The 144,179-nt window shown below is 46.4% G+C and overlaps 1 protein-coding gene and 2 long non-coding RNA genes across 3 annotated transcripts; all 3 read right to left on the bottom strand.

The window, feature by feature from the left end:
* Positions 1–41,401: 41,401 nt before the first annotated feature.
* LOC310666714 (vacuolar protein sorting-associated protein 29-like) lies at positions 41,402–51,334 on the bottom strand. The gene is made up of 4 exons (XM_083417996.1): positions 51,258–51,334; positions 47,523–47,714; positions 43,937–44,172; positions 41,402–41,690 (listed from the first exon to the last, which is right to left on the bottom strand). Exons 1-4 carry the CDS (start codon positions 51,258–51,260, stop codon positions 41,573–41,575), a joined length of 549 nt encoding a protein of 182 aa, XP_083274122.1. The 5' UTR covers positions 51,261–51,334; the 3' UTR covers positions 41,402–41,572.
* A 21,645-nt stretch (positions 51,335–72,979) lies between these two features.
* LOC310666740 lies at positions 72,980–76,659 on the bottom strand. The gene is made up of 3 exons (XR_014505992.1): positions 76,564–76,659; positions 76,150–76,409; positions 72,980–73,018 (listed from the first exon to the last, which is right to left on the bottom strand). It is a non-coding gene; the product is annotated as an uncharacterized lncRNA (long non-coding RNA).
* A 36,291-nt stretch (positions 76,660–112,950) lies between these two features.
* Positions 112,951–140,120, bottom strand: LOC310666744. The gene is made up of 3 exons (XR_014505998.1): positions 140,054–140,120; positions 127,236–127,474; positions 112,951–113,013 (listed from the first exon to the last, which is right to left on the bottom strand). It is a non-coding gene; the product is annotated as an uncharacterized lncRNA (long non-coding RNA).
* Between the last annotated feature and the right edge of the window lie 4,059 nt (positions 140,121–144,179).

Genomic DNA, 144,179 nt, shown 5'->3' with positions numbered 1-144,179 from the left:
TGGGAAGCACCCCCTGGCCAGCCCCAGAGGCACCATTTGCCTGGGGACCTTGTAGCCAGGGCAGCTGCAAGAAACAGCTGTGGAAGCGTCTGGGAGGGAGAGACGTGAGAGGGCATCAGATGAGGGAGGGAAGGAAAGAGGGATGGAGCCAGAGTTGCCCGCGGCATCCCTGACCATCGTTCAAGGCACCCCAGGGTACCACGGCACTGTGGTTAAAAACCACTGGTGTTGGGGAATCGTGCTTCCAGTAAGGGGGAGACAGCCAGAACTACCACTGACATCTGTCTGTATACAGTGGTACCTCGGGTTAAGAACTTAATTCATTCTGGAGGTCTGTTCTTAATCTGAAGCTGTTCTTAACCTGAGGTACCCCTGAGGTATCATGGGGCCTCCTGCTGCTGCCACGGGATTTCTGTTCTCATCCTGAAGCAAAGTTCTTAACCCGAGGTACTATTTCTGGGTTAGTGGAGTCTGTAACCTGAAACATCTGTAATGCGAGGTACCACTGTATATGTAAAGTGGGTGGAACTCTGGTCTAAACCACTGAGCCCAGTGGCGGAGGAAGTGGGGTGTGGGATGTGCAACTTGTCCCAGGTGTAATCACTAAGGTGGGGGTGACAAAAAGAGTTGTTGTTTTTTTAAAAGGCTCACAAAACTGTTTAGGAGTGAAGTGGTGGCTTAGGCGCCTTCAGGTTCCGCGCTACCTGAAACGGCAGCGTGGGACGTCCCTCTGCCTACTGCCTCCCCTCAGCCCTCCTACACCTATGGGGGAGGAGGCAGAGAGGCTGCAAGCATCAGAGAGGCTCACCCCGCCTCCATGGGTGGATCGCCCCGCCCCTGGCTGCAGGACACGCCCCCATACCAAGCACCTGAGTGTCGAACTACGCTGCTGACTCTTGGGCTTGTGGATCACAAGGTCGGTGGTTCGAATCCATGTGATGGGGGGAGCTCCTGCTGTTCTGTCCCAGCTCCTGCCAACCTACTGCCAGATGGGGGACTGAGACAAAAACCTTTGCTCTTCCTGCCTAGAGTGAGAAACCAGAAGCACCCAAAAACATCACTCGTCATAGTTGAGCATTCTTTGTTTCTGAAAGAAATGTGTGATGATATCAGGTTATTTAGTCACACTGATGCTATTAAGGAAATGATCTTCACCATGAATGGTCTCCACAATTAGGCGCCTTCAGGTTCCGCGCTACCTGAGAGGAGCCTCTCCAGGTCTCTGCTGAAACCAGTGAAATCCATTCCACTTACTGCCACCTTTTCTTGAGCAGGAGAGTTTAGCTGTTTGGCCCAAGGAGGCAGACTCAGAGGCAGGTTGAGTCAAGGTTGGCTATGAACTGACACCTTGTCATCAAGAAAAACGGGGGAAAGCATGAATTGGGTACATTTTACATCTTCTCAGGTATCAAAGAGACACTCAGTCTTCATGACAAGCAAAGAGCATGACTGGGACAACCCAACCAGATGGGCAAAGTATAAATAATAAAATTACTAAATTATTGTAGTTGGATTTTGGAATAAAACTGCAGAGTGGAAGGAAAGGAGGACCTTTTCCTGCCTCCTCACTTCCAGCCACTCTCTGAAGACTGGTCCAACTTCTCCCCCTACAGACAGAGGCAGAAAATGTCAGGTTCTAAAGCATCTCTAGGAAACCAGTTAAATGCAATTGTAGTGGGACAGTGTTTGAGAAGATGAGTCCAAGATGAAAAAAGTATATAAAAAGGCGGGGAAGGAATCCTGGAGACAGATAGCTCAGTTGGTAGAGCAGGAGACTCCGAATCTCAGAGTTGACACTTCAAGCCCCATATTGGGCAAAAGATTCCTGCATAGCAGGGGGTTGGACTAGATGACCCTCAGGGTCCCTTCCAACTCTTCCATGAAATCTCTGAACCTGTTCCAACTGGACTTCATCACCAACTGCCCTAGGGGAAGGATCCTGATGACTTTGTAATATGCATCCCACCTCAGGAATTTTGCCAAAACATTTGCTGCCCTTCAATGTACTTTGAATGCAGTTTCTGTTCTCATTCGCTAATGGAGAATGGCTCAAAAAATAAGACAACAGCTACACTCAAGGCCAGATGAAGCCCTATAAAGACCAAACATTCCTATGTGGTTGTGTCACTTTGTGCTGCTCACTGCTGTCATCAGACAGACAGGAATAGACAGCTTTCTCTTCTGCTTCAAAATAGGAAATGGTTCAGGTGGCAGAGTTAACAGGGTGTCACTTTCATGCTCAAAAAAGCTCTTGAATCATTCAAGTTACCTACTATAAGAAGGAAGAGTGAAGGTTTTTGTCTCAGTTCCCCATCAGATTGTATCACTGTGGAACTTAGCACCACCCGTGTACTCCCAGGCACCACAGTGATAAACTGCCTCATCTTCAGCCTGGATGTTAGAGATGGTTAAATAGCCATTGTTCCCAGAGGCTGAACCTGTGAACCGATCTGGGATCCCTTCTCCCCTGTCACTGGAGCCATACCACACAAAGCGAGGAGCCTGTCCAGGTTTCTGTTGATACCAGCCAAAGCTGCTCCAGGTACCACCACTACTTCTGGAGCAGGTGAGCTTCATAGTTTGGCCCAGGGATACAGACTCCGAGGCTGGCTGAGTTACAGTCTGTGAAATGACACCTTTGCAAAAAGAAAAAGAAAAAAGGCTATGCATCATTTTCTGTGTTTATAATGATCAGAAAAGCATTGTGTTTCTTCGGTAAATTACATGAGTTTGTTGCTTGACCCATTATCTCAGCACAAGCCGACCTGATCCCATTAACCACCCAGAACCAGACCTGAGCAGTAGCTGAGAAGGGCGAAGAGAAGAAGGAGCCAAGCCATGGTGAAGTCAAAGGAAGGGAGAGTCCCAGAAACAAACAGCTCTTCAATCTAGATGCACCTTCCTCCTCCTCCTCCTCTCTTAAATCCCCAGAAATGAGAAATGATCCCTCATGCAAATAGGTCTGCATCCATTGGCTTTGTTAGAGGCATCATGAGGAAATGTGATGAATGCCTTACAAAGGACCACAGAGATTTTATTTGCCTGAAGGGGGTAATGTAAAACAAGGACATAATTTATTTGCCTTGTGACCAACAGGGGTGAGGAACCTCAGGACTCAGGGCCAAACATTTGGCAGTCCCTCTGGTCCTTGGGCTTTTCCCAGGACATGCCACTTTTCCCAAGGACCCGCCTCTCACTGACATGGCTTTGTGGCCTCCTCCATTGCTTTGGTCTGCCTAGACTGCATCCATGAATGGGGATTGTGTCTCTGGCCTGCCTGGGCAGAGGATGGAGAGACATGTGCATCTGACTTTGGCATGGATGGAAAGTGGTCTAGTGGGCAATGATAAGAGTCTCACATCGATTGCTCTGTCCGCCCCCTTTGTGACTCCTGTATGCTTACCATTTGTAGGTGGCCCCTAAAGGGGGGAATGTCGCCCTTGTGCTGAATACCTTTTCCCCCAGCCCTGGTCTGGAGGAAGGATGTGTGTGTTTCATTTATGTTCTGAAGTTGCAGAGGAAAACATGAAAGCAAATATATCTTCATTCTCCACGCTCTCCTTGCGCTGCAGCAAAAGTGGGGATCCAGAATTGCAAAAGCAGCCAGAGGGATGGGCCAGTACAGCATCCCTTGTTCACCCCCCTGACTCACAAGGGAGAGGTGGATTAACACCAGTTTCATGTGCTCTCAAAACCATCTCCATCTGTGGGTAGATTTTGAGAGACAAGTACATAAAATCAACCCAGTTCAGCAAAATGAAGACAGCAACACCACCTTCCAGACCTATCCAAACCTCTCTCTGTTCTCCATCAAAGGAAGCAAAGGGCACCATAAAATTCGAAGGAGATATTCCTGGCAGGAAAGGCACTTTGGGAGGGCTCAGAGCAGGGCTTATTTGAGGTGTAGAAGCCTGATAATGGGGCTTCATTTGAGGAGAGTCCTGAGGGCCAGAGAGACAGGCCTGGAGGGCCACATCTTGCCCATGAGCCTGAGATTCGTCACCCGTCCTACAGATAGAGAAAGAAGGGCTGAAGCCATTAAACACCAATGATCAGATCTGAGAGAGGAATACAAAGTCAGAACCAGACCCCCTTCAAGATGACTGCTTAGCTCATTCGTCATCTGACTGTATTCTGAGGTAGATCAAGTTGTGTGCAGACACTTGAGTTTCATGCATGAGGAACACCCAGATAACATGCTCATCTGTGTAACTTTTTACTGCAGGTGCAAATCTGTCAAATGTAGAGAAACAGAACTAACATCTCCCCCTTGTGTCTAAAGCTCTGATATGTACAAAGGAGGTTGGGAGGAGGCCATGGTGATGGTTCCCCACCTGTATGCTGCTTTGCCAGGGGCCTGACTAGATGATAACCCAGCTGGGCCATAGGGGTGGATGGAAAGGTGAGGACAGATCTTCCCTACTCCTGGCAAAACCCAAAGATAAAGTAGAGAATCCTGGAGGGAATCTTGTTTCCATCCATATGTGGTTAGACTGCAACAGCCTCCACCTCTGAGCTTTCAGACGGTTGTTTATTGAATCTAGGGTTTTCATCAAACCTATAATTTCAGCAGAACTCATCTAAAGTACACATTTGAATTCATGTCATTCCAAATGAAATTTAGATAAATGATTTCCGGTTTTCAAGGAACCACATCCTGCCCTCATTGGGTCAATCTGCATTTTGCTGATATCTGTTGGCACAACCTTATTCACAACACAGTCCACACCCACCGCCTTTTCCGTAGGGAATGCCAGCAAGGCTGCACATGACAGGTGAGGGGCTTGCCGGTACAATTTTGCTTTGCCCAAGACTGCCAGTCAAAAAATGTGGAGTCCATTCATGGGTGAAGATCATTTCCTTAATAGCATCAATGTGACTAAATAACTTGATATCATCACACGTTCCTGTCAAAAACAAAGACCGCTCAACTATGACTAGTCATATTTTTGGGTTCTTCTTGTTTTCTCACTCTAGGGAGGTCGAGCAAAGGTTTTTGTCTCAGTACCCAAACTAGTTGTACCACGGTGAAACGTTTTACTGTTGTTTTCCCAAGCAAGACAGTAATAAACTGCCTCATCTTCAGCCTGGGTGTTGGAGATGGTTAAAGAGCCAGTGTTCCCAGATTCAGAGCCAGTGAACCGATCTGGGATCCCTTCTCCCCGGGTGCTGGTACTATAGATCACAAAGCGAGGAGCCTGGCCAGGTTTCTGTTGATGCCACTGATAGTTGTACCAGCTCCCACCATGACTGGCGGTGCAGGAGAGTTTAGCTGTTTGGCCGGGGGCCACAGAAGAAGAAGCAGGCTGGGTGACTGTTGGTTGTGAAGTGACACCTGTACAAAGAAATAGGAAATAAATCATGACTTTCACAAAAAGCATAATGTCCCCATGATGAGTACATCATGAAAAGAGATTTGATCTTGGCCTGTGTATACTGAATCCTCCATACTTTTATTTATAAAAATATTTATATTCCTCTGTCTCATAAAATAGAAGATCACCATGGTTTCCAACAATATAAAAACAATAAAATCATAGAAAGTTAAAGACAAGTTAAAAACAAAAAGAAATTACAAACAAGCATCCATAGACAGCTGTGGGGGATTTACTTGAGCAGAAGCTGAGAAGTGCCAGGAAAAACAGAGGCCAGGCCATGGTGAGCTCTCTAAAGGAATCTAAAAGAGATCTAGATGGGATCCTCTTCACCCTCTTTGAAGTCCCACAGAAATACCAAATGACTCCATCATGCAAATTGGCTCTGTGCTCATTGGTTCGGCAAGAACTTCTTTATCTCCTTGCATTTGCATAGAGGTGCAGACAGACAGATATACAGAGCTTTTCCCTTTCAAAATTCCAGAAAAGTTTGACCGGTGTGGGCTAAAAAGCATTGGTTTTTTGGGGGGGTGACCAGGTGGTATTTAACGTGATATCACTTCACTGTCTGCATCCCCGTCTCCAAATAAGTTGATGTCATCACAGATTCTTGTCCAAAACAGACAATACACATAAAGGCTCCAAGAGACTGTAGAATGATTCTGCCTGCTTCACCCAAGAGAGGAAAGCAGAAGGTTTTTGTCTCCCTTCTCCCTCAGATTGTACCACTGTGGAACCCTTGAATGATGCTGTGCTCCCAGTCACAACAGTAATAAACTGCCTCATCTTCAGCCTGGATGTTGGAGATCGTCAAATAGCCCATGTTGCCAGAGATGGAGCAAGTAAAGCGATCAGAGATCCCTGTTCTCCAGCTAGATCCATAGCACAGAAAAAGAGGAGCCTTTCTGGGTCTCTGCTGAAACCAGTGAAATCCATCCCACTTACTACCACCATTTCTAGAGCTGTCTCCTTGGGCCAAATTTAGCTGTTTGGCCCAAGGAGACAGACTCAGAGGCAGGTTGAGTCAAGGTTGGCTGTGAACTGACACCTTGTCATCAAGAAAAGAGGGGAAAGCATGAGTTGGAGACATTTTGCATGGTCTCAGATATCACAGAGGCACTCAGTCTCCATGGCAAGCACAGTGTGCGACTGGGGCAACCCTGCCAGATGGGCAGGGTATAAATAATAAAAATATTAAATCATTATAGTGGAAATAGTTTTGTTGAGTGAGTCCTCCATACTTTACCTGAGCAGTAGTAGCTGAGAAGTGCCAGGAAAAACAGAGGCCGTGCCATGGTGACCTCTCCAAAAGGGTGTGGCTTCCTTTGGGAAAGCGATCAAGTTGGGATATTTTTCCTCCTATCTAAATCCCCCTATAAATACCAAATGGGTCCTCCATGCAAATAGGCTCTGCAGTAATTGGTTCTGCAAGAACTTGTTTAACTCCTTGTTTGTGTCTGTCCAAAGCCCATGTTCAAAGGAGACATTTGCCCAAGAATGATGGGGTTTGGTTCTCACTCTGGCCAGAAGAAACAGTAGCCAGCAAAGGAGCTCTCTGGACAGGACTTGAGGGCGGACGACCAAGGTTCCTATATCAGAGTGAGCAGGAGGGTCCCTAAAGACATCAGGTCTACTGGCTTCACACATTTGGAAGGGAAGTTAATGCACATTCCCATCTAAAGAGCCTATCGCCCCTATTAATCCACTAATTCCACAACATAGAATTACCTCAGTTCAGGGGTGGGGAACCTTTTTTCGACAGAGGGGTTCATCCCCACCCGGGCAATTTTCCAGTTTTGGTGGGGCCTGCAGCAAAACTGTTCAGAGCAACACCTATAGATTTTCATCCTTGCACCATAGGATAGTTTCTTCACTCTCAGCCCACGATCGAGTCCTCATTTTCAGGCAATCCAGAGGCATTATCAGAGTACAAAAACAGAATCTGGATGGCCAAAAACACGGAAGGAGACTGCTAAGTGGGGAGAGGGGGTGTCCTGGGGAGAGAGGGGTCAGCTTAAGAGGGGAATGACTTGGGGAAATGGGGAGGCCTGGGAGATTTTATTTGGGGCCCAGCCGGGAGGATTCTCAGCTCCACACTAACAGCAGCACTGGAAAGAGTGGCAGCCAAACCCAGAGAACGAACATCATAGCTGTCAACAGTCCTGTTTTAAGTGGGACATTCTGGGATCACTACTCCTTGCATCCAAGAATGCCTGTCTTTTGGTCCAGCGCTCTGACATGAGTCCTCACACCAGAGCTCTGAACCAAAAAATGCTCTCTCTGGTGTGAGTCAGCAGGGTGATTGCCAGACACCTTCCTAACTCTTCTGACTCGCGCTAGAGCTCCTGACTAAGACAAGGCTGATTTCCAAATACTACAAACAAGAAACACACAGAGAGAGATGCATATAAGCTTCTCATGGAAAGAATCATAAACTCCAAGGCTTTGCAGATTTACGGAACTTTCCAAAGCATGAGACAAAGGTGAATGGCTTGGGAGTGAGGTTGCCTCGGCCTCTGTTGTGTGAACGCTGAGAGTTATGGTTGGATTTCTGCCCACAAATGAGTAGGAAGGGCAGCTGGGGGTGGAAAGCTGAACAGGTGTGTCCTTCTGAGCTGCCTCCTGCTTCATTGGCTCTGCAGGTGCTGGCGATGCTCACGCTCTCCGTGGCAGTTAAATTCTATGAAAGGTGGGGAAGGTGGTCCAACTTCTCTCCCTACAGACAGAGGCAGGAAATGTCAGGTTCGAAAGCATTTCTAAGAAACCAATTACATGCAATTGAAGTGGGACAGTGTTTGAGAACATGAGTCCAAGATGAAGAAAGTATATAAACAGGTTAAGAAGAATTCCTGGGGAGAGATAGCTCAGTTGGTAGAGCAGGAGACTCTGAATCTCAGAATTGACGCTTCAAGCCCCATATTGGGCAAAAGATTCCTGCATAGCAGGGGGTTGGACTAGATGACCCTCATGGTCCCTTCCAACACTTCTAGGAAAGCTCTGGACCTGTTCCAACTGGACTTCATCACCAACTGCCCTAGGGGAAGGATCCTGATGACTTTTTCATATGCATCCCACCTCAGGAATTTTGCCAAAACATTTGCTGCCCTTCAATGTATTTTGAATGCAGTTTCTGTTCTCATTTGCTAATGGAGAATGGCACAAAAAATAAGACAACAGCTACACTCAAGGCCAACTGAAGCCCTATAAAGACCTAACATTCCTAAGAGGTTGTGTCACTGTCTGCTGCTCACTGCTGTCATCAGACAGACAGTAATAAACAGCTTTCTCTTCTGCTTCAAGATAGGCAATGGTTCAGCTGGCAGAGTTAGCAGGGTGCTTTTGGTTTCTCACTCTAGGCAGGAAGAGCAAAGGTTTTTGTCTCAGTTCCCCATCAGATTGTATCACTGTGGAACTTGTTATTACCAGTGACCTCCCAGGCACCACAGTGATAACCTGCCTCATCTTCAGTCTGGATGTTGGAGATGGTTAAATAGCCAGTGTTCCCGGAGGCTGAACCTGTGAACCGATCTGGGATCCCTTCTCCCCTTGTGCTGGAGCCATACCACACAAAGCGAGGAGCCTGTCCAGGTTTCTGTTGATACCAGCCAAAGCTGCCCCAGTTTCCACCACTACTTCTAGAGCAGGTGAGCTTCATAGTTTGGCCCAGGGACACAGACTCCAAGGCTGGCTGAGTTACAGTCTGTGAAATGACACCTTTGCAAAAAGAAAAAGAAAAAGAAAAAAGGCTATGCATCATTTTCTGTGTTTATAATGATCAGAAAAGCATTGTGTTTCTACGGCAAATTACATGAGTTTGTTGCTTGACCCATTATCTCAGCACAAGCCGACCTGATCCCATTAACCACCCAGAACCAGACCTGAGCAGTAGCTGAGAAGAGCGAAGAGAAGAAGAAGCCAAGCCATGGTGAAGTCAAAGGAAGGGAGAGTCCCAGAGACAAACAGCTCCTCAATCTAGCTGCACCTTCCTCCTCCTCCTCTCTTAAATCCCCAGAAATGAGAAATAATCTCTCATGCAAATAGGTCTGCATCCATTGGCTTTGTTAGAGGCATCATGCGGAAATTTGATGAATGTCTGACAAATGACCACAGAGATTTTTTTGCCTGAAGGGGGTGATGTAAAACAAGGGCATAATTGATTTCCCTTGTGAACGACAGGGGCGAGGAACTTCAGGATTGGGGGCCAAACATCTGGCAGTCCCTCTGGTCCTTGGGCTTTTCCCAAGACATGCTCCTCTCACTGACATGGCTCTGTCCCCTCCTCCATTGCTTTCCTGGCAGGAAAAAGCACTTTGGGAGGACTCAGAGCAGGGCTTCTTAGCGGTGCAGTAGCCTGGGAAGGGGGCTTGATTTAAAGTGAGTCCTGAGGGCCAGAGACAGGCCTGGAGGGCCACATCTTGCCCATGAGCTTGAGGTTCGTCATGCGTCCTACAGATAGAGAAAGAAGGGCTGAAGCCATTAACCACTAATGATCAGGTCCTAAATCTGGCAGAGGAATACAAAGCCAGATCCAGACCCCATTCAAGACGAATGCTTAGCTCAATTGTCACCTGAGTGTATTCTAAGGCAGATCAAGTGATGTGCAGGCACTGGAGTTCCATGCATGAGGAACACCCAAATCAAATGCTTATCTGTGTAACTTTTTACTGCAGGTGCAAATCTGTCAAATGTAGAGAAACTGATCCAACATCTCCCCCTGGTGTCTCAAGCTCTGATCACCCCAAAGGATGCATATAATATTGTGAAGTAGAATATTCTCTTTTTAAAAAGAACATATTTATCAGAGCAGAACTGACTATTTCCCTTTAAGCAATCTTCTTGCAAAGGAAGCAGTCTTCAGACCAACATAGGGCGACTCCTTGCTCACTGCAGGCCTGAGTTGCCTCCCCTTTCGCTCTACAATGTGCATCAACAAATACCCTGCCTCACATCTTTCACACGGCATTGCAAAGTGCGCCTCGGGATTTGGAGAGGATTACTGAAATATACTCGGAGTCGAGAGTGGATTCAGCTCATAGTAGTGAGGAGTGCAAGTTCCCCCACAATATCTGCTTTATATACATTATTTACACAATGGGCTGCACGTGATTGGCAAATTCTGGGATTCTCCTGTAGGCCAATCAGGTTGTGGATTCACTTCCACCTGGAGCTGGATTGGGTGGCTCCTGCAGACCAATCATACTGCTGCATTGTTCTAGGACCAATCAGACTGCTGCATTTTGGATCCTATTCAACACAGTACATAACAATTATGAATGGATATCTTCTGAATATCTGGGACCTTGTCAACAGTTGTATTTTGGGATCAGGGTGTGTGTAGGGCAGAGGTTTTCAACCTTTTTCAGTCTACGGCTCCCTTGAACAACTACATTCTTTCTGTGGCACACCTGTGGGGCTCAGGAGCCCAGTTAGGTGACCCCTTGCCAGCAGAGCCGGCAGCCCCTCACCCCTTTTCAAGTCCCCTCCCTTGTGGAGTTTTCCCTCAGCCTCCTCTCCTCTCTCCTCTTCTTGGGAGTCATCTGGGCAGCCACTGGTCTCTGAGCTGCCTCCACCTCACCCCCAAAAGAGTTGTCTTCTCACACTGCCCCACAGGGTCCTGGGAAGCACCCCCTGGCCAGCCCCAGAGGCATCATTTGCCGGGGGACCTTGTAGCGAGGGCAGCTGCAACAAACAGCTGTGCAAGCCTCTGGGAGGAAGAGACATGAGAGGGCATCAGAGGAGGGAGGGAAGGAAAGAGGGATGGAGCCAGAGTTGCCTGCGGCATCCCTGACCATCGTTCAAGGCACCCCAGGGTACCACGGCACTGTGGTTAAAAACCACTGGTGTTGGGGAATCGTGCTTCCAGAAAGGGGGAGACAGCCAGAACCACCACTGGCATCTGTCTGTATACAGTGGTACCTCAAGTTAAGAACTTAATTCGTTCTGGGGGTCTGTTCTTAATCTGAAGCTGTTCTTAACCTGAGGTACCACTTTAGCTCATGGGGCCTCCTGCTGCCGCCACGTGATTTCTGTTCTCATCCTGAAGCAAAGTTCTTAACCCGAGGTACTATTTCTGGGTTAGCGGAGTCTGTAACCTGAAGCATCTGTAACCTGAAGCGTCTATAACCCGAGGTACCACTGTATATGTAAATCGGGGATGTAGGAGGCACTGTGGTCTACTGAGCCCAGTGGCAGAGGAAGCGGGGTGTGGGGTGTGCTTCTCGGCCTTTTGGCTAAGATCGTGTGTAGCAACTTGTCCCGGGTGTCATCACTAAGGTGGGGGTGACAAAAGGAGGTTTTTCTAAAAAAATTAAAAATAGGGTCATGAAACTTTTTAGGAGTGAGATGGTAGCTTAGGTGCCTGCAGGTTCCACACTGCCTGAAACAGCAGCGTGGGACTTGGCTCTACCTATTGCCTCTCCCTCAGCCCCCCTACAGCTGAGGGGGAGGTGGCAGGGAGGCTGCAAGCATCGGGGAGGCTTGCCACACCCCCATGGGTTGATCGCCCCACCCCTGGCTGCAGGACACGCGCCCATACCAGGCACCTCAGTGGTGAACTATGCTGCTGACTGAGCCTCTGGGGCTTGTGGATCACAAGGTCAGTGGTTCGAATCCATGTGATGGGGTGAGCTCCTGCTGTTCTGTCACAGCTCCTGCCAACCTAAAAGGGTGTGCCTGATATGGGATATAACATTCCTATGTGGTTGTGTCAGACAGGCAGTAATAAACAGCTTTCTCTTCTGCTTCAAAATAGGAAATGGTTCAGGTGGCAGAGTTAACAGGTTGGCACGTTCATACTAAAAAAAGCTCTTGAATCATTCAGGTTACCTGCTCTAGGGAGGAAGAGTGAAGGTTTTTGTCTCAGTTCCCCATTAGATTGTACCACTGTGGAACATGCGATTGCTGCTCTCCCAAGCAAGGCAGTAATAAACTGCCTCATCTTCAGCCTGAGTGTTGGAGATGGTTAAATAGCCATTGTTCCCAGAGGCTGAACCTGTGAACCGATCTGGGATCCCTTCTCCCCTGGTGCCGGAGCCAAACCACACAAAGCGAGGAGCCTGTCCAGGTTTCTGCTGATACCAGTGAAAGCTGCCCCAGTAACCACCACTACTGCTGGAGCAGGTGAGCTTCATAGTTTGGCCCAGGGACACAGACTCTGAGGCTGGCTGAGTTAAAGTCTGTGAAATGACACCTTTGCAAAAAGAAAAAGAAAAAGCATCATTTTCTGTTTTTATAAGGATCAGAAAAACATTGTGTTTCTATGGTAAATTACACAAGATAAATGGGTTTGTTGCTTAACCCATTATCTCAGCACAAGGCATTAACCAACCAGAACCAGACCTGAGCAGTAGGTGAGAACAGCAAAGAGAAGAAGGAGCCAAGCCATGGTGAAGTCAAGTGAAGGGAGAGTCCCAGGGACAAACAGTTCTTAAATCTAGCTGCACCTTCCTCCTCCTCCTTCTCTCTTAAATCCCTTGGAAATGAGAAATGATCTCTCATGCAAATAGGTCCACATCCTTTGGCTTGGGCAGAGGCATCATGCTTAGTGGCAAAGGGGGTGATTTGCATAAGGAAGGTCCTGTCCTTGGTATGCCAGTTAAAAAGGAAATGATCAAGTAGCAGATTATAGGAAAGTCCAAGAGACGCTGTCCTGAGCATCAGAATACTGGACTAGGATTGCTGCTTATTGCACATTCATCCAGATTTGTCTGCAAGAAAATTGAACCAAGTCAACTGTTTATTCGGCCTCCATTCACACCTGTTTGCAGGGAGGGAAAATGACGTTGCACCTGGGAAATGTCACTCTACACTTTCCATTTCCCTCTCACTTTCCTTGACACAAAAGTCTTCATCTTTGAATGGTGATCATGTTTCTGGCCTGTTTCGTTAAGGATCAAGAGATACGTGAGCATGCGAGGCAGAATTCTCTGACTTTGGCATGGATAGAAAGTGGCCTAGTGTACAATGATCAGAGTCTCACATCTGTTGGTCTGTAGGACTCTCTCCTAGCTATGGATGATAGAAGTCTGGCATTGAATGTGGGGCTTTCAGAAAACAAGGCACAAAGCACACATTTCCTCCAACATTCCTCAGAGGAATATAGTAACATTTCTCATTCCCCCCCCCCTCGGGACCCTTCTCAACACCCCATTTTTTGTTGTCCCCCCTCATAGAATCTTCTGTCAGAAGAAGTGCAAGTGGCACCATCACTGCACCGATAGGACACAACGCACACACTCTGCACAGTCCTGAAAAAAAACATGTAATATTGATTTTATTACATTTTATGATTTGGTAGATTTGCAAAAATAAAAACACACATCAATAAATGAATTTTAGAAAGGGGCAAGATTAGATGCAGATTCAAAAGCGCACGCGCGCACACACACACACACACACACACACACACACATATATATATATATAAAGACTCCTTGCGCTCAGCTCCTCCTTTCTTCCTGCCCAGGGTGCCCCTGCTTCTGCATGCACCTCAGAGGTGGCACATCACGCAGAGCGGAGCCTCGGCAGCGGCAGCCATACCAGACACACAGAAAAGGAAACATCCAGCTGTTTGGGGACCTCAGCTCCCATGGCAGAAGATGCAGCCCCATAGCATCCACAGGGAAATATGTGGGTTATCCCTGCCCTAGACAAACTTTATTGGCCAAAGGCAGTGCATCCAGGCATCAGCTTGACAGCAAACATAGTCTTGGGCTGTATTCAGCTTCAGCATTTTCATTTCAAGGGGTCTTCTCTGAGTAGAACCTATTATACACAACTTACCTGAGCATGCTCACAGTGTCAGCTAATATTCTTGGGTAGGCATAGTTATTTTCGGGCCATCGAGCTCTAGACATGAGTGAGTTGCAGTGAAAAAGCACCTATGCATAGCCAACATTTTCCTGCCATGCCCCAGGTGCAGCGGTCTGTGGTCTCTGTTGTCATCCTATGCTGCTAAATGTGGAGAAGATGCATCAACATCTCCCCTTAAAGGTGAGAGCTGGGACAGCTGGCATCACACACAGGCAAGAAGATTTGACCCACAACTGTGATTGAACACTCAGAAATGGAAACAATTAGCAAGACAAATATTCAGATTCATAACATTGTGAAGTATCCATTGCTAAACCCACTGCAAAAAACAGAGAAACCTGTGGGAATCATAGAATTGTAGAGTTGGAATAATGCCAAAGGTCATCTAGTCGAACCCCCTGCAATGCAGGAATCTCAGCTAAAGCTTCCAGGACAGATGACCATCCAACCTCTGCTTAAAACCCTCCAAGGAATCACAGTCCACAACCTCTAGAGTCCTACCCTCCAGACCAGGAGAAAACAAGCTTGTTCCCTCTTCCATGTGAAAAAATCCTTTGAGATATTTGAAGATGGCTATCGTACCTCCCCTCAGACGCGTCTTTTCCAGGCTAAACATACCCAGCTCCTTCAACTGTTCTTCATAAGGCTTGGTTTCCAGGCCCTTGATCATCTTGGATGAGAAGTGACTGAGACCAATTGGCCTTACCAAACTTTTCAGCTCTTTAGTTTGGAAGATCCTCTGGAATCAAGGATATTGAGCCCGAGAGTGTTAGTTCATTTTTAGCTCTGGGAAGGAAGAGTGAAGGTTTTTGTCTCTGTTCCCCATCAGATTGTATCACTGAGGAACTTGGTACTACCAGTGTACTCCCGAGCCCCACAGTAATAAAAGGCCTCATCTTCAGTCTGGATTCTGGAGATAGTTAAAGAGCCAGTGTTCCCAGAGATAGAGGCAGTGAACCGATCTGGGATCCCTTCTCCCCGGGTGCTGGTACTATAGAACACAAAGCGAGGAGCCTGGCCAGGTTTCTGTTGATACCAACAAGTTTGCAAATGGAGAACCTTTTCTGCCTCCCCACTTCCAGCCACTCTTTGAAGAGACCCTCTTAAGTATATTAGTGGGGCAAGCAGGGCATGCGTGGCTTTGTTTTTTGCAGGGTGAGGACAAGACCATGCGAAAAATGAATATGAGATTCTAGCAGCAGTTCATTCATTTTCAGCTTTGTATTTTTGTTAAAAAAAAGTGTGCTTACACATTCCGTTGGTGCTTAGACATAACCTAGGTTTAAGGCGATTTAGCTCCTAGCTTTCATATCTCGGTTTCTAACACTGCTGTTGATACCCCTTGAAACTATGGTCCCCTACTAACATCAGTGGAGCTGCACAAAAACTATTTCTTGCCCTGCCACCTTCTCCCGATACATTTACCAGATCAACTTTCTTCCATGACTATTTCAAGTGTGCACCTGACCAGCAGATGGGCTGCCACTTTCAGGCTGAATGAAACACTTAAGTGGTTCATGTTACTTTCTCTTTGCATAAAGAGTGAATGCTTTTTTGTCTCAGTTCCCCATCAGATTGTATCACTGTGGAACTTAGCACCACCCGTGTGCTCCCAGACAGCACAGTAATAAACGGCCTCATCTTCATACTGGATGTTGGAGATGGTTAAATAGCCAGTGTCCCCAGAGACAGAAGCTGTGAACCGATCTGGGATCCCTTCTCCCCTGTCACTGGAGCCATACCACACAAAGCGAGGAGCCTGGCCAGGTTTCTGTTGATACCAGCCAAAGCTGCTCCAGTCACTACCACGATTTCTAGAGCAGGAGATCTTCACAGTGTGGCCCAGGGACACAGACTCCGAGGTTGGCTGAGTTACAGTCTGTGAAATGACACCTTTGCAAAAAGAAAGAGAAAAAGAAATGCATCATATTCTGCGTTTATAAAGATCAGACAAACATTGTGTTTGTAGGGTAAATGACACGATAAATGGGTTTGTTGCTCGACCCATTATTACTGCACAGGACAAACTGATCCCATTAACCACCCAGAACCAGACCTGAGCAGTAGCTGAGAAGGGCGAAGAGAAGAAGGAGCCCGGCCATGGTGAAGTCAAAGGAAGGGAGAGTCCCAGAGACAAACAGCTCCTCAATCTAGCTGCACCTTCCTCCTCCTCCTCTCTTAAATCCCCAGAAATGAGAAATAATCTCTCATGCAAATAGGTCTGCATCCAATTGGCTTTGTTAGAGGCATCATGCGGAAATTTGATGAATGTCTGAGAAATGACCACAGAGATTTTTTTGCCTGAAGGGGGTGATGTAAAACAAGGACATAATTTATTTCCCTTGTGAACGACAGGGGCGAGGAACTTCAGGACTGGGGACCAAACAACTGGCAGTCCCTCTGGTCCTTGGGCTTTTCCCCAGACATGCTCCCTTTCCCAAAGACACTCCTCTCACTGACATGGCTCTGTCCCCTCCTCCATTGCTTTCCTGGCAGGAAAAAGCACTTTGGGAGGACTCAGAGCAGGGCTTCTTAGGGGTGCAGTAGCCTGGGAAGGGGGCTTGATTTAAAGTGAGTCCTGAGGGCCAGAGACAGGCCTGGAGGGCCACATCTTGCCCATGAGCTTGAGGTTCATCACGCGTCCTACAGATAGAGAAAGAAGGGCTGAAGCCATTAACTACTAATGATCCGGTCCTAAATCTGGCAGAGGAATACAAAGCCAGAACCAGACCCCATTCAAGACAAATGCTTAGCTCAATCATCACCTGAGTGTATTCTAAGGCAGATCAAGTTGGGTGCAAGCACTGGAGTTCCATGCATGAGGAACACCCAAATCAAATGCTCATCTGTGTAACCTTTTACTGCAGGTGCAAATTTGTCAAATGTAGAGAAACTGATCCAACATCTCCCCCTGGTGTCTCAAGCTCTGATCACCCCAAAGGATGCAAATAATATTGCACAGTAGAATATTCACTTTTTAAAAAGAACATATTTACCAGAGCAGAACTGACTATTTCCCTTTAAGCAACCTTCTTGCAAAGGAAGCAGTCTTCAGTCCAATATAGGGCGACTCCTTGCTCACTGCAGGCTTGAGTTGCCTCCCCTTTCGCTCTACAATGTGCATCAACAAATACCCTGCCTCACATCTTTCAAACGGCATTGCAAAGTGCTCCTCGGGATTTGGAGAGGATTACGAATGGATATCTTCTGAATATCTGGGACCTTGTCAACAGTTATATTTTGGGATCAGGGTGTGTGTAGGGCAGAGGTTTCCAACCTTTTTCAGTCCACGGCGCCCTTGACCAACTACATTCTTTCTGTGGCACACCTGTGGGGCTCAGGAGCCCAGTTAGGTCACCCCTTGCCTGCAGAGCTGGCAGCCCCTCACCCCTTTTCAAGTCCCCTCCCTTGTGGAGTTTTCCCTCAGCCTCCTCACCCCACCCCACGCCAAAAAGAGTTGCCTCTTCACACTGCCCCACAGGGTCGTGGGAAGCACCCCCTGGCCAGCCCCAGAGGCACCATTTGCCTGAGGAGCTTGTAGCCAGGGCAGCTGCCACAAACAGCTGTGCAAGCCTCTGGGAGGGAGATACGTGAGAGGGCCGCAGAGGAGGGAGGGAAGGAAAGAGGGATGGAGCCAGAGTTGCCTGCGGCATCCCTAAGACATCGTTCAAGGCACCCCAGGGTACCACGGCACTGTGGTTAAAAACCACTGGTGTTGTGGAATCGTGCTTCCAGAAAGGGGGAGACAGCCAGAACCACCACTGACATCTGTCTGTATACAGTGGTACCTCATGTTAAGAACTTAATTCGATCTGGAGGTCTGTTATTAATCTGAAGCTGTTCTTAACCTGAGGTACCACTTTAGCTCATGGGGCCTCCTGCTGCCAAGCATGTGATTTCTGTTCTCATCCTGAAGCAAAGTTCTTAACCTGAGGTACTATTTCTGTGTTAGTGGAGCCTGGATGTTGGAGATCGTCAAATAGCCCATGTTGCCAGAGACGGAGCCAGTGAACCAATCAGAGATGCCTGTTCTCCGACTAGATCCATAGCACAGAAAAAGAGGAGCCTCTCCGGGTCTCTGCTGAAGCCAGTGAAATTCATCCCACTTACTGCCACCATTTCTAGAGCAGGAGAGTTTAGCTGTTTGGCCCAAGGAGACAGACTCAGAGGCAGGTTGAGTCAAGGTGGGCTGTGAACTGACACCTTGTCATCAAGAAAAACTGGGGAAAGCATGAATTGGGTACATTTTACATGTTCTCAGGTATCAAAGAGGCACTCAGTCTCCATGACAAGCAGAGAGCATGACTGGGACAACCCAACCAGATGGGCAGAGTATAAATAATAAAATTACTAAATTATTACAGTTGGAATAGGCTTCTGGAGTGAGTCCTCCGTACCCTTAACTAAGCAGAAGCTGAGAAGTGCCAGGAAAAACAGAGGCCGTGCCATGGTGGACTCTCCAAAAGGGTGTGGCTTCCTTTGGGAAAGAGATCAAGATGGGATCTTATTCCTCCTATAAATACCAAAGGGTTTCTTCATGCAAATTGGTTCTACATGCAAATTGGTTCATGCAAGAAAGTATTTAACTCCTTGTCCAAAGCCAATGTTCAAGGGAGACATTTGCACAAGAGTGATGGGGGCAGCATTCGAAACTTGTTCTGCAAGTTCATTCAAGGCTTGTTCTGCAACAAGAAATTTCATTAGCAGTTCTAACCTCTGGGCGCAGTGCAGCGCCTAAGATTTTGGAATAAAACTGCAGAGTGGAAGGAAAGGAGGACTTTTTCCTGCCTCCTCACTTCTAGCCACTCTCTGAAGACTGGAGAAGAGACCCTCTTAAGAATATTTGTGGGGTGTGCAGGGGAAGCATGGCTTTGGTTTTTGCAATCTTTAGATGAGGACTAGACCATGTGAAAAACGGATATAAGATTTTAGCTGCAGTTCATTCATTTTCAGCTTTGTATTCTTGTTATTAAAAAGTGTGCCTAGACATTCCGTTGTTGCGCCCTTAACTAAAGTTTAAAATGCCCTTTAGCTCCTAGTTTTCATATCTCAGAGCTCTGGACCAGAAGGTGCTCTGGCAGGACCCTGCTAATGTCTCAGTTTCAGTGAGAAAAATTCTTGGAGGGTATGCAACATTTGTTGAGGAATATGTGTAAGGCTATTCTTTCTCACCATAAACACCAAACACTTTTTAAAAAGGAGAGGCTTGGCAGGTGTAGTAAATTTTCTGAAGATGTGATTAGTTCCATTGTTCCAATTAATGGCCAAGACAGGGCTGACTTCCATATACTACACAGACACACACACAGAGAGACACACACACACAAACGTGCATCTAAGCTTCTCGTGGAAACCATCATAGACTGCCCTCTTCCTTCCAAGGCTTTGCAAATTCACAAAACTTTCCAAAGCCCAATGCAAAGGTGAAGCGGTTGGGAGTGAGGTTGCCTCGGCCTCTGTTGTGTGCACACTGAGAGTTATGGTTGGATTTCTGCGCACAAATGAGTAGGAAGGGCAGCTGGGGGTGGAAAGCTGAGCAGGTGTGTCCTTCTGAGCTGCCTCCTGCTTCATTGGCTCTGCAGGTGCTGGCGATGCTCACACTCTCCGTGGCAGTTAAATTCTATGAAAGGTGGGGAAGGTGGTCCAACTTCTCCCCCTACAGACAGCGGCAGGAAATGCAAGGGTCTAAAGCATCTCTAGGAAACCAGTTAAATGCAATTGTAGTGGGACAGTGTTTGAGAAGATGAGTCCAAGATGAAAAAAGTATATAAAAAGGAGGGGAAGGATTCCTGGAGACAGATAGCTCAGTTGGTAGAGCATGAGACTCTGAATCTCAGAGTTGACGCTTAGAGCCCCATATGGGGCAAAAGATTCCTGCGTAGCAGGGGATTGGACTAGATGACCCTCATGGTTCCTTCCAACACTTCTAGGAAATCTCTGGACCTGTTCCAACTGGACTTCATCACCAGCTGCCCTAAGGGAAGGATCCTGATGACTTTTTAATATGCATCCCACCTCAGGAATTTTGCCAAAACATTTGCTGCCCTTCAATGTATTTTGAATGCAGTTTCTGTTCTCATTCGCTAATGGAGAATGGCTCAAAAAATAAGACAACAGCTACACTCAAACCACAGAGCCTAGGACTTGCCAATCAGAAGGTCAGCGATTTGAATCCCCGCTACGGGGTGAGCTCCAGTTGCTCAGTCCCTGCTCCTGCCAACCCAGCAGTTCGAAAGCACGTCAAAGTGCAAGTAGATAAATAGGTACCACTCCGGCAGGAAGGTAAACGGCGTTTCCGTGCACTGCTCTGGTTCGCCAGAAGCGGCTTGGTCATGCTGGCCACATGACCCGGAAGCTGTACGCCGGCTCCCTCGGCCAATAAAGTGAGATGAGCGCCGCAACCCCAGAGTCAGCCACGGCTGGACCTAATGGTCAGAGGTCCCTTTACCTTTGGAACTGAAACCATACACTTTCTCAATGGCAAGGCTGTGTGGATTGTCAAAACCTTTCAAATTCTGACCAATTTCAGTGCAATACTGAAAGAAACAATGTAACATTAATATACATTTGAATATCTTGCAATCAAATTTATCATGTATTAATTGTTGGGGGAAAACAATATCTGCATCAGTTCTATTGCCATGTCTGCACCTTCATGACATCCGGACTTCAGAAGTTTCCCATCTCCTGCCCTGTATACTTTGGAGGACTCATAATAGCTCAGTGGTACGAAACACATACGTGTTTCTAGACACTCATTTTTATTATTGCATGAATCTGTGTGTGCACTGGTTACTTTTGGAAACCTGGCAATTTCCAAAATAAAATAAAGCGAAGCGATGCAATATAATAGTATTATATTTTGCATATGGTAGTTTATATAATACACTAAATTGTTTGTGGATACTTGCTTTGTTTTAAGTTCAAGGAGAGAAATTACACGCAGAAAGGCTCATCACTGAGAGTTCATTCTTCACTTCATTGGGCACCCATAACCTGGGGCATAAGTCAGCGCCCCTGTTATCTTGTGAACCACCATAGGATCCTTGGATGAAAGCTGCTATACACATACATACATACATACATACATACATACAGGATTTTTTTCTATTTTGGAAAAAAAAAATTATTTTTCACAATTCAATAAAAAACCCCACAAGAAATAAATAAAAGCGGGGGGGCTAAAGAAAGAAGGAACAGAAAAAAGAGCTACAAGATACTCCCTCAGTATTATATCTTAACTTTCACTCCCTAAAAAGGAAGGTTTAGGGCTGGATATATTTTTTAATTGCCATCAAAAGCAGCCATAGAGAAGTGACTAGGAGCAGAGGGCCAGGGAGAGCCTCTTGCTCTGCATCTCAGCAGATCTCAGGGCACAGAGCTCTTTGTCAGTTGCTGCTTCATTCTTCACTCTGGGGAGAAAGGGTGAAGGTTTTTGTCTCAGTTCCCCATCAGATTGTATCACTGTGGAACTTGCTACTACCAGTGAACTCCCAGGCACCACAGGAATAAACGGCCTCATCTTCAGCCTGCGTGTTGGAGATGGTTAAATAGCCATTGTTCCCAGAGGCTGAAGTTGTGAACCGATCTGGGATCCCTTCTCCCCTGGTGCTGGTACCATAGAACACAAAGCGAGGAGCCTGTCCAGGTTTCTGTTGATACCAGCCAATGTAGCCCCAGCTACCACCACTACTTCTAGAGCAGGAGAGCTTCACAGTTTGGCCCAGGGACACAGACTCCGAGGCTGGCTGAGTTACAGTCTGTGAAATGACACCTTTGCAAAAAGAAAGAGAAAAAGAAATGCATCATTTTCTGTGTTTATAAAGATCAGAAAAAACATTGTGTTTGTAGGGTAAATTACACAAGATAAATGGGTTTGTGGCTCTCCCTGTTATCTCAGCACAAGCCTTTAAACACCCAGAACCAGACCTGAGCAGTAACTGAGAAGGGCGAAGAGAAGAAGGAGCCAAGCCATGGTGAAGTCAAAGGAAGGGAGAGTCCCAGAGACAAACAGCTCCTCAATCTAGCTGCACCTTCAACCTCCTCCTCCTCTCTTAAATCCCCAGAAATGAGAAATGATCTCTTATGCAAATAGGTCCACATCCATTGGCTTGGGCAGAGCCATCCTGCTTAGCATAAGGAAGGTACCAGGATTGCTGTTTACTGCACATTCATCCTACTTAGTCTGCAAGAATATTGAACCAAGTCAACTGTTTATTCAGTCTCCATTCACACCTTTTTGTAGAGAGAGCCAATGAAACATTTGAAATGTCATTCTACACTTTCCAATTCTTTCTCTTTTACACAAAAGTCTCAATCCTTGAATCCTTGAATCATGTTTCTGGCCTGCCTTCATGAAGGATCAAGAGATACGTGTGCGAGGCAGAATTCTCTGACTTTTGCATGGATAGAAAGTGGCCTAGAGTGCAATGGTAAGAGTCTCATATCTGTTGCTCTGCAGGACTTTCTCCAAGCTAGCGACTGAGAAACTGCAATTAATCCAGAATGCGGCAGCTAGACTGGGGTCTGGGAGCGGCTGCCGAGACCATGTAACACCGGTCCTGAGATATCTGCATTGGGCTCCCAGTACGTTTCCAAGCACAATTCAAAGTGTTGGTGCTGACCTTTCAAGCCCTAAGTGGCCTCGGTCCTGTATACCTGAAGGAGCGTCTCCACCCCCATCGTTCAGCCTGGACACTGAGGTCCAGCGCCAAGGGCCTTCTGGTGCTTCTATCACTGTGAGAAGTGAAGTTACAGGGTACCAGGCAGAGGTCCTTCTCAGTAGTGGTGCCCAACCTGTGGAACATCCACCCATCAGATGTCAAGGCAATAAGCAATTATCTTACCTTTAAAAAACAAAGCACGCATACACTCCAATATTCCTCAGATGAAATTAGGGATATAGCTCACCCCCCCCCCCCGGACCCTCCTTGACACCCCATTTTTTGTGTGTGTCCCTGCAGAGAATTTCCTAACAGAAGAAGGGGGGGTGAGGAACTGGGCAGAGGAGGAATGGTGGAGACCACCTCCCCATCCTGACCCTTCCAGGGAGGAGGAAGAGGAAGACAGTAGAGATTGGCAACACAGGGAGGTAGCAACACAGAGGCAGATGAGGGGGAAAGCTGGGAAATCAAGCGAGAGCCAGAACAACACGCGGCTGACACCTTGTCATTAGAAAGCAACCCAGACCCACCATCTCCCAGAACCCGGCGAGCCTTAAAAGTAGGAGAGCAAAGAGCTCAAAGACAGAGGGCACGTAGCAGCCCCCATAGAGGAGATGAATGAGGAAGTGGGAGAGACGGGGTGGAGATTCACTCGGGACAGTGCCATTATCCAAGAGGCTGGGTTCTATAGACTCTCTCTGTAGAGACTGAACTAAAAAAGGACAATAAGATTGATGCATAGCAGGGGGTGGGACTAGATGACCCTCATGGTCCCTTCCAACTCTTCCATGAAAGCTCTGGAGCTGTTCCAACTGGACTTCATCACCAACTGCCCTAGGGGAAGGATCCTGATGACTTTGTAATATGCATCCCACCTCAGGAATTTTGCCAAAACATTTGCTGCCCTTCAATGTACTTTGAATGCAGTTTCTGTTCTCATTCGCTAATGGAGAATGGCTCAAAAAATAAGACAACAGCTACACTCAAGGCCAGATGAAGCCCTATAAAGACCAAACATTCCTATGTGGTTGTGTCACTTTGTGCTGCTCACTGCTGTCATCAGACAGACAGGAATAGACAGCTTTCTCTTCTGCTTCAAAATAGGAAATGGTTCAGGTGGCAGAGTTAACAGGTTGGCACTTTCATGCTCAAAAAAGCTCTTGAATCATTCAGGTTACCTACAATAGGGAGGAAATGAGAAGGTTTTTGTCTCAGTTCCCCATCAGATTGTATCACTGTGGAACTTGCTACTACCAGTGTACTCCCAGGCACCACAGTGATAAACGGCCTCATCTTCAGCCTGAGTGTTGGAGATGGTTAAATAGCCATTGTTCCCAGAGGCTGAACCTGTGAACCGATCTGGGATCCCTTCTCCCCGGGTGCTGGAGCCATACCACACAAAGCGAGGAGCCTGTCCAGGTTTCTGTTGATACCAGCCAAAGCTGCCCCAGCTACCACTACTTCTGGAGCAGGTGAGCTTCATAGTTTGGCCCAGGGACACAGACTCCGAGGCTGGCTGAGTTAAAGTCTGTGAAATGACACCTTTGCAAAAAGAAAAAGAAAAAAGGCTATGCATCATTTTCTGTGTTTATAATGATCAGAAAAGCATTGTGTTTCTACGGTAAATTACATGAGTTTGTTGCTTGACCCATTATCTCAGCACAAGCCGACCTGATCCCATTAACCACCCAGAACCAGACCTGAGCAGTAGCTGAGAAGGGCGAAGAGAAGAAGGAGCCAAGCCATGGTGAAGTCAAAGGAAGGGAGAGTCCCAGAGACAAACAGCTCCTCAATCTAGATGCACCTTCCTCCTCCTCCTCTCTTAAATCCCCAGAAATGAGAAATAATCTCTCATGCAAATAGGTCTGCACCCATTGGCTTTGTTAGAGGCATCATGCGGAAATTTGATGAATGCCTAACAAATGACCACAGAATTTTTTTTGCCTGAAGGGGGTGATGTAAAACAAGGACATAATTTATTTGCCTTGGGACCGACAGGGGAGAGGAACCTCAGGACTGGGGGCCAAACATCTGGCAGTCCCTCTGGTCTTGGCCTTTTCCCAGAACATGCCACCTTTCCCAAGGACACGCCTCTCACTGACATGGCTCTGTGCACTCCTCCATTGCTTTGGTCCGCCTAGACTGCATCCATGAATGGTGATTGTGTCTCTGGCCTGCCTGGGCAGAGGATGGAGAGACATGTGCATCTGACTTTGGCATGGATGGAAAGTGGTCTAGTGGGCAATGATAAGAGTCATATCGATGGCTATGCCCGCCCCCTTTGTGACTCCTGTATGCTTACCATTTGTAGGTGGCCCCTAAAAGGAGGAATGTGGCCCTTGTGCTGAATACCTTTCCCCCCAGCCCTGGTCTGGAGGGACGATGTCTGTGTTCCAGTTATGTTCTGAAGTTGCACAGGAACCTGAAGGCAAATATATCTTCATTCTCCACGCTCTCCTTGCGCTGCAGCAAAAGTGCTCCCCAGAATTGCAAAAGCAGCCAGAGGGGTGGACCAGTACAGCATCCCTTGTTCACCCCCTGACTCACAAGGGAGAGGCGGATTAACACCAGTTTCATGTGCTCTCAAAACCATCTCCATCTGTGGGTAGATTTTGAGAGACCATTTCATAAAATCAACTCAGTTTAGCAAAATGAAGACAGTAACACCACCTTCCAGACCTATCCAAACCTCTCTCTGTTCTCCATCAAGGGAAGCAAAGGGCACCATAAAATTCGAAGGAGATATTCCTGGCAGGAAAGGCACTTTGGGAGGACTCAAGCAGGGCTTATTTGAGGTGTAGTAGCCTGCGAAGGGGGCTTAATTTGAGGAGAGTCCTGAGGGCCAGAGAGACAGGCCTGGAGGGCCACATCTTGCCCATGAGCCTGAGATTCGTCACCCGTCCTACAGATAGAGAAAGAAGGGCTGAAGCCATTAAACACCAATGATCAGATCTGAGAGAGGAATACAAAGTCAGAACCAGGCCCCCTTCAAGATGACTGCTTAGCTCATTCGTCACCTGAGTGCATTATAAGGCAGATCAATTTGTGTGCAGACATTTGAATTTCATGCATGAGGAACACCCAGATAACATGCTCATCCGTGTAACTTTTTACTGCAGGTGCAAATCTGTCAAATGTAGAGAAACAGAACTAACATCTCCCCCTGGTGTCTAAAGCTCTGATACGTACAAAGGAGGTTGGGAGGAGGCCATGGTGATGGTTCCCCACCTGCATGCTGCTTTGTCAGGGGCCTGACTAGATGATAACCCATGGGTGGGTTGATGGGGTGGGTGGAAAGGTGAGGACAGATCTTCCCTACTCCTGGCAAAACACAAAGATAAAGTAGAGAATCCTGGAGGGAATCTTCTTTCCCTCCAGATGTTGTTAGAATGCAACACCCTCCACCTCTGAGCTTTCAGATGGTTGTTTATTGAATCTAGGATTTTCATCAAACCTATAATTTCAGCAGAACTCATCTAAAGTACACATTTGAATTCATGTTATTCCAAATGAAATTTAGATGATTTCCGGTTTTCAAGGAACCACATCCTGCCCTCTTTGAGTTTTGCATTTTGCTGATATCTGTTGGCACAACCTTATTCACAACACACTCCATGCCCACAGCCTTTTCCGTAGGGAATGCCAGCAAGGCTGCACATGACAGGTGAGGGGCTTGCCAGTACAATTTTGCTTTGCCCAAGACTGCCAGTCAAAAAATGTGGAGGCCATTCATGGGTGAAGATCATTTCCTTAATAGCATCAATGTGACTAAATAACTTGATATCATCACACGTTCCTGTCAAAAACAAAGACCGCTCAACTATGACTAGTCATAGTTTTTGGTTCTTCTTGTTTTCTCACTCTAGGGAGGTAGAGCAAAGGTTTTTGTCTCAGTACCCAAAGAGGTTGTACCACGGTGAAACGTTTTACTGTTATGTTCCCAAACAAGACAGTAATAAACTGCCTCATCTTCAGCCTGGGTGTTGGAGATAGCTAAATAGTAAGTGTTCCCAGAGGAAGACGCAGTGAACCGATCTGGGATCCCTTCTCCCCGGGTGCTGGTACTATAGATCACAAAGCGAGGAGCCTGGCCAGGTTTCTGTTGATGCTACTGATAGTCGTACCAGCTCCCACCATGACTGGCAGTGCAGGAGAGTTTAGTTGTTTGGCCAAGGGCAATGGATGAAGAAGCAGGCTGGGTGACTGTTGGTTGCGAAGTGACACCTTTGCAAAAGAAATAGGAAATAAATCATGACTTTCTTAAGTTACACAAATATCACAAAAGCATTGTGTTCCTATGATGAGTACATTGTGAAAAGAGATTTGATCTTGTCCTGTGTTCACTGAGTCCTCCATACACTAATTTATAAAAATATTTATATTCCTCTGTCTCACAAAAAAATATCTCACAGTGGTTTACAACCATCTAAAAACAATAAAACCATAAAAAGTTAAAGACTTGTTAAAAACAAAAAGAAATTAAAAACAAGCATCCATAGACAATTGTGGGGGATTTACTTGAGCAGAAGCTGAGAAGTGCCAAGGAAAACAGAGGCCAGGCCATGGTGAGCTCTCTAAAGGAGTCTGGCTTCCCTTCCGAAAGAGATCTAGATGGGTTCCCCTTCATCCTCTCTGAAGTCCCCCAGAAATACCAAATGACTCCGTCATGCAAATTGGCTCTGTGCTCATTGGTTCTGCAACAACTTCTTTATCTCCTTGTATTTGCATAGAGGTTCAGAAAGACAGATATACAGAGCTTTTCCCCATCAAAATTTCCAAAAACGTTTGACTGGAGCTAGAAAGTATGGGTTTGGGGGATGATCAGGTGGTATTTAACGTGGTATCACTTCACTGTCTGCATCCCCGTCTCCAAATAAGTTGATGTCATCACAGAATCTTCTCCAAAACAGACAATACACGTAATGGCTCCAGGAAACTCTTGAATGATTCTGCCTGCCTCACCCTAGAGAGGAAAGCAGAAGGTTTTTGTCTCACTTCTCCCTCAGATTGTACCACTGTGGAACCCTTGAATGATGCTGTGCTCCCAGTCACAACAGTAATAAACTGCCTCATCTTCAGCCTGGATGTTGGAGATCATCAAATAGCCCATGTTGCCAGAGGCAGAGCAAGTGAAGCGATCAGAGATCCCTGTTCTCCGGCTAGATCCATAGCACAGAAAAAGAGGAGCCTCTCCAGGTCTCTGCTGAAACCAGTGAAATCCATCCCACTTACTACCACCATTTCTTGAGCAGGAGAGTTTAGCTGTTTGACCCAAGGAAACCGACTCAGAGGCAGGTTGAGTCAAGGTTGGCTGTGAACTGACACCTTGAAAAACACACACAAAGAAAGATGCCCCTTGAGAATCATAGAATCGCAAAATTGTAGAGGTGGCACATCCCAAAGGGCCATCTAGTCCAACCCCCTTCAATGCAGGAATCTCAGCTAAAGCTTCCATGACAGATGACCATCCAACCTCTGCTTAAAACCCTCCAAGGAAGGAGAGTCCACAACCTCTAGAGTCCTACCCTCCAGAGCAGGAGAAAACAAGCTTGTTCCCTCTTCCATGTGAAAAAATCCTTTGAGATATTTGAAGATGGCTATCATATCTCCCCCACCCCACCCCAGTCTCCTCTTTTCCAGGCTAAACATAACAACTCCTTCAACTGTTCTTCATAAGGCTTGGTTTCCAGGCCCTTGGTCATGTTGATTGAGAAGTGACTGAGGACAAATAGGCTTTCCAGGCTTTTTAGCTCTTTATTTCAAAAGCTCCTCTGACATCAACAAAATTAGGCCCCAGAGTGCTAGATCATTCTCAGCTCTGGAGAGTAAAAGTGAAGGTTTTTGTCTCAGTTCCCCATCAGATTGTATCACAGTGGAGCTTGTTACTCCCAGCGTACTCCCAATCAGCACAGTGATAAACTGCCTCATCTTCAGCCTGGATGTTGGAGATCGTCAAATAGCCCATGTTGCCAGAGACAGAGCCAGTGAAGCGATCAGAGATCCCTGTTCTCTGACTAGATCCATAGCACAGAAAAAGAGGAGCCTCTCCAGGTCTCTGCTGAAGCCAGTGAAATTCATCCCACTTACTGCCACCATTTCTAGAGCAGGAGAGTTTAGCTGTTTGGCCCAAGGAGACAGACTCAGAGGCAGGTTGAGTCAAGGTGGGCTGTGAACTGACACCTTGTCATCGAGAAAAATGGGGGAAAGCATGAATTGGGTACATTTTACATGTTCTCAGGTATCAAAGAGGCACTCAGTCTGCATGGCAAGCAAAGAGCATGACTGGGACAACCCAACCGGATGGGCAGAGTATAAATAATAAAATTACTAAATTATTATAGTTGGAACAGGCTTCTGGAGTGAGTCCTCCCTACCCTTACCTGAGCAGAAGCTGAGAAGTGCCAGGAAAAACAGAGGCCGTGCCATGGTGGACTCTCCAAAAGGGTGTGGCTTCCTTTGGGAAAGAGATCAAGATGGGATCTTCTTCCTCCTTTCTAAACCTCCCTATAAATAGCAGAGGGCTTCTTCATGCAAATTGGTTCTACAGTGATTGGTTCTGCAAGACCGTATTTAACTCCTTTTTCAAAGCCAATGTTCAAGGGAGACATTTGCACAAGAGTGATGGGGGCAGCATTCGAAACTCCCATTATTCAAGGCTGGTTCTGCAACAAGAAATTTCATTAGCGTGAACAGTTTCTGATATCTGGGCGCAGTACGGCGCCTCAGATTTCAGAATAAAACTGCAGAGTGGAAGGAAAGGAGGACTTTTTCCTGCCTCCTCACTTCTAGCCACTCTCTGAAGACTGGAGAAGAGACCCTCTTAAGAATATTTGTGGGGTGTGCAGGGGAAGAGACCCTTTAGTGGGGAAGCATGGCTTTGTTTTTTGCAATCTTCAAATGAGTTCTAGACCATGTGAAAAACGGATATAAGATTTTAGCTGCCGTTCATTCATTTTCAGCTTTGTATTGTTATAAAAAAGTGTGCCTAGACATTCCGTTGTTGCGCCCTTAACCAAAGGTAAAAGTGCCATTTAGCTCCTAGTTTTCATATTTCAGAGCTCTGGACCAGAAGGTGCTCTGGCAGGACCCTGCTAATGTCTCAGTTTCAGTGAGAAAAATTCTTGGAGGGTATGCAACATTTGTTGAGGAATATGTGTAAGGTTATTCTTTCTCACCATTAACGCCAAACACTTTTTAAAAAGGAGAGGCTTGGCAGGTGTAGTAAATTTTCTGAAGATGTGAATCGTTCCATTTTTCCACTTTCTGGCCAAGAAAAGGCTGATTTCAAAATACTACACACACACACACACGTGCATCTAAGCTTCTCGTGGAAACCATCATAGACTGCCCTCTTCCTTCCAAGGCTTTGCAAATTCACAAAACTTTCCAAAGCACAAGGCAAAGGGGAAGCGGTTGGGAGTGAGGTTGCCTCGGCCTCTGTTGTGTGAACGCTGAGAGTTACGGTTGGATTTCTGCGCACAAATGAGTAGGAAGGGCAGCTGGGGGTGGAAAGCTGAGCAGGTGTGTCCTTCTGAGCTGCCTCCTGCTTCATTGGCTCTGCAGGTGCTGGCGATGCTCACACTCTCCGTGGCAGTTAAATGCTATGAAATGTGAGGAAGGTGGTCCAACTTCTCCCCCTACAGACAGAGGCAGAAAATGTCGGGTTCTAAAGCATTTCTCAGAAACCAATTAAATGCAATTGTAGTGGGACAGTGTTTGAGAAGATGAGTCCAAGATGGAAAAAAGTATATAAAAAGGGGTGGAAGGATTCCTGGAGAAAGATAGCTAAGATGGCAGAGCATGAGACACTGAATCTCAGAGTTGACGCTTCAAGCCCCATATGGGGCAAAAGATTCCTGCATAGCAGGGGGTTGGACTAGATGACCCTCATGGTCCCTTCCAACTCTTCCATGAAAGCTCTGGACCTGTTCCAACTGGACTTCATCACCAACTGCCCTAGGGGAAGGATCCTGATGCCTTTTTCATATGCATCCCACATCAGGAATTTTGCCAAAACATTTGCTGCCCTTCAATGTATTTTGAATGCAGTTTCTGTTCTCATTTGCTAATGGAGAATGGCTCAAAAAATAAGACTTCTTGGAACAGCATCAGCTACACTCAAGGCCAGATGAAGCCCTTTAGAGCCCTAACATTCCTATGTGGTTGTGTCACTGTGTGCTGCTCACTGCTGTCATCAGACAGACAGTAATAAACAGCTTTCTCTTCTGCTTCAAGATAGGAAATGGTTCAGCTGGCAGAGTTGGCACTTTCATGCTCAAAAAAGCTCTTGAATCATTCATGTTACCTACTATAAGGAGGAAGAGTGAAGGTTTTTGTCTCAGTTCCCCATCAGATTGTATCACTGTGATACTTCCAGCTACTAGTGTACTCTCTGGCACCGCAGTAATAAACTGCCTCATCTTCAGCCTGGATGTTGGAGATGGTTAAAGAGCCAGTGTTCCCAGAGGCTGAACCTGTGAACCGATCTGGGATCCCTTCTCCCCTGCTGGAGCCATACCACACAAACTGAGGAGCCTGTCCAGGTTTCTGTTGATACCAACTAAAGGGGCTCCAGATAGTTCCACCATTTCTAGAGCAGGAGATTTTCACAGTTTGGCCCAGGGACACAGACTCTGAGGCTGGCTGAGTTACAGTCTGTGAAATGACACCTTTGCAAAAAGAAAAAGAAAAAAGGCTATGCATCATTTTCTGTGTTTATAACGATCAGAAAAGCCTTGTGTTCCTACGATAAATTAAACGAGGTAAATGGGTTTGTTGCTTGACCCATTATCTCAGCACAAGCCAACCTGATCCCATTAACCACCCAGAACCAGACCTGAGCAGGAGCTGAGAAGAGCGAAGAGAAGAAGGAGCCAAGCCATGGTGAAGTCAAAGGAAGGGGGAGTCCCAGAGACAAACAGCTCTTCAATCTAGATGCACCTTCCTCCTCCTCCTCTCTTAAATCCCCAGAAATGAGAAATGATCTCTCATGCAAATAGGTCTGCATCCATTGGCTTTTTAGAGGAGGGAGGGATGTGGGAGGATGGGAGGATGTGTGTGTTTCACTTATGTCCTGAAGCTGCACAGGAACCTGAAGGCAAATATATCTTCATTCTGCAGGCTGCTCCTTGCACTGCAGCAAAAATGCTCCCCAGAATTGCAAAAGCAGCCAGAGGGATGGGCCAGTACAGCATCCCTTGTTCACCCCCTGACTCAGAAGGGAGAGGTGGATTAACACCAGTTTCATGTGCTCTCAAAACCATCTCCATCCGGGGATAGATTTTGAGAGACCATTTCATAAAATCAACCCAGTGTAGCAAAATGAAGCCAGGAACACCACCTTCCAGACCTATCCAAACCTTTCTCTGTTCTCCATCAAGGGAAGCAAAGGGCACCATAAAATTTGAAGGAGATATTCCTGGCAGGAAAGGCACTTTGGGAGGACTCAAGCAGGGTTTCTTAGGGATGTAGTAGCCTTGGAAGGGGGCTTGATTGGAGGAGAGTCCTGAGGGCCAGAAACAGGCCTGGAGGGCCACACCTTGCCCATGAGCCTGAGGTTCATCAACCGTCCTACAGATAGAGAAAGAAGGGCTGAAGCCATTAAACACCAATGATCAGATCTGAGAGAGGAATACAAAGCCAGAACCAGACCCCCTTCAAGATGACTGCTTAGCTCATTTGTCACCTGAGTGTATTATAAGGTAGATCAAGTTGTGTGCAGGCACTTGAGTTTCATGCACGAGGAACACCCAGATAACATGCTCATCTGTGTAACTTTTTACTGCAGGTGCAAATCTGTCAAATGTAGAGAAATGGAACTAACATCTCCCCCTTGTGTCTAAAGCTCTGATATGTACAAAGGAGTTGGGAGGAGGCCGTGGTCATGGTTCCCCACCTGTATGCTGCTTTGTCAGGGGCCTGACTGGAAGTAAACCCAGCTGGGCCGCAGGGGTGGATGGAAAGGTGAGGACAGATCTTCCCTACTCCTGGCAAAACACAAAGATAAAGTAGAGAATCCTGGAGGGAATCTTGTTTCCATCCAGATGTTGTTAGACTGTAACACCCTCCACCCCTGAGCTTTCAGATGGTTGTTTATTGAATCTAGGATTTTCATCAGACCTATGATTTCAGCAGAACTCATCTAAACACATTTGAATTCATTTCATTCCTAATGAAAATTAGATAAATGATTTCCGGTTTTCAAGGAACCACATCCTGCCCTCTTTGGGTCATTTTGCATTTTGCTGATATCTGTTGGCACAACTTTATTCACAACACAGTCCACACCCACCGCCTTTTCCTTAGGGAATGCCAGCAAGGTTGCACATGACAGGTGAGGGGCTTGCCAGTACAATTTTGCTTTGCCCAAGACTGCCAGTCAAAAAATGTGGAGTCCATTCATGGGTGAAGATCATTTCCTTAATAGCATCAATGTGACTAAATAACTTGATATCATCACACGTTCCTGTCTAAAACAAAGACCGCTCAACTATGACTAGTCATAGTTTTTGGTTCTTCTTGTTTTCTCACTCTAGGGAGGTAGAGCAAAGGTTTTTGTCTCAGTACCCAAAGAGGTTGTACCACGGTGAAACGTTTTACTGTTGTCTTCCCAAACAAGACAGTAATAAACTGCCTCATCTTCAGCCTGGGTGTTGGAGATAGCTAAATAGTAAGTGTTCCCAGAGGAAGACGCAGTGAACCGATCTGGGATCCCTTCTCCCCGGGTGCTGGTACTATAGATCACAAAGCGAGGAGCCTGGCCAGGTTTCTGTTGATGCCACTGAAAGTAGTACCAGCTCCCACCATTACTGGTGGTGCAGGAGAGTTTAGTTGTTTGGCCAGGGGCCACAGAAGACGAAGCAGGCTGGGTGACTGTTGGTTGCGAAGTGACACCTTTGCAAAAGAAATAGGAAATAAATCATGACTTTGTTAAGTTACACAAATATCACCAAAGCATTATGTTCCTATGATGAGTACATTGTGAAAAGAGATTTGATCTTGTCCTGTGTTCACTGAGTCCTCCATACTTTTATTTATAAAAATATTTATATTCCTCTGTCTCACAAAAAATATGTCACAGTGGTTTACAACCATCTAAAAACAATAAAACCATAAAAAGTTAAAGACTTGTTAAAAACAAAAAGAAATTAAAAACAAGCGTCCATAAACAATTGTGGGGGATTTACTTGAGCAGAAGATGAGAAGTGCCAAGAAAAACAGAGGCCCGGCCATGGTGAGCTCTCTAAAGGAGTCTGGCTTCTCTTCCGAAAGAGATCTAGATCGGTTCCCCTTCATCCTCTCTGAAGTCCCCCAGAAATACCAAATGACTCCTTCATGCAAATTGGCTCTGTTCTCATTGGTTCTGCAAAAACTTCTTTATTTCCTTGCATTTGCATAGAGGTGCAGACAGACAGATATATAGACATATTCTCTTCATTCTCCAGGCTGCTCCTTGCGCTGCAGCAAAAGTGCTCCCCAGAATTGCAAAAGCAGCAAGAGGGATGGGCCAGTACAGCACCCCTTGTTCACCCCCTGACTCACAAGGGAGACGTGGATTAACACCAGTTTCATGAGTAATTTAATTTACTCATGTTTTATTATTTTTACAATAATCCTGCCAATGTTTTTATCTGTTTATTATTTATCCTTAAATATTCTATACACCATTTTACTCATTTGCAAAAGATTTGTGATTCTTCCGGTAAGTTTTGCCATTTCTGCATATTCCATAAGTTTTTGTATCCATTCTTCCTTTGCCCGGACTTCTGATTCTTTCCATTTGGGGGCAAGTAACATTCTTGCCGCTGTAGTAGCATACGTGAATACGTTTCTATACATTTTGGGTAGTTCTGTCCCTAAAAATTCCCAAAAGAATATACATAGCCTACACAATACAACACAAAACACTGTTGCTGTATGGAGGTTTTATTTTATATTTTGGAAATGTACACCCAGGGTTTTTTTCTTTAAATTTTTTGGGGGGGGCCCAGAAGAGTGGGGCCCTAAGCTATAGCTTGTTTAGCTTTTACGTATATCCAGAACTGCACAGATTGTACTGTACACTTCTTAAACGTAAGGTAAAGATAAAGGACCCCTGGATGGTTAAGTCCAATCAAAGGCGACTATGGGGTTGCGGCGCTCATCTTGCTTTCAGGCAAAGGGAGCCGGCGTTTGTCCACAGACAGCTGTCATGTGGCCAGCAGGACTAAACCGCTTCTGGTGCAATGGAACACTAAGACGAAAGCCAGAATGCACGGAAATGCTTTTTACCTTCCTGCCACAGCGGTACCTATTTATCTACTTGCACTGGTGTGCTTTCAAACGGCTAGATTGGCAGGAGCTGGGACACAGAAAGAAGAGCTCAGTCCGTCATGGGGATTTGAACCGTTGACCTTCCCATCAGCAAGCCCAAGAGGCTCTGGGGTTTAGACCACAGTGCCACCCGCATCTTAAATGTACAGTGGTACCTCGGGTTAAGAACTTAATTCATTCTGGAGGTCTGTTCTTAACCTGAAGCACCACTTTAGCTAATGGGGCCTCCCGCTGCCGCTGCACCACCAGAGCACGATTTCTGTTCTCATCCTGAAGCAAAGTTCTTAACCCGAAATACTATTTCTGGGTTAGCTGAGTCTATAACCTGAAGTGTCTGTAACCTGAAGCGTCTGTAACCCGAGGTACCACTGTAATGTAATGTAATTCTTAAATGTAATGTGTGAACACCCCTTAGGGTCAACCCAGTGTAACAAATTCGAGATTAGAACGAGATGCAGATTATCAGCACCTGATCTCTGTGCAGGAAGGAGCTGGAAGACCCAAGAGATTTATTCACGAATACTGTGCAGTCTTCTGCTTCACTTGGCACAGCAGGTGCAGGGAATTTAGAAGAACATACACTGGTGCTAAATCTGGTGAAAGTGGTCTAACAGCAACCCCTAAAGATGCAAGCCAGAACGGCAGGTGTCACAGTTCTAAAAGCAGCCTGGCACACTGACATTTCCATGGCGAAACGTCTCTCAAAATGGGGGGAAGTGATAGGATAAAGTTCACCAGCTTAAGTGCTGTTATTGAAGGCACAAGCACATGACCAGTTAGAAAGATGGCAAGACTCCAACAAGGGCATCAGAATCCAGAAGCACTGGCACTGGGGAGCCTTGAAATAAAGACGATCAGCTGGATGAGAAAATTCAAATTCCAACTAACAATGTTTAAAATAACTTTTTCTTTAAAAAAACACAGAACAACCCAAAGCCTTTCTTTTTGGAATTCAAGGTGCCGAAATCTCAAGGGAACAGAAAAGACTATTTATGTATATGACCATGGTTGTGCAGATGTTAATGGCCCAGAGATGGAAAGAAGATAAAGTCCCTGCCAGAGAAGAATGGCAGATTAAGTTGGTGGATTCTGCCAAAATGACTGCAAGAATCAGAAATCAGGAAGACCAAACTTTTAATAAGGAATGGGGGAAAATTATAACTTATCTTAAAAACCAATGTAAACAGCAAAAAGCATTAGTAGGATTGGAATATCACTTGTAGTTTAATGGTGGATGTTGGGACATAATGGAGATGTGAAAGATTTGGATTATTATAAAAGATTCAGGAGGAAATGATTAACAATAGGACCCACAAATGGGAGGAGGGGGAAGTCCAGGAGATTCTTTGGAATCTTGTTTTTATGTTGTATGTAGGATATGTGATTGTAAAACTTTAACCTGAAAAACCAAATAAATAAATTCAAAAACAAATCCCAGCTAACAAAGGATCCATTTGATAAATGAAATGGGTTCTCAGATAGGGCTAGATAAATGTGAGGTTCCACAGGATTTCTAAGAGGCTGATAAGATGTGATCATACCGGAACAGTGTTTGGGAACATGAGTTCCTGCCAAACAGGTATATAAACAGGTGGGAAAGGATTCCTGGAGAGAGGTAGACAGGCCTCCTCCAGATGGACTTTGGAGAAAAAGAGAGGGGGAGAGAGAGAGAGAGAGATTTTCTGTCGGCTTCCTTATGTGAAGGATCCTGATTATATTGTACTGTGTTAAAACAGTACAGTGGTACCTCAGGTTAAGTACTTAATTCGTTCCAGAGGTCCGTTCTTAACCTGAAACTGTTCTTAACCTGAAGCACCACTTTAGCTAATGGGGCCTCCTGCTGCTGCTGCGCCGCCAGAGCCCGATTTCTGTTCTTATCCAGAAGCAAAGTTCTTAACCTGAAGCACTATTTCTGGGTTAGCGGAGTGTGTAACCTGAAGCGTATGTAAGCTGAAGCGTATGTAACCCGAGGTACCACTGTATTTTGCTTCATTTTTTACCATGCACCCCACTGTGATAATTTCACCAAATCTCTTCTCATGAACTGATGGAGAACAGTCCCCCAAAGGAGTGGTTTTTGACAAAGTTCAGTATCAGCTGCAGGCAGTGCCAAAAGAAGCCCATCGTCTGCAAGGAGGTTTTTGTCACACTTCCCTATGTGGTTGTATCACTGTGAACTTGCTGCTGCTGTCATATGATAAACAGTAATAAACAGCCTCATCTTCTGCTTGAAGGTTGGAGACAGTTAAGGTGGCAGAGTTGGACGAGGTGTCATAAGAACCAGAGAACCTCTCTGGAATTCCAGAGGGTCTGGCGCTATAATAATACATAATTGGTTTGGGGGCACTGCCCGGCTTCTGCTGGTACCAGGATACATAGTAGTCTCCAATTTTCCCAGTGCTCCTGGTACAGGGGATTGTGGCTGTTTCTCCAGGGGGTACTGACAGCGAAGGTGTCTGAGTCAACACAAACTGGCTAAAGACCCCTGAAAGAAAGCAGAGAAAATAAAGAGAAACATTTGTTCCATCCAAGCCACGAGAAAAGGGAAGAAAACCCAACAGGGAGCAAGGTAACAGAGGAAGTCCTCTTCGAAAAATATATTCCTAAGAGGAGGAAAAAGAGCTGGAACACCGCATTTCAAAACAGAAACAACAAATTCACTACATTACCACTGCAAAAAGCGAAAAGGAGGACGAGGAGGAGAGGAAGGTTAGCCATGTTGGAGGAGTGCAAGGAAGCTGGGCTTCCTCTGAAGCAAAAGGTTTCTCTGAAAAGAGCCTTTCTGATTTGTCTTAAACCCTGTGAGGTGGTGAATGCAAAGATATGCAAATACATCTCTCCTGTCCGCCCTCAATGCCTTAACCATCCTGGTTCACAAATGCTATAAAGGCAACAGATAGTTCCTCTAAATCAGGCATGTCCAAAGTCCCGCAGTTTGGTCAAACTCATGCTGGTAGCTTCGAGAACACTGTCCAGCCATCTCGTCCTCTGTCATCCCCTTCTCCTTGTGCCCTCACTCTTTCCCAACATCAGGGTCTTTTCCAGGGAGTCTTCTCTTCTCATGAGGTGGCCAAAGTATTGGAGCCTCAGCTTCATGATCTGTCCTTCCAGTGAGCACTCAAGGCTGATTTTCTTAAGAATGGATAGGTTTGATCTTCTTGCAGTCCGTGGGACTCTCAAGAGTCTCCTCCAGCACCATAATTCAAAAGCATCAATTCTTCGGCAATCCACCCTCTTTATGGTCCTGCTCTCACTTCCATACATCACTACTGGGAAAACTAGTCTACTACAAAAAGGTAGAAGATGATGATAATAAATAACATCATCATCATCATCATCATTAATACCCCGCCCATCTGGCTGGGTTTCCCCAGCCACTCTGAGCGGCTTACAGCACATATAAAATTGAAAATTCACTCCTGAGAAGGCCCTCTGCCTTGTTCCTGCAACCTCACTTCTCGCCACACTCAGCCCACTTTCCCTTTTGGCCCCACCCACTCATGACATTTGAACTCCAGAATTCTGGTCAGATGCAAACGTGACCAGACGCAGCCTTCTGAGCACCTGAGCATTCATTTCCTTTGCAGGTGCAAGTGATGGGCAGAGTCTCTATGACTGTTAAAGTCTATGAAGTGTAGGAAAATTTGTCCAACTTTCCTCCCTACAAGCAAAAGTGAGAAGAATCTGCATCCTTGGGAAACGTTTATTGAATATTGAGGGGGGGGGCTGAATTGTGTAAATCTGAAAACGTTGGCAGCATTTAGATAAATCCAACAGTGTAATTAAGTTTGGATGGATGTAGTAATGGAATACTGAATGGTTTAGTTTATGTAAAATATGCAGGGATTTATGTTGTGCAAAATGAACCATTGAAAGAAAAGAAGGGAAGTCATTGATATTTTGAGGTTGTTTAAATGAATATAAAGGTAAAGGTAAAGGGACTCCTGACCATTAGGTCCCGTCGTGACCGACTCTGGGGTTGCGGTACTCATCTTGCTTTATTGGCCGATGGAGCCGGAGTACAGCTTCATGTGGCCAGCATGACTGAGCCGCTTCTGGTGAACCAGAGCAGTGCACAGAAACGCCGTTTACCTTCCCGCTGGAGCGGTACCTATTTATCTACTTGCACTTTGATGTGCTTTCAAACTGCTAGGTTGGCAGGAGCAAGGATTAAGCAACGGGAGCTCACCCCGTCGTGGGGATTCGAACCGCCAACCTTCTGATCGTCAAGTCCTAGGCTCTGTGGTAAAGCAGAAAATTTGAGAGAATACAGAATTCATCCAAAACTAGTGGATGTACCCCAGCATGCTCTGCTCGCTAGCTCCTTGCTGTTCCCCCATTAACCCTCAACACTTCCCCTTCCCATCCCATGCAGCTACTGCCATGCAGTTCCTGAAGTCCAGGAAAAGGGCACCAAACAATTACACCAAACAATTCCCTGCTTTGCTTCTTCCTGTAGATACCAGTCTTTCATGATACTGGCAGACGGTGGGCTTTCAAATGTCAGCAGCACACTGTGTAATGCTAAAATTTGGCAAAAAACACCCCCTGCCTCTCGTGCTCTGTTCAACACCTTTGTTGCGGCGCCCCTTTGGCAATGATGCCCAGTGCGGCTGAAGTGGCTGTACTACCCTAAAACGCTCTTTGTTCAAGGGATCTCGTGGATGACACAATTCTATTGAATGTGGGGAAAGACCTACACCCCCCCCCCTTGCAGGCCAAAAGGAGCAAGAGACGACATATGCGACCCCCGACCCCAGGAGATAAGTACCTATACAATCCTTAGAAGACATCAGAAGGCAGCTCTGTATAGGGAAGATTTTACTGTTTTATTGTTTTTATATATGTTGGAAGCCACCCAGTGTGGCTGGACAACCTGGTCAGATGGGTGGGATATTTCGGGGGGGGGGGCAGAGCATGCCCAGTTAAATTTAAATAACTCAAACTCACCTGAGCAGTAAGTGAGAAGGGGAAGGAGAAGACTGGCTCACGGCATGATGGGAGATTGCAAATGGTCAGTTTGCTCTGGTCTGGCACCCTCTCCTTCAGTCTTTAAAGTGTTCCAGGGCTTCTGATGCATCACGATATGCAAATACATGCACTGTTTGCTCATTGGCTGCAGGAACATCGGTAGACCTCCCCATTTTTTGCCCCGGAGAATTGTGCTATTAGACGTGGGAGGGCAAACCTGATTCTATTCATAGTGTTGTCTCCAACACTAGTCCGACCTAGAGCAGACCCACTGAAATTAATGGACACGACTAACTTAGGTCCTATGAAGGCCTTCTCGGTAGTGGCGCCCACCCTGTGGAACTCTCTCCCATCAGATGTCAAGGAAATAAACAACTATCTGACTTTTAGAAGACATCTGAAGGCAACACTATATCGAGAATTTTTTAATGTCTAATGTTTTACAATATTTTCTGTGCTGTAAGCCACCCAGAGTGGCTGGGGGGACCCAGCCAGATGGGTGGGGTACAAACAGTGTTTTTTTCTGGTGGGGGCGCAGGGGCATGCATACCCCTAAACATTTTGTGAATCTTCGTACTTTTGTCCATTTACTGTATTTATTTTTCCAGATTTGAACTATAAAATGGTGGTTTTCTTGAGTCAAAATGAGAGTACCCCTAAACATTTTTTTAAGAAAAAAAGCACTGGGTATAATTTATTATTATTATTATTATTATTATTATTACTGTACGTAGGACTAGCATTAGCTGCAACCCAATGACCTTGATCAATACGTATGCACTTCACATGGTCTTTTTATATATGCGTGTGCATGCATATGAAACAAAATCAGATACACATGAGTATTTCTCCTGCCTATATTACGTTTCTGTGTTCCTCTCACCCTTCAGACCTTCCTACTTCCTAATCCTAAGCAAATATTCATGGAATGCTATGCAGTGGCTGGTTCTCAGAGACTGGTAGGGTAGAAGGCAAGGAGTCCAACAGTAGAGGGAGCCAGAGCTAGTGGCAGGCAGAGCCAACCGATTCTAGTTTTGTCCTCCTGTTCCTCCCCCTTGTTGAGTTGTACAAGCTTAACACAGAGGGGGGGAAGGAGGGTGATAGCCAGGAACACACACACACACCGGACTGGTTATTGTAAGAAGGCAAGAGAGTAGAGGCTGGCAGAGAACAGATTGAGGTTGGTGGGACAGGGGATCATTTGCTCAAAACTGTATAACATTTCCAAACCTATCCTCCTCTTTTTTCTTTTTTAAAAAAGGAATATAGTTCATTTTGCAACAGGTTTATTGATCCTACGTGTTTCAGTTGAAAGAGATCGCAAGCAGTTACAAGCACAAAATTCCCACTGAAATGCTCCAGTAATGTGCAGCCGCTTGGCATTTATGAATGGTCAAAACTGTCAGTGGCAAGAAGCATCTGAAAGGAAGGCAGCTTGATTTAAGGCTTCTTGTATTCAATCCTTTCCACTCTCACATCGTCTCCAATGAGCTGGTACACATAAGTCACAACTACGGTGGACTGGATATCCATCAGTACAAAGGAAGGAGTGATGTTTCTGGAAGTCACAAAATAATTTATGTTAGAAATGATGCAGCAGTTCTCAAAAAAAAATTACCAGCACCAGCTAATGGATAATTACCACGGGAACTCCCGCCGGGCTCTGCAGGCTTGCGGATAGCTTCCTGAAGCCAGGAGAGCGAGAGGGGTCGGTGCACACCGTCCCCTCTCGCTCTCCAGGCTTCAGCAAAAGCCTGAATTCGCTCCATAGGATGCACACACTTTTCCCCTTCATTTTTGGAGGGGGAAAAGTACGTCCTATAGAGTGAAAAATACGGTAATAGAGGACATTGCAGATTTTCTTCAAAGTACACGGTCAGTCTGAGCCTCGCAGGGAGGGAATAATGCCCTAAAATTCTGCGTTCAGATATTCAGTTGCAGAATTCTAGGGTTGCAGAATTTTCTGTTTGCAGAATTTTCTGTTTGCAGAATATTTGTTTTCTTTTATTTCATAAAAAAATATACAATGCTTGATTGTAAAAAAACAAAACAAAACCCTCAAAGCAGTATACAAAAAGATAAAACAATAAATCAATAAAAATTCACAACCATCCTTTGAAACATACAGAAGTTAAAATACTAAAACAGATTAAAATCACCTCAGCTTCCTAAACATCTCGGAAGGAATGTCTAAACAAGAAGGTTATAGGCAGGTTATAGAATAGTGTCATACCTTGGAAGTCAAGCGGAATCCGTTCTGGAAGTCCATTTGACTTCCAAAACGTTCAGAAACCAAAGCACAGCTTCTGGTTGGCTGCAGGAAGCTCTTGCAGCCTATCAGAAGTCACAGATGCTTCCAAAAACCAGAACACTCATGTTATGTATTGAAGTTCTCGCCCTGGCCACCAGGAGTATTGTGTATGTAGTTTTCACTCAGGTCCACCCCTGGGTTGTTGTTGCTACATTGTTGACAGCTGGCTGCCTATAAAAGCAGGCCGGCTGAGCTGTTTGCTGTTCAGTTCTGTCCCGCTTACAAATAAAGAGCTGCTTTGGAAGAATCACTGTGTCGTCTGCTATGTCTACCCACTATTCAACAACTCACTTCCGGGTTTTGATCGTTGGGGAGTTAATTCGTTCGGGAGCCAAGGCGTTCAAGACCCAAGGTACGACTGTACAGGGGTAGCTTGGTTAATGAACTCAATCCATTCTGGAAGTCCAGTCGACTTCCAAACCATTCGCAAAGCAAGGCGCGGTTTCGGATTGGCCCTGGAAACAATGCCAACAACCAAAACGGACATTCTGCTTCCAAAAAAACGTTCGCAAACTGGAACACTTACTTCCAGGTTTGCGGCATTCAGGAGCCAATTTGTTCGGGAACCAGGATACACTGTACATTTCACAAATGCACATATTATGTATTCCCTCATGGATTCCTGTGACCTGAGCCATAGTTCAAGGATAGAGCATCTGCTTTGCATGCTGTTACGGAAATTACCGGGGGCGGGGGCACATCTTTAAAGTTAAATATTACAAATATTATGCCTGAATGTATCCTTTCAACTTGACAGCTCAGGGAAGTTACCTAGCTTTAAAAATAATATAAAATCATCTCCTTTCCCAGTTTCCTCCATTCCAAAGCTATTTTCCCCTTGAAAAAGGACTCCAGGAAGTTCTCAGGGGTGACAATTGCTGGGCTCATTGTTAGCCAAAGGAAGCCAAATCTCATCACCTGACTCGCCTCAGGCTCCAGACATGCAAAGCAACCTCTATTGTACTTTTGGGTGGTGGGTACTTAAGACATATTTGTCTATGCTAATCTTATACCTGAGTCTTGCCCTGCCATGTCTGCTTATGCTAATCTTGTACCAAGGACTTTTCTGGACATGTTTGCCAAGGTTAACCCCTCTCCTTTTGTGACATGTCAGTGATGTAGCAATGATGCTGTACGAACTGTATTCTGGGATATGGTGGGAAAGTTTTAAAAGTCTTTGTCGCCCCATCCTCGGGGTTAAAATTTGCTCTTTGAACCTATTGCGCAATAAACTTTGGTCTACAGCTATTTGCTCCGGTTGGCTGGGCTCCTTTCTTTATTCCGCAGGGACCCGCGGGCTCTGCCCGACGAGCTGGGTGACTGAGCAGCCTCACACCTAGATTTTTCTGTGACAATGCAGGTCTTGTGTTCAATTCCTGGCATCTCCAGGTAAGACTGAGAGAGACACCTTGCCTGAAACCCTGGAAAGTTGCTGTCAGTCAGAATAGGCAATACTGTGCTAGATGAATCAGCTGAAAGATCTACCGTCTCACCTGTCCAAGGCATTGTAAGCGCCTGTGGCTGATCCCGGGTTGATGTATAACTTGTTTTCGTGCTCCAAAGCCTCAAATTTGTGTGTATGTCCTGAAATTAAGATGTCCACATCAAGCTGCCTGCGTAAAATGGCCAAGCTGTCCAGATCGCCCCAGGGAATAACTTGATGGCCGTGGATCAAGCCGATTCTGAATGGCCCAACCAGGATTATTTTCTGCAGCGGGTAACTTGTTCCCTGAAGAAAGAAAAAGAAAAGGAGGAGGTGGTTAATTGTTAACCGATGCACAAGTCAGAATCAACAATACAAGGTCAGACCCCTTCGTTTTTAAAAAAATACACACAGGTTCCTTCTAGTGTACCGTATTTTTTGCACTATAAGACTCACTTTTTCCCTCCTAAAAAGTAAGGGGAAATGTGTGTGCGTCTTATGGAGTGAATGCAGGCTGCACAGCTATCCCAGAAGCCAGAACAGCAAGAGGGGTCATTGCTTTCGCTGCGCAGCGATCCCTCTTGTTGTTCTGGCTTCTCAGATTCAGAATTTTTTTTTCTTGTTTTCCTCCTCCAAAAACTAGGTGCGTCTTATGGTCTGGTGCGTTTTATAGAGCGAAAAATATGGCATTTATTTCTGGGCTAAATCTTGAGAAAAAGCATATTGGGAAATAATGAATTGGGGAAAAAATGTTTAAAAGTACTTTAAAAAAACAACCCAGAGTCCTTTCTGTTGGGGATAATTCAGACGTAAATTCCCAGGTGTCAGGAAAGGTTATTTATGTATGCCAGTACTGCAGCCCATGTTTTGTTAGCCCCAAAATGGAAAACAAGCGAAGTACCAACTAAAGAAGAACGGCAACTTAAACTGATGCAATATGCACAGCTTGAGGACTTAACATATAGAATAAGAGAAGAAGAAGAACATACATTTAAAGAAGATTGGAAAATGTTTATTGAATATATGGGGGGAAATTGTGTATATTTTGAAAACGTGGGCAGCATTAAGATAAATTCAGGAGCACAAATAAGTTTTGATGGATGTAATAATGGAATACGGAATGGTTTGTTTTTTGTAAAACATGCGGGGATTTGTGATTTGCAAAATGTACCATGGAAAGAGAAGGGAAGTCATTGATATTAAGGTTGCTTAAATGAATATTCTAAAATGTAAAACAGAAATTTAATAAAAAATTTAGGAAAAAAGAAAAGGAAAAGGCATCATCTTGCATCTCCAACCAGAGAAACTGTTGTCTCATCACCATTGAACACTACACTAACTTACTAGGATTGGGAAAGATTCTGTACATTGTACCAAGGGTGGGGGGTGGCTGCCTGGACAGGTACATGGAGGAAGCAGTCTCTCCTCCCACCCCCAGGTATAATTCTCCAGGAGGGGGCTGTACATTATTATATAGGCCACACTGTACATTTAAACAGTCATGGCTTTCCCCAAAGAATTCTGGGAGCTTTAGTTTGTTCAGGGTGAGTTTTAGGAGACTCCCCTATTCCCCTTGCAATTCCCAAAGTGGTTTTTCCCAGGCAACTCTGAAAATTGTAGTTCGGGCGAAGGGGGCCTCCTTACAACTCTCGACACCCTTAAACTACAGCTCCCAGGATTCTTTGGGAGAAACCATAACTGTTTAAAGGGGTATCACAGTGCTTTAAACATATGGTGGAAATGTGACTTTGTGCTGGTCCCGAGGGTTAACTGTGCGGCGAGGTCTGAGTCCAGTCAAGGTCGAGGGTGCAGTATGGAGGCTGTCCGTCAAAGCTGAAGCTGGGTCCAAGGCAGGGAGTCGGGGCAGATGAAACTGATGGACTAATGGAAATGGCGGAAATGACTGGCAGAATCCGAGACCAGGGAGAAGAGTCGATGGAAGAAGATTGGAAAAAAATTAAAGTATATTTACAGAAATATTGTAAAATTAATGAATGTTAGAAGTATATTGGAATGAAGTTATATGGTTTTAGCAGAAGGGTTATTTAAGAATTTGAATATTAAGTGCTAATGTGTTAAATTGGAAAATTGAAAGTTAAATTGTGTTAAGATAAATTATAGAACAAAAATTGAAGAGGGAAAGGATTTGTCGAATTAGATAATTAGAACTAGAATACAAAAAAGGGAGGTGCGAGGAAGTCGAGGAAATAAGCTAATGAAAGATGTCAATATAAAAATTTGGATGTGTGTTTTTGTTTTGTTTTTTCTTATGTTGTATTGTTGTATTGTTTTCTTTTTTCTTTTTGTTGTCAATGTACTGTTTGTTGAATTTATGTACTGTTTTTCTTCTCATTGTTTTTTTCTTTATAATTATAAAATACCTAATAAAAATTTTATTTAAAAAAACAACAACAAGGCAGGGAGTCGGGTGGGGTCAGGAACTCTGGCAGAAGAGCAGGACAGGGTGCAGGCAGGAATAGGCCACCAACAATGTTGCTCCCGCAACCTGGGACTGGGGCTGGCTGGCTTTTATCTGCCCCGAGGCATAGGGTGGCCTCGGTCCACAAGTGACTCGCCTCTCCTGGCCTGGAGGCGAGCACTCCTCCTGCAGGAACTTAGTTCCTTCTGCCTCTCTGCCCTGAGCCTCTGCAGCTCAGGAGAGGCTGGGGGGTTACCGGACCCAGAAGCAACCTCAGCTTCCCCTGACGGGGCTGAGAGTGGAGCACCTGCAGGCAATGGGTCCTCCATCACCTCAGGAGCCAGAGCAGACTCAGCTGGTGCCTGCACCTGAGGATCCAGCACAGGTGAGGACCCTTCAGGCTCAAGCCCCAGCCCCGGCTCAGCTGGTTCTGGAGGCGGGGACTCCTGGGCAGGCTGGGATTCTTCAGGTTCAGCCTCCGAGTCCGAATCCCAGGCCATCACAGACTTAGGAGTAGCTCCCCATTGAGAAAAGAATAATTTGGGACGCAAGTAAAGCTGTTATGAGAGGGTTCTTGATACAACAAAATACATTAAAGAAGAGAGCACAACAGGAAAAGAGAGACAAAATTTTGGAGAAAATAAAAGAGAGTGAGAAGAGATTGAGAGCAAAACCAAAGTCACAGGAAATTTTGAGAGAAATAAAGTTATATCAAGTACAATCTATGCAAATGATAAATCAAGAGATAGAATGGAAAACTAGACAAATGAGACAAAAGACTTTTGAATCGGCAAACAAGTGTGGAAACTACTAGCCTAGCAAATGAGGAAAAGACAAAAATTAAATACAATTACCAATTTGGAGGTTGAAGGGAGGATTATACAGAACCCAGTCGAAATCAGAAACTGTTTTCAGAGGTATTTTATACAGCTATATTCACAACGGCCACAGAAAGAGGCGGACATAGATGAATTTTTGAAATCAAATGGACTACAAAAAATCTCTCAAGAGAATAAACTAAGGTTGAACTATAAAATAACAGAACAAGAGGTAGAAAGTGCCATTCAGAATATGCAACTGGGTAGATCTCCAGGGCCGGATGGACTGACTTCTAGATATTATAAGATGTTGAAAGAATGGTTGATACAACCCTTGAAAGAAGTTTGTAACGAAATATTGGAGGGGAGAAAGGCCCAGACTGGCAGCCAGTAACAAAGTTTTAAAGCTGTGCCCCTACCTCATCAAAGTCCCCTCTGACCACATGGACGTCCCCGGCCAACGTCCGCAGATAATCGTAGGTCTCCTTGGTACAGAGATTCCCCGTGCAGAGGATATGCTGGATCTTTCCAGGAACCAGGAGTTTCCGGAACTTGGCGGGGAGAGCGTTGCATCGGTGTGGAATGTGAAGGTCTCCAATCACCAGCACCAACTGTTTTGTTTTTTTCAAGCCCGGTGAAGGAAGAGTAGAAGCGAAAACGCCAGCAAAAAATGTTAGACTTTAGGCTTGTTCACACGTGAACCCAGGTACAAGTAGTCTCCACAGTGCTGGGGACAGTCATTGTAAGAATCTGATAACCTCAAGAGTTTGCTTGCTTTCCTCTTCCCTCCTCATTCTCACTTCCTCGTGTATCTATCTCACCTGATAGGGATCTTACGAAAGTGGCTCTGGGAGCCTTTTTCGGATGAAGAGCAGGTAGAAAGGCTTTAGTAAATAAGCGGAAAAGGAAATTTATCATAAACTTCAAGATGGGCAAAAGTCTAGGTTCTCCCCCAACCTTTTAATGAAGGGACTATGTAACATTTCACAACATCACCCTCCACCCTAACCTTTCACAGAGATAGTGATCTGGTCCTAGTACAAACTATTTCTTGGAACAAAAACCAAAGAAATGGCAAAATCTGGGGCATTGTTCCACCAACACTTTATCTTTCTAATCGCCCCAGTTCTGCAAACACATATGCACTTACCAGGAAAGACTTGCCAAAATCTTGTGAGTTTATCACATGACAATGAAAGGAATGTGTCCAATCTTAACTGAGTCTAAGTCAACTATGTACTCAAGAAAGACTCTCTTAATTGGGTTCCTATGAGTGTTCATGGCACAGAGGGACGTCTCAATCAGCGCCATGAGAGTTGTCTCTCCAACGAGTGAGTTTAGGATTGCAGACTAACGCTATGAATTTCAGAGGCCTGTGGTTTATTAGTTGTGGATATTAGCAGCACCCCTCGAGGGACGGCCTAAGAATTCTAAGGTCTCAAATATAGAATAAATGTTCATAAATGTACAAGGCAAAATCATACATAAGTATATAAACCACGCAGGGTGGTTAAAAATCAATGATTTTTTTTATTAAAAAAAAACACGGGGTTTTAAAAAATTTAAATTGGATTTTTTAAATATAAATTGGACTTTTAAAATAAAATGCTTTTGGAGGAAAAATCTTTCTAAAGATAGTTTTTGATTTAAGTTACATTATGGTCCAAAGGTTATTCACCAGGAAATAAGGATTTTAAAAAAGCTTTTCATGTGTGCTAAAACTCAGAGTCTAAGTTAAAAAAAAATAATGTTTAACCACATCAGTTAACAAACATATGCTATAATGTTACTGTTTTAGTTAAATAAATAGTTTAAATTGTTACTAAGAAAATGATTATTTTTCTCCTTCCAATAAAGTACAGCAGAAAAGTTGTCCAAATATAAACAATTGACTTATTAAACCTCACAATAATTTCATAATGATCTGTCTATGTATTTCTCATAGTATAGCCAAATAAGTAATTTTTGATATAACTGTAAAGACTACTCTGAAAATTTATTATTCCAAAAATGAAACCTTCATCTGGTTGTAAATATTAAGATTATACTGGCTTGCGATCTGAAGAAAAACCAGAGTATAGATTATACTGGCAAGAATGAGTCTTTCTGTGGAATGTCTTCCCATCAGATGGCAAGGAGATAAAGAACTATCTGACTTTTAGAAGACATCTGAAGGCAGCCATGTTTAGGGAAGCAAGAATAAGTCCTTCTGTAAAAAAATGATTTAAATCAAATCCACCCTGAAACCACGTGTCTTGTACAGGAGAACAATTTGACTCTTCCAAATTGACCTCAACTATTTCTCTGCAGGGAGGAAGGCACTGGGAAAAGCTTTCCAATTGTCTTTGGAATGTAGGGGCTTACACCTCCCTGCAAATAGTCTGTCAAGTATCTGTTAAACTATCAATATGTGTAAGAGATTCAGGAACTAAAGTGCTTATCATCTCAAAGGAATGGCAGTGCTACATGGAAAATGCAATCAAGTAGTTCGAAAGCACCCCAAAAAGTACAAGTAGATAAATAGGTACCACTCCAGCAGGAATGTAAACAGCAATTTTCATGCACTGCTCTGGTTTCACCAGAAGTGGCTTAGTCATGCTAGCCATATGACCCGGAAGCTGTCTGCGGACAAACGCCGGCTCCCTCGGCCAGTAAAGCGAGATGAGCACCGTCGTCCGTGACTGGACTTAACTGTCAGGGGTCCTTTAGTTTGGTTTTTTTAAAGGCATTATCAGGTATCCTGGCAGACAGGAGAGAAGCAACACTCTCAAATTTCTGCTAGAGAAATGTCTCCTTCTGTGATGTATGTATGGTGTTTTGGGGCATGGTCTTGGGCAACAGGGTGGGCAATTTCAAAAGTCTTTATAGGGGCTTGCGCACCATTGTTTGGGGGTTCTCCTCCCTCCTGCGTGTGGTGAGTGGGGACCCTGTTGCAACAGTTTATTTTCCTTAATCAGGCCTAGTGGCCGCTTTGCTTTCAATGTACTCCAGTTGGCCTCTGCTTTCTCTCCCACCAATAGAGATCTCCTGAGGGACTCTATACGGGCTCTATATACTCCATAAGGGAATTAGAGGTATTTTTCTAATAACTTTTTACTTTCAACCAGTCCAAGGGGTTGTTCTCGCTGCCACTTTCCCCTCAGTCTCAGTATTGCCATTGTACAACTCCACAGGGAGGAAGATGGGGACTAAACAAGAATTAGCTGGCTCCGTCTGCCATTGACTCTGGCACCCCCTACTGTTGGCCTCCAATGGTTGAGTGTGGCAGAAGTGGGTGTGGCCAAACACACCCCACTCTCTATACAGGCAAACCAAAGGCATGGTTGCCGTTCAAGGACACACCCCAAACAGATAGGTAATCACTAGAGGAGGATGCAGGGCAGGGCAGGACCAGTGAGGGGTGTGGCCCAAGGGCCACCTAAAGATGTCTAGAGGGCCACATCTGGCTCTCAGGCTGAAGGGCGAGGTCTACATGTTATGGGACTCCAGCACCCATCAGTCCCAGCTTGCATGCCCAGTGGTCTGGTGGGATTTGGAAGAACACATCCCTGATCTAAGGTATCGACCCAGAAACTGTGCATAATTTTCTCATTGCCTCTTTGCAAGTAGTAGAGCAGCTAGCTGAGACTCTGGTATTATAACACATGTTACAACCTGGAATTCCTTCTCCATAATCTAAGCCTTCTCTTGCTTGACTTTAGAGCCTGTTTTGAATGCGACACAGGAGGAAGAGGAAACAAGCCTCTGGGCATGTGCAGAGTATACATGCACACACCCCTATAGCTACAGCCTGCTCGCAACCGCAGCCCATCAATGCATTTGGAAGTGAGGCTTCCAGATCAAGAAGTCCATGTTACATAGACCCTTAAGCATCACTTTGAATGCTCTGTGTTAAGGTAAGTATGCAGATGATTTCTTCTGTAGGAGAGAGATTCTCTCTGCACTCAAAGGTATTATTTAGGAAGAGCTAAACTTTGGCACTGGAAAAGGCTTTCCCAGCCAGAGCCTTGGAACCTCCTCTGGCCTCAGAATAAGAGCTCTCCCTAGAATTCTGGCACAGCTGTGAATACTAAAACCACCCTTCCCTCCTTAAGGGAAGCAGCATTCCTCCAACCCTATGCAAAAGTCCCCCTTAGCCCCTGCCCCTTGCTCACCATCTTGTAAGACTTCCACCTTCTTCCTGGTATCCCAGCAGACAGCAAAGCAAACACACTGAATCACAAATGAAAGCTGTCCACAGCAGCTGCCAAATTAGTAGGTTTGTGGAGCTCCTGACACATGTGCAGTGCAAGCCCTGAAGCAACTGCCCTCGCCCTCACTGCCCTTTTGCATTCATCTCCCTTTTTAAAAACACTTCCGAGCTGGGGGTCCCGGTCCTGAAGGTTATTTGATACAGGGCTTCATTTAAAGGAGCAGCCAGGTTTTGCTGGGGCTGAGATCCAGGACCTGCTTTAAATATTAAGGTGGGTGTGGGGAATATTTGGCCCTTGGGATGTTGCCGAACTACAATTCCCATCAGCCCCAGCAAGCATAGGCAATGGCCAGGGACAGTGGCGTAGCGTGGGTTGTCAGCACCCGGGGCAAGGCAAGTAATTTGCGCCCCCTAACCCGTGGATTTGCGCCCCCTAACCCTAACCCCCAGATGTTGCGCCCGGTGCGGCTGGCCCCCCCTGCACCCCCCATGCTACGCCACTGGCCAGGGATGATGGGAGTTGTAGTTCAGCAAATGTCCAGAGGCACACAGATTCCACACACCCACTTTAATATTTAAAGGAGGTTCTGCATCCCAACCATTTCTGGGTATTCCTAAAAAAAAAAGCTCAACAACGTTTCCTTTTTGAAATATGGCAACCCTAGGTAGATATTACTCCCACTTTGTAGTGGGAACAGACAAATCTGTCAGTCTCACTTTCTCATTTTTCCATTCAATTCTCTACATTTCCACATCATTCTGAATTTTTTTAAGGCATTATGAAAATTCATCTGTGAATTTCTCTTTGCACTTTCCCCAAATACAGTTTTTGTTTTGCAAAGCCATTTCCCCCAACATAATGCAATTTTAATTTGTGGACATATATCCTTTTTAAAAGGCACACTTTGCCCTAGCAAACGCATTTTCCTGCAGTTATACTCGGCTGGATAACTGCATTGTGAAATTCAGAGAGCAGCAAATTTCAAAGGAAGGCCCTGTCGCGGTTCATGTGTTGTTTTCGGGAAGACCAAATTGGGTAGGTCTGCCCTTAAGTGTGAGCTGAATTCAATTGCTCTCCCCTTCCTGCTTGGAACATGGGTGACAGAAGATGAGAATGAACCTACAGCCAGATGACCTGTAATCTCAGTTCATGGATCAAACCTAGTGGAAGCTGCTCCATGGGGCCAACTGGGGCACCAGCCTCAGTCTCCATTCCTACTTCCACCCAGTCCAGAGGGTGACAGTGGCACTGACTGTTAGCTTTGCTATATATATGTAAACCATATGTTCATTAATGTACAGTGGTGCCTCGCAAGACGAAAAGAATCCGTTCCACGAGTCTCTTCGTCTAGCGGTTTTTTCGTCTTGCGAAGCAACCCTATTAGCGGATTAGCGGATTAGCGCTATTAGCGGTTTAGCAGCTATTAGCGGCTATTAAAGGCTTAAGGGATTAGCGGATTAGCTGCTAAAAGGCTATTAGCAGTTTAGTGGCTTAGAAAAAGGGGGTGGGGAGCGGAAAAAAATCGCAAGAATCGCAAGACATTTTCGTCTTGCGAAGCAAGCCCATAGAGAAATTCGTCCTGCGAAGCGCATTGAAAAACGGAAAACCCTTTCGTCTAGCGGGTTTTCCGTCTTGCGAGGCATTCATCTTGCGGGGCACCACTGTACTAGGCAAACACATACATAAGTATATAAACCATGTGTCTGAAATAGTACAGGAGAGCAATCCTGAAGCCATTTTGACTCTCCCAATGACCTCAAAATTTCCTCTGCAGTAAGGGAGGCAAATTGTGAAAGCCTTCCCATTGTCTTTTTGCTTCCAAAACCTGCCTTAAGAGCATATTTGTGTATGAATCGGGTGAGCCTTTGACCTGTATTCAAGAACTAAAGTATTAACCATCTCAAAAGAATGGCCAGGCTGCTCAAGTAATGCAATCAGTGACCATTCTCAGGTAGCCTGGCAGACAGGATTTCTGCCTTAGACCGCCTCCTTCTGTGATGTATGTATGATGTTTCGGGGGTGGTTTTGGGCTCCAGGGTGGTCAATTTCAAAAGTCTTTATAGGGGCTTTTGCACCATTGTTCAGGGTTCTCCTCCTGAGGCATCTGATCAAGATCTGTATTTTAAATTGAGCTTAAAAAATATATATATTTGCAAATGCTTGTTTCATGCCAGGCAGAAACCAGCTGGCTGAGTACTTTTGCAGTTGTTTATCCTCTTGAACAGGGCCCCTCGGTGATTTATAGCAGCACCTCAAAGTTGTAAAAGGAGCAAAAGCTGGGAGCAGAGGTCATACAATCAAGAATACAATCAAGCTGCAAAAACACTAATTAAGAGTTGGTAAATAGTTTACCGTGTGCCTCCCATCAGCCACATTTTCCTAAGGTTAAAGGGCAAGAGCTAATAGGAACAGCAGCTGGCTGGGAAAGGGGGGTGTAAAATGAAGAGGTTTTTCTCTTTCTGAGTTTCTTTTACTCTGCAAAGGCCTTTTCTGCTAAAAATCTATCTATGTTATGTATGAAATATATTGGCTTTAATGTAATTATGCAAAGGATTTAGAAAGTAAGAAATGTTAGATTCTTATGTTAGATTCTTATTTCATTGATGGTGTGTGAGAAGGTGAACCCAAAATCTCTGTTACCATGAGCCATCTGTTTTAGCCATCTGTTTTGGAGTGAAGGGGCAATAGAGCAATAGGGCAAAAAGGGCAAAAGGTGATCTGGTAATTAAGGTGCCTTGTCGAGGCAAATGTAAGATATATGACTACTTGTCTGCCATTTATGGATAGAAGGAAATATAGCTCTTTGTCTCCCATAAAAGGTAATAGGAAATGGATGTATCTTTTATGATTGGTTCTAGCAGACAGCCAATAGGAATTTCAACCAGGCTGATTGGACAGAGGCAGCCAAAGGAGGAGTAAGGGGGCTGGGCTGAGGAAATATAAGTGCTGGCCACCAGGGCTGGAGTGTGCAGAGCTTTGGTAACCATATACCACTGTGCCTATCATTTATTTGTCTGACAAATAAATTATTATTTTAATTTCTCTATTGCTGCGTTGAATATTTCATTCCAGCTAAGCATTAACCACAAGCAGGGTGCTACATTCCCTCCTGTGTGTGGTGAGTGGGGACCCTGTTGCAACAGTTTAACTGGGCTAATAGCATCCAAGGGGCTGTTGTTCCATACATAAAGAGTCTTTTCTACTCCTTCGGTATGTCGTTACCTATAATTCCTAATAAAAATGCTTCTGGTTTCTTAACAAAAGTTATTAAAAGCATTTTCTTCATTTCATTATATATCATCTCCCAGAAAGCTTCTATTGCCTTACAGGCCCACCACATATTATAAAAGGTACCTTCTTTTTATTTACATTCCCAGCAAATATTAGTACTTGTCCTATACATTTTTGCTAACTTAGTAGGAGTCAAACACCGCCCGTACATCATTTTCATATAATTTTCTTTCAGTGTACAACATTGCCTGACTTGATCTACAATGTCATGTCCCTCACCTATAGACTCCAGGATGAAAAGGAGAATTGCTGGAAGCATCTTGGGGGGGGGGGGAGCAGAGATTCTTTCTGAAGCAAAACAGATTCTGATCAGTGGCGTAGCGTGGGTTGTCAGCACCCAGGGCAAGGCAAGTAATTTGCGCCCCCCCCTGCACTGTCCCTCCCCCAGATAGTCCCTCGCTCTCTCTCCGCACCACACCGCACCGCACGCCTGGCACCCTCCCCTCCACAGTGGGTGGCGACCCGGCGGCTCGGATCGGATTCGCACAGCCAGCACTGCAGTGAGAGAGAGTGAGTGAGCCAGGTAGGGGCAGAGAGCTGCGAGTGCGAGCACGCCCCCCCCCCCCCAATGTTGCGCCCGGTGCGGCCGGCCCCCCCTTCACCCCCCACGCTACGCCACTGATTCTGATTGGCACCCTCTCAGAACTCTCTTAAACCCACAGACGAGAAGGGAGCTTCCTCTTCGTGCAAATGTCAGGCCCTTTACGTAATGTCCCTGGAACATAGCAGGGTAACATAGCTACCAGCGGGAAAGCAAACCAGCACCCACTTTCCTGGGCCTCAACAAACTCATTCATTCTGATTGGTTTGCAGGAAAGTTAGGTGATTATTCTCCCCCAATTATATTTTAGTAAATTTCAACATTTTTAACATTTACAACCGAATCACAGTTTTGTCTTTTCTCTTACTTTTATCAACTTCCCACCCCGTTTTCCAAGGAGTTGTGGTTTCTCCCCTTCTGTCTTTTAAATCGTATTATAATCTAATTACTTCTGTTGCTCTTAGCTCAAATCCTGCTCTCGGGTTTATCATACTATAATATTTCTTTAAGTAGTTTGAAAAAGGCATCCATACTTCCATAAAACATTCATCATTGGATTCTCTTAATTTTGCTGTTAATTTTGCCATAGCTTCCTGATTTGGAGGTTAGGTGATTTAAGCAAGCGTTATGCAGTACACTTCCCCATCAATTCCTTATCAAAAAGTCCAGTCTTGTGGGTGAAATGGAATAATAATAATAATAATAATAATAATAATAATAATAATAATTAATAATAATAATTTATTATTTATACCCCGCCCATCTGGCTGAGTTTCCCCAGCCGCTCTGGGCAGCTCCCAATCTAGTGTTAAAAACAATACAACATTAAATATTAAAAACGTCCCTAAACAGGGCTGCCTTGAGATGTCTTTAAAAGATAGGATAGCTGCTTATTTCCTTCGCATCTGAAGGGAGGGCGTTCCACAGGGTGGACGCCACTACTGAGAAGGCCCTCTGTCTGGTTCCCTGTAACCTCACTTCTCGCAATGAGGGAAACGCCAGAAGGCCCTCGGTGCTGGATCTCAGTGTCCAGGCTGAACGATGGGGGTGGAGGCGCTCCTTCAGGTATACAGGAGAAGACCAGCCGACCCATTATAATCGCACAGCCTGAATTTTCCCAGCATGTGGTTTCATCCCACCCCCAAAAATAGTGACAGTCGGGGGGGCGGTTCCTTTGCTTCTGAGTAGGCATGAGCAAGACCTGAGTTGGGTCAGCAGCTGATGGGGCTCATTTGACAGCCAAACATAGGGCAAGCATATGTGTTTGTGTTTTCTAGTGTGTCTTTAATCTGACTTACAAAGACCTTCTTGACTTTTAAAACAATTCCATCACAGAGAAGCTTTTGAGGAGTAAATGCATGCAATAGAAAAGGATGGCAATGGACTATCCTGCAATCTGCAGGAAAATGCAGAAGTGGGGCGGTTCAAGGCAAGACCCTGTTACAGCACCGATAGTTGAGTGGAACAGCTGTATCTGATGTAGCCTAAGCAAATGTGTGTGGGTCAACATTGCCACCTACTGGCTACATGATGCCACTGCCACTTAAGCAAATGTATATGGGACAACATTGCCACCTACTGGCTACATGATGCCACTGCCACTACGTTGTTTATTATTATTTGTTATATAGTCGTGTCCAACTCTTTGTGACCCCATGGACCAGAGCACGCCAGGCACTCCTATCTTCCACTGCCTCTTGCAGTTTGGTCAAATTATTATTATTATTATTATTATTATTATTATTATTATTATTAGATCTATTATTATTATTATTATTATTATTATTATTATTATTTATAACCCACCCATATGGATGGGTTTCCTCAGCCACTCTGAGCAGCTGACAGCATATGTAAAACATAGAAAAACATCAAACATTAAAAACTTCCCGATATTTATGTATGTACTGTATGTATTAATTTATTTCTATTTATTTACTTGCTTACTTACTTGTTCATTTATTTATTGCCATATCTTCAACATTTCTACAGCAGCAGAGGTTTAAGAAATGTCACACGTTTGCCTGTCAGAGTAGATTTTTTGGTATTTGGTTATGGGGAAACCACAAGGTGGGGGCCTGAAAAAGTTCAAGATGCACTATGTTAAAAGGGAAACCACACTGTATCTGCACAGGATATCACGCTACAGGTGTTCAGGACAAATATGCAGGTGTAGAAGGGGTGACCCAAGGGATTTCAGAACCGAGAGTGCAGTGAAATGTAGTTGGGCCACCTAGCTAGCCATGCGCACAGAGGTTTGTGTATGTGAATCGCCAACTACAGCGTTGGAGACAAAAAGTTCTAATTTTGTGCCAGGATTTCAGAGTGGCCACCTGGTGGGGTGTCAATGCACCAAGGATCAAAATATGGCATTGAGCAGGGGTCCGCAAGCTTTTTCAGCAGGGGGCCAGTCCACTGTCCCTCAGACCTGGTGGGGGGCCAGACTTTTTATGGGGGGGGGATGAATGAATTCCTATGCCCCACAAATAACCCAGTGATGCATTTTAAATAAAAGCACACATTCTACTCATGTAAAAACATGCTGATTCCCGGACCATCCGCGGGCCGGATTTAGAAGGCGATTGGGCCAGATCCAGCCCCCAGGCCTTAGTTTGCCTACCCATGACATTGAGCAATGCAAAAAGAGCAGTGCAGAAGTGTTCTGAGTAGTTAGCAGTGGTTTGTTTGTTTGTTTGTCTGTTTGTTTTAGCTGGAGAGCAGTTTTGGCACATCTCCGGGGGGAGACATTGTGGGCTGGCACTCCCCCCGCCTGCTTCTTGCCATTATGTACTTCTGAGAAGAGGGACGCGGGTGGCGCTGTGGGTTAAACCACAGAGCCTAGGACTTGCCAATCAGAAGTTCGGCGGTTCGAATCCCCGCAACGGGGTGAGCTCCCGTTGCTCGGTCCCTGCTCCTGTCAACCTAGCAGTTCGAAAGCACGTCAAAGTGCAAGTAGATAAATAGGTACCACTCTGGTGGGAAGGTAAATGGTGTTTCCGTGCCCTGCTCTGGTTCGCCAGAAGCGGCTTAGTCATGCTGGCCACATGACCCGGAAGCTGTATGCCGGCTCCCTCGGCTAATAAAGCTAGATGAGCGCCGCAACCCCAGAGTTGGCCACGACTGGTCCTAATGGTCAGGGGTCCCTTTACCTTTACTTCTGAGAAGTCCAAAATGAACATTTCAAGTCAAAACAGAAGCTGCCCAGTGAATACATGTCTACACTTTTATTTATATCTATGACTCCACCTAGCTCCTAGCCACTCCTAGCCATGATTGGTCAAGCTATGGGGCGGGGACAATTCATTATTTCCTTTTCTTCAATCCATCACCCATGTAGCAGCAATGGCAGACCCCCCCAACATTTCTCCAATGAAAATAGGGACGCCCCATTCCATCATGATAATTTTTACTATTTATAACCTACACATCTTACTGGGTTGTCCCAGCCACTCTGGGCAGCTTCCCACATACATAAAAACATAGTAAAACATTATGACACACAAACCACGTGACAAGGATAACTGTGATTTTAAAGATGAATGGGAACCTTTTACAAAATATTTGAAGAAGCAACAAAATGAACTGGACTCTTTGGCAGGTTTTGAATTAACATTCACAAACTCTTTATTGTAATATATAGATAGATAATTTTAGGACCTTTACCATTTTACAACATGCAGACAGAAAGATGTGTTGAGAAACCAGAGAAAGGTACAATCAGATTACAAGCAAAAACACAAAGCTTTTCATAAGCTAACACCTTTAAAATATTTCCCATCCCTGCAATTGTAAGTCAGCAAGCCTTAATCGGAAATGCAAAATCCGTTCTCGGGAAGTTTATCTCCCATTCCTGTGTACGGTTGTATCGCAAACATGGTAGGCTGTTCAGTGGTGTCGTACGACAAGCAATAATACACAGCCTCATCTTCTGCTTGGAGGTTGGAGATGGTTAAGGTGGCAGAATTGGATGACTCATCAAAGGAACCGGAGAATCGCTCTGGGATTCCGGAGGATCTGCTGCTGAAGCCGAATATCAGTGGCTTAGGGGAACTGCCAGGCTTATGCTGATACCAGGAGACAGCGTAGCTCGCAATGTTTCCACTGCTCCTGGTGCAAGAGATGTTGATGGTTTCTCCAGGGGATGCTGATAAGAGCAGTGGCTGAGTCAACACGAACCGGGCCAAATCCCCTGAAAGAAAGCATAGGCACCATGAAGGTTTTCACTTCAAGCTAAGACAAAGGGGTAGAAAGCCAAGGGGAAAGAAGAAGGCCTTGATCAGGGTTTCTCAAACTTGGGTCTCCAGCTGTTTTTGGACTACAGTTCCCATCATCCCTGACCACTGGTCCTGCAAGCTAGGGATGATGGGAGTTGTTATGTACTGAGTTGAATAGGATCCAAAAGGCAGCAGTCTGATTGGTCCTAGAACAATAGGATCCAAAATGCAGCAGTGTGATTGGTCCTAGAACAGTAGGATTCAGAATGCAGCAGTCTGATTGGTCCTAGAACAATGCAGCAGTATGATTTATCCGCAGGAGCCACCCAATCCAGCTCCAGGTGGAAGTGAATCCACAACCTGATTGCCCCACAGGAGAATCCCGGAATTAGCCAATCACATGCGGCCCATTGTGTAAATAATGTATATAAAGCAGATATTTTGGAGGAACCTTCATTCCTCACTACTATGAGCTGAATAAAGAGCATGAAATCCACACTCGACTCCGAGTATATTTCAGGAGTTGTAGTCCAAAAACAGCTGGAGACCCATGTGTGGGAAACACTGGTCTAGATAATGGATGGGGAACCTTGTGGCCCTCTAGATCAGCCTTTCTCAACCTTGGGTCTCCAGATGTTGTTGAACTACAACTCCCATCACCCCTAGCTAGCAAGGCCAGAGCTCAGGAATGATGGGAGTTGTAGTCCAACGACATCTGGGGACCCACAGGTTGAGAACCGCTGCTCTAGATGTTGCTGGACTCTCATCAGTATGGTCAGTGGTCAGAAATGATGGGCTAGGCACTCTAGGACCTAGAGCAGGGATAGGGAACTGGTGGCTATCCAGAAGCTGCTGGACTACAACTCCCATCAGCCCTTGTTATTGACCATGCTGGCTGGGGCTTAGGGGAGCTGGAGTCCAGCAACATCTGGAGTGCCACTGGTTCCCCGCCACTGCTCTAAGACCTAGCCCAGTGTTTCCCAAACTTGGGTTTCTAGATGTTTTTGGACTACAACCCCCATCACCCCTAGCTAGAAAGAGCAGTCAGGGGTGATGGGAATTCTATTTTTTTTTAATTCAATTCAACCCTAACATACAACAATACAAACAACCAAATAAAAGACTTCCTTTATCCTGTATCTGGCCTCCTTATTTACTCCTTATAAACTGTTTCCTTTATGAATAGTTATTAAGATTTTTCTAATTATAACTTAAATCTCCACAAAGGCTCCTGCAGACATTAATCGAAACAAGTCCAGGTATGTATTTTAGGGCACTGTTTTGTGAAGTATTCTCTGCATTTTCCCCATGCTTTGTGAAACTCTTGTCTAGTGTGATGTCTAATTGCCTCTGTTAATCTAGCCAGTTCATTTTCCTCTAACAGTTTGTCTTGCCATTCCATTTTTGTTGGCACAGTTTCTTTTTTCCAGTTTTTAGCAATTAGGATCCTTGCTGCTCCTGTGGCATAGAGGAATATTTTCTGATGGGAATTCTAGTCCAAAAGTAGATGGAGATGCAATTTTGGGCAACACTGGCCTAGGGGGGAAAGCCTGCTCCCTGGGAGATAAAGGTAAAGGTACCCCTGCCCATACGGGCCAGTCTTGACAGACTCTAGGGTTGTGCGCCCATCTCACTCAAAGAGGCCAAGGGCCAGCGCTGTCCGAAGACACTTCCGGGTCACGTGGCCAGCGTGACATCGCTGCTCTGGCGAGCCAGAGCCGCACACGGAAACGCCGTTTACCTTCCCGCTAGTAAGCGGTCCCTATTTATCTACTTGCACCCGGGTGTGCTTTCGAACTGCTAGGTTGGCAGGCGCTGGGACCGAACAACGGGAGCGCACCCCGCTGCGGGGATTCGAACCGCCGACCTTTTGATCAGCAAGCCCTAGGCGCTGAGGCCTTTACCCACAGTGCCACCTGCGTCCCTTCCCTGGGAGATAGAAAGGATATATACAGAAAAAAATTACATTAGGAAACCCATTTCCTTTACCTGTGCAGTGACTGAAGAGGATCAGAAGGAAAAGAGCCCAGGCCATGATTGGGAAATGGGGAGAAAACTGGCTTCTTGAGATAAAGGCTTCTCTGAAAACAAAGTTCTCCTCTTCGCACTTAAGACAGCAAAGAGGAAAATTCAAATGCATGCAAATAGGCTTCCTATTCTTCGGCTGTTGTTTAAGCATCATTGCTCACTTGTGGGCTTAAACCAAGAGCGTTCCTGATTTCATCTCAGACAGAATATTCACAACTTTGTGTTCTTCTAATCGCTCGTTGGTTTCTAACGAAACTTTTTCAAGCATGCAGTAGTGGTGGGGACAAAGGCAAAAACATTTATAAAAGTATGCTATCCTATTGCAAAGGATGGTGTAGAAGAGCAACATTTTTTATAATAAATCCGCTTCACTTCCCAGTGGGGAGGAGTTGCTGTGGACCACATGGTCACCCACTTCTCACCGGGGGCGGGGGACTTTGTCCCCCATTGCCTGGGGGGTCCCAGTCATGTCAGAGCCCGGCCAGCCAGTCCGCTGGCCGGGGGGTCGTGGCTGGGACAGTTTAGACCGAGGAGCGAACCAGAGGACATCCTCTTTGGCTCGCATCCTCAATCACCCACCCTCTCTCCCTATTTGCAGGTTAGGCACTGGCCTTGCTACGGACTTTGGTTGGTTGCCTTGGTTGTCCGAAGGGCCTGGTAGGAATTTTTCCACTTGGCAAATTGGCACTGGCCACTTGGTTTTTGCCTACCTCTTGGCAATCGTCACAACTTTGTTAGGGCTGCGGTTAGGCATTGTTTGACCTTGTGTGGAGGAGGGGAGGTGTGGCCATCACCTGCCCCTCCATACTTAAGGGTATTCCGTTAAAGGAATCCGGGGGTGTTGATCTAGTCCGAAGCCCAGCTGGGGGCTAGGGCCTTGACACGACCCCAACGGGAAAACCAGGGGGAGCTTGAGTTGGTTCGCATCAACAGGGCTCCCCCTACCGGTGGCTTACCCTTACCGGACTTCCTGCGCAGCAGGCAGGAGTCAGATATAGTCGGGTTCAATCAATGCCTAAGCCAATACCGCTCACATTCTGTAATTCAATAAAGTTGTGGCCAAATTTGCCCAGGAACGTAAACCTAATATCTGTGTCCTGGTGTGAGTTATTTCCCAATGAGGGGGTGGCTGAGAGCCAGTGTGGTGTAGTGGTTAAGAGCGGTAGTCTCATAATCTGGGGAACCGGGTTCACTTCCCGCTCCTCCACATGCAGCTGCTGGGTGGCCTTGGGCCAATTACACTTCTCTCAGCCCCACTCACCTCACAGAGTGTTTGTTGTGGGGGAGGAAGGGAAAGGAGAATGTTAGCCGCTTTGAGATTCCTTAAAGGGAGTGAAAGACGGGATATCAAATCCAAACTCTTCTTCTTCTTCTTCTTCTTCTTCTTCTTCTTCTTCTTCTTCTTCTTCTGGCTGTGGGGTCTCAACATGCAATAATAATAATAAGAAACACTCTTCAAAAGCAGTGCAGAACAACCATCAAATCACTAGTCATTCAGGAAGGCATCAGACAGCTGCACAGCCTTGTATTCAGAGTTGCCTGCTGGTGCCCTGTGAGACAGTAAGAGGTTTTTGTCTCAGTTCCCCATAGAGATGGATCACAGTGGTACGCTCCTGGCCTGCCATCCCATGTACTGCAGTAATAATTGGCCTCGTCTTCGGCTTGAACTCCAGTGATCACTAGATTCCAGAGGTTCTTGGAGGAATCAGGGGAGACACTGAATCTCTCTGGGACCCCAGAGCCCCTGCCGTGGTCACTACTGCTGTGATAATGATAGAGAAAGCTTGGGGTACCCATTTTCTGCTGATACCATCTCACCCTCTCGCTGCTGATTTTTAAATTGCTGCTCACAGCACATGGCAGCTTCACTGTTGATCCCAGGGATACGGACATTGAGGCTGGTTGAGTCACGACAATAACCTGAGACTCTGAACCTGCAAGAAAATAATAGGGAATGTTACTGACCACTGGAGATGGACTCATCGGTCACTTTTCTTTCTGCCTTTCTTTTCTTAAATTCAGATCTCCACATTTCCACAGCCATTTCCTATTTAAGAAAATATATTGTGAAAACAATTACCTGTTGTGTGTGTGTGTAATCTTTGCAAAAATTCAATTCACCACCATTTTAATTTCTCTCGATATGAACATTTTTGTACATGGTTTTGCCTAACATGGACAAATACATGATGCATTTTTTTCATGTTATTTTTGTCAATATTTTGATATACAGTTCTCCCAAATATATGCAGCTTGGTACATGTGTTCTTTGGCTGCGGAACTGCGTTGCACAAATCAGAGAAGCGTGCCTTTCAAAGGATAGCTGTCTATCGGTTTGAGAAGTGTCAGTTAGGTAGTTCGTCATTACAAAACAAACAAAACTGAATTTCTCTCCTTTTCCAACCTGACCACCTGAGTGAGAACTGATACAACTCTGTCTCGCTGAAGTAACCTCACCTGAGAGAAGTGTCTCCAGGAACAAAACCACAGGAACCCAGAACATTGCAGCAAGGACAGCCATGACTTGCTTCTCATCCTGCTATCTCATCATCTCTTCTCTTATATCTCTCACTTGGAGGCAAATTCCTGGACCTGTATGCAAATATCTCTAGCTGCTTTTGGCTTTCTCTGTCACAAGGACTGTGAGAAGTCCTAGAAGGCCATCAAGCTCATGAACTTTCAGGTGGCAGAGGAACCAATCCCCAGGGCAGGTTGCCAGGAACGGATAAGACAAGGAAAACTCCTTATCATCTGCTTTTTATTCAATATTTACAGAGAGAGGGAATGTAGCCTCTTGGAATAATGGTGTTGCCCCAAGTGAATCTCCCCTCCCCTTCTTCATTCGCCATCTCTTCTACGGGTGGCACTGAGAGCCCTTTGCTTCTGAGTCCTTTGCTCTCCTACTTTTAAGGCTCGCCGGGTTCTGGGAGATGGTGGGTCTGGAATGCTTTCTAGTGATAACATGTCAACCAGCTGCTCAGGCTCTGCTTCCCCTTCATCTTCTCCCATTATTTCCCAACTTTCCCCCGCATCTGCCTCTGAGCTGTGACCTCCTTCAAACCCCTGCTGTAATTCTGAACTGTCTTCTTCTTCTCTGGAAGGGTCAGGCTGGGGAGGTGGTCTCCACCATTCCTCCACTGCCCAGTCCCTGACAGGAACTGGTCTTAGAGTAGACAGAGCTCTTCTATGCTCTTCCTCCACAGCGACACCAATGCTTCTGAATAACATTTGCAGGAAGCCATCAACAACCTCCATAATACCACCAGAAGAAGATCCCTCCATTTATTTTAGTGCTGCTGCTTCTGTACCTTTCACAGCAAGCTCACGGCAGGTGAAGTCAGGCATGGAGAGACACAGATAGAAAATGATACACCTGGCTGCTGTTGGAGGCATGGGGAAAAACCACCCATAAAACTTTGCATCTACCTGGAAGCAACCGACTTTAGCTGTTAAAATCTTTTCCTTGCTTCCCAGGACATGAGGTTGGGCAGAAAATTTAGAAGATATGTCAAGGGATATGTTCCTCTATGCAAGATGCAACTCACGTCCTAACAGATGCTTCTTTTGTAAATTAAGGTAGCAAATGAGCCTAAATGGCTCTTCCAGATCATCTATGGAGCACATCTTAATCTGCATGCAGGATGCTTATGATGAGATTAGACAATGCCCAGCCAGCCCCCACCTGTCGGCCTTCCTGCTTCCATCCAGCCCAGGGGGTGGTGATGATTCTGAGCACAGACGTGATGGAGGGCTGGGTTGAGAGGTCCAGGGTCCTGCTCTGCAGGAGGAGGGGGGTCTTCAAATGTGTTCTTTCTGTCTTACAAGTTTGAGGAAGAAGAAGTTGGATTTGATAGCAACTGCAGGCACAAAGTCTATTTTTTTCATGCCACCCCAATCTCCAAGGGGTGGGAGGTTTGAGGGGTTCCAGGCATTTTCCAGGGTTCATCGTTCCTTTTGGAATGAGGCCCATTGGAGATTGTGGTGTCTTTATGATATGGGTTCATTATACATATATATATATATATATATATATATATGTTGGGTTCTGTACTCCTGTACAGAAAGACAGGACTACGCAGCATCTCTAGAAATACATACTCTACATATATATATATATATATATATATATATATATATATATATATATATACACTCTCTCTCTCTCACTCACACACACACATACAGAACTTGAGTGTGTACTACTACGAATAATAATAATAATAATAATACTGCTCAGAAAATGAGAAGAACATTATAATAGGCTCAATGAAGACCCAACCTAGCAGTCAGCAGGTGGCATTTCATAGAATCATAGAATCATAGAGTTGGAAGAGACCACAAGGGCCATCGAGTCCAACCCCCTGCCAAGCAGGAAACACCATCAGAGCACTCCTGACATATGGTTGTCAAGCCTCTGCTTAAAGACCTCCAAAGAAGGAGACTCCACCACACTCCTTGGCAGCAAATTCCACTGTCAAACAGCTCTTACTGTCAGGAAGTTCTTCCTAATGTTTAGGTGGAATCTTTTTTCTTGTAGTTTGGATCCATTGCTCCGTGTCCGCTTCTCTGGAGCAGCAGAAAACAACCTTTCTCCCTCCTCTATGTGACATCCTTTTATATATTTGAACATGGCTATCATATCCCCCCTTAACCTCCTCTTCTCCAGGCTAAACATGCCCAGCTCCCTTAGCCGTTCCTCATAAGGCATTGTTTCCAGGCCTTTGACCATTTTGGTTGCCCTCCTTTGGACACGTTCCAGTTTGTCAGTGTCCTTCTTGAACTGTGGTGCCCAGAACTGGACACAGTACTCCAGGTGAGGTCTGACCAGAGCAGAATACAGTGGCACTATAACTTCCCTTGATCTAGATGCTATACTCCTATTGATGCAGCCCAGAATTTCATTGGCTTTTTTAGCTGCCGCGTCACACTGTTGGCTCATGTCAAGTTTGTGGTCAACCAAGACTCCTAGATCCTTTTCACATGTACTGCTCTCAAGCCAGGTGTCACCCATCTTGTATTTGTGCCTCTCATTTTTTTTGCCCAAGTGCAATACTTTACATTTCTCCCTGTTAAAATTCATCTTGTTTGTTTTGGCCCAGTTCTCTAATCTGTCAAGGTCGTTTTGAAGTGTGATCCTGTCCTCTGGGGTGTTAGCCACCCCTCCCAGTTTGGTGTCATCTGCAAATTTGATCAGGATGCCCTTGAGTCCATCATCCAAGTCGTTGATAAAGATGTTGAATAAGACCGGGCCCAAGACAGAACCCTGTGGCACCCCACTAGTCACTCTTCTCCAGGATGAAGAGGAACCATTGATGAGCACCCTTTGGGTCCGGTCAGTCAGCCAGTTACAAATCCACTGAGTGGTAGCATAGTCAAGACCGCATTTTACCAGCTTCTTTACAAGAATATCATGGGGCACCTTGTCAAATGCCTTGCTGAAATCAAGGTAGGCTACATTTCTCTTATAGCTCACCATTCCTAAAAGAGACTTCCATCTGGAATGATATGAAGTCTGCCGCCTGACTATCCCAAAGCAGCTCTTTCATCCATTGGGAAGGGCTGACTTGAGGGTGTGCTGGGCTGGCAGCTCCAAGGTCCTGCTGTGAGGAAGGAGGTGTGACTGCAGAGTTTTCTGTCTCTTCTGTTTCCATCCAGAGTAGGAGGGACTTGACAACAGATGTAGACACAGATTAGATGATGTTTGTTTTTGGTATGCCCATCTCACTGCTCTTTGGTGGAAGAGGAAAGGTTTTTGTCACACTTCCCCATCAGTTTGCATCACTGTGGAACGCTTTAACACTGCTATACCATCTGCCACAGTAATAAAAGGTCTCGTCTCCAGCCTGGACGTTGGTGATGGTTAAATAGCCAATGTTCCCAGAGCGGGAAGCAGTGAATCGATCCGGGATCCCTTCTCCCCTGCTGCTACTCTCATGCATCACAAATCGAGGGGCCTGCCCTGATCTCTGTTGATACCAGCGAATACGGTCGCCTGTATCACTAGTTGTACAGGACATTTTAACCGTTTGACCCGGCGCCGCAGACTCAGAGGCAGGCTGAGTGCAAATTGGCTGAGAGTTGACACCTGTTTTAAAACAAATTGGGAAAAGGGAACATTTTCAGTGTTCTCAAATAAAAAAATATGATAAATGCAGTTAGCTTTTGGTTGGCCAATGGACCATGAGATCTTCTCCACAGCTTTACCTGAGCAGTAAATAAAAAGAGGAAGGAGAAAGAGAAAGGAAGACATGATGGTGAGCTCTCCAGAGGAGTTTGAACTTCTGAAGGAAACTTCCTCACTCCTCTCTTAAACCCCCCAGAGCTGAAGAGCTGCCCCTTCATGCAAATATCTTCTTTGATCATCGATTGCCTCTATTGGGATTTGGAAATCCTGCAGAGCATCATAGGCCATTCAGTCCAAGGGCCCATGGGCAGATTTTGCATAAATGAGATTTCTCAAAGCAGCAAGACTGGCCCTTAGTTCAGACAGTGTCTTATGAGACAGCCATGAAGGAACTCTTTGCAGCAAGACATCTATCAGGAAGGGTCCTGGGAACAGTGTTTTTTATAGTGTGGTTTTTATTGTGTGGAATATCTCACTTGGGACCATTCCTAACATGGGCTGGTTAGACAGATGACTGTGTAGGAACAAATAGAGCTCATAATTCCTAAAATGTCTTAGAAAGTTCAGTCTGTCTTCGTATTTTTACTTTTTATCTTTTAAAGTAATGTTGTGAATTCTTCTTCATTTTCTTTTCTTTTCTTATCTTTTTGTTACTTACTTAGAGGCTTTTTTAATACAATCAAGTAGTGTAGAAATATTATGAAATGAATCAGTGAAACAAATGATTGAGAAGTTCAAAAGAGGGAAAGAACACCCACTCCTCAGGGCTGCACAAACCGAGGTGGACACTCTGGGCAGCCTAGTCTATGTCCTCCTGCACAGAATGGGCCGATTGGTCCACCTGCTCTTTGCATGCTTCTATTGCTCTTGCTGGCAGGGGCTGATGGGAGTTGGAGTCCAACAACATTTGAAAGGCCAGAGTTTCCCTATCCCCACTGTACAGAATTATTAAGCTTTAAATTCTTGCTTAAACTTATTGAAGAAAACATTCATTCTCGGTTATTTCAAATGGCACAGTCTCTGCTGCCACCTTCTGACATATGAGGAGCAGAGATGGTGATGAAAAGACACGCAGCCTGCAACAGTGACAATAACAGTACAGTGGTACCTCAGGTTAAGTACTTAATTTGTTCCGGATGTCCGTTCTTATCCTGAAACTGTTCTTAACCTGAAGCACCACTTTAGCTAATGGGGCCTCCTGCTGCTGCTGCGCCGCCGGAGCATGATTTCTGTTCTCATCCTGAAGCAAAGTTCTTAGCCTGAAGCACTATTTCTGGGTTAGCGGAGTCTGTAACCTGAAACGTATGTAACCTGAAGCGTATGTAACCTGAGGTACCACTGTATCACTGAGATCTGGCTGGGAGAGCAGAAATGGTGGACTTTGGGCTCCCAGATTTCAGCAGCACTTTGTGCGATGCTAAACTTAGGCACATGCCCCCACCTCTCATGCTCCCTTCCAGAGCATTGGTGTGGGACCCCCTATAGCACAGCGCCCAATTCGACTAAACCAATTGAACCACCTCTGAGAGCAGAGTGCAGTTGGTCTCACCCAGCTGGGCCAATCTGGATACTAGGTGCAGTATCAGGGCAGACCTGAGGATCAGGGAGCCTACGGTAGAGAGGTAAAATATCCCTTCGTTGCACCTTTGCCTCTGGCCCCGCCCACCAGTAACGTGGGTCCCATGGAACGTTGCCAGGTGGGGAATGTGACTCTGGGGCTGATTGTCTGTCAACATTCCCTCCAACATTTCTCCAATGAGAACAGAGAAGTCCTATCCTTTAATAATAATTTTACTATTTATACCCTGCCCATCTGACTGCGTTGCAACTCTGGCTGTCTTCCAACATATATAAAAGCATAATAAAACAGTAAACATTAAAAGCTTTTCCATACATGGCTGCCTTTTGATGGTTTGGGAGTCGAATAACTCCATACCCTATGCAGGGCTATCTTCAGATGGGGGTGAAATAACTCCATACCCTCCAACATTTCTCCTATGGACATAGGGATGTCCTGAGGAAAAGGAGGACTTTCTGGAATCAAATCAGAAAGGGCTTCTGTAAATCCAGGACTGTCCCTTCAAAATAGAGACACTTGGAAAAGCATGTCAAAGTCCAAGTAGATAAATAGGTACCACTCCGGCGGGAAGGTAAACGGCGTTTCCGTGCGCTGCTCTGGTCTGCCAGAAGCGGCTTAGTCACGCTGGCCACATGACCCGGAAGCTGTACACCGGCTCCCTTGGCCAATAAAGCGAGATGAGCGCCGCAACCCCAGAGTCGGCCATGACTGGACCTAATGGTCAGGGGTCCCTTTACCTTTACTTTATGGCCGATCATGGCCAGTAAAGCAAATCTACCCATGACTTGAAAACAGCTGCAAGCACAAAGCATAGGAAGTTATTTTTAACTTCACATCTTTTATATTTTATATTCACATCTCACTGCTCTTTGGTGGAAGAAGAAAGGTTTTTGTCACACTTCCCCATCAGTTTGTATTACTGTGGGATGTGGGACCATACCATCTGCCACAGTAATAAACAGCCTCATCTTCAGCCTGGAAGTTGGTGATGGTTAAATAGCCAATGTTCCCTGAGCGAGAAGCGGTGAATCGATCCGGGATCCCTTCTCCCCTGCTGCTACCATCATACTGCACAAAGCGAGGGGCCTGTCCTGGTCTCTGTTGATACCAATGAATGTAGTTGCTGCCGCGGCTACTGGAAGTACAGGTGAGTTTGACCGTTTGTCCCAGGGTCACTGATTCAGAGGCAGGCTGAGTCGGATCTGAAGAGACACCTTTGCAGGGGTAAGGAACAACAGAAAAAACAAAGATGAGAACCTCGATTCATTTTCAGCATTCACAAATACCCACAAAGCACTATGTTTCTGGGATGGATTCAAATATCTTTGGCTTGGCCTCTTTAACAAGAGATCACCTTCACAGCCTTACCTGAGCAGTAAACGAAAATAGCAAGGATGAATTGAGGGAGGGCCATGGTGAGATCTCCAGGGGAGTTTGCCTCTCTGAGTGGATCTTGCCCTCTCCTCTCTTAAATTTCCCAGATCTGAAGGCTTTCCCCTTCATGCAAATATGTTCTGTGGATAACCAAACGCCACTCCTAGAGCGTCATGTTCCTGTAAAGTATTGCGGGACAGTCAAACAGAGGAGAATAGGACAGATTTTCTTTTTAAAAATATATATGAAAAAATGAAAAATAGGAGTGGGTTAGTGATGGGAGTGAGTCAGCAGTAAATCACCAGTCAGGAAAGATGGAAAATGTTGCTTAGTTACAAAAGGTAAAGGTTTTAAGCTATTGGTGAGAAAAAATGCTAGTTTCAGACTCTGTTCAGGTCTGGGGGAGGGGGGGAAGAGGCTGGCTAAAGCCATGGACTGAGCAGGGCACCTGCCAATGGTAGGAGAGACCAGAGGAAAAAGTGGGTGGAGCAATGGCTCTAAATTTTACTTCTGTCTACTGCAGAAATGTCTTCACACCCCTCTTTCCATCCTCCTTCCAGACAAGCAAAAGGCATCATCAAAGTTTAGGAACACCTTGGAGAAAGGCCCAAACGTATCTGGCCATTCGCCATGCTGACTGGGGCTGATGGGGGTCCAACCATTTCTGTCAGGCCACTGTTTCTCCTCACCTGCTGTATTAAGGCTCACATTACTGTGTTGCAGAACATATTGGGACAGAGAACATTTCCAATGAGACGCTCTCTGCAGCCTGCTTCTAAGGAGCAGAGATTGTGTACACAAGGCCCTCGACCTTCAACAGGGACAAGATCCAAGGGAAATTCCCAAGCGGTAGGGATGGTGACAGCAGCTTCCTACTGTCCGGGAAAGTATGATTTGGGAAATAGCATCTCTGCCATCAAGGGTGCCACCTTGCCCCTGCGATTGACAGGCCCAGGGCTGCACAAACTCAGTTCTGACGTCACCTTCAAATGCCATGGCATGTGCTGGTATGTTGTGTGCATGCCCCACAGCTTGCAAAAGTGACGCAAGCATGCCCCACGGTGGGTGCGCACATCCGCTGGGGTTCTTTGTGGGGCCTGACCCCTCCTTGACAATATATTTTAGGCGGCCCACTCCCCAATTGGCATGCCTGTCTGTAATATTTCACATCTCCTAAAAAGGGTCTAAATGGATATAAACTCACAAGCCTTTCCAAAACGACAACTTGGATCAAAATGGAAGGGCACCGCTCCGTTTCCCCTGCTTATTTCCCCAGGGAAAACCTGCGATTTACTGCTGAATGGCAGCATATGGTAGTCGGACTTTCCACGGATTGCTGGTTGTTCCAATTTAGGGGTGAAGAGCAGGTTTTCCAGGGGAAAGGAGCAGGGCAAAGGCAAAACCAGTCAGACTCATGTCTAGAATCATGGGGAAAGCATAAAAGTCCTTGTAGCTGCAGTACCAGCAGTACTGCAGGGGGGACTTCAAATTTGCTATTTTTCTCTTATAAGTTCTATGCGGAAGAAGCTAGACTTGACACCAACTGCAGGCACAAAGCCTATTTTTGCAAGCCACCCCAAACTTCAAGTGGTGGGAGGTTCCAGTGGTTCCAAGTGTTTCCCAGGGTTCGTCTTTCCATTCGTAATGAGGCCCATTGGAGATTGTGGTGTCTTTATGATATGTATTTTATATACACATATATACAACCTGAAGGAATGCGGGTGGCGCTGTGCGTTAAACCACAGTGCCTAGGACTTGCCGATCAGGAGGTCGGCGGTTCGAATCCCAGCAACAGAGTGAGCTCCTGTTGCTCAGTCCCTGCTCCTCCCAACCTGGCAGTTTGAAAGCACTCAGTGCAAGCAAATAAATAGTCCCACTCCGGCAGGAAGGTAAACGGCGTTTCCGTGTGCTGCTCTGGTTCGCCAGAAGCGGCTCAGTCATGCTGGCCACATGACCTGGAAGCTGTACACCGGCTCCCTCGTCCAATAAAGCGAGATGAGTGCCGCAACCCCAGAGTCAGCCACGACTGGACCTAATGGTCAGGGGTCCCTTTACCTTTATATATAACCTGAGCCTGTAATAATAGTAATCATAATGATAATGCTTAGTAAATAATAATGATATTATAATATGCTCAGTGAAGACCAACCTAGCAATCCACAGGTGACATTTATGCTATAGCTCATAATTCCTAAAACAGACTCCTATTTTGCAATGATATGAAGTCTACAGCCTGACTTTCCCAAAGTAGCTCTTTCATCCACAAGGAAGTGCTGACTTGAGGGTGTGCTGGGCTGGCAGCTCCAAGGTCCTTCGGTGAGGAAGGAGGTGGGACTGCAGAGTTTTCTGTCTCTTCTGCTTCCATCCAGAGTAGGATGGACTTGACAACAGATGTAGACACAGATTAGATGAAGTTCATGTAGACACAGATTACATGAAATTTGTTTTCAGTATTCACATCTCACTGCCCTTTGGTGGAAGAGGAAAGGTTTTTGTCTCAGTTCCCCATCAGTTTGCATCACTGTGGAACGCACTAGCACTGCTATACCATCTGCAACAGTAATAAACAGCCTCGTCTCCAGACTGGACCTTGGTGATGGTTAAATAGCCATTGTTCCCAGAGCGAGAAGCCGTGAATCGATCCGGGATCCCTTCTCCCCTGCTGCCACCCTCACGTTGCACAAATCGAGGGGCCTGCCCTGATCTCTGTTGATACCAGCCAATGTAGGCACTAGTATCACTAGTTGTACAGGAGAGTTTAATGGTTTGACCCGGTGACACAGACTCAGAGGCAGGTTGAGTGCAAATTGACTGGCAGGCGACACCTGTTTAAAAAATATGGAGAAAAGGGAACATTTTTAGTGCTCTCAAATAAATAAAAATGATAAATGCAGTTAGCTTTTGGTTGGCCAATGGAACATGAGATCTTCTCCACAGCTTTACCTGAGCAGTAAATAAAAAGAGCAAAGAGAAAGAGAAATGAAGACATGATGGTGAGCTCTCCAGAGGAGTTTGAACTTCTGAAGGAAACTTCCTCACTCCTCTCTTAAATCCCCCAGAACTGAAGAGCTGCCCATTCATGCAAATATCTTCTGTGATCATCAGTTGCCTCTATTGGGGTTTGGAGATCCTGCAGAGCATTATGGGACATTCCATCAAAGAGCCCAAGGGCAGATTTGCATAAAGGAGATTATTCAAAGCAGCAGGACTGGCCCATAGTTCAGCCAGGATGTCATGAGTGAGATGTCTTTCAGGAAGGGTCCTGGGAACACTGTTTTTTATAGAGTGGAACATCTCACTTGGGAACAATCCTAGCCTGGGCTGGAGAGACAGAGGACTGTGTAGGAATGAAATAAGTTCATAATTCTCAGAATGTCTTACCAAGTTCAGTCTGTCTTTGTATCTTAACTTTATATACTTTAAAGAAAGGTTGTGAATTTTTCTTGTTTTGTCTTATCTTTTTCTAACATGGACAACCTAGGACAGCCAGGGTTTGAATACCCCCACTGTCCAAAACTATTAAGCTTTGAACTGTTGCATAAGCTTAGTGAAGAAAACATTCATTCTCAGTATTTCTCATAGCACAGTCTCTGCTGCCACCTTCTGACATATGAGGAGCAGAGATTGTGATTAAAAGGCACGCAGCCAGCAAGAGTGACAAGAACGGTATCTCTGAGACCTTCTTGGGAGGGCAGAAATGGCAGTCTTTGGGCTCCCGGAATTCAGCAGCGCCTTGTGCGATGCTAAAATTGGACACATGCTCCCACGTCTCATGCCCCATTCTACAGCATTGGTGTGGCACCCCCTGTCACACGGTTTCCAATTTGGCCAAACCAGATGAACCACCTCTGAAAGCAGAGGGGAGTTGGTCTCACCCAGCTGAGTCCACTTGGTTACTCGGTGTAGGATCAGGGCAGACATGAGGGTCAGGGAGCAGGAGTTTTTGTATCCTACAGACATTCTCTCTCCCTCTCTCTCTTTCTCTCTCTCTCTCTCTCCCTCCCTCTCTCCCCTGACTCTCTGTCCAGTTGAAGGGGGCGGGCATTGGATCTGGAGCTCCTGAGGTGCCACAACTAAGAAACGCAATGGAAGACGAGAGGCAGGGAGAATGCCGGATTTTTGCATCACACAGGACGTCACTAGAAAGCGCACTCTTTCTCTTCCTCTCTGATTTCCTGGGCAATTAGCCAGAAGCCGTTGACAACACTGGAAGCAGCTCATCAATATGCAACAAGGTGAGGAGCCTCAAGCTCGGAGAGCAATGTGTCTGCGAGTGACTCTATCTGGCCCTCTAGGCCAGTGGTGTAGCATGGGTTGCAGCGGCCAGGGTGAAGAGCGGGGGTGGGTGGGAGGGAAACGGACAAAGTACGCATGCACATTCACCTGCCTGATGGCCTCTGCATCACCCAGGAGATTGCAGCCAAAGAGACAAGAATGTCGCACCATTGTCTGGAGAGCTCAGCTTCACATGGAGAACCTGTTTTCAAGCAAGCACAGTGAAGGAAGTATGGAGCTGTATTGCAGCAGCACCAAGTGTATAATTTTTGTGGCTCTAACAACTTTGTGTGTGGGAAAAGCACCCCATTCCCACACACACACTTTGCCACTGCTCTAGGCAACACCCACTCTCCTCTAGCCCCACCTTCCACTGGCTCTGTTTGCACCCGAAGGGTTTCTGCCTGGCAGGGATGTGCCCTTGTATTCCGCTGGTGCCTCTCATTTTGTGGATGGGGGATAGTGAGTGTTGGGGGGACTAGCCTAGAGTAGGGAGGTAAAATATCCGTTCATGGCACCTTTGCCTCTGGCCCCACCCACCTGTGACATGGGACCTGTGGAAACTTACCAGGTGGGGAATATGACTTTCAGGCAGATGCCTGTCAAGGTACCCACCAACATTTCTCCAATGAAAATGGGGACCTCCTATCCCATAATAATAAATTAACTCTTTATACCCTGCCCATCTGACTGCAGTGCCACTCTGTGTGGCTTCCAACATATATAAAAGCATAATAAAACATTAAACATTAAAAACTTGGCTATACATGGCTGCCTTCAAATGGCTTGTGGGATCAATAACTCCATACCTGCCAACATTTCTCAGATGGAATTTGGGAGCATCTAAGGAAAAGTGGGACTTTCCAGGATCAAATCAGAAACCAGGACAGCTTTTGTAGATTCAGGACTGACCCTGGAAAATAGGGACACTTGGAAGGTCTGGCAATCAGATTCTCCACAGATTGCTGGTTGTTCCAATTTAGGATTGAAGAGCAGGTTTTCCAGGGGAAAGCAGCGGGGCCAAGGCAAAACCAGCCAGACTAATGCCTAGAAAGCAGGGGCAAAACATAAAAGTCCTTGTAGCTGTGCTTTCTAGGAATGGGACAAGCAGAAATGTGGACAAGCCCTAGGAATCTGCAAGAAGCCTGGCACTCCAGGTGCGGACGGGATTGAGGGCTGGGTTGGGAGGTCCAGGGTCGTGCTCTGCAGGAGGAGGGGGGACTGCAAATGTGTTATGTCTCTTCTAGTTCCATCCAGAGTAGGATTGACTTGACAACAGATGTAGACACAGATTACATGAAGTTGGTTTTCAGTATTCACATCTCACTGCCCTTTGGTGGAAGAGGAAAGGTTTTTGTCTCAGTTCCCCATCAGTTTGCATCACTGTGCAACTTGCCAGTATACCATCTGCAACAGTAATAAACAGCCTCATCTCCAGCCTGGATGTTGGTGATGGTTAAATAGCCAATGGTCCCTGAGCGGGAAGCAGTAAATCGATCGGGGATCCCTTCTCCCCTGCTGCTGCAACTCTCACAGTGGACATAGCGAGGGGCCTGTCCTGGCCTCTGTTGATACCCAAAAACATTGTTGCCGCTGCTGTCACTGGTAGTACAGGAGAGTTTGACCATTTGACCGAGGGACACCGATTGTGAGGCAGGCTGAATCGCGTCTGACTGTGAAGAGACACCTTTGCAGGGGGAAGCAATAACAGAAAAAGCAAAGATGAGGACCTAGATTAATTTTCAGCATTCTCAAATACCCAAAAAGCATTATGTTTCTTGGACAGATTCAAATATCTTTGGCTTGGCCTCTGTAACAAGAAATCACCTCCACAGCCTTACCTGAGCAGTAAAGGAAAATAGCAAGGATGAACTGAGAGAGGGCCATGGTGAGATCTCCAGGGGAGTCTGACTTTCTGAGTGGATCTTGCCCTCTCCTCTCTTAAATCTCCCAGAGCTCAAGGCTTTCCCCTTCATGCAAATGTGCTCTGTGCAGAGCTGTGCCTCGGTGATATTGTGCCCCTGGCAGAACCATCCAGATTGCACCCCCTAGCCACAGACAAATTACCGGTAGCTCTTCTTTCCGCCTCTCCTCCAAACCCCACCCCCTCCACCTATTCAATTCTTCCTCTATTTAAAACCTTTTCTTATGAGGCAGTATCAATATATTTTATTTATAGACATATTTATGCATATATTTTAGCTGATTCTGCGCCCCCTCCTCACCTGCAACCCTGGCAGGGGCCCACCTCACCACCTCCTAGCTACAGCCCTGGTTCTGTGGATATCCAATCGCCTCTCCTAGAGCTTCATGTTCCTGCAAAGCATTGTGGGACATTCAAACAGAGGAGAATAGGACGGATTTTCATAAACGGCATTAAAAAGAAAAAAGGAATGGGTCAGTGCCAGGAGCGAGCCAGCAGTAAATCACCAGTCAGGAAAGAAGCAAAATGTTGCTTACTTACATAAGTTTCTAATCTATTGGTAGGAAGAAATGCTAGTTTCAGACTCGGTTCTGGGGGGAAAGAGGCTTGTTAAAGCCATGGACTGGCCAAGGCACCTGCCAATGGGAGGAGGGACCAGAGCAAAAAGTGGGTGGAGCAATGGCTCTGAATTTTAATTCTGTCTCCTGCCAAAGTGTCTTCACACGTCTCTTTCCATCCTCCCTCCAGACGAGCAAGAGGCATTGTCAAATTTTAGGAACACTTAGAGAAAGGCCCAAATGTGTCTGGCCATTGGCCATGCTGCCTGGGGCTGATGGGAGTCCACCCATTTCTGAAAGGCCACCGTTTCCCCACAGCTGCCGTATTCAGGGTCACGTTACTGCTTTGCAGAACAGGCCTCCATTCTGACATCAGGCACGAACGTCACAGGGTGGTCTGGCATGCCGTGCGCATGCCCTGCAGCTTGCACCACTGGCACACGTATTCCCCGTGGCAGGTGAGCACATCCGCTGGGCAGTTTTGAGGGGCCTGGCCCCTTCCTTGACAATTATTGGGTTCACTGCGCCCCCATTGGCGTGTGTGTCTCTAATATTTCACTTTTCCTCAAATGGATCTAAATAGATATAAACTCCCAAGCCTTTCCAAACCGACCACTTTGATCCAAAAGGAGGGGCACAGCTCCATTTCCCCTGCCTCTTTCTCCAGGAAAAATCTGCTATTTACCTCTGAATGGCAGCTAACAGCAATCAGATTTTTCACAGATTGCCGGTTGTTCCGATTTAGGGTTGAAGAGCAGGTTTTCCAGGGAAAGCAGCAGGGCCAAGGCAAAAACAGCCAGACTCCTGTCTAGAAAGCAGGGGCAAAGCGTAAAAGTCCTTGTAGCTGTGCTTTCCAGAAATTGGACAAGCAGAAATGTGGACAAGCCCTAGGAATCTGCAGAAGCCTGGCACTCTGGGTGCGGACGGGATGGAGGCCTGGGCTGGGAGGTCCCTGGTCCTGCTCTGCAGGAGGAGGGGGGACTTCAACTGTGTTCTACGCAGAGGAAGTTGGACTTGGCAGCAACTGCAGGCACAAAGCCTCTTTTTGAACGCCACCCCAATTTCCAACTGGTGCAAGGTTCCAGCAGTTCCAGGCATTTCCTAGGGTTTGTCTCTCCTTTGTGAACGAGGCCCATTGGAGAAGGTGGTGTCTTTAAGATATATGGTTTATTTACACACATATACAACCTGAGCAGGGACGCGGGTGGTGCTGTGGGTTAAACCACAGAGTCTAGGACTTGCTGATCGGGAGGTTGGCAGTTCAAATCCCTGCAACGGAGTGAGCTCCTGTTGCTCAGTCCCTGCTCCTGCCCACTTAGCAGTTTGAAAGCATGCAGTGCAAGCAGATAAATAGTCCCGCTCCGGCAGGAAGGTAAACGGTGTTTCTGTGCGCTGCTCAGGTTCCCCAGAAGCGGCTTAGTCATGCTGACCACATGACCTGGAAGTTCCAGGCATTTCCCAGGGTTCGTCATTCCTTTTGGAATGAGGCCTATTGGCAATTGTGTTATCTTTATCATATGGGTTATTTACACACACACACACAACTTGGTTACGTACCTAATTCATTCTGGAGGTCCGTTCTTAACCTGAAACTGTTCTTTACCTGAAGCACCACTTTAGCTAAGGGTGCCTCCCGCTTTTGCCACGCCGCCAGAGCACGATTTCTGTTCTCATCCTGAAGCAAAGTTCTTAACCCGAGGTACTATTTTTGGGTTAGGGGAGTCTGTAACCTGAAGTGTATGTAACCCGAGGTACCACTGTACTACTACTACTACTACTACTACTACTAATAATAATAATAATACTGCTCAGAAAATAATAAGAACATTATAATAGGCTCAATGAAGACCCAACCTAGCAGTCAGCAGGTGGCATTTCTCTTATAGCTCACCATTCCTAAAAGAGACTTCCATCTGGCAATGATATGAAGTCTGCAGCCTGACTTTCCCAAAGCAGCTCTTTCATCCACTGGGAAGGGCTGACTTGAGGGTGTGCTGGGCTGGCAGCTCCAAGGTCCTGCTGTGAGGAAAAAGGTGATACTTCAGAGTTTTCTGTCTCTTCTGGTTCCATCCAGAGTAGGAGGGACTTGACAACAGATGTAGACACAGATTATATGAAGCTGGCTTTCAGTTTTCACATCTCACTGCTCTTTGGTAGAAGAGGAAAGGTTTTTGTCACACTTCCCCATTGGTTTGTGTCACCGTGGAACGCATTAACACTGCCATACCATCTGCAACAGTGAAAAACTGCCTCGTCATCAGCCTGGACGTTGGTGATGGTTAAATAGCCAATGTTCCCAGAGCGAGAAGCGGTGAATCGATCCGGGATCCCTTCTCCCCTGCTGCCACCCTCATACTGCACAAAGCGAGGGGCCTGCCCTGATCTCTGTTGAAACCAGCGAACGGAGGAACTAGTATCACTGGTTGTACAGGAGAGTTTAATGGTTTGCCCTGGTGCCACAGATTCGGAGGCAGGCTGAGTGCAAATTGACTGGCAGGTGACACCTGTTTAATAACAAATCAGAAAAAGGAATATTTCAAGTGCTCTCGAAAAAATAAAAGGATAAATGCAGTTAGCTTTTGGTTGGCCAATGGAACATGAGATCTTCTCCATAGCGTTACCTGAGCAGTAAATAAAAAGAGCAAGGAGAAAGAGAAATGAAGACATGATGGTGAGCTCTCCAGAGGAGTTTGAACTTCTGGAATAAACTTGTCTCTTTAAACCCCCAGAGCTGAAGAGCTGCCCCTTCATGCAAATATCTCCTGCAATCATCTATTGCTTCTATAGGGATTTGGAGATCCTGAAGAGCATTATGGGACATTCAGTCAAAGGGACCAAGGGCAAATTTGCATAAAGGAGATTATTCAAAGCAGCAGGACTGGCCCATAGTTCAGCCAGGATGTCTTGAGTGAGACATCTATCAGGAAGGTTCCTGGGAACACTGATTTTTATAGAGTGGAACATCTCACTTGGGAACAATCCTAGCCTGGGCTTTATAGATAGAGGACTGTGTAGGAATGAAAAAGCTCATAATTCTTAAAATGTCTTAGAAAGTTCAGTCTTTCTTTGTATCTTAACTTTTTATAGTTTAAACTAAGGCTGTGAATTTTTCTTGTTTTGTCTTATCTTTTTCAAACATGGACAATCTAGGACAGTCAGGGTTCCCAAACCTCCGCTGTACAAAACTATTAAGCTTTGAATTGTTGCGTAAACGTGGTGAAGAAAACATTCATTCTCAGTATTTCAAATGGCACAGTCTCTGCTGCCACCTTCTGACATATGAGGAGCAGAGATTGTGATGAAAAGACATGCAGCCTGCAACAGTGACAAGAACAGTATCACTAAGATCTGGGCGGGAGACTTTGGGCTCGCAGATTTCAGCAGCGAATTGTGCGATGCTGAAATTTGGTGCATGCCCCCACCTCTCATGCTCTGCTCTAATGCTTTGCTGTGGCACCCCCTATAGCACGCAATTAGGCGAAACCAGTTGAATCGCCTCTGGAATCAGAGTGAATTTGGTCTCACCCAGCTGAGCCCATCTGGGTATTTGGTGCAGTATCAAGGCAGACCTGAGGGTCAGGAAACAGGAGATTGAATAGCCTATAGAGATTTCCCCCCCCCCCTCTCTCTCTCCTGACTCTCTGTCCACTTACGGAGGGGAGTGGATCTAGAGCTCCTGATGTGCCACAACTATGAAACACAATGGGAGACAAGAGGCAGGGAGAGTGGCTGATTTTTGCATCACACTGGACGTCACTGGAAAGCTGGCTCTTTCTCTGCCTCTCTGATTTCCTGGGCAATTAGCCAGAAGCCGTTGACAACACCTGACAGCATCAGTCACCTGTGGAAGTAGCTCATCAATCTGCAACAAGGTGAGGAACCTCAAGCTCAGAGAGCAATGTGTCTCTGTGAGTGACTCTGTCTGGCCCCCTAGGTCAGTGGTGTAGCGTGGGTTGCAGTGCCCGGGGCCAAGTGCAGGGGCGGTGGGAGGGAAATGGATAAAGTCCGCATGTACATTCAACTGCCTAGCAGCCTCTGCATCACCCAGGAGATTGCAGCCAAGAAAATAAGAGTCGCTCCATTGTCTGAAGAGGCCAGCTTCACATGGAGAACCTTTTCTCAAGGGAGCACATTATGGAAGTGCGCAGTTGTATTGAGGCAGCACCAAGTGTACACATTTTGTGCCCCTAACAATTTTGTGTCTTGGGCAAGCACCCCATTCCCCACACACACGTTGCCACTGCTCTAGGCCATGCCCACTCTCCTCTAGCCCCACCTTCCACTGGCTCTGTTTGCACCCCAAGGGTTTCTGCCTGGCAGGGATGTGCCCTTGTATTCCGCTAATGCCTCTCATTTCGTGGATGGGGGATAGTGAGTGTTGGGGGGACTAGCCTACAGTAGAGAGGTAAAATATCTGTTCATGGCACCTTTGCCTCTGGCCCCACCCACCTGTGACATGGGACCTGTGGAAACTTACCAGGTGGGGAATATGACTTTCAGGCAGATGCCTGTCAATGTACCCACCAACATTTCTCCAATGAAAATAGGGACCTCCTATCCCATAATAATAAATTTACTCTTTATACCCTGCCCATCTGACTGCAATGCCACTCTGTGTGGGATCCAACATATATAAAAGCATAATAAAACATTAAACATTAAAAACTTGGCTATACATGGCTGCCTTCAAATGGCTTGTGGGATCAATAACTCCATACCCACCAACATTTCTCAGATGGAAATTGGGAGAATCTAAGGAAAAGTGCGACTTTCCAGGGTCAAATCAGAAACCAGGCAGCTTTTGTAGATTCAGGACTGACCCTGGAAAATAGGGACACTTGGAAGGTCTGGCAATCAGATTCTCCACAGATTGCTGGTTGTTCCAATTTAGGATTGAAGAGCAGGTTTTCCAGGGGGAAGCAGCGGGGCCAAGGCAAAACCAGCCAAATGCCTAGAAAGCAGGGGCAAAACATAAAAGTCCTTGTAGCTGTGCTTTCTAGGAATGGGACAAGCAGAAATGTGGACAAGCCCTAGGAATCTGCAAGAAGCCTGGCACTCCAGGTGCGGACGGGATTGAGGGCTGGGTTGGGAGGTCCAGGGTCCTGCTCTGCAGGAAGAGGGGGGACTTCAAATGTGTTATGTCTCTTCTAGTTCCATCCAGAGTAGGATTGACCTGACAACAGATGTAGACACAGATTACATGAAGTTGGTTTTCAGTATTCACATCTCACTGCCCTTTGGTGGAAGAGGAAAGGTTTTTGTCTCAGTTCCCCATCAGTTTGCATCACTGTGGAACGTGTTACCATACCATCTGCCACAGTAGTAAGCAGCCTCATCTCCAACCTGGACGCTGTTGATGGTTAAATAGCCAATGGTCCCAGAGCGGGAAGCAGTAAATCAATCGGGGATCCCTTCTCCCCTGCTGCAACTCTCACAGTGCACAAAGCGAGGGGCCTGTCCTGGCCTCTGTTGATACCAAAAAACATAGTTGCCGCTGCTGTCACTGGTAGTACAGGAGAGTTTGACCGTTTGACCGGGGGACACCAATTGTGAGCCAGGCTGAATCGCATCTGACTGTGAAGAGACACCTTTGCAGGGGGAAGCAACAACAGAAAATACAAATATGAGGACCTCTGTTCCTTTTCAGCATTCACAAATACCCACAAAGCATTATGTTTCTTGGACAGATTCAAATATCTTTGGCTTGGCCTCTGTAACAAGAAATCACCTCCACAGCCTTACCTGAGCAGTAAAGGAAAATAGCAAGGATGAACTGAGAGAGGGCCATGGTGAGATCTCCAGGGGAGTCTGACTTTCTGAAGGGATATTGCCCTCTCCTCTCTTAAATCTCCCAGAGCTGAAGGCTTTCCCCTTCATGCAAATGTGTTCTTTGCAGAACCGTATCTAGGTGATCTTGCGCCCCTGGCAGAACCATCCAGATTGCACCCCCTAGCCACAGACAAATTACCGATAGCTCTTCTTTCCGCCTCTCCTCCAAACCCCACCCCCTCCACCTATTCAATTCACCCTTTATTTAAAACCTTTTCTTATGAGGCAATATCAGTATTTTTATTTATAGACATATTTATGCATATATTTTAGCTGATTCTGTGTCCCCTCCTCACCTGCGCCCCTGGCAGGGGCCCACCTCACCATCCCCTAGCTACAGCCCTGGTTCTGTGGATATCCAATCACCTCTCCTAGAGCTTCATGTTCCTGCAAAGCATTGTGGGACATTCAAACAGAGGAGAATAGGACGGATTTTCATAAATGGCATTAAAAAGAAAAAAAGGATTGGGTCAGTGACAGGAGCGAGCCAGCAGTAAATCACCAGTCAGGAAAGAAGCAAAATGTTGCTTACTTACATAAGTTTCTAATCTATTGGTAGGAAGAAATGCTAGTTTCAGACTCAGTTCTGGGGGGGAAAGAGGCTTGTTAAAGCCATGGACTGGCCAAGGCACCTGCCAATGGGAGGAGGGACCAGAGCAAAAAGTGGGTGGAGCAATGGCTCTGAATTTTAATTCTGTCTCCTGTGAAAGTGTCTTCACACGTCTCTTTCCATCCTCCCTCCAGACGAGCAAGAGGCATTGTCAAATTTTAGGAACACTTAGAGAAAGGCCCAAATGTGTCTGGCCATTGGCCATGTTGACTGGGGCAGATGGGAGTCCACCCGTTTCTGAAAGGCCACCGTTTCCCCACAGCTGCCGAATTCAGGTTCACGTTACTGCTTTGCAGAACAGGCCTCCATTCTGACATCAGGCACAAACGTCACAGGGTGATCTGGCATGCCGTGCGCATGCCCTGCAGCTTGCACCACTGGCACACGCATTCCCTGTGGCAGGTGAGCACATCCGCTGGGCAGTTTTGAGGGGCCTAGCCCCTTCCTTGACAATTATTGTGTTCGCTGCGCCCCCATTAGCGTGCATGTCTCTAATATTTCACTTTTCCTCAGATGGATCTAAATGGATATAAACTCAGAAGCCTTTCCAAACCGACCACTTTAATCCAAAAGGAAGGACACAGCTCCATGTCCCCTGCCTCTTTCCCCAGGAAAAACCTGCAATTTACCTCTGAATGGCAGCTAACAGCAATCAGATTTTTCACAGATTGCTGGTTGTTCCGATTTACGGTTGAAGAGCAGGTTTTCCAGGGTGAAGCAGCAGGGCAAAGGCAAAACCAGGCAGACTCCTGTCTAGAAAGCAGGGGCAAAGCATAAAAGTCCTTGTAGCTGTCCTTTCCAGAAATTGGACAAGCAGAAATGTGGACAAGCCCTAGGAATCTGCAAGAAGCCTGGCACTCCTGGTGCGGACGGGATGGAGGGCTGGGCTGGGAGGTCCCTGGTCCTGCTCAGTAAGAGGAGGGGGGACTTCAACTGTGTTCTACGCAGAAGAAGTTGGACTTGGCAGCAACTGCAGGCACAAAGCCTCTTTTTGAACGCCACCCCAATTTCCAAGTGGTGCGAGGTTCCAGCAGTTCCAGGCATTTCCCAGGGTTTGTCTCTCCTTTGTGAATGAGGCCCATTGGAGAAGGTGGTGTCTTTATGATATATGGTTTACTTACACACATATACAACCTGAGCAGGGACGCGGGTGGGGCTGTGGGTAAAAGCCTCAGCGCCTAGGGCTTGCCAATCGGAAGGTCGGCGGTTCAAATCCCCGCGGCGGGGTGCAGTCCCGTTGTTCGGTCCCAGCACCTGCCAACCTAGCAGTTCGAAAGCACTCTCGGGTGCAAGTAGATAAATGGGGACCGCTTACTAGCGGGAAGGTAAACGGGGTTTCCGTGTGCGGCTCTGGCTCACCAGAGCAGCGATGTCACGTTGGCCACGTGACCCGGAAGGGTCTCCGGACAGCGCTGGCCCCCGGCCTCTTTGAGTGAGATGGGCGCACAACCCTAGAGTCTGTCAAGACTGGCCCGTACGGGCAGCGGTACCTTTACCTTTACAACCTGAGCAGGATGCGGGTGGTGCTGTGGGTTAAACCACAGAGTCTCAGACTTGCCGATCGGAAGGTTGGCAGTTCAAATCCCTGCAACGGAGTGAGCTCCTGTTGCTCAGTCCCTGCTCCTGCCCACCTCGCAGTTTGAAAGCACGCATTGCAAGCCAATAAATAGTCCCGCTCCGGCAGGAAGGTAAACGGCGTTTCTGTGTGCTGCTCAGGTTCCTCAGAAGCGGCTTAGTCATGCTGACCACATGACCCGGAAGCTAGGGGTTCTAGGGGTTCCAGGCATTTCCCAGGGTTCGTCATTCCTTTTGGAATGAGGCCTATTGGCAATTGTGTTATCTTTATCATATGGGTTATTTACACACACACACACACACACACACACACACACACAACTTGGTTACGTACTTAATTCATTCTGGAGGTCCGTTCTTAACCTGAAACTGTTCTTAACCTGAAGCACCACTTTAGCTAAGGGTGCCTCCCGCTTTTGCCACGCCGCCAGAGCACGATTTCTGTTCTCATCCTGAAGCAAAGTTCTTAACCCGAGGTACTATTTTTGGGTTAGGGGAGTCTGTAACCTGAAGTGTATGTAACCCGAGGTACCACTCTACTACTACTACTACTAATAATAATAATAATAATAATAATAATACTGCTCAGAAAATGAGAAGAACATTATAATAGGCTCAATGAAGACCCAACCTAGCCGTCAGCAGGTGGCATTTCTCCTATAGCTCACAATTCCTAAAACAGACTCCTATTTTGCAATGATATGAAGTCTGCAGCCTGAATTTCCCAAAGCAGATCTTTCATCCACTGGGAAGGGCTGACTTGAGGGTGTGCTGGGCTGGCAGCTCCAAGGTCCTGCTGTAAGGAAGGAGGTGGGACTGCAGAGTTTTCTGTCTCTTCTGGTTCCATCCAGAGTAGGAGGGACTTGACAACAGATGTAGACACAGATTAGATGAAGCTGGCTTTCAGTTTTCACATCTCACTGCTCTTTGGTAGAAGAGGAAAGGTTTTTGTCACACTTCCCCATTGGTTTGTGTCACCGTGGAACGCATTAACACTGCCATACCATCTGCAACAGTGATAAACTGCCTCGTCATCAGCCTGGACGTTGGTGATGGTTAAATAGCCAATTTTCCCAGAGCGAGAAGCCGTGAATCGATCCGGGATCCCTTCTCCCCTGCTGCTACTCTCATGCTGCACAAATCGAGGGGCCTGCCCTGATCTCTGTTGGAACCAGAGAACAGCAGAGCCAGTATCACTAGTTGTACAGGAGAGTTTAATGGTTTGACCCAGCGACACAGACTCAGAGGCAGGTTGAGTGCAAATTGACTGGCAGGTGACACCTGTTTTAAGAGAATTGAGAAAAAGGAACATTTTCAGTGTTCTTAATTAAGTAAATATGATAGATGCAGAAAGTTTTGGTTGGCCAATGGAACATGAGATCCTCTCCCCAGCTTTACCTGAGCAGTAAATAAAGAGAGCAAGGAGAAAGAGAAAGGAAGACATGATGGTGAGCTCTCCAGAGGAGTTTGAACTTCTGGAAGAAACTTGTCTCTTTAAACCCCCAGAGCTGAAGAGTTGCCCCTTCATGCAAATATCTCCTGCGATCATCTATTGCTTCTATAGGGATTTGGAGATCCTGAAGACATTCAGTCAAAGGGACCAAGGGCAAATTTGCATAAAGGAGATTATTCAAAGCAGCAGGACTGGCCCATAGTTCAGTCAGGATGTCTTGAGTGAGACATCTATCAGGAAGGGTCCTGGGAACACTGATTTTTATAGAGTGGAACATCTCACTTGGGAACAATCCTAGCCTGGGCTTTATAGATAGAGGATTGTGTAGGAATGAAAAAGCTCATAATTCTTCAAATGTCTTAGAAAGTTCAGTCTTTCTTTGTATCTTAACTTTTTATAGTTTAAACTAAGGTTGTGAATTTTTCTTGTTTTGCCTTATCTTTTTCGAACATGGACAACCTAGGACAGTCAGGGTTTCCAAACCTCCGCTGTACAAAACTATTAAGCTTTGAATTGTTGCGTAAACGTGGTGAAGAAAACATTCATTCTCAGTATTTCAAATGGCACAGTCTCTGCTGCCACCTTCTGACATATGAGGAGCAGAGATTGTGATGAAAAGACATGCAGCCTGCAACAGTGACAAGAACAGTATCACTAAGATCTGGGCGGGAGACTTTGGGCTCGCAGATTTCAGCAGCGAATTGTGCGATGCTAAAATTTGGTGCATGCCCCCACCAAAAAAGCTTTGCTGTGGCACCCCCTATAGCACGCAATTAGGCCAAACCAGTTGAATCGCCTCTGGAATCAGAGTGGATTTGGTCTCACCCAACTGAGCCCATCTGGGTATTTGGTGCAGTATCAAGGCAGACCTGAGGGTCAGGAAACAGGAGACTGAATAGCCTATAGAGATTTCCCCCCCCCCCTCTCTCTCTCCTGACTCTCTGTCCACTTACGGAGGGGAGTGGATCTAGAGCTCCTGAGGTGCCAGAACTATGAAACACAATGGGAGACATTTCCTCGGCAATTAGCCAGAAGCCGTTGACAACACCTGACAGCATCAGTCACCTATGGAAGTAGCTCATCAATCTGCAACAAGGTGAGGAACCTCAAGCTCAGAGAGCAATGTGTCTCTGTGAGTGACTCTGTCTGGCCCTCTAGGCCAGTGGTGTAGCGTGGGTTGCAGTGCCCGGGGCCAAGTGCAGGGGCGGTGGGAGGGAAATGGATAAAGTACGCATGTATATTCAACTGCCTAGCAGCCTCTGCATCACCCAGGAGATTGCAGCCAAGAAAATACGAGTCGCTTCATTGTCTGAAGAGGCCAGCTTCACAAGGAGAATCTGTTTTCAAGGGAGCACATTATGGAAGTGTGCAGTTGTATTGAGGCAGCACCAAATGTACAAATTTTGTGCCCTTAACAATTTTGTTTCTTGGGCAAGCACCCCATTCCCCCCACACACGTTGCCACTGCTCTGGACCACGCCCACTCTCCTCTAGCCCCACCTTCCACTGGCTCTATTTGCACCCCAAGGGTTTCTGCCTGGCAGGGATGTGCCCTTGTATTCCGCTGATGCCTCTCATTTCATGGATGGGGGATAGTGAGTGTTGGGGGGACTAGCCTACAGTAAAATATCTGTTCATGGCACCTTTGCCTCTGGCCCCACCCACCTGTGACATGGGACCTTACCAGGTGGGGAATATGACTTTCAGGCAGATGCCTGTCAATGTACCCACCAACATTTCTCCAATGAAAATAGGGACCTCCTATCCCATAATAATAAATTAACTCTTTATACCCTGCCCATCTGACTGCAGTGCCACTCTGTGTGGCATCCAACATATATAAAAGCATAATAAAACATTAAACATTAAAACCTTGGCTATACATGGCTGCCTTCAAATGGCTTGTGGGATCAATAACTCCATACCTGCCAATATTTCTCAGATGGAAATTGGGAGAATCTAAGGAAAAGTGCGACTTTCCAGGGTCAAATCAGAAACCAGGCAGCTTTTGTAGATTCAGGACTGACCCTGGAAAATAGGGACACTTGGAAGGTCTGGCAATCAGATTCTCCACAGATTGCTGGTTGTTCCAATTTAGAATTGAAGAGCAGGTTTTCCAGGGGAAAGCAGCGGGGCCAAGGCAAAACCAGCCAGACTAATGCCTAGAAAGCAGTCCTTGTAGCTGTGCTTTCTAGGAATGGAACAAGCAGAAATTTGGACAAGCCCTAGGAATCTGCAGAAGCCTGGCACTCCAGGTGCGGACGGGATTGAGGGCTGGGTTGGGAGGTCCAGGGTCCTGCTCTGCAGGAGGAGGGGAGACTTCAAATGTGTTATGTCTCTTCTAGTTCCATCCAGAGTAGGATTGACCTGACAACAGATGTAGACACAGATTACATGAAGTTGGTTTTCAGTATTCACATCTCACTGCCCTTTGGTGGAAGAGGAAAGGTTTTTGTCTCAGTTCCCCATCAGTTTGCATCACTGTGGAACGTGTTGCCATACCATCTGCCACAGTGATAAACAGCCTCATCTCCAGCCTGGATGTTGGTAATGGTTAAATAGCCAATGGTCCCTGAGCGGGAAGCAGTAAATCAATCGGGGATCCCTTCTCCCCTGCTGCAACTCTCGCAGTGGACAAAGCGAGGGGCCTGTCCTGGCCTCTGTTGATACCAAAAAACGTTGTTGCCGCTGCTTTCACTGGTAGTGCATGAGAGTTTGACCGTTTGACCGAGGGACACCGATTGTGCGGCAGGCTGTTTCCAAGCTGACTGTGTAGAGACACCTTTTCAGGGGGAAGCAACAACAGAAAATACAAATATGAGGACCTCTGTTCCTTTTCAGCATTCTCAAATACCCACAAAGCATTATGCTTCTTGGACAGATTCAAATATCTTTGGCTTGGCCTCTGTAACAAGAAATCACCTCCACAGCCTTACCTGAGCAGTAAAGGAAAATAGCAAGGATGAACTGAGAGAGGGCCATGGTGAGATCTCCAGGGGAGTCTGACTTTCTGAAGGGATCTTGCCCTCTCCTCTCTTAAATCTCCCAGAGCTCAAGGCTTTCCCCTTCATGCAAATGTGCTCTGTGCAGAACCGTATCTAGGTGATCTTGCGCCCCTGGCAGAACCATCCAGATTGCACCCCCTAGCCACAGACAAATTACCGGTAGCTCTTCTTTCCGCCTCTCCTCCAAACCCCACCCCCTCCACCTATTCAATTCACCCTTTATTTAAAACCTTTTCTTATGAGGCAATATCAATATATTTTATTTATAGATATATTTATGCATATATTTTAGCTGATTCTGCACCCCCTCCTCACCTGCACCCCTGGCAGGGGCCCACCTCACCACCCCCTAGCTACAGCCCTGGTTCTGTGGATATCCAATCACCTCTCCTAGAGCTTCATGTTCCTGCAAAGCATTGTGGGACATTCAAACAGAGGAGAATAGGACGGATTTTCATAAACGGCATTAAAAAGAAAAAAGGAATGGGTCAGTGACAGGAGCGAGCCAGCAGTAAATCACCAGTCAGGAAAGAAGCAAAATGTTGCTTACTTACATAAGTTTCTAATCTATTGGTAGGAAGAAATGCTAGTTTCAGACTCGGTTCTGGTCTTTGGGGAAAGAGGCTTGTTAAAGCCATGGACTGGCCAAGGCACCTGCCAATGGTAGGAGGGACCAGAGCAAAAAGTGGGTGGAGCAATGGCTCTGAATTTTAATTCTGTCTCCTGCGAAAGTGTCTTCACACGTCTCTTTCCATCCTCCCTCCAGACGAGCAAGAGGCATTGTCAAATTTTAGGAACACTTAGAGAAAGGCCCAAATGTGTCTGGCCGTTGGCCATGCTGACTGGGGCTGATGGGAGTCCACCCATTTCTGGAAGGCCACCGTTTCCCCACAGCTGCCGTCTTCAGGGTCACGTTACTGCTTTGCAGAACAGGCCTCCATTCTGACATCAAACACGAACGTCACAGGGTGGTCTGGCATGCCGTGCGCATGCCCTGCAGCTTGCACCACTGACACACGCATTCCCCGTGGCAGGTGAGCACATCCGCTGGGCAGTTTTGAGGGGCCTGGCCCCTTCCTTGAAAATTGTTGGGTTCGCTGCACGCCCATTAGCGTGCATGTCTCTAATATTTCACTTTTCCTCAGATGGATCTAAATAGATATAAACTCCCAAGCCTTTCCAAAATGACCACTTTGATCCAAAAGGAGGGGCACAGCTCCATTTCCCCTGCCTCTTTCTCCAGGAAAAAGCTGCAGTTTACTTCTGAATGGCAGCTAACAGCAATCAGATTTTTCACAGATTGCCGGTTGTTCCAATTTATGGTTGAAGAGCAGGTTTTCCAGGGAAAGCAGCAGGGCCAAGGCAAAACCAGGCAGACTCCTGTCTAGGAAGCAGCGGCAAAGCTTAAAAGTCCTTGTAGCTGTGCTTTCCAGAAATTGGACAAGCAGAAATGTAGACAAGCCCTAGGAATCTGCAGAAGCCTGGCACTCTGGGTGCGGACGGGATGGTCTTAATATCATAAGATGGTCAATTAAGACCAACCTAGCAATCTGCATGTGACATTTCTGCTATAGTTCCAAATTCCTAATCCCAATTCCATCTGACAATGATATGAAGTCTGCAGCCTGACTTTCCCAAAGCAGCTCTTTCATCCACAAGGAAGTGCTGACTTGAGGGTGTGCTGGGCTGGCAGCTCCAAGGTCCTGCTGTGAGGAAGGAGGGGAAGGAGGTGGGACTGAAGAGTTTTCTGTCTCTTCTAGTTCAGTCCAGAATTGGGTGGACTTGACAACAGATGTAGACACAGATTACATGAAGTTTGTTTTCAGTATTCACATCTCACTGCTCTTGGGTGGAAGAGGAAAGGTTTTTGTCACACTTCCCCATCAGTTTGCATCACTGTGGAACGTGCTACCATACCATCTGCCACAGTGATAAACGGCCTCGTCTTCAGCCTGGACGTTGGTGATGGTTAAATAGCCATTGTTCCCAGAGCGGGAAGCCGTGAATCGATCCGGGATCCCTTCTCCCCTGCTGCTACCCTCATACTGCACAAATCGAGGGGCCTGCCCTGATCTCTGTTGATACCAGCGAACGTAGGAGTCAGTATTACTAGTTGTACAGGAGAGTTTAATGGTTTGACCCGGCAACACAGACTCAGAGGCAGGCTGAGTGCAAATTGACTGTGAGCTGACACCTGTTTTAAGAGAATTGAGAAAAAGGAACATTTTCAGTGTTCTCAAATAAATAAAAATGATAAATGCAGTTAGCTTTTGGTTGGCCAATGGAACATGAGATCTTCTCCACAGCTTTACCTGAGCAGTAAATAAAAAGAGCAAGGAGAAAGAGAAATGAAGACATGGCGGTGAGCTCTCCAGAGGAGTTTGAACTTCTGAAGGAAACTTCCTCACTCCTCTCTTAAATCCCCCAGAGCTGAAGAGCTGCCCCTTCATGCAAATATCTTCTTTGATCATCGATTGCCTCTATTGGGATTTGGAGATCCTGCAGAGCATCATAGGACATTCAGTCCAAGGGCAGATTTGCATAAAGGAGATTTCTCAAAGCAGCAAGACTGACCCTTAGTTCAGGCAGATTGTGATGAGACAGCATTGAAAGGACCTCTTTGCAACAAGACGTCTATCAGGAAGGGTCCTGGGAACACTGCTTTTTATGGAGTGGGACATCTATCTCACTTGGGACCATTCCTAATATGGGCAGGAGGGACAGAGGACTGTGTAGGAATGAAAAAAGCTCATGATTCTTAGAAAGTCTTAGAAAGTTCAGTCTGTCTATTGTATTTTAATTTTTTATGTTTTATAGTAACATTGTGATTTTTTTCTTCATTGTCTTATCTCTTTATAACCTTTTAGGTTTTTTGAATACAATCAAGTGGTGTAGAAATATTATGAAATGAATCGGTGAAACAAATAATTGTGAAGTTCAAAAGAGGGAAAGAACACCCACTCCTCAGGTCTGCACAAACCAAGCTGCGCACTCAAGGAATCCTAGTCTATGTCCTCCTGCACAGAAAGGGGCCGATTGGTCCACCTGCTCTTTGCATGCTTCTATTGCTCTTGCTGGCAGGGGCTGATGGGAGTTGGAGTCCAACAACTTCAGAAAGGCCAGAGTTTCCCTAAGCCCCACTGTACAAAATTACTAAGCTTTAAATTCTTGCTTAAACTTACTGCAGAAAACATTCATTCTCGGTTTTTCAATGGCACAGTCTCTGCTGCCACCTTCGGACATATGAGAAGCAGAGATGGTGATGAAAAGACACGCAGTCTGCAACAGTGACAATAACAGTACAGTGGTACCTCAGGTTAAGTAATTAATTTGTTCCGGAAGTCCGTTCTTATCCTGAAACTGTTCTTAACCTGAAGCACCACTTTAGCTAATGGGGCCTCCTGCTGCTGCTGCGCCGCCGGAGCATGATTTCTGTTCTCATCCTGAAGCAAAGTTCTTAACCTGAAGCACTATTTCTGGGTTAGCGGAGTCTGTAACCTGAAGCGTATGTAACCTGAAGCGTATGTAACCTGAGGTACCACTGTATCACTGAGATCTGGGTGGGAGAGCAGAAATGGTGGACTTTGGGCTCCCAGATTTCAGCAGCACTTTGTGCGATGCTAAACTTAGGCACATGCCCCCATCTCTCATGCTCCCTTCCAGAGCATTGGTGTGGGACCTCCTGTAGCACAGTGCCCAATTTGACTAAACCAATTGAACCACCTCTGAGAGCAGAGTGCAGTTGGTCTCACCCAGCTGGGCCAATCTGGATACTCGGTGCAGTATCAGGGCAGACCTGAGGATCAGGGAGCCTGCGGTAGAGAGGTAAAATATCCCTTCGTTGCACCTTTGCCTCTGGCCCCGCCCACCAGTAACGTGGGTCCCATGGAACGTTGCCAGGTAGGGAATGTGACTCTGGGGCTGATTGTCTGTCAACATTCCCTCCAACATTTCTCCAATGAGAACAGAGAAGTCCTATCCCATAATAATAATCCTACTATCCTGCAACTGACTGCGTTGCAACTCTGGCTATCTTCCAACATATATAAAAGCATAATAAAACACTAAACATTAAAAACTTTCCCATACATGGCTGCCTTTTGATGGTTTGGGAGTCGAATAACTCCATACCCTATGCAGGGCTGTCTTCAGATGGGGGTGAAATAACTCCATACCCTCCAACATTTCTCCTATGGACATAGGAATGTCCTGAGGAAAAGGAGGACTTTCTGGAATCAAATCAGAAAGGGCTTCTGTAAATCCAGGACTGTCCCTTCAAAATAGAGACACTTGGAAAAGCATGTCAAAGCACAAGTAGATAAATAGGTACTGCTCTGGCGGGAAGGTAAACGGTGTTTCCGTGCACTGCTCTGGTTTGCCAGAAGCAGCTTAGTCATGCTGGCCACATGACCCGGAAGCTGTACGCCGGCTCCCTCGTCCAATAAAGCGAGATGAGTGCCGCAACCCCAGAGTCGGCCACGACTGGACCTAATGGTCAGGGGTCCCTTTACCTTTATATACAACCTGAGCCTGTAATAATAGTAATCATAATGATAATGCTTAGTAAATAATAATGATATTATAATATGCTCAGTGAAGACCAACCTAGCAATCCACAGGTGACATTTATGCTATAGCTCACAATTCCTAAAACAGACTCCTATTTTGCAATGATATGAAGTCTGCAGCCTGACTTCCCCAAAGCAGCTCTTTCATCCACAAGGAAGGGCTGACTTGAGGGTGTGCTGGGCTGGCAGCTCCAAGGGAGGAAAAAGGTGATACTTCAGAGTTTTCTGTCTCTTCTGGTTCCATCCAGAGTAGGATGGACTTGCCAACAGAAGTAGACACAGATTAGATGAAGTTCATGTAGACACAGATTAGATGAAATTTGTTTTCAGTATTCACATCTCACTGCTCTTTCGTGGAAGAGGAAAAGTTTTTGTCTCAGTTCCCCATCAGTTTGCATCACTGTGGAACGCACTAGCACTGCTATACCATCTGCCACAGTAATAAACGGCCTCGTCTCCAGACTGGACCTTGGTGATGGTTAAATAGCCAATGTTCCCAGAGCGAGAAGCCGTGAATCGATCCGGGATCCCTTCTCCCCTGCTGCCACCCTCACGTTGCACAAAGCGAGGGGCCTGCCCTGATCTCTGTTGATACCAGCCAATGTAGTAGCCAGTATCGCTAGTTGTACAGGAGAGTTTAATGGTTTGACCTGGTGCCACAGACTCAGAGGCAGGCTGATTGCAAATTGACTGGCAGGTGACACCTGTTTAAAAAATATGGAGAAAAGGGAACATTTTTAGTGCTCTCAAATAAATAAAAATGATAAATGCAGTTAGCTTTTGGTTGGCCAATGGAACATGAGATCTTCTCCCCAGCTTTACCTGAGCAGTAAATAAAAAGAGCAAGGAGAAAGAGAAAGGAAGACATGATGGTGAGCTCTCCAGGAGAGTTTTAATGTCTGAAGGAAACTTGGTCACTCCTCTTTTAAATCCCCCAGACCTGAAGAGCTGCCCCTTCATGCAAATATCTTCTGTGATCATCAGTTGCCTCTATTGGGGTTTGGAGATCCTGCAGAGCATTATGGGACATTCCATCAAAGAGCCCAAGGGCAGATTTGCATAAAGGAGATTATTCAAAGCAGCATAGTTCAGCCAGGATGTCATGAGTGAGACATCTATCAGGAAGGGTCCCGGGAACACTGATTTTTATAGAGTGGAAAATCTCACTTGGGTCCATTCCTAACATGGGCTGGAGAGACAGAGGACTGTGTAGGAATGAAGAAAGTTCATAATTCTCAGAATGTCTTACCAAGTTCAGTCTGTCTTTGTATCTTAACTTTTTATAGTTTAAAGTAAGGTTGTGAATTTTTCTTGTTTTGTCTTATCTTTTTCTAACATGGACAACCTAGGACAGCCAGGGTTTGCATACCCCCACTGTACAAAACTATTAAGCTTTGAATTGTTGCATAAGCTTGGTGAAGAAAACATTCATTCTCCGTATTTCACATAGCACAGTCTCTGCTGCCACCTTCTGACATATGAGGAGCAGAGATTGTGATTAAAAGGCACGCAGCCAGCAAGAGTGACAAGAACGGTATCACTGAGACCTTCGTGGGAGGGCAGAAATGGCAGTCTTTGGGCTCCCGGAATTCAGCAGCGCCTTGTGCGATGCTAAAATTGGACACATGCTCCCACGTCTCATGCCCCATTCTACAGCATTGGTGTGGCACCCCCTGTCACACGGTTTCCAATTTGGCCAAACCAGTTGAACCACCTCTGAAAGCAGAGGGGAGTTGGTCTCACGCAGCTGAGTCCACTTGGTTACTCGGTGTAGGATCAGGGCAGACATGAGGGTCAGGTAGCAGGAGTTTTTGTATCCTACAGACATTCTCTCTCCCTTTCTCTCTTTCTCTCTCTCTCTCTCTCCTTTCCTCCCTCCCTCCCTCTCTCCCCTGACTCTCTGTCCAGTTGAAGGGGGCGGGCATTGGATCGGGAGCTCCTGAGGTGCCACAACTAAGAAACACAATGGAAGACGAGAGGCAGGGAGAGTGCCTGATTTTGGCATCACACAGGACGTCACTAGAAAGCGCACTCTTTCTCTTCCTCTCTGATTTCCTGGGCAATTAGCCAGAAGCCGTTGACAACACCGGAAGCAGCTCATCAATATGCAAGAAGGTGAGGAGCCTCAAGCTCAGAGAGCAATGTGTCTGCGAGTGACTCTATCTGGCCCTCTAGGCCAGTGGTGTAGCATGGGTTGCAGCGGCCAGGGTGAAGAGCGGGGGTGCGTGGGAGGGAAACGGACAAAGTACGCATGCACATTCACCTGCCTGGTGGCCTCTGCATCACCCAGGAGATTGCAGCCAAAGAGACAAGAATGTCGCACCATTGTCTGGAGAGCTCAGCTTCACATGGAGAACCTGTTTTCAAGCGAGCACAGTGAAGGAAGTATGCAGCTGTATTGCGGCAGCACCAAGTGTACAAATTTTGTGCCCCTAACAACTTTGTGTGTGGGAAAAGCACCCCATTCCCCCCCCCACACACACACACTTTGCCACTGCTCTAGGCCGACACCCACTCTCCTCTAGCCACACCTTCCACTGCCTCGGTTTGTACCCCAAGGGTTTCTGCCTGGCAGGGATGTTCCCTCGCATTCCGCTGATGCCTCTTGCTTTCCTGAATGGGGGGGAAACTAGCCTACAGTAGAGAGGTGAAATATCCATTCATTGCACCTTTGCCTCTGGCCCCACCCACCAGTAATGTGGGTCCCATGGAAAGTTACCAGGTGGGGAATGTGACCCTCAGGCAGATGCCTGTCAATGTACCCTCCCACATTTCTCCAATGAAAACCGGGCCCTCCTATCCCATAATAATAATTTAACTCTTTATACGCTGCATATCTGACTGGGGTGCCCCTCTGGGTGGCATCCAACATATACAAAAGCATAATAAAACATTAAGCATTAAAAACTTGGCTATACAGGGCTGTCTTCAAATGGCTTGTGGGTTCAATAACTCCATACCTTCCAACATTTTTCATATGGAAATTGGAACGATCTAAGGAAAAGTGGGACTTTCAGGATCAATTCAGAAACCAGGACAGCTTTTGTAGATTCAGTACTGACACTGCAAAATAGGGACACTTGGAGCGTCTGGCCTGATCGAACCAAAACTTGCTTTGGGTCTGTTCACTCTCTGTTTGTTCCCTGCAGTGGCAGCATCTGTGTGGATTAAGTTGTCTGTATGGCCAGTCATGGCCAGTTAAAGCATATCTGCCCATGACTTGAAAACAGCTGCAAGCACAAAGCATAGGAAGTTCTTCTTAAGCATTCACATCTCATTGCTCTTTGGTGGAAGAGGAAAAGTTTTTGTCTCACATCCCCATCAGTTTGTATCACCGTGGAACTCACTAGCACTGCTATACCATCTGCAACAGTAGTAAACTGCCTCGTCTCCAGCCTGGACGCTGTTGATGGTTAAATAGCCCATGATCCCAGAGCGGGAAGCAGTGAACCGATCTGGGATCCCTTCTCCCCTGCTGCAACTCTCACAGTGCACAAAGCGAGGGACCTGTCCTGGTTTGATACCAATATATGTAGTTGCCCCCGCTTTCACCAGTAGTACAGGAGAGTTTGACCGTTTGTCCCAGGGGCACAGATTCAGAGGCAGGCTGTGGCCAAGATGATTGTGAAGAGACACCTTTGCAGGGGGAAGCAACAACAGAAAAAGCAAAGATGAGGACCTAGATTAATTTTCAGCATTCACAAATGCCCACAAAGCACCATGGTTCTAGGACAGATTCAAATATCTTTGGCTTGGCCTCTTGAACAAGAAATCACCTCCACAGACTTACCTGAGCAGTAAAGGAAAATAGCAAGGATGAACTGAGAGAGGGCCATGGTGAGATCTCCAGGGGAGTCTGACTTTCTGAAGGGATCTTGCCCTCTCCTCTCTTAAATATCCCAGAGCTCAAGGCTTTCCCCTTCATGCAAATGTGTTCTTTGCAGAACCGTATCTAGGTGATCTTGCTCCCCTGGCAGAACCATCCAGATTGCACCCCCTAGCTACAGACAAATTACCGGTAGCTCTTCTTTCCGCCTCTCCTCCGAACCCCACCCCTTCCACCTATTCAATTCACCCTCTGTTTAAAACCTTTTCTTATGAGGCAATATCAATATATTTTATTTATAGACATATTTATGCATATATTTTAGCTGATTCTGCGCCCCCTCCTCACCTGCACCCCTGGCGGGGGCCCACCTCACCACCCCCTAGCTACAGCCCTGGTTCTGTGGATATCCAATCGCCTCTCCTAGAGCTTCATGTTCCTGCAAAGCATTGTGGGACATTCAAACAGAGGAGAATAGGACGGATTTTCATAAATGGCATTAAAAAGAAAAAAGGAATGGGTCAGTGACAGGAGCGAGCCAGCAGTAAATCACCAGTCAGGAAAGAAGCAAAATGTTGCTTACTTACATAAGTTTCTAATCTATTGGTAGGAAGAAATGCTAGTTTCAGACTCGGTTCTGGGGGGGAAAGAGGCTTGTTAAAGCCATGGACTGGCCAAGGCACCTGCCAATGGGAGGAGGGACCAGAGCAAAAAGTGGGTGGAGCAATGGCTCTGAATTTTAATTCTGTCTCCTGCGAAAGTGTCTTCACACGTCTCTTTCCATCCTCCCTCCAGACGAGCAAGAGGCATTGTCAAATTTTAGGAACACTTAGAGAAAGGCCCAAATGTGTCTGGCCATTGGCCATGCTGACTGGGGCTGATGGGAGTCCACCCATTTCTGAAAGGACACTGTTTCCCCACAGCTGCCGTATTCAGGGTCACGTTACTGCTTTGCAGAACAGGCCTCCATTCTGACATCAGGCACGGACGTCACAGGGTGGTCTGGCATGCCGTGCGCATGCCCTGCAGCTTGCACCACTGGCACACGCATTCCCCGTGGCAGGTGAGCACATCCGCTGGGCAGTTCTGAGGGGCCTGGCCCCTTCCTTGACAATTATTGTGTTCGCTGCGCCCCCATTGGCGCGTGTCTCTCTAATATTTCACTTTTCCTCAAATGGATCTAAATAGATATAAACTCCCAAGCCTTTCCAAACCGACCACTTTAATCCAAAAGGAAGGACACAGCTCCATTTCCCCTGCCTCTTTCTCCAGGAAAAATCTGCAATTTACCACTGAATGGCAGCTAACAGCAATCAGATTTTTCACACATTGTCAGTTCTTCTGATTTAGGGTTGAAGAGCAGGTTTTCCAGGGAAAGCAGCAGGGCCAAGGCAAAACCAGGCAGACTCCTGTCTAGGAAGCAGCGGCAAAGCTTAAAAGTCCTTGCAAACTGTGCTTTCCAGAAATTGGGCAAGCAGAAATGTGGACAAGCCCTAGGAATCTGCAGAAGCCTGGCACTTTGGTTGCGGACGGGATGGAGGGCTGGGCTGGGAGGTCCCTGGTCCTGCTCAGCAGGAGGAGGGGGGACTTCAACTGTGTTCTACGCAGAAGAAGTTGGACTTGGCAGCAACTGCAGGCACAAAGCCTATTTTTGAACGCCACCCCAATTTCCAACTGGTGCAAGATTCCAGCAGTTCCAGGCATTTCCCAGGGTTTGTCTCTCCTTTGTGAATGAGGCCCATTGGAGAAAGTGGTGTCTTTATGATATATGGTTTATTTACACACATATACAACCTGAGCGGGACGCAGGTGGCGCTGTGGGTTAAACCACAGAGCCTTGGGCTTGCCGATACGGAAGGTCTGCAGTTCAAATCCCCACAACAGGGTGAGCTCCCGTTGCTCGGTCCCTGCTCCTGCCCACCTAGCAGTTCGAAAACACGCAGTGCAAGTAGATAAATAGTCCCGCTCTGGCAGGAAGGTAAACAGTGTTTCCATGCACTGCTCAGTTTCGCCAGAAGCAGCTTAGTCATGCTGACCACAGGACCTGGAAGCTGTACACCGGCTCCCTCAGCCAATAAAGTGACATAAGCAATGCAACCTCACAGTCAACTGCGACTGGACCTATGCGTCAGGGGTCCCTTTACCTTTACAACCTGAGCCAATTATTATTATTATTATCATTAATAATAATAATATTATGCTTAAAAATAATAATATCTTAAGATGCTAAATTAAGACCAACCTAGCAATCTGCATGTGACATTTCTGCTATAGTTCCCAATTCCTAATCCCAACTCCATCTAGCAATGATATGAAGTCTGCAGCCTGACTTTCCCAAAGCAGCTCTTTCATCCACAAGGAAGTGCTGACTTGAGGGTGTGCTGGGTTGGCAGGTCCAAGGTCCTTCGGTGAGGAAGGAGGGGAAGGAGGTGGGACTGCAGAGTTTTCTGTCTCTTCTAGTTCAATCCAGATTCGGGTGGACTTGACAACAGATGTAGACACAGATTACATGAAGTTTGTTTTCAGTATTCACATCTCACTGCCCTTTGGTGGAAGTGGAAAGGTTTTTGTCTCAGTTCCCCATCAGTTTGTATCACTGTGGAACTTGTCACTATACCATCTGCCACAGTGATAAACGGCCTCATCTCCAGCCTGGACGTTGGTGATGGTTAAATAGCCAATGTTCCCAGAGCGAGAAGCCGTGAATCGATCCGGGATCCCTTCTCCCCTGCTGCTACTCTCATGCTGCACAAAGCGAGGGACCTGCCCTGATTTCTGTTGATACCAGTGAACGTAGTCGCCAGTATCACTAGTTGTACAGGAGAGTTTAATGGTTTGACCCGGCGCCACAGACTCACAGGCAGGCTGAGTGCAAACAGATTGGCAGTTGACACCTGTTTTAAAAAAAAAGAGAAAAAGGAACATTTTCACTGTTCTCAAATAAAAAAAATATGATAAATGCTATTAGCTTTTTGTTGGCCAAAGGAATATGAGATCTTCTCCCCAGCTTTACCTGAGCAGTAAAGAAAAAGAACAAGGAGAAAGAGAAATGAAGACATGACGGTGAGCTCTCCGGGGGAGTTTGAACGTCTGAAGGAAACTTGGTCACTCATCTCTTAAATCCCCCAGAGCTGAAGAGCTGCCCCTTCATGCAAATATCTTCTTTGATCATCAATTGCCTCTGTTGGGATTTGGATATCCTGTAGACTAGAGCATTATGGGACATTCAATCAAAGGGCCCTGGGGCAGATTTGCATAAAGGAGTTTATGTCTAGAAAGCAGGGGCAAAGCGTAAAAGTCCTTGTAGCTGTGCTTTCCAGAAATTGGGCAAGCAGAAATGTGGACAAGCCCTATGGATCTGCAGAAGCCTGGCACTCCTGGTGTGGATGGGATGGAGGGCTGGGCTGGGAGGTCCAGGGTGCTGCTCTGTAGGAGGAGGAGGGACTTCAAATGTGTTCTTTCGCTCTTACAAGTTCTAGGCAAAAAAAGTTGGACTTGACAGCCAATGCAGGCACAAAGCCTATTTTCCACGCCACCCAAATCTCCAAGTGGTGAGGGGTTCTAGGGGTTCCAGGCATTTCCCAGGGTTCGTCATTTCTTTTGGAATGAGGCCTATTGGCAATTGTGTTATCTTTATCATATGGGTTATTCATGCATACACACACACACACACACACACACACACACAACTTGAGCCTGTACTACTACTGCTGCTGCAGTGGTACCCCTGGTTACGTACTTAATTCATTCTTAACCTGAAACTGTTCTTAACCTGAAGCACCACTTTAGCTAATTGGGGCCTCCCGCTGCAGCCATGCTGCCGGAGCACGATTTCTGTTCTCATCCTGAAGCAAAGTTCTTAACCCGAGGTACTATTTCTGGGTTATGGGAGTCTGTAACCTTAAGTGTATGTAACCCGAGGTACCACTCTACTACTACTACTAATATAATAATAATAATAATAATAATAATAATAATAATAATAATAAATGCTGCTCAGAAAATGAGAACAACATTATAATAGGCTCAATGAAGACCCAACCTAGCCGTAAGCAGGTGGCATTTCTCCTATAGCTCACAATTCCTAAAACAGACTCCTATTTTGCAATGATATGAAGTATGCAGCCTGAATTTCCCAAAGCAGCTCTTTGATCCACAAGGAAGTGCTGACTTGAGGGTGTGCTGGCTGACAGCTACAGGGTCCTGCTGTGAGGAAGGAGGTGGGACTGCAGAATTTTCTGTCTCTTCTGGTTCCGTCCAGAGTAGGATGGACATGGCAACAGATGTAGAAACAGATTATATGAAGTTCGTTTTCAGTATTCACATCTCACTGCTCTTTGGTGGAAGAGGAAAGGTTTTTGTCACACTTCCCCATTACGTTGCATCACTGTGGAACGTGTTACCATACATTCTGCAACAGTGATAAACTGCCTCGTCATCAGCCTGGACGTTGGTGATGGTTAAATAACCAATGTTCCCAGAGCGAGAAGCCGTGAATCGATCCGGGATCCCTTCTCCCCTGCTGCTACTCTCATACTGCACAAATCGAGGGGCCTGCCCTGATCTCTGTTGATACCAGCGAACAGCAGAGCCAGTATCACTAGTTGTACAAGAGAGTTTAATGGTTTGACCCGGCAACACAGACTCAGAGGCAGGCTGAGGGCAAATTGACTGGCAGGCGACATCTGTTTAAAACAATATGGAGAAAGGGGGACATTTTTAGTGCTCTCAAATAAATAAAAATGATAAATGCAGTTAGCTTTTGGTTGGCCAATGGAACATGAGATCTTCTCCACAGCTTTACCTGAGCAGTAAATAAAAAGAGCAAGGAGAAAGAGAAATGAAGACATGATGGTGAGCTCTGCAGAGGAGTTTGAACTTCTGAAGGAAACTTCCTCACTCCTCTCTTAAATCCCCCAGAGCTGAAGAGCTGCCCCTTCATGCAAATATCTTCCACTATCATCGATTGCCTCTGTTGGTATTTGGAGATCCTGTAGAGCATTATGGGACATTCCACTAAAGGGCCCAAGGGCCGATTTGCATAAACGAGATTATTCAAAACAGCAGGAGTGGCCCTTAGTTCAGCCAGGATGTGATGAGACAGCCATGAAGGAACTCTTTGCAGTAAGACGTCTATCAGGAAGGGTCCTGGGAACACTGCTTTTTATAGAGTTGAACATCTCACTTGGGAACATTCCTAGCTCGGGCTTTATAGATAGAGGACTGTGTAGGAATGAAAAGAGCTCATAATTATTAAAATGTCTTAGAAAGTTCAGTCTTTCTTTGTATCTTAACTTTTTAAATTTTAAAGTAACATTGTGAATTTTTCTTGTTTTGCATTATCTTTTTCGAACATGGACAACCTAGGACAGCCAGGGTTTCCATACCTCTGCTGTACAGAACTATTAAGCTTTGAATTGTTGCATAAACTTGGTGAAGAAAACATTCATTCTCCGTATTTCAAAAGGCACAGTCTCTGCTGCTACCTTCTGACATATGAGGCGCAGAGATTGTGATGAAAATACACGCAGCCTGCAACAGTGACAAGAACAGTATCACTAAGATCTGGGCAGGAGACTTTGGGCTCCCAGATTTCAGCAACGACTTCTGTGATGCTAAAATTTGGCACATGCCCCCCCCTCTCATGCTCTGCTCTAAAGCTTTGGTGTGGCACCCCCTATAGCACGGTGCCCAATTATGCCAAACCAGTTGAATCGCCTCTGGGAGCAGAGTGGATTTGGTCTCACCCAGCTGAGCCCATCTGGGCACTCGGTGCAGTATCAAGGCAGACTTGAGGGTCAGGGAGCAGGAGATTGAATAGCCCATAGAGATATTTTTTTTCCCTCTCCCTCTTCCCTGACTCTGTCCAGTTGCAAGGGGCGTGGATCTAGGAAGTTCCTTTTAAGCATTCACATCTCACTGCTCTTTGGTGGAAGAAGGAAGGTTTTTGTCTCAGTTTCCCATCAGTTTGTATTACTGTGGAATGTGCGACCATACCATCTGCCACAGTAATAAACAGCCTCATCTTCAGCCTGGACATTGGTGATGGTTAAATATCCAATGTTCCCTGAGCAAGAAGCAGTGAACCGATCCGGGATCCCTTCTGCCCTGCTGCTACCATCATACTGCACAAAGCGAGGAGCCTGTCCTGATCTCTGTTGATACCAGGGAATGTACTTGCTGCCGCAATCACTGCAAGTACAGGAGAGTTTGACCATTTGTCCCAGGGTCACCGATTGAGAGGCAGGCTGAGTCGCATCTGACTGTGAAAAGACACCTCCTCCAGCCCCCTTCCCCCCCCCCGACTTCCAAGTACCACGAGCCGTTGGGGGAAGGGGGGAAGCTACGCTACTTTGCAAAGCCGCACAGCTCGTCCTCTCGCCTGCCTGCCTGCCTCCTCCAGCCTTGGGCAACAGTGGGCACCCTCCTATCAGGATGGCACCCGGGGCGGCACACCACCCCTGCCTCACCCTCCACATGCTACTGGGTAGAAATGCTGTTTGTACTGAGGTAACAGCAGTAGTTTAGTAAAGGTGAAGGGTAAAGGAACCCCTGACCATTAGGTCCAGTCGTGGCCGACTCTGGGGTTGTGGCGCTCATCTCGCTTTATTGGCCAAGGGAGATGGCGTACAGCTTCCGGGTCATGTGGCCAGCATGACTAAGCCGCTTCTGGCGAACCAGAGCAGCACACGGAAACGCTGTTTACCTTCCCGCTGGAGCGGTACCTATTTATCTACTCGCACTGACGTGCTTTCGAACTGCGAGGTTGGCAGGAGCAGTGACCGAGCAACGGGAGCTCACCTCGTCATGGGGATTCGAACCACCAACCTTATGATCAGCAAGTCCTACCCACAGCGCCACCCACGTCCCACAGTAGTTTACTTGTTCAAATTAACGAATAAGAAAGCTGGGTGGATCAATGTTCCTATGTTCCAATTAAGAATCTTCCTGGGGGGTTTTGAGCCCATGTTGCTGTAAAAGTATGTCCTCCCAAATCTGTATTCCCAGATTGTTCTCAAACAGGCTGAACACAGCTCCAGAAGTTGGCAATGTTGTGCAGTCCCCGATGACCCTGGGCATCGCATTTGTGAGCAGGCAGTGCCAGAACTGGCATGTTGGAGTGCCCACTGGTTGTGTGACACAACAGGTGGCTATTCCTATGTGGAAAATGTCCTGGCACATACCAGCCATGTATGCAAATGGGAAGCAATAGTGAAGGCTACACTATAATTCAAAACTACAATATAATAGTCGTATATTTTAAATGAATGTTAGAAACTGAGTCTGCTTTGTCATTTCTCATTTACTTACTTCTTTATAAAAGTGTGTGCGCGCACATATCACAAACACACGCACAAACTGTCCTCTTGCAAAGGATGGTGTAGAGCTGTAGTTCCCAACGTGGGGCACACGCCCCCACAGGGAGGGCAATTTGATTTTTAAGGGGGGCAATTCGAGAATGAGTTATTAACAGTGAATGGCCTTTTTGGCTTCCTCCACATGAATAGGAGTTCACTTTTCGAATAAGAAGAATTATATGTCACGGGGGATGGGCATCAGGATTTCAGAGATGTTTAGCTGGGGCATGGCCATAGCTGTCAACTTTTCCCTTTTCTTGCAAGGAATCCTATTCGGAATTTCCCTTTAAAAAGGGGGAAATTGACAGCTATGGGCATGGCCAGAAAACAGTTGGGAACCACTGGTGTAGAGCAACATAAAAAAACTTTCAGAAGAATACAGAATGATCTTTAAAATTACTGGCAACTCAAGAAAAAATCAAACAGCTGCAAAGGCATGTCCTCAGAAACTGCATGCATGATCCTGTGAGATAGCGAGAGGTTTTTGACTCAGTTCCCCATTGAGATGTATCACAGTGGAACGTGCTGTGCCTGTTGTCCCATGCAAGGCAGTGATAATCAGCCTCGTCTTCAGCTTGAACTCCTGTGACCACTAAATTCCAGAGATTCTTGGAGGCATCAGCAGAGACACTGAATCTCTCGGGAACCCCGGAGCCCCTGTTCTGCTCACTACTGCTGCGGTAATGGTAGAGAAATCGGGGGGCCCCACCCGATTTCTGCTGGAACCATCGCACCCGATCACTGCTTATTTTGTAGTCGCTGCTCAGAGCACATGGGAGCTTCACTGTCGAGCCCAAGGATTCAGATATCGAGGTTGGTTGAGTCACCACCACAACTTGAGACTCTGTACCTGTGGGAAGATCATAGGCAATGCTACCGACCACCCTTCTTTTCATAAATTCAGTTTCTCCACAATGCCACAGAAATTAGCTATTATTTTCTATTTTAAAGAAAACCTTCCAAAACTTCACCATTTTAATTTTTCTTCATTTGCACATTATTGTACATAGCTTTGTCTAATGAACACATATCTGTGCATTTTATGCACTAAAGATATGGTGCATTTTTCACATTATTTTTGTCAGAAAACTGTGCCTTTCATAGGTTGCTGGGTTAGAGTTCACGGTATCAGTTCAAGAAGTGTGAAATAGGTCGTTCATCATTAAAAAGCCGTCACCACTAAATTTCTTCCCCTTCCCTACCTGACCACCTGAATGAGAATGGATACAGCACTTCTCATGTCTCACTGATGTATCCTCACCTGAGAGAAGTGTCTCCAGCAACAGAACCACAGGAACCCAGCACATTGCAGCAAGCACACCCATGATTTCTCTTCCTTCCCATCTTATCGGCTCCTGTCTTATATCACTCACTTGGAGAAAGGTTCCTTGGCCTGTATGCAAATGTCTCTCGCTGCTATTGGCTCTTCATATCACAAAGACTGCGTGAAGTCCCAGGATGCCATCAGCTCAATATCTGGTCTTTAGCAAGACAGAGCTCCACTGTGTTCTGCCCCCATCATCAGAGGCAGTTATGCTGCAGGAGAGCATTTGCTGGAAGTCATAGGAGGGGAGAAGGCTCTTGTGCTTGGGTCTGGCTTGCTGGTTCCTACAGGCATCTAGTTGACCCCTTTGAGGATAGATGCTGGACTAGATGGGCTGTTGGTATCATCTAGCAGGTTCTTCTTCCATGCTTATAGTGAGAGGGTTTGCCTAAGGGTTACAACCAACTAAGTCAGAACAGACCCACTGAAATTCCTGCACATGTCTAACGCATGCACATTTGGTTGTATCAAATGCTGGACCTACTCAGTCCAGACCTGTTGAAATATATGAAGATGACTAGCTTTGATCCATTCATTGGAATGGTTCTGTTCTGAGTAGGAGCAGCATTGGATGAAATCCATTGACTCCAATGGGTCTACTCTGAAGATGACTTACTTGGGCATAGCCCTCAAGGGCCTGCCCACTTCAATAGATGGATCTAAGGATGTTGAGTTCTTTGGTGAGTGGGTGTCATGACCCACAACGTGGGAGTTGTGCAACTGTGTGATGGGGGACTCAGTGATGGAGGGGTGACATTACCTGCCAGGGTTATGGTTCCCCTGCTATTCAGCAATCAGGGCAGCTCCTCAGATATCCATGGTACACTAGCTTCATCTTAGCAACTTCAAGTGTCCCTTGGGAGGAAGTGGGAGTGGGCTGTTAGGCTCAGGCCCTGTCAGGTGTGCATGCAGGAGCCAGGCCCTGTGACCAATAGGACTTTGCAGGACTGGGGCCTTCCTAAGTTTGTTCTGAAGAGCCAAGGCGTGGCCTCACAGGTGAGGCCGATTGGTAACTCACAGCATCTGGTGGCAAGAGCTGAGAAGAGTTATAAGGTCAGCATTTCCCTTCAGCTCTTTGCCACAGCAGCACACTTCCTGCTTTGCTGCGTTTGGCTTCTTGCTTCCTGATCCTTGAACCTCGGATTCTTGACTCTCTGCTTCTTGATCCTAGAACCCCTGAAATCATAACTCCTTGCTTCCTGACCCTCGGACCCTTGGCTTCCTGAATCCTGGCTTCTGGGCCCCCATTCCTTCTCCCACCCTGCCATCTTGCCCCCAGTCCTGACGTACCCTGCCAGGACTTCACTCGCCCGGGAACCAAAGGTTGACAGGCCCGGCTTATGGGCCTCGCTTTGGGCTTGGCTCCTATGAGAACAGGATGCTGGTCTAGATGGGCCTTTGGTCTGATCCAGCAGCAAGACTTCCTAGAATGGCCTTTCCAGAGGAATGCAGAGCTTCCAGTCATTTGTGCAGGAGAAGGAAGGTAACCCAAGAGATTGTGACTGCGGGGTGTATTCAGACATGGGAAATATTGTGTGAGTCATGCTAAATTTCATGCACAACAGTAGGCATGGTGGCACACAGCAACAAATGCCTCTGGACAATGTTGCTACACACACACACACACACACACACACACAAACACACACACACACTATTAAGTTCCGTCAGGATGTAATAAAACCTGACTTTAAAAAAGCAGCTCTTACATCCACAAGGAAGTGCTGACTTGAGGGTGTTCTGGGTTGGCACGTCCAAGGTCCTACTGTGAGGAAGGAGGGGAAGGAGGTGGGACTGCAGAGTTTTCTGTCTCTTCTAGTTCAATCCAGAATCGGTTGGACTTGACAACAGATGTAGACACAGATTACATGAAGTTTGTTTTCAGTATTCACATCTCACTGCTCTTTGGTGGAAGAGGAAAGGTTTTTGTCACACTTCCCCATTACGTTGCATCACTGTGGAACGTGCTACCATACCATCTGAACGCAGTGGATGTAGTCTACCTTGATTTCAGCAAGGCATTTGACAAGGTGCCCCATGATATTCTTGTAAAGAAGCTGGTAAAATGCGGTCTTGACTATGCTACCACTCAGTGGATTTGTAACTGGCTGACTGACCGGACCCAAAGGGTGCTCATCAATGGTTCCTCTTCATCCTGGAGAAGAGTGACTAGTGGGGTGCCACAGGGTTCTGTCTTGGGCCCGGTCTTATTCAACATCTTTATCAACGACTTGGATGATGGACTCAAGGGCATCCTGATCAAATTTGCAGATGACACCAAACTGGGAGGGGTGGCTAACACCCCAGAAGACAGGATCACACTTCAAAACGACCTTGACAGATTAGAGAACTGGGCCAAAACAAACAAGATGAATTTTAACAGGGAGAAATGTAAAGTATTGCACTTGGGCAAAAAAAATGAGAGGCACAAATACAAGATGGGTGACACCTGGCTTGAGAGCAGTACATGTGAAAAGGATCTAGGAGTCTTGGTTGACCACAAACTTAACATGAGCCAACAGTGTGACGCGGCAGCTAAAAAAGCCAATGCAATTCTGGGCTGCATCAATAGGAGTATAGCATCTAGATCAAGGGAAGTTATAGTGCCACTGTATTCTGCTCTGGTCAGACCTCACCTGGAGTACTGTGTCCAGTTCTGGGCACCACAGTTCAAGAAGGACACTGACAAACTGGAACGTGTACAGAGGAGGGCAACCAAAATGGTCAAAGGCCTGGAAACGATGCCTTATGAGGATCGGCTAAGGGAGCTGGGCATGTTTAGCCTGGAGAAGAGGAGGTTAAGGGGTGATATGATAGCCATGTTCAAATATATAAAAGGATGTCACATAGAGGAGGGAGAAAGGTTGTTTTCTGCTGCTCCAGAGAAGCGGACACGGAGCAATGGATACAAACTACAAGAAAGAAGATTCCACCTAAACATTAGGAAGAACTTCCTGACAGTAAGAGCTGTTCGACAGTGGAATTTGCTGCCAAGGAGTGTGGTGGAGTCTCCTTCTTTGGAGGTCTTTAAGCAGAGGCTTGACAACCATATGTCAGGAGTGCTCTGATGGTGTTTCCTGCTTGGCAGGGGGTTGGACTCGATGACCCTTGTGGTCTCTTCCAACTCTATGATTCTATGATTCTATTCTATGATCTGCCACAGTGATAAACGGCCTCGTCTTCAGCCTGGACGTTGGTGATGGTTAAATAGCCATTGTTCCCAGAGCGGGAAGCGGTGAACCGATCCGGGATCCCTTCTCCCCTGTTGCTACCCTCATACTGCACAAATCGAGGGGCCTGCCCTGATCTCTGTTGAAACCAGCGAACATAGGAGTCAGTATTACTAGTTGTGCAGGAGAGTTTAATGGTTTGACCCAGCGACACAGACTCAGAGGCAGGCTGAGTGCAAATTGACTGGCAGGTGACACCTGTTTTAAAACAAATTGAGAAAAAGGAACATTTTCAGTGTTCTCAAATAAATAAAATGATAAATGCAGTTAGCTTTTGGTTGGCCAATGGAACATGAGATCTTCTCCCCAGCTTTACCTGAGCAGTAAATAAAAAGAGCAAGGAGAAAGAGAAATGAAGACATGATGGTGAGCTCTCCAGAGGAGTTTGAACTACTGAAGGAAATTTCCTCACTCCTCTCTTAAATCCCCCAGAGCTGAAGAGCTGCCCCTTCATGCAAAAACCTTCTTTGATCATCGATTGCCTCTATTGGGATTTGGAGATCCTGCAGAGCATCATAGGACATTCAGTCCAAAGGCCCAAGGGCAGATTTGCATAAAGGAGATTTCTCAAAGCAGCAAGACTGGTCCTTAGTTCAGGCAGATTGTGATGAGACAGCATTGAAAGGACCTCTTTGCAACAAGACGTCTATCGGGAAGGGTCCTGGGAACACTGCTTTTTATGGAGTGGGACATCTATCTCACTTGGGACCATTCCTAATATGGGCTGGAGGGACAGAGGACTGTGTAGGAATGCAAAAAGCTCATGATTCTTTGAAAGTCTTAGAAAGTTCAGTCTGTCTATTGTATTTTAATTTTTTATGTTTTATAGTAACATTGTGATTTTTTTCTTCATTGTCTTATCTCTTTATAACCTTTTAGGTTTTTTGAATACAATCAACTGGTGTAGAAATATTATGAAATGAATCGGTGAAACAAATAATTGTGAAGTTCAAAAGAGGGAAAGAACACCCACTTCTCAGGTCTGCACAAACCGAGGTGGACACTCCGGGCAGCCTAGTCTATGTCCTCCTGCACAGAAAGGGGCCGATTGGTCCACCTGCTCTTTGCATGCTTCTATTGCTCTTGCTGGCAGGGGCTGATGGGAGTTGGAGTCCAACAACTTCTGAAAGGCCAGAGTTTCCCTATCCCCACTGTACAGAATCATTAAGCTTTAAATTCTTGCTTAAACTTATTGAAGAAAACATTCATTCTCGGTTTTTCAAATGGCACAGTCTCTGCTGCCACCTTCTGACATATGAGGAGCAGAGATGGTGATGAAAAGACACGCAGCCTGCAACAGTGACAATAACAGTACAGTGGTACCTCAGGTTAAGTACTTAATTTGTTCCGGAAGTCCGTTCTTATCCTGAAACTGTTCTTAACCTGAAGCACCACTTTAGCTAATGGGGCCTCCTGCTGCTGCTGCGCCGCAGGAGCATGATTTCTGTTCTCATCCTGAAGCAAAGTTCTTAACCTGAAGCACTATTTCTGGGTTAGCGGAGTCTGTAACCTGAAGCGTATGTAACCTGAAGCGCATGTAACCTGAGGTACCACTGTATCACTAAGATCTGGTTGGGAGAGCAGAAATGGTGGACTTTGGGCTCCCAGATTTCAGCAGCACTTTGTGCGCTGCTAAACTTAGGCACATGCTCCCATCTCTCATGCTCCCTTCCAGAGCATTGGTGTGGGACCTCCTATAGCATAGTGCCCAATTCGACTAAACCAATTGAACCACCTCTGAGAGCAGAGTGCAGTTGGTCTCACCCAGCTGGGCCAATCTGGATACTCGGTGCAGTATCAGGGCAGACCTGAGGATCAGGCAGCCTACGGTAGAGAGGTAAAATATCCATTCATTACACCTTTGCCTCTGGCCCCACCCACCAGTAACGTGGGTCCCATGGAACGTTGCCAGGTGGGGAATGTGACTCTGGGGCTGATTGTCTGTCAACATTCCCTCCAACATTTCTCCAATGAGAACAGAGAAATCCTATCCCATAATAATAATTTTACTATTTATACCCTGCCCATCTGACTGTGTTGCAACTCTGGCTGTCTTCCAACATATATAAAAGCATAATAAAAGACTAAACATTAAAAACTTTCCCATACATGGCTGCCTTTTGATGGTTTGTGAGTCGAATAACACCACACCCTATACAGGGCTGTCTTCAGATGGGGGTGAAATAACTCCATACCCTCCAACATTTCTCCAATGGACATAGGGATGTCCTGAGGAAAAGCAGGACTTTCTGGAATCAAATCAGTAAGGCCTTCTGTAAATCCAGGACTGTCCCTTCAAAATAGAGACACTTGGAAAAGCATGTCAAAGTCCAAGTAGATAAATAGGTACCGCTCCGGCGGGAAGGTAAATGGCGTTTCCGTGCGCTGCTCTGGTTTGCCAGAAGCGGCTTACTCATGCTGGCCACGTGACCTGGAAGCTGGACGCTGGCTCCCTCGGCCAATAAAGCAAGATGAGCGCCGCAACCCCAGAGTCGGCCACGAGTGGACCTAATGGTCAGGGGTCCCTTTACCTTTATATACAACCTGAGCCTGTAATAATAGTAATCATAATGATAATGCTTAGTAAATAATAATGATATTATAATATGCTCAGTGAAAACCAACCTAGCAATCCACAGGTGGCATTTATGCTATAAATGCTATGAAGTATACAGCCTGACTTTCCCAAAGCACCTCTTTCATCCACAAGGAAGGGCTGACTTGAGGGTGTGCTGGGCTGGCAGCTCCAAGGTCCTGCTGTGAGGAAAAAGGTGATACTTCAGAGTTTTCTGTCTCTTCTGGTTCCATCCAGAGTAGGATGGACTTGACAACAGATTTAGACACAGATTAGATGAAGTTCATGTAGACACAGATTAGATGAAATTTGTTTTCAGTATTCACATCTCACTGCTCTTTGGTGGAAGAGGAAAGGTTTTTGTCTCAGTTCCCCATCAGTTTGCATCACTGTGGAACGCACTAGCACTGCTATACCATCTGCAACAGTAATAAACGGCCTCGTCTCCAGACTGGACCTTGGTGATGGTTAAATAGCCAATGTTCCCAGAGCGAGAAGCCGTGAATCGATCCGGGATCCCTTCTCCCCTGCTGCCACCCTCACGTTGCACAAATCGAGGGGCCTGCCCTGATCTCTGTTGATACCAGCCAATGTAGGCACTAGTATCACTAGTTGTACAGGAGAGTTTAATGGTTTGACCCGGTGACACAGACTCAGAGGCAGGTTGAGTGCAAATTGACTGGCAGGCGACACCTGTTTAAAAAATATGGAGAAAAGGGAACATTTTTAGTGCTCTCAAATAAATAAAAATGATAAATGCAGTTAGCTTTTGGTTGGCCAATGGAACATGAGATCTTCTCCACAGCTTTACCTGAGCAGTAAATAAAAAGAGCAAGGAGAAAGAGAAATGAAGACATGATGGTGAGCTCTCCAGAGGAGTTTGAACTTCTGGAGGAAACTTGTCTCTTTAAACCCCCAGAGCTGAAGAGCTGCCCCTTCATGCAAATATCTCCTGCGATCATCTATTGCTTCTATAGGGATTTGGAGATCCTGAAGAGCATTATGGGACATTCTGTCCAAGGGACCAAGGGCAAATTTGCATAAAGGAGATTATTCAAAGCAGCAGGACTGGCCCTTAGTCCAGTCAGGATGTCTTGAGTGAGACATCTATCAGGAAGGGTCCTGGGAACACTGATTTTTATAGAGTGGAACATCTCACTTGGGAACAATCCTAGCCTGGGCTTTATAGATAGAGGACTGTGTAGGAATGAAAAAGCTCATAATTCTTAAAATGTCTTAGAAAGTTCAGTCTTTCTTTGTATCTTAACTTTTTATAGTTTAAACTAAGGTTGTGATTTCTTCTTGTTTTGTCTTATCTTTTTCGAACATGGACAATCTAGGACAGTCAGGGTTTCCAAACCTCCGCTGTACAAAACTATTAAGCTTTTAATTGTTGCGTAAACGTGGCGAAGAAAACATTCATTCTCAGTATTTCAAATAGCACAGTCTCTGCTGCCACCTTCTGACATATGAGGAGCAGAGATTGTGATGAAAAGACACGCAGCCTGCAACAATGACAAGAACAGTATCACTAAGATCTGGGCGGGAGACTTTGGGCTCCCAGATTTCAGCAGCGAATTGTGCGATGCTAAAATTTGGTGCATGCCCCCACCTCTCATGCTCTGCTCTAAAGCTTTGCTGTGGCACCCCCTATAGCACGCAATTAGGCCAAACCAGTTGAATCGCCTCTGGAATCAGAGTGGATTTGGTCTCACCCAGCTGAGCCCATCTGGGTATTTGGTGCAGTATCAAGGCAGACCTGAGGGTCAGGAAACAGGAGATTGAATAGCCTATAGAGATTTTTTTCCCCTCTCTCCCTCTCTCTCTCCCCTGACTCTCTGACCACTTACGGAAGGGAGTGGATCTAGAGCTCCTGAGGTGCCAGAACTATGAAACACAATGGGAGACAAGAGGCAGGGAGAGTGGCTGATTTTTGCATCACACTGGACGTCACTGGAAAGCTGGCTCTTTCTCTGCCTCTCTGATTTCCTGGGCAATTAGCCAGAAGCCGTTGACAACACCTGACAGCATCAGTCACCTGTGGAAGTAGCTCATCAATCTGCAACAAGGTGAGGAACCTCAAGCTCAGAGAGTAATGTGTCTCTGTAAGTGACTCTGTCTGGCCCTCTAGGCCAGTGGTGTAGCGTGGGTTGCAGTGCCCGGGGCCAAGTGCAGGGGCGGTGGGAGTGAAATGGATAAAGTGCGCATGTACATTCAACTGCCTAGCAGCCTCTGCATCACCCAGGAGATTGCAGCCAAGAAAATACAAGTCGCTCCATTGTCTGAAGAGGCCAGCTTCACATGGAGAACCTTTTCTCAAGGGAGCACATTATGGAAGTGCACAGTTCTACACCAAGTTGTACACAGGCAGCACCAAGTGTACAAATTTTGTGCCCCTAACAATTTTGTGTCTTGGGCAAGCGCCCCATTCCCCACACACACGTTGCCACTGCTCTAGGCCGCGCCCACTCTCCTCTAGCCACACCTTCCACTGGCTCTGTTTGCACCCCAAGGGTTTCTGCCTGGCAGGGATGTGCCCTTGTATTCCGCTGGTGCCTCTCATTTCGTGGATGGGGGATAGTGAGTGTTGGGGGGACTAGCCTACAGTAGAGAGGTAAAATATCCATTCATGGCACCTTTGCCTCTGGCCCCACCCACCTGTGACATGGGACCTGTGGAAACTTACCAGGTGGGGAATATGACTTTCAGGCAGATGCCTGTCAATGTACCCACCAACATTTCCCCAATGAAAATAGGGACCTCCTATCCCATAATAATAAATTAACTCTTTATACCCTGCCCATCTGACTGCAGTGCCACTCTGTGTGGCATCCAACATATATAAAAGCATAATAAAACATTAAACATTAAAAACTTGGCTATACATGGCTGCCTTCAAATGGCTTGTGGGATCAATAACTCCATACCCGCCAACATTTCTCAGATGGAAATTGGGAGAATCTAAGGGAAAGTGGGACTTTCCAGCATCAAATCAGAAACCAGGATGGCTTTTGTAGATTCAGGACTGACCCTGGAAAATAGGGACACTTGGAAGGTCTGGCAATCAGATTCTCCACAGATTGCTGGTTGTTCCAATTTAGGATTGAAGAGCAGGTTTTCCAGGGGAAAGCAGCGGGGCCAAGGCAAAACCAGCCAGACTAATGCCTAGAAAGCAGGGGCAAAACATAAAAGTCCTTGTAGCTGTGCTTTCTAGGAATGGGACAAGCAGAAATGTGGACAAGCCCTAGGAATCTGCAAGAAGCCTGGCACTCCAGGTGCGGACGGGATTGAGGGCTGGGTTGGTAGGTCCAGGGTCCTGCTCTGCATGAGGAGGGGGGACTTCAAATGTGTTATGTCTCTTCTACTTCCATCCAGAGTAGGATTGATCTTACAACAGATGTAGACCCACCTCACCACCCCCTAGCTACAGCCCTCGTTCTGTGGATATCCAATTGCCTCTCCTAGAGCTTCATGTTCCTGCAAAGCATTGTGGGACATTCAAACAGAGGAGAATAGGACGGATTTTCATAAACGGCATTAGAAAGAAAAAAGGAATGGGTCAGTGACAGGAGCGAGCCAGCAGTAAATCACCAGTCAGGAAAGAAGCAAAATGTTGCTTACTTACATAAGTTTCTAATCTATTGGTAGGAAGAAATGCTAGTTTCAGACTCGGTTCTGGGGGGGAAAGAGGCTTGTTAAAGCCATGGACTAGCCAAGGCACCTGCCAATGGTAGGAGGGACCAGAGCAAAAGGTGGGTGGAGCAATGGCTCTGAATTTTAATTCTGTCTCCTGTGAAAGTGTCTTCACACATCTCTTTCCATCCTCCCTCCAGACGAGCAAGAGGCATTGTCAAATTTTAGGAACACTTAGAGAAAGGCTCAAATGTGTCTGGCCATTGGCCATGCTGACTGGGGCTGATGGGAGTCCACCCATTTCTGAAAGGCCACCATTTCCCCACAACTTCTGTATTCAGGTTCACGTTACTGCTTTGCAGAACAGGCCTCCATTCTGACATCAAGCACGGACGTCACAGGGTGGTCTGGCATGCTGTGCGCATGCCCTGCAGCTTGCACCACTGGCACACGCATTCACCATGGCAGGTGAGCACATCCGCTGGGCAGTTTTGAGGGGCCTGGCCCCTTCCTGGACAATTATTGTGTTCGCTGTGCCCCCATTGGCGTGTGTCTCTCTAATATTTCACTTTTCCTCAAATGGATCTAAATAGATATAAACTCCCAAGCCTTTCCAAACCGACCACTTTAATCCAAAAGGAAGGACACAGCTCCATTTCCCCTGCCTCTTTCTCCAGGAAAAATCTGCAATTTACCACTGAATGGCAGCTAACAGCAATCAGATTTTTCACACATTGTCAGTTCTTCTGATTTAGGGTTGAAGAGCAGGTTTTCCAGGGAAAGCAGCAGGGCAAAGGCAAAAACAGCCAGACTCCTGTCTAGAAAGCAGGGGCAAAGCGTAAAAGTCCTTGTAGCTGTGCTTTCCAGAAATTGGACAAGCAGAAATGTGGACAAGCCCTAGGAATCTGCAGAAGCCTGGCACTCTGGGTGCGGACGGGATGGAGGGCTGGGCTGGGAGGTCCCTGGTCCTGCTCAGCAGGAGGAGGGGAGACTTCAACTGTGTTCTACACAGAAGAAGTTAGACTTGGCAGCAACTGCAGGCACAAAGCCTCTTTTTGAACGCCACCCCAATTTCCAAGTGGTGCGAGGTTCCAGCACTTCCAGGCATTTCCCAGGATTTGTCTCTCCTTTGTGAATGAGGCCCATTGGAGAAAGTGGTGTCTTTATGATATATGGTTTATTTACACACATATACAACCTGAGCGGGACGCAGGTGGCGCTGTGGGTTAAACCACAGAGCCTTGGGCTTGCCGATACGGAAGGTCTGCAGTTCAAATCCCCACAACAGGGTGAGCTCCCGTTGCTCGGTCCCTGCTCCTGCCCACCTAGCAGTTCGAAAACACGCAGTGCAAGTAGATAAATAGTCCCGCTCTGGCAGGAAGGTAAACAGTGTTTCCATGCACTGCTCAGTTTCGCCAGAAGCAGCTTAGTCATGCTGACCACATGACCTGGAAGCTGTACACCGGCTCCCTCAGCCAATAAAGTGACATAAGCAATGCAACCTCACAGTCAACTGCGACTGGACCTATGCGTCAGGGGTCCCTTTACCGTTACAACCTGAGCCAATTATTATTATTATTATCATTAATAATAATAATATTATGCTTAAAAATAATAATATCTTAAGATGCTAAATTAAGACCAACCTAGCAATCTGCATGTGACATTTCTGCTATAGTTCCCAATTCCTAATCCCAATTCCATCTAGCAATGATATGAAGTCTGCAGCCTGACTTTCCCAAAGCAGCTCTTTCATCCACAAGGAAGTGCTGACTTGAGGGTGTGCTGGGTTGGCAGGTCCAAGGTCCTTCGGTGAGGAAGGAGGGGAAGGAGGTGGGACTGCAGAGTTTTCTGTCTCTTCTAGTTCAATCCAGATTCGGGTGGACTTGACAACAGATGTAGACACAGATTACATGAAGTTTGTTTTCAGTATTCACATCTCACTGCTCTTGGGTGGAAGAGGAAAGGTTTTTGTCACACTTCCCCATCAGTTTGTATCACTGTGGAACTTGTCACTATACCATCTGCAACAGTGATAAACGGCCTCATCTCCAGCCTGGATGTTGGTGATGCTTAAATAGCCAATGTTCCCAGAGCGAGAAGCCGTGAATCGATCCGGGATCCCTTCTCCCCTGTTGCTACTCTCATGCTGCACAAAGCGAGGGACCTGCCCTGATCTCTGTTGAAACCAGTGAACATGGTTGCCAGTATCACTAGTTGTACAGGAGAGTTTAATGGTTTGACCCGGCGCCACAGACTCAGAGGCAGGCTGAGTGCAAACAGATTGGCAGTTGACACCTGTTTAAAAAAAATGAGAAAAAGGAACATTTTCACTGTTCTCAAATAAAAAAAATATGATAAATGCTATTAGCTTTTTGTTGGCCAAGGGAACATGAGATCTTCTCCCCAGCTTTACCTGAGCAGTAAAGAAAAAGAACAAGGAGAAAGAGAAATGAAGACATGACGGTGAGCTCTCCAGGAGAGTTTGAACGTCTGAAGGAAACTTGGTCACTCATCTCTTAAATCCCCCAGAGCTGAAGAGCTGCCCCTTCATGCAAATATCTTCTTTGATTATCTATTGCCTCTATTGGGATTTGGAGATCCTGTAGAGCATTATGGGACATTCAATCAAAGGGCCCTGGGGCAGATTTGCATAAAGGAGTTTATGTCTAGAAAGCAGGGGCAAAGCGTAAAAGTCCTTGTAGCTGTGCTTTCCAGAAATCGGGCAAGCAGAAATGTGGACAAGCCCTATGGATCTGCAGAAGCCTGGCACTCCTGGTGTGGATGGGATGGAGGGCTGGGCTGGGAGGTCCAGGGTGCTGCTCTGTAGGAGGAGGAGGGACTTCAAATGTGTTCTTTCGCTCTTACAAGTTCTAGGCAAAAAAAGTTGGACTTGACAGCAACTGGAGGCACAAAGCCTATTTTCCACGCCACCCAAATCTCCAAGTGGTGGGGGGTTCTAGGGGTTCCAGGCATTTCCCAGGGTTCGTCATTTCTTTTGGAATGATGCCTATTGGCAATTGTGTTATCTTTATCATATGGGTTATTCATACATACACACACACACACACACACACACACACACACACAACTTGAGCCTGTACTACTACTGCTGCTGCAGTGGTACCCCTGGTTACGTACTTAAGTCATTCTGGAGGTTCATTCTTAACCTGAAACTGTTCTTAACCTGAAGCACCACTTTAGCTAATTGGGGCCTCCCGCTGCAGCCATGCTGCCGGAGCACGATTTCTGTTCTCATCCTGAAGCAAAGTTCTTAACCCGAGGTACTATTTCTGGGTTACGGGAGTCTGTAACCTGAAGTGTATGTAACCCGAGGTACCACTCTACTACTACTACTAATATAATAATAATAATAATAATAATAATAATAATAATAATAATAATAATAAAATAATAATAATAATACTGCTCAGAAAATGAGAACAACATTATAATAGGCTCAATGAAGACCCAACCTAGCCGTAAGCAGGTGGCATTTCTCCTATAGCTCACAATTCCTAAAACAGACTCCTATTTTGCAATGATATGAAGTCTGCAGCCTGAATTTCCCAAAGCAGCTCTTTGATCCGCAAGGAAGTGCTGACTTGAGGGTGTGCTGGCTGACAGCTACAAGGTCCTGCTGTGAGGAAGGAGGTGGGACTGCAGAATTTTCTGTCTCTTCTGGTTCCGTCCAGAGTAGGATGGACATGACAACAGATGTAGAAACAGATTATATGAAGTTCGTTTTCAGTATTCACATCTCACTGCTCTTTGGTGGAAGAGGAAAGGTTTTTGTCACACTTCCCCATTACGTTGCATCACTGTGGAACGTGTTACCATACATTCTGCAACAGTGATAAACTGCCTCGTCATCAGCCAGGACGTTGGTGATGGTTAAATAACCAATCTTCCCAGAGCGAGAAGCCGTGAATCGATCCGGGATCCCTTCTCCCCTGCTGCTACTCTCATACTGCACAAATCGAGGGGCCTGCCCTGATCTCTGTTGATACCAGTGAACAGCAGAGCCAGTATCACTAGTTGTACAGGAGAGTTTAATGGTTTGACCTGGCTACACAGACTCAGAGGCAGGCTGAGTGCAAATTGACTGGCAGGCGACATCTGTTTAAAAAAATATGGAGAAAGGGGAACATTTTTAGTGCTCTCAAATAAATAAAAATGATAAATGCAGTTAGCTTTTGGTTGGCCAATGGAACATGAGATCTTCTCCACAGCTTTACCTGAGCAGTACATAAAAAGAGCAAGGAGAAAGAGAAATGAAGACATGATGGTGAGCTCTCCAGAGGAGTTTAAACTTCTGGAGGAAACTTCCTCACTCCTCTCTTAAATCCCCCAGAGCTGAAGAGCAGCCCCTTCATGCAAATATCTTCCACTATCATCGATTGCCTCTGTTGGTATTTGGAGATCCTGTAGAGCATTATGGGACATTCCACTAAAGGGCCCAAGGGCCGATTTGCATAAACGAGATTATTCAAAACAGCAGGAGTGGCCCTTAGTTCAGCCAGGATGTGATGAGACAGCCATGAAGGAACTCTTTGCAGTAAGACGTCTATCAGGAAGGGTCCTGGGAACACTGCTTTTTATAGAGTTGAACATCTCACTTGGGAACATTCCTAGCTCGGGCTTTATAGATAGAGGACTGTGTAGGAATGAAAAGAGCTCATAATTCTTAAAATGTCTTAGAAAGTTCAGTCTTTCTTTGTATCTTAACTTTTTAAAGTTTAAACTAACATTGTGAATTTTTCTTGTTTTGCATTATCTTTTTCGAACATGGACAACCTAGGACAGCCAGGGTTTCCATACCTGTGCTGTACAAAACTATTAAGCTTTGAATTGTTGCATAAACTTGGTGAAGAAAACATTCCTTCTCCGTATTTCAAAAGGCACAGTCTCTGCTGCCACCTTCTGACATATTAGGCGCAGAGATTGTGATGAAAATACACGCAGCCTGCAACAGTGACAAGAACAGTATCACTGAGATCTGGGTGGGAGACTTTGGGCTCCCAGATTTCAGCAACGACTTCTGTGATGCTAAAATTTGGCACATGCCCCCCACCTCTCATGCTCTGCTCTAAAGCTTTGGTGTGGCACCCCCTATAGCATGGTGCCAAACCAGTTGAATCGTCTCTGGGAGCAGAGTGTATTTGGTCTCACCCTGCTGAGCCCATCTGGGTACTCGGTGCAATATCAAGGCAGACTTGAGGGTCAGGGAGCAGGAGATTGAATAGCCTATAGAGATTTTTTTTCCCCTCTCCCTCTCCCCTGACTCTGTCCAGTTGCAAGGGGCGTGGATCTAGGAAGTTCCTTTTAAGCATTCACATCTCACTGCTCTTTGGTGGAAGAAGGAAGGTTTTTGTCTCAGTTTCCCATCAGTTTGTATTACTGTGGAACGTGTTACCATACATTCTGCAACAGTAATAAACGGCCTCATCTCCAACCTGGACGTTGGTGATGGTTAAATAGCCAATGTTCCCTGAGCGAGAAGCAGTGAACCGATCCGGGATCCCTTCTCCCCTGCTGCCACCCTCACGTTGCACAAAGCGAGGGGCCTGCCCTGATCTCTGTTGAAACCAAGGAATGTATCAACACTGCCGCAATCACTGGAAGTACAGGAGAGTTTGACCATTTGTCCCAGGGTCACCGATTGAGAGGCAGGCTGAGTCGCATCTGACTGTGAAAAGACGCCTCCTCCAGCCCCCTCCACCCGACTTCCAAGTACCACGAGCCGTTGGGGGAAGGGGGGAAGTTATGCTACTTTGCAAAGCTGCACAGCTCGTCCTCTCGCCTGCCTGCCTGCCTCCTCCAGCCTTGGGCAATAGTGGGCACCCTCCCATCAGGATGGCACCCGGGGCGGCACACCACCCCTGCCTCACCCTCCACACGCTACTGGGTAGAAATGCTGTTTGTACTGAAGTGACAGCAGTAGTTTAGTAAAGGTGAAGGGTAAAGGGACCCCTGACCATTAGGTCCAGTCGTGGCCGACTCTGGGGTTGTGGCGCTCATCTCGCTTTATTGGCCGAGGGAGATGGCGTACAGCTTCCGGGTCATGTGGCCAGCATGACTAAGCCGCTTCTGGCGAACCAGAGCAGCACACGGAAACGCCGTTTACCTTCCCCCTGGAGCGGTACCTATTTATCTACTCGCATTGACGTGCTTTCGAACTGCGAGGTTGGCAGGCGCAGGGACCGAGCAACGGGAACTCACCTCGTCGTGGGGATTCAAACCACCAACCTTCTGATCAGCAAGTCCTACCCACAGCACCACCCACATCCCACAGTAGTTTACTTGCTCAAATTAACGAATAAGAAAGCTGGGTGGATCAATGTTCCTATGTTCCAATTAAGAATCTTGCTGGGGGGTTTTGAGCCCATGTTGCTGTAAAAGTACGTGCTCCCAAATCTGTATTCTCAGATTGTTCTCAAACAGGCTGAACACAGCTCCAGAAGTTGGCAATGTTGTGCAGTCCCCGATGACCCTGGGCATCGCATTTGTGAGCAGGCAGTGCCAGAACTGGCATGTTGGAGTGCCCACTGGTTGTGTGACACAACAGGTGGCTATTCCTATGTGGAAAATGTCCTGGCACATACCAGCCATGTATGCAAATGGGAAGCAATAGTGAAGGCTACACTATAATTCAAAACTACAATATAATAGTCGTATATTTTAAATGAATGTTAGCAACTGAGTCTGCTTTGTCATTTCTCATTTACTTACTTCTTTATAAAAGTGTGTGCGCGCACATATCACAAACACACACACAAACTGTCCTCTTGCAAAGGATGGTGTAGAGCTGTGGTTCCCAACGTGAGGCACACGCCCCCACAGGGAGGGCAATTTGATTTTTAAGGGGGGCAATTCGAGAATGAGTTATTAACAGTGAATGGCCTTTTTGGCTTCCTCCACATGAATAGGAGTTCACTTTTCGAATAAGAAGAATTATATGTCACGGGGGATGGGCATGAGGATTTCAGAGATGTTTAGCTGGGGCATGGCCATAGCTGTCAACTTTTCCCTTTTCTTGCAAGGAATCGTATTCGGAATTTCCCTTTAAAAAGGGGGAAAGTTGACAGCTATGGGCATGGCCAGAAAACAGTTGGGAACCACTGGTGTAGAGCAACATAAAAAAACTTTCAGAAGAATACAGAATGATCTTTAAAATTACTGGCAACTCAAGAAAAAATCAAACAGCTGCAAAGGCATGTCCTCAGAAACTGCATGCATGATCCTGTGAGATAGCGAGAGGTTTTTGACTCAGTTCCCCATTGAGATGTATCACAGTGGAACGTGCTGTGCCTGTTGTCCCATGCAAGGCAGTGATAATCAGCCTCGTCTTCAGCTTGAACTCCTGTGACCACTAAATTCCAGAGATTCTTGGAGGCATCAGCAGAGACACTGAATCTCTCGGGAACCCCGGAGCCCCTGTTCTGCTCACTACTGCTGCGGTAATGGTAGAGAAATCGGGGGGCCCCACCCGATTTCTGCTGGAACCATCGCACCCGATCACTGCTTATTTTGTAGTCGCTGCTCAGAGCACATGGGAGCTTCACTGTCGAGCCCAAGGATTCAGATATCGAGGTTGGTTGAGTCACCACCACAACTTGAGACTCTGTACCTGTGGGAAGATCATAGGCAATGCTACCGACCACCCTTCTTTTCATAAATTCAGTTTCTCCACAATGCCACAGAAATTAGCTATTATTTTCTATTTTAAAGAAAACCTTCCAAAACTTCACCATTTTAATTTTTCTTCATTTGCACATTATTGTACATAGCTTTGTCTAATAACACATATCTGTGCATTTTATGCACTAAAGATATGGTGCATTTTTCACATTATTTTGTCAGAAAACTGTTCCTTTCAAAGGTTGCTGTGTTAGAGTTCACGGTATCAGTTCAAGAAGTGTGAAATAGGTCGTTCATCATTAAAAAGCCGTCACCAGTAAATTTCTTCCCTTTCCCTACCTGACCACCTGAATAAGAATGGATACAACACTTCTCTGTCTCACTGATGTATCCTCACCTGAGAGAAGTGTCTCCAGGAACAGAACCACAGGAACCCAGAACATTGCAGCAAGCACACCCATGACTGATTTCTCTTCCTTCCCATCTTATTGGCTCCTGTCTTATATCACTCACTTGGAGAAAGGTTCCTTGGCCTGTATGCAAATGTCTCTCGCTGCTATTGGCTCTCCATATCACAAAGACTGTGTGAAGTCCCAGGATGCCATCAGCTCAATATCTGGTCTTTAGGAAGACAGAGCTCCACTGTGTTCTGCCCCCACCATCAGAGGCAGTTATGCTGCGGAAGAGCTTTTGCTGGAAGTCACAGGAGGGGAGAAGGCTCTCATGCTCTCTCTGGCTTGCTGGTTCCTACAGGCATCTAGTTGACCCCTTTGAGGATAGATGCTGGACTAGATGGGCTGTTGGTATCATCTAGCAGGTTCTTCTTCCATTCTTATAGTGAGAGGGTTTGCCTAAGGGTTACAACCAACTAAGTCAGAACAGACCCACTGAAATTGCTGGACATGTCTAACGCATGCATATTTGGTTGTATCAAATGCTGGACCTACTCAGTCCAGACCTGTTGAAATATATGAAGATGACTAGCTTTGATCCATTCATTGGAATGGCTCTGTTCTGAGTAGGAGCAGCATTGGATGAAATCCATTGACTCCAATGGGTCTACTCTGAAGATGACTTACTTGGGCATAGCCCTCAAGGGCCTGCCCACTTCAATAGATGGATCTAAGGATGTTGAGTTCTTTGGTGAGTGGGTGTCATGACCCACAACCTGGGAGTTGTGCAACTGTGTGATGGGGGACTCCGTGATGAAGGGGTGACATTACCTGCCAGGGTTATGGTTCCCCTGCTATTCAGCAATCAGGGCAGCTCCTCAGATATCCATGGTACACTAGCTTCATCTTAGCAGCTTCAAGTGTCCCTTGGGAGGAAGTGGGAGAGGGCTGTTAGGCTCAGGCCCTGTCAGGTGTGTGTGCAGGAGCCAGGCCCTGTGACCAATAGGACTTTGCAGGACTGGGGCCTTCCTAAGTTTGTTCTGAAGAGCCAAGGTGTGGCCTCACAGGTGAGGCCGATTGGTAACTCACAGCATCTGGTGGCAAGAGCTGAGAAGAGTTATAAGGTCAGCATTTCCCTTCAGCTCTTTGCCACAGCAGCACACTTCCTGCTTTGCTGCGTTTGGCTTCTTGCTTCCTGATCCTTGAACCTCGGCTTCTTGACTCCCTGCTTCTTGATCCTTGGACTCTTGACTCCTTGCTTCTTGATCCTAGAACCCCTGAAATCGTGACTCCTTGCTTCCTGACCCTCGGACCCTTGGCTTCCTGAATCCTGGCTTCTGGGCCCCCATTCCTGCTCCCACCCTGCCATCTTGCCCCCAGTCCTGACGTACCCTGCCAGGACTTCACTCGCCCGTGAACCAAAGGTTGACAGGCCCGGCTTATGGGCCTCGCTTTGGGCTTGGCTCCTATGAGAACAGGATGCTGGTCTAGATGGGCCTTTGGTCTGATCCAGCAGCAAGACTTCCTAGAATGGCCTTTCCAGAGGAATACAGAGCTTCCAGTCATTTGTTCAGGAGAAGGAAGATAACCCAAGAGATTGTGATTGCGGGGTGTATTCAGACATGGGAAATATTGTGTGAGTCATGCTAAATTTCATGCACAACAGTAGGCATGGTGGCACACAGCAACAAATGCCTCTGGACAATGTTGCTACACACACACACACACTATTAAGTTCAGTCAGGATGTAATAAAACAGCCATGAAGGAACTCTTTGAAGTAAGATATCTATCAGGAATGGTCCTGGGAACACTGCTTTTTAGAGTGTGGAACATCTCACTTGGGACCATTCCTAACCTGAGCTGGAGAGACAGAGGACTGTGTAGGAATGGAAAAAACATAATAATTCTTAGAAAGTCTTCAAAAGTTCAGTCTGTCTTTGTATCTTAACTTTTTATGCTTTAAAGTAAGGTTGTGAATTTTTCTTGTCTTGTCTTACCTTTTTGTAACCTGCTTTGAGGCTTTTTTAACACAATCAAGTGGTTTTGAAATATTATGAAATGAATCAGTGAAACAAATGATTGAGAAGTTTAGAAGAGCCTTCTTAAGGGGAAGAACACCCAGTCATCAGAACTGAACAAACCAAACTGCACACTCTGGGCAGCCTAGTCTATGTCCTCCTGCACAGAAAGGGGCTGATTGGTCCACCTGCTCTTTGCATGCTTCTCTTGTGCTTGCTGGCAGGGGCTGATGGGAGTTGGAGCCCCAAAACTTCTAAAATGCCAGGCTTTCCATACCTCCGCTCTCGAGGTCTGTTCTTAACCTGAAACTGTTCTTAACCTGAAGCACCACTTTAGCGAATGGGGCCTCCTGCTGCTGCCGCGCCGGCGGAACACGATTTCTGTTCTCATCCTGAAGCAAAGTTCTTAACCCGAGGTACTATTTCTGGGTTAGCGGAGTCTGTAACCTGAAGCATATGTAACCCAAGGTACCACTGTACTACTACTACTGCTACTGCTACTACTACTACTACTAATAATAATAATAATAATAACAATACTGCTCAGAAAATAAGAACATTATAATAGGCTCAATGAAGACCCAACCTAGCAGTCAGCAGGTGGCACTTCTGTTATAGCTCACAATTCCTAAAACAGACTTCCATCTGGAATTATATGAAGCCTGAACCCTGACTTTCCCAAAGCAGCTCTTTCATCCACAAGGAAGTGCTGACTTGAGGGTGTGCTGGGCTGGCAGCTACAAGGTCCTGCTGTGAGGAAGAAAGTGGGAATTCAGAGTTTTCTGTCTCTTCTGGTTCCATCCAGAGTAGGATGGACATGACAACAGATGTAGACACAGATTATATGAAGTTCGTTTTCAGTATTCACATCTCACTGCCCTTTGGTGGAAGAGGAAAGGTTTTTGTCTCAGTTCCCCATCAGTTTGCATCACTGTGGAACGTGTTACCATACCATCTGCCACAGTAGTAAGCAGCCTCATCTCCAACCTGGACGCTGTTGATGGTTAAATAGCCAATGGTCCTAGAGCGGGAAGCAGTAAATCGATTGGGGATCCCTTCTCCCCTGCTGCAACTCTCGCAGTGGACAAAGCGAGGGGCCTGTCCTGGTCTCTGTTGATACCAAAAAACGTAGTTGCCGCTGCTATCACTGGTAGTGCATGAGAGTTTGACCGTTTGTCCCAGGGCCACCGATTGTGAGGCAGGCTGAATCGCATCTGACTGTGAAGAGACACCTTTGCAGAGGGAAGCAACAACAGAAAATACAAATATGAGGACTTCTGTTCCTTTTCAGCATTCTCAAATACCCACAAAGCATTATGCTTCTTGGACAGATTCAAATATCTTTGGCTTGGCCTCTGTAGCAAGAAATCATCACCACAGCCTTACCTGAGCAGTAAAGCAAAATAGCAAGGATGAACTGAGAGAGGGCCATGGTGAGATCTCCAGGGGAGTCTGACTTTCTGAAGGGATCTTGCCCTCTCCTCACTTAAATCTTCCAGAGCTGAAGGCTTTCCCCTTCATGCAAATGTGTTCTTTGCAGAACCGTATCTAGGTGATCTTGTGCCCCTGGCAGAACCATCCAGATTGCACCCCCTAGCCACAGACAAATTACCGGTAGCTCTTCTTTCCGCCTCTCCTCCAAACCCCACCCCCTCCACCTATTCAATTCTTCCTCTATTTAAAACCTTTTCTTATGAGGCAATATCAATATATTTTATTTATAGATATATTTATGCATATATTTTAGCTGATTCTGTGCCCCCTCCTCACCTGCACCCCTGGGGGGGCCCACCTCACCACCCCCTAGCTACAGCCCTGGTTCTGTGGATATCCAATCGCCTCTCCTAGAGCTTCATGTTCCTGCAAAGCATTGTGGGACATTCAAACAGAGGAGAATAGGACGGATTTTCATAAACAGCATTAAAAAGGAAAAAGGAATGGGTCAGTGACAGGAGCGAGCCAGCAGTAAATCACCAGTCAGGAAAGAAGCAAAATGTTGCTTACTTACATAAGTTTCTAATCTAATGGTAGGAAGAAATGCTAGTTTCAGACTCGGTTCTGGGGGGGAAAGAGGCTTGTTAAAGCCATGGACTGGCCAAGGCACCTGCCAATCGTAGGAGGGACCAGAGCAAAAAGTGGGTGGAGCAATGGCTCTGAATTTTAATTCTGTCTCCTGCGAAAGTGTCTTCACACGTCTCTTTCCATCCTCCCTCCAGACAAGCAAGAGGCATTGTCAAATTTTAGGAACACTTAGAGAAAGGCTCAAATGTGTCTGGCCATTGGCCATGCTGCCTGGGGCTGATGGGAGTCCACCCATTTCCGGAAGGCCACCATTTCCCCACAGCTGCCGTATTCAGGGTCACGTTACTGCTTTGCAGAACAGGCCTCCATTCTGGCATCAGGCACGAACATCACAGGGTGGTCTGGCATGCCGTGCGCATGCCCTGCAGCTTGCACCACTGGCACACGCATTCCCCGTGGTAGGTGAGCACATCCACTGGGCAGTTTTGAGGGGCCTGGCCCCTTCCTTGGCAATTATTGGGTTCGCTGCGCCCCCATTGGCATGCATGTCTCTAATATTTCACTTTTCCTCAGATGGATCTAAATGGATATAAACTCAGAAGCCTTTCCAAAATGACCACTTTGATCCAAAAGGAGGGGCACAGCTCCATTTCCCCTGCCTCTTTCCCCAGGAAAAAGCTGCAGTTTACTTCTGAAAGCAAGCTAACAGCAATCAGATTTTTCACACATTGTCGGTTCTTCCGATTTAGGGTTGAAGAGCAGGTTTTCCGGGGAAAGCAGCGGGGCCAAGGCAAAACCAAACAGACTCCTGTCTAGGAAGCAGCGGCAAAGCTTAGAAGAAGAAGAAGAAGAAGAAGAAGAAGAAGAAGAAGAGGAGTTTGGATTTGATATCCCGCCTTTCACTCCCTTTAAGGAGTCTCAAAGCGGCTAACATTCTCCTTTCCCTTCCTCCCCCACAACAAACACTCTGTGAGGTGAGTGGGGCTGAGAGACTTCAAAGAAGTGTGACTGGCCCAAGGTCACCCAGCAGCTGCATGTGGAGGAGCGGGGAATCGAACCCGGTTCCCCAGATTACGAGTTTACTGCTCTTAACCACTACACTACACTGGCTCTCCAAAAGTCCTTGCAAACTGTGCTTTCCAGAAATTGGACAAGCAGAAATGTAGACAAGCCCTAGGAATCTGCAGAAGCCTGGAACAAGAGTGCGGATGGAATTGAGGGCTGGGTTGGGAGGTCCCTGGTCCTGCTCTGCAGGAGGAGGAGGGACTTCAAATGTGTTCTTTGCTCTTACAAGTTTGAGGCAGAGGAAGTTTGGCTTGACAGCAACTGCAGGTGCAAAGCCTACTTCTGCACACCACCCCAATCTCCAAGTGGTGTGAGGTTCCAGGGGTTCCAGTCGTTTCCCAGGGTTCGTCTTTCCTTTGGGAATAAGGCACATTGGAGATTGTGGTGTCTTTATGATATATAGTTTATTTATGCATATATACAACCTGAACCTATAATAATAAAATAATAATAATAATAATAATAATACTGCTCAGAAAAGAATAAGAACATTATAATAGGCTCAGTGAAGAACCAACCTAGCAGTCAGCAGGTGACATTTCTCTTATAGCTCACAATTCCTAAAACAGACTTCCATCTGGAATGATATGAAGTCTGCAGCCTGACTTCCCCAATGCAATCTTTCATCCACTGGGAAATGTTGACTTGAGGGTGTGCTGGGCTGGCAGCTCCAAGGTCCTGCTGTGAGGAAGGAGGTGGGTTTGCAGAGTTTCTGTCTCTTCTAGTTCAGTCCAGAATCAGGTGGACTTGACAACAGATGTAGAAACAGATTAGATGAAGTTCGCTTTCAATATTCACATTTCATTGCTCTTGCGTGGAAGAGGAAAGGTTTTTGTCACACTTCCCCATCAGTTTGCATCACTGTGGAACGTGTTACCATACATTCTGCCACAGTGATAAACGGCCTCGTCTTCAGCCTGAACGTTGGTGATGGTTAAATAGCCATTGTTCCCAGAGCGGGAAGCCGTGAATCGATCCGGGATCCCTTCTCCCCTGCTGCTACTCTCATGCTGCACAAATCGAGGGGCCTGCCCTGATCTCTGTTGAAACCAGCGAACGTAGGAACTAGTATCACTAGTTGTACAGGAGAGTTTCATGGTTTGACCCAATGCCACAGATTCGGAGACAGGCTGAGTGCAAATTGACTGGCAGGTGACACCTGTTTAATAACAAATCAGAAAAAGGAATATTTCAAGTGCTCTCAAATAAATAAAAGGATAAATGCAGTTAGCTTTTGGTTGGCCAATGGAACATGAGATCTTCTCCCCAGCTTTACCTGAGCAGTAAATAAAAAGAGCAAGGAGAAAGAGAAATGAAGACATGATGGTGAGCTCTCCAGAGGAGTTTGAACTTCTGAAGGAAATTTCCTCACTCCTCTCTTAAATACCCCAGAGCTGAAGAGCTGCCCCTTCATGCAAATATCTTCTTTGATCATCTATTGCCTCTATTGGGGTTTGGAGATCCTGCAGGGTATCATAGGCCATTCAGTCCAAGGGCCCAAGGGCAGATTTGCATAAAGGAGATTTCTCAAAGCAGCAAGACTGCCCCTTAGTTCAGGCGGATTGTGATGAGACAGCATTGAAAGGACCTCTTTGCAACAAGACGTCTATTGGGAAGGGTCCTGGGAACACTGCTTTTTATGGAGTGGGACATCTATCTCACTTGGGACCATTCCTAATATGGGCTGGAGGGACAGAGGACTGTGTAGGAATGAAAAAAGCTCATGATTCTTAGAAAGTCTTAGAAAATTCAGTCTGTCTATTGTATTTTAATTTTGTATGTTTTATAGTAACATTGTGATTTTTTTCTTCATTGTCTTATCTCTTTATAACCTTTTAGGTTTTTTGAATACAATCAAGTGGTGTAGAAATATTATGAAATGAATCGGTGAAACAAATAATTGTGAAGTTCAAAAGAGGGGAAGAACACCCACTCATCAGGGGCTGCACAAACCGAGGTGGACACTCCGGGCAGCCTAGTCTATGTCCTCCTGCACAGAAAGGGGCTGATTGGTCCACCTGCAATTTGCATGCTTCTATTGCTCTTGCTGGCAGGGGCTGATGGGAGCTGGAGTCCAACAACTTCTGAAAGGCCAGAGTTTCCCTAAGCCCCACTGTACAAAATTACTAAGCTTTAAATTCTTGCTTAAACTTACTGCAGAAAACATTCATTCTCGGTTTTTCAATGGCACAGTCTCTGCTGCCACCTTCTGGCATATGAGGAGCAGAGAATAGGAAGGAAAGGCACGCAGCCTGCAACAGTGACAATAACAGTACAGTGGTACTTCAGGTTAAGTACTTAATTTGTTCCGGAAGTCCGTTCTTGTCCTGAAACTGTTCTTAACCTGAAGCACCACTTTAGCTAATGGGGCCTCCTGCTGCTGCTGCGCCGCCGGAGCATGATTCTGTTCTCATCCTGAAGCAAAGTTCTTAGCCTGAAGCACTATTTCTGGGTTAGCGGAGTCTGTAACCTGAAGCGTATGTAACCTGAAGCGTATGTAACCTGAGGTACCACTGTATCACTGAGATCTGGGTGGGAGAGCAGAAATGGTGGACTTTGGGCTCCCAGATTTCAGCAGCACTTTGTGCGATGCTAAACTTAGGCACATGCCCCCACCTCTCATGCTCCCTTCCAGAGCATTGGTGTGGGACCTCCTATAGCATAGTGCCCAATTTGACTAAACCAGTTGAACCACCTCTGAGAGCAGAGTGCAGTTGGTCTCACCCAGCTGGGACAATCTGGATACTCGGTGCAGTATCAGGGCAGACCTGAGGATCAGGGAGCCTGCAGTAGAGAGGTAAAATATCCATTCGTTGCACCTTTGCCTCTGGCCCCGCCCACCAGTAATGTGGGTCCCATGGAACGTTGCCAGGTGGGGAATGTGACTCTGGGGCTGATGGTCTGTCAACATTCCCTCCAACATTTCTCCAATGAGAACAGAGAAGTCCTATCCCATAATAATAAAAAGGTAAAGGTACCCCTGCCAGTCTTGACAGACTTTAGGGTTGTGCGCCCATCTCACTCAAAGAGGCCAAGGGCCAGCGCTGTCCGAAGACACTTCCGGGTCACGTGGCCAGCGTGACATCGCTGCTCTGGCTCGCCAGAGCCGCACACGCAAACGCCGTTTACCTTCCCACTAGTAAGCGGTCCCTATTTATCTACTTGCACCCAGGGGTGCTTTCAAACTGCAGTCGCTGGGACCGAACAGCGGGAGCGCACCCCGCCGCGGGGATTCAAACCGCCGACCTTTCGATCGGCAAGCCCTAGGCACTGAGGCTTTAACCCACAGCGCCACCCACGTCCCATCCCATAATAATAATTCTACCATTTACACCCTGCCCATCTGACTGCGTTGCAACTCTGGCTGTCTTCCAACATATATAAAAGCATAATAAAACACTCAACATTAAAAACTTTCCCATACATTGCTGGCTTTTGATGGTTTGGGAGTCGAATAACTCCATACCCTATGCAGGGCTGTCTTCAGATGGGGGTGAAATAACTCCATACCCTCCAACATTTCCCCTATGGACATAGGGATGTCCTGAGGAAAAGCAGGACTTTCTGGAATCAAATCAGAAAGGGCTTCTGTAAATCGAGGACTATCCCTTCAAAATAGAGACACTTGGAAAAGCATGTCACAGTCCAAGTAGATAAATAGGTACCTCTCCGGCGGGAAGGTAAACGGCGTTTCCGTGCGCTGCTCTGGTTTGCCAGAAGCGGCTTAGTCATGCTGGCCACATGACCCGGAAGCTGTACGCCGGCTTCCTTGGACAATAAAGCGAGATGAGCGCCGCAACCCCGGAGTCGGTCACGACTGGACCTAATTGTCAGGGGTCCCTTTACCTTTACTTTATGGCTGATCATGGCCAGTAAAGCAAATCTACCCATGACTTGAAAACAGCTGCAAGCACAAAGCATAGGAAGTTATTTTTAACTTCACATCTTTTATATTTTATATTCACATCTCACTGCTCTTTGGTGGAAGAAGAAAGGTTTTTGTCACACTTCCCCATTACTTTGCATCACTGTGGAACGTGTTACCGTACCATCTGCCACAGTAATAAACAGCCTCATCATCAGCCTGGAAGTTGGTGATAGTTAAATAGCCAATGTTCCCTGAGCGAGAAGCGGTGAATCGATCCGGGATCCCTTCTCCCCTGCTGCTTCCATCATACTGCACAAAGCGAGGGGCCTGTCCTGATCTCTGTTGATACCAATGAATGTAGTTGCTGCCGCGGCTACTGGAAGTACAGGTGAGTTTGACCGTTTGTCCCAGGGTCACTGATTCAGAGGTAGGCTGAGTCGGATCTGAAGAGACACCTTTGCAGGGGGAAGCAACAACAGAAAAAACAAAGATGAGGACCTCGATTCATTTTCAGCATTCACAAATACCCACAAAGCACCATGTTTCTGGGATAGATTCAAATATCTTGGGCTTGGCCTCTTTAACAAGAGGTCACCTTCACAGCCTTACCTGAGCAGTAAACGAAAATAGCAAGGATGAATTGAGGGAGGGCCATGGTGAGCTTTCCAGGGGAGTTTGCCTCTCTGAGTGGATCTTGCCCTCTCCTCTCTTAAATTTCCCAGATCTGAAGGCTTTCCCCTTCATGCAAATGTGTTCTGTGGATAACCAAACGCCACTCCTAGAGCGTCATGTTCCTGCAGAGCATTGCGGGACAGTCGAACAGAGGAGAATAGGACAGATTTTCTTTTTTTAAAAAAAAATGAAAAATAGGAGTGGGTTAGTGATGGGAGTGAGCCAGCAGTAAATCACCAGCCAGGAAAGATGAAAAATGTTGCTTAGTTACAAAACGTAAAGGTTTCTAAGCTATTGGTGAGAAAAAATGCTGGTTTTAGAATCTGTTCAGGTATGGGGGATGGGAAGAGGCTGGCTAAAGCCATGGACTGAGCAGGGCACCTGCTAATGGTAGGAGAGAACAAAGGAAAAAGTGGGTGGAGCAATCGCTCTAAATTTTACTTCTGTCTACTGCAGAAATGTCTTCACACCCCTCTTTCCATCCTCCTTCCAGACAAGCAAAAGGCATCATCAAAGTTTAGGAACACCTTGGAGAAAGGCCCAAACGTATCTGGCCATTCGCCATGCTGACTGGGGCTGATGGGGGTCCAACCATTTCTGTCAGGCCACCGTTTCGCCTCACCTGCTGTATTAAGGCTCACGTTACTGTATTGCAGAACATATTGGGACAGAGAACATTTCCAATGAGATGCTCTCTGCAGCCTACTTTTAAGGAGCAGAGATTGTGAACAAAAGGCCCTCGACCTTCAGCAGGGACAAGATCCAAGGGAAATTCCCAAGTGGTAGGGATGGTGACAGCAGCTTCCTACTGTCCAGGAAAGTATGCTTTGGGAAATAGCATCTCTGCCATCAAGGGCACCCCCTTGTCCCTGCGATTGACAGGCCCAGGGCTGCACAAACTCAGTTCTCACCTTCAAATGTCATGGCATGTGCTGGTATGTTGTGTGCATGCCCCGCAGCTTGCAAAAGTGACTCAAGCATGCCCCGCGGTGGGTGCGCACATCCGCTGGGGTTCTTTGTGGGGCCTGGCCCCTCCTTGACAATATATTTTAGGCGGCCCACTCCGCAATTGGCATGCCTGTCTGTAATATTTCACATCTCCTAAAAAGGATCTAAATGGATATAAACTCACAAGCCTTTCCAAAACGACAACTTGGATCAAAATGGAAGGGCACCGCTCCGTTTCCCCTGCTTATTTCCCCAGGGAAAACCTGCGATTTACTGCTGAATGGCAGCATATGGTAGTCGGACTTTCCACGGATTGCTGGTTGTTCCAATTTAGCGGTGAAGAGCAGGTTTTCCAGGGGAAAGGAGCAGGGCAAAGGCAAAACCAGTCAGACTCATGTCTAGAATCATGGAAAAAGAACAAAAGTCCTTGTAGCTGCAGTACCAGCAGTACTGCAGGGGGGACTTCAAATTTGCTATTTTTCTCTTATAAGTTCTATGCGGAAGAAGCTAGACTTGACAGCAACTGCAGGCACAAAGCCTATTTTTGCAAGCCACCCCAAATTTCAAGTGGTGGGAGGTTCCAGTGGTTCCAAGTGTTTCCCAGGGTTCGTCTTTCCATTCGTAATGAGGCCCATTGGAGATTGTGGTGTCTTTATGATATGTATTTTATATGCACATATATACAACCTGAAGGAATGCGGGTGGCGCTGTGCGTTAAACCACAGTGCCTAGGACTTGCCGATCAGAAGGTGGGCGGTTCGAATCCCAGCAACGGAGTGAGCTCCTGTTGCTCAGTCCCTGCTCCCCCCAACCTAGCAGTTTGAAAGCACTCAGTGCAAGCAAATAAATAGTCCCACTCCGGCAGGAAGGTAAACGGCGTTTCCGTGTGCTGCTCTGGTTCACCAGAAGCGGCTCAGTCATGCTGGTCACATGACCCGGAAGCTCCCTCGTCCAATAAAGAAAGATGAGTGCCGCAACCCCAGAGTCGGCCACGACTGGACCTAATGGTCAGGGGTCCCTTTACCTATATATACAACCTGAGCCTGTAAAAATAGTAATCATAATGATAATGCTTAGTAAATAATAATGATATTATAATATGCTCAGTGAAGACCAACCTAGCAATCCACAGGTGACATTTATGCTATAGCTCACAATTCCTAAAACAGACTCCTATTTTGCAATGAAATGAAGTCTGCAGCCTGACTTTCCCAAAGTAGCACTTTCATCCACAAGGAAGGGCTGACTTGAGGGTGTGCTGGGCTGGCAGCTCCAAGGGAGGGAAAAGATGATACTTCAGAGTTTTCTGTCTCTTCTGCTTCCATCCAGAGTAGGATGGACTTTACAACAGATGTAGACACAGATTAGATGAAGTTCATGTAGACACAGATTACATGAAATTTGTTTTCAGTATTCACATCTCACTGCCCTTTGGTGGAAGAGGAAAGGTTTTTGTCTCAGTTCCCCATCAGTTTGCATCACTGTGGAACGCACTAGCACTGCTATACCATCTGCAACAGTAATAAACGGCCTCGTCTCCAGGCTGGACCTTGGTGATGGTTAAATAGCCAATGTTCCCAGAGCGAGAAGCCGTGAATCGATCCGGGATCCCTTCTCCCCTGCTGCTACCTTCATACTGCACAAAGCGAGGGGCCTGCCCTGATCTCTGTTGATACCAGCTAACACGCTCGCCTGTATCACTAGTTGTACAGGAGAGTTTAATGGTTTGACCCGACGCCACAGACTCAGAGGCAGGTTGAGTGCAAATTGACTGGCAGGTGACACCTGTTTTAAAACAAATTGGGAAAAAGGAACATTTTCAGTGTTCTCAAATAAGTAAATATGATAAATGCAGTTAGCTTTTGGTTGGCCAATGGAACATGAGATCTTCTCCACAGCTTTACCTGAGCAGTAAATAAAAAGAGCAAAGAGAAAGAGAAATGAAGACATGGCGGTGAGCTCTCCAGAGGAGTTTAAACTTCTATAGGAAACTTCCTCACTCCTCTCTTAAATCCCCCAGAACTGAAGAGCTGCCTATTCATGCAAATATCTTCTGTGATCATCAGTTCCCTCTATCGGGGTTTGGAGATCCTGCAGAGCATTATGGGACATTCCATCAAAGAGCCCAAGGGCAGATTTGCATAAAGGAGATTATTCAAAGCAGCAGGACTGGCCCATAGTTCAGCCAGGATGTCATGAGTGAGACGTCTTTCAGGAAGGATCCTGGGAACACTGATTTTTATAGAGTGGAACATCTCACTTGGGTCCATTCCTAACATGAGTTGGAGAGACAGAGGACTGTGTAGGAATGAAAAAAGTTCATAATTCTCAGAATGTCTTACCAAGTTCAGTCTGTCTTTGTAACTTAACTTTTTATAGTTTAAAGTAAGGTTGTGATTTTTTCTTGTTTTGTCTTATCTTTTTCGAACATGGACAACCTAGGACAGCCAGGGTTTGCATACCCCCACTGTACAAAACTATTAAGCTTTGAATTGTGGCATAAGCTTGGTGAAGAAAACATTCATTCTCAGGAGTATTTCTCATAGCACAGTCTCTGCTGCCACCTTCTGACATATGAGGAGCAGAGATTGTGATGAAAAGACATGCAGCCAGCAAGAGTGACAAGAACGGTATCACTGAGACCTTCGTGGGAGGGCAGAAATGGCAGTCTTTGGGCTCCCGGAATTCAGCAGCGTCTTGTGCAATGCTAAAATTGGACACATGCTCCCACGTCTCATGCCCCATTCTACAGCATTGGTGTGGCACCCCCTGTCACACGGTTTCCAATTTGGCCAAACCGGTTGAACCACCTCTGAAAGCAGAGGGGAATTGGTCTCACCCAGCTGAGTCCACTTGGTTACTCGGTGTAGGATCAGGGCAGACATGAGGGTCAGGGAGCAGGAGTTTTTGTATCCTACAGACATTCTCTCTCCCTTTCTCTCTTTCTCTCTCTCTCTCTCTCCCTCCCTCTCTCCCTCACTCTCTCCCCTGACTCTCTGTCCAGTTGAAGGGGGCGGGCATTGGATCTGGAGCTCCTGAGGTGCCACAACTAAGAAACACAATGGAAGACGAGAGGCAGGGAGAGTGCCTGATTTTTGCATCACACAGGACGTCACTAGAAAGCGCACTCTTTCTCTTCCTCCCTGATTTCCTGGGCAATTAGCCAGAAGCCGTTGACAACACCGGAAGCAGCTCATCAATATGCAACAAGGTGAGGAGCCTCAAGCTCAGAGAGCAATGTGTCTGCGAGTGACTCTATCTGGCCCTCTAGGCCAGTGGTGTAGCATGGGTTGCAGCGGCCAGGGTGAAGAGCGGGGGTGGGTGGGAGGGAAACGGACACATTCAGCTGCCTAGTGGCCTCTGCATCACCCAGGAGATTGCAGCCAAAGAGACAAGAGTGTCACACCATTGTCTGGAGAGCTCAGCTTCACATGGAGAACCTGTTTTCAAGCGAGCACAGTGAAGGAAGTATGCAGCTGTATTGTGGCAGCACCAAGTGTACAATTTTTGTGGCCCTAACAACTTTGTGTGTGGGAAAAGCACCCCATTCCCACACACACACTTTGCCACTGCTCTAGGCCACACCCACTCTCCTCTAGCCACACCTTCCACTGGCTCGGTTTGTACCCCAAGGGTTTCTGCCTGGCAGGGATGTTCCCTCGCATTCCGTTGATGCCTCTCGCTTTCCTGAATGGGGGATAGTGAGTGTGGGGGAAACTAGCCGACAGTAGAGAGGTGAAATATCCATTCATTGCACCTTTGCCTCTGGCCCCACCCACCCCTGACATCAGTCCCATGGAATGTTACCAGGTGAGGAATATGACTCTCGGGCAGATGCCTGTCAACGTACCCACCAACATTTCTCCAATGAAAATCGGGACATCCTATCCCATAATAATAATTTAACTCTTTATACCCTGCCCATCTGACTGGAGTGCCCCTCTGGGTGGCATCCGACATATATAAAAGCATAATAAAACATTAAACATTAAAAACCTGGCTATAAATGGCTGTCTTCAAATGGCTTGTGAGTTCAATAACTCCATACCCACCAACATTTCTCAGATGGAAATTGGGACAATCTAAGAAAAAGGGACGCGGGTGGCGCTGTGGGTTAAAGCCTCAGTGCCTAGGGCTTGCCGAGCGAAAGGTCGGCAGTTCGAATCCCCGCGGCGGGGTGCGCTCCCGCTGTTCGGTCCCAGCGCCTGCCAACCTAGCAGTTCGAAAGCACCCCTGGGTGCAAGTAGATAAATAGGGACCGCTTACTAGCGGGAAGGTAAACGGCGTTTCCGTGTGCGGCTCTGGCTCGCCAGATGCAGCTTGTCAGGCTGGCCACGTGACCCGGAAGTGTCTTTGGACAGCGCTGGCCCCCGGCCTCTTTGAGTGAGATGGGCGCACAACCCTAGAGTCTGTCAAGACTGGCCCGTACGGGCAGGGGTACCTTTACCTTTACCTTTAAGAAAAAGTGGGACATTCGGGATCAAATCAGAAACCGGGACAGCATTTGTAGATTCAGGACACTTGGAGGGTCTGTCCTGATCTACAAAGAACTTGTTTTGGGTCTGCTCACTCTCTGTTTGTGCCCTTCAGTGGTGGGATCTGTGTGGATTCAGCTGTCTGTATGGCCAATCGTGGCCAGCAAAAGCAAATCTACCCATGACTTGAGAACAGCTGCAAGCACAAAGCATAGGAAGTTCTTTTTATGCATTCACATCTCACTGTTCTTTGGTGGAAGAGAAAAGGTTTTTGTCTCACATCCCCATCAGTTTGTATCACCGTGGAACTCACTAGCACTGCTATACCATCTGCTACAGTAGTAAACTGCCTCGTCTCCAGCCTGGAGGTTGCTGATGGTTAAATAGCCCATGATCCCAGAGCGGGAAGCAGTGAACCGATCTGGGATCCCTTCTCCCCTGCTGCAACTCTCACAGTGCACAAAGCGAGGGGCCTGTCCTGCTGTCTGTTGATACCAATGTATGTAGTTGCCACCGCTTTCACCAGTAGTACAGGAGAGTTTGACCGTTTGTCCCAGGGGCACAGATTCAGAGGCAGGCTGTGGCCAAGATGATTGTGAAGAGACACCTTTGCAGGGGGAAGCAACAACAGAAAAAGCAAAGATGAGGACCTAGATTAATTTTCAGCATTCACAAATACCCACAAAGCACTATGTTTCTAGGACAGATTCAAATATCTTTGGCTTGGCCTCTGTAACAAGAAATCATCGCCACAGCCTTACCTGAGCAGTAAAGGAAAATAGCAAGGATGAACTGAGAGAGGGCCATGGTGAGATCTCCAGGGGAGTCTGACTTTCTGAAGGGATCTTGCCCTCTCCTCACTTAAATCTTCCAGAGCTGAAGGCTTTCCCCTTCATGCAAATGTGTTCTTTGCAGAACCGTATCTAGGTGATCTTGCGCCCCTGGCAGAACCATCCAGATTGCAGCCCCTAGCCACAGACAAATTACCGGTAGCTCTTCTTTCCGCCTCTCCTCCAAACCCCACCCCCTCCACCTATTCAATTCACCCTTTATTTAAAACCTTTTCTTATGAGGCAATATCAGTATTTTTATTTATAGACATATTTATGCATATATTTTAGCTGATTCTGCACCCCCTCCTCACCTGCACCCCTGGCGGGGGCCCACCTCACCACCCCCTTGCTACAGCCCTGGTTCTGTGGATATCCAATCGCCTCTCCTAGAGCTTCATGTTCCTGCAAAGCATTGTGGGACATTCAAACAGAGGAGAATAGGACGGATTTTCATAAACGGCATTAAAAAGAAAAAAGGAATGGGTCAGTGACAGGAGCGAGCCAGCAGTAAATCACCAGTCAGGAAAGAAGCAAAATGTTGCTTACTTACATAAGTTTCTAATCTATTGGTAGGAAGAAATGCTAGTTTCAGACTCGGTTCTGGTCTGGGGGGAAAGAGGCTTGTTAAAGCCATGGACTGGCCAAGGCACCTGCCAATGGGAGGAGGGACCAGAGCAAAAAGTGGGTGGAGCAATGGCTCTGAATTTTAAGAATTTTTTCTCCTGCGAAAGTGTCTTCACACGTCTCTTTCCATCCTCCCTCCAAATGAGCAAGAGGCATCGTAAAATTTTAGGAACACTTAGAGAAAGGCCCAAATGTGTCTGGCCATTGGCCATCCTGACTGGGGCTGATGGGAGTCCACCCATTTCTGAAAGGCCACCGTTTCCCCACAGCTGCCGTATTCAGGTTCACATTACTGCTTTGCAGAACAGGCCTCCATTCTGACATCAAGCACGGACGTCACAGGGTGGTCTGGCATGCTGTGCGCATGCCCTGCAGCTTGCACCACTGGCACACGCATTCCCCGTGGCAGGTGAGCACATCCGCTGGGCAGTTTTGAGGGGCCTGGCCCCTTCCTTGACAATTATTGGGTTCGCTACGCCCCCACTGGCGTTCATGTCTCTAATATTTCACTTTTCCTCAAATGGATATAAATAGATATAAACTCCCAAGCCTTTCCAAAATGACCACTTTGATCCAAAAGGAGGGGCACAGCTCCATTTCCCCTGCCTCTTTCCCCAGGAAAAACCTGCAATTTACCTCTGAATGGCAGCTAACAGCAATCAGATTTTTCACAGATTGCTGGTTCTTCTGATTTACGGTTGAAGAGCAGGTTTACCAGGGAAAGCAGCAGGGCAAAGGCAAAAACAGCCAGACTCCTGTCTAGGAAGCAGTGGCAAAGCTTAAAAGTCCTTGTAGCTGTGCTTTCCAGAAATTGGACAAGCAGAAATGTAGACAAGCCCTAGGAATCTGCAGAAGCCTGGCACTCTGGGTGCGGACGGGATGGTTTTAATATCATAAGATGCTCAATTAAGACCAACCTAGCAATCTGCATGTGACATTTCTGCTATAGTTCCCAATTCCGAATCCCAATTCCATCTGACAATGATATGAAGTGTGCAGCCTGACTTTCCCAAAGCAGCTCTTTCATCCACAAGGAAGTGCTGACTTGAGGTGTGCTGGGCTGGCAGGTCCAAGGTCCTGCTGTGAGGAAGGAGGGGAAGGAGGTGGGACTGAAGAGTTTTCTGTCTCTTCTAGTTCAGTCCAGAATCGGGTGGACTTGACAACAGATGTAGACACAGATTACATGAAGTTTGTTTTCAGTATTCACATCTCACTGCTCTTGGGTGGAAGAGGAAAGGTTTTTGTCACACTTCCCCATCAGTTTGCATCACTGTGGAACGTGCTACCATACCATCTGCCACAGTGATAAACGGCCTCGTCTTCAGCCTGGACTTTGGTGATGGTTAAATAGCCATTGTTCCCAGAGCGGGAAGCCGTGAATCGATCCGGGATCCCTTCTCCCCTGCTGCTACCCTCATACTGCACAAATCGAGGGACCTGCCCTGATCTCTGTTGATACCAGCGAATGTAGGAGTCAGTATCACTAGTTGTACAGGAGAGTTTAATGGTTTGACCCGGCAACACAGACTCAGAGGCAGGCTGAGTGCAAATTGACTGTGAGCTGACACCTGTTTTAAGAGAATTGAGAAAAAGGAACATTTTCAGTGTTCTCAAATAAATAAAAATGATAAATGCAGTTAACTTTTGGTAGGCCAATGGAACATGAGATCTTCTCCACAGCTTTACCTGAGCAGTAAATAAAAAGAGCAAGGAGAAAGAGAAATGAAGACATGATGGTGAGCTCTCCAGAGGAGTTTGAACTTCTGAAGGAAACTTCCTCACTCCTCTCTTAAATACTCCATAGCTGAAGAGCTGCCCCTTCATGCAAATATCTTCTTTGATCATCAATTGCCTCTATTGGGATTTCGAGATCCTGCAGAGCATCATAGGACATTCAGTCCAAGGGCCCAAGGGCAGATTTGCATAAAGGAGATTTCTCAAAGCAGCAAGACTGGCCCTTAGTTCAGGCAGATTGTGATGAGACAGCATTGAAAGGACCTCTTTGCAACAAGACGTCTATCAGGAAGGGTCCTGGGAACACTGCTTTTTATGGAGTGGGACATCTATCTCACTTGGGGCCGTTCCTAATATGGGCAGGAGGGACAGAGGACTGTGTAGGAATGAAAAAAGCTCACAATCCTTAAAATGTCTTAGAAAGTTCAGTCTATCTTCGTATTTTTACTTTTTATCTTTTAAAGTAACGTTGTGAATTCTTCTTCATTTTCTTTTCTTTTCTTATCTTTTTGTTACTTACTTAGGGGCTTTTTTAATACAATCAAGTAGTGTAGAAATATTATGAAATGAATCAGTGAAAAAAATGATTGAGAAGGTCAAAAGAGGGGAAGAACACCCACTCCTCAGGGCTGCACAAACCGAGGTGGACACTCAGGGCAGCCTAGTCTATGTCCTCCTGCACAGAAAGGGGCCGATTGGTCCACCTGCACTTTGCATGCTTCTCTTGTTCTTGCTGGCAGGGGCTGATGGGAGTTGGAGTCCAACAACTTCAGAAAGGCCAGAGTTTACCTACCCTGACTGTACAACACTATAGAACTTTTAATTATTGCATGAACTTGGTGAAGAAAACATTCATTCTTGTTATTTCAAAAGTCTCTGCTGCCACCTTCTGACATATGAGGAGCAGAGATTGGGATGAAAAGGCACGCAGCCGGCAACAGTGACCAGAATGCTATCCCTGAGACCTTCGTATGAGTGCAGAATTGGCGGACTCCCACCGGACTCTCCAGCAGCCTGGAAGAAGGGTGTGCATGGGATCAAGTGCCCCCACCTGCTTGGCTTCCTTCCTCCATCCAGCCCAGGTGGTGGTCCTGACTCTGAGCGCAGACATGACAGAGGTCCTGCTCTGCAGCAAGAGGGGGGGGTCTTCAAATGTGCTCTTTATCTCTTACAAGTTCTAGGCAGAAGAAGTTGGACTTGACAGCAACTGCAGGCACAAAGCCTATTTTTCCACGGCACCCCAAACTCCAAGTGGTGGGGGGTTCCATGGGTTCCGGGCGTTTCCCAGGGTTCTCCATTCCTTTTGGAATGAGGCCTATTGGCAATTGTGTTATCTTTATGATATGGGTTATTTATACATACACACATACACACAATACCTGAACCTGTACTACTACTACTACTACTAATAATAATAATAATAATAATAATACTCAGAAAATGATAAGAACATTATAATAGGCTCAATGAAGACCCACCTACTACTACTACTACTAATAATAATAATAATAATACTCAGAAAATGATAAGAACATTATAATAGGCTCAATGAAGACCCACCTAGCAGTCAGCAGGTGGCATTTCTCCTATAGCACACCATTCCAAAAACAGACTTCCATCTGGCAATGAAAAAGGAAGCCGGAAGCCTGACTTTCCCAAAGCAGCTCTTTCATCCACAAGGAAGGGTTGACTCAAT

The sequence above is a fragment of the Podarcis tiliguerta genome, assembly GCF_965153285.1.
Source record: "Podarcis tiliguerta genome assembly, chromosome: 16".
In the NCBI taxonomy this organism is placed as follows: domain Eukaryota; kingdom Metazoa; phylum Chordata; class Lepidosauria; order Squamata; family Lacertidae; genus Podarcis; species Podarcis tiliguerta.
The sequence above is the reverse complement of the archived record's forward strand: the minus strand, read 5'-3'. Positions and strand labels throughout refer to the sequence as shown.

What these genes read in the sequence shown, in the direction of transcription:
- LOC310666714 (XM_083417996.1), bottom strand. An exon ending in TCAGAGGGGACTTTGATGAG is followed by an intron (nt 44,173 to 47,522) that starts GTAGGGGCACAG and finishes TTCTTTCTTCAG; the next exon opens with GGAACAAGTTACCCGCTGCA. An exon ending in GCTTACAATGCCTTGGACAG is followed by an intron (nt 41,691 to 43,936) that starts GTGAGACGGTAG and finishes TGTGACTTCCAG; the next exon opens with AAACATCACTCCTTCCTTTG.